Source organism: Erithacus rubecula, assembly GCF_903797595.1.
Source record: "Erithacus rubecula genome assembly, chromosome: 3".
NCBI lineage: Eukaryota > Metazoa > Chordata > Aves > Passeriformes > Muscicapidae > Erithacus > Erithacus rubecula.
Window position 1 is genome coordinate 56,130,144 of NC_136689.1, and position 115,236 is coordinate 56,245,379.

The 115,236-nt window shown below is 38.1% G+C and overlaps 1 protein-coding gene across 1 annotated transcript; it reads right to left on the reverse strand.

The window, feature by feature from the left end:
- Positions 1-53,256: 53,256 nt before the first annotated feature.
- Positions 53,257-114,988, reverse strand: TPPP (tubulin polymerization promoting protein). The gene is made up of 4 exons (XM_079301306.1): positions 114,841-114,988; positions 101,874-102,104; positions 72,604-72,757; positions 53,257-62,025 (listed from the first exon to the last, which is right to left on the reverse strand). Exons 2-4 carry the CDS (start codon positions 102,098-102,100, stop codon positions 61,831-61,833), a joined length of 576 nt encoding a protein of 191 aa, XP_079157432.1. The 5' UTR covers positions 102,101-102,104; positions 114,841-114,988; the 3' UTR covers positions 53,257-61,830.
- Positions 114,989-115,236: the final 248 nt, after the last annotated feature.

Consider the following 115,236-nt stretch of genomic DNA (forward strand, 5'->3'; position numbering starts at 1 on the left):
CTTCTGTCCACCAGAGAGCACCTCTTCCCACGGTGCTCGGGGAAAGGACGCCAGCAGGCAACATTCGACTTTCCACTTAGGTCTGCTTGCAGCTATACGCTATATTAAAAACGCTATCTTTTTTTTTTTTTTTTTTTTTTATTCTTTCACCATGGGACCTCCTCTTGGGAGGCTCTAGTTACTCTCCCCCTAAAGCCTGTTTTCCCTCTGATAGCATCTGCCCGCTATCCTGGATGGTCCATCGTGGCTCCCCGGTGCCGCAGGCAGACGGACCCGTGCTAATCATCAGCCTGCAGTAAAGGCGCAGCCGAGAATCCCATTCCCGACGGGCAGGGCTGAGGGCGCCCTTCCACACGGCCCGGCAGCGGCAGCGGCTCCTCTCCGCTCTTGGGCGCTCCAAAACAATGTGTGCGGTCCGCTCCTCCCGGGACTTGCCCCGGAAAAACACTATCTTTTTGTTTTCCTAATTATTAGGAGGCAAAAAATGAACAGGATAAAGATCTCCTTTAAATTATGCGAAGACAGAGAAATTATTTTGATTATTTCAATCACTTAGGAGAAAAGCTATGTACTTTTTCATAGCCATCTGTCCTGCACAGACACTCTATAAATCAATTAGCCAGTTAATTAAATTTCTATAAATTTCCATGGAATATTATTGTCATTATTACCTCAAAGCAAGCACAGGCCCCAAATTGGACCAACTATCTTCAAACAGTGAAACATCTTTGAGGCTTTGTTTTCTTCTTCATTATTTAAGGGAAAGGAAATTATGTGGGAATTATTTAAGTAGGAGCAAATCTGAAGACAGAACTGGCAACTCCTTTTAGGAAGCATGACAGACAGCAAAATATCTCCTTCACATTCAGAAAATGTTGTAGACGAATATCTAAAGAATTCTTCAGTGTCTAACAACAAGTTCTATCTACATCATTTTCATCTTGCATGACTTGGGCACCCAAATGTTGTTTAGAATTTGCTCCTAAGTTCTGTAAGTGTTCTACAAATGTCTGTAGCCAATGCCCAAGTAACATTTCTGTAGATTGCCAGTCAAGAGAGAAAACTGCAGCTGGAAGTAGGCATCTGCTCCTCTCTGTAACCTGCTGCTGAGCCCTGAGGAGAGCAGCAGTTCCCAGGCATCAACACAAATTCTGTTTGCTACTATTAGGTGAACCACAAAGTTCAGTAGGGACAAGCTGTCAGCACTGTTTTTAATGTCACAAGTTATTCCAAGCATCCTCATACCACAATTACATATTTCAGCTGCAGCTAATAAAAGGGCACCACAACAGCCAGTGTTCCATCTTATATTCACGATTTTTCCCAAATCTAGTTCCAAAAAATGGTGACTGGGTTAGAAAAAATCTTTCTATTAAGAGTGCTGGAGCTAGCCATGTTGTTCCAAACAGTCACAATTAAATGTGTCATAGATCAAGAATACCTGCAGCAGAGCTAGAAAAATGAGAAAGCCTTCTCCAGTGGATCTTTTCTAGAGATAAGCAAAGGCTTGGAGGAGCAGCAGTTGAGATCATGCCTCTGATTGCCCGTAGGCAATGTTCTACCCATGACAACAGTAGCCAAAGTTACAAGCCAGTTCTGAGTTTGCTGGTGGAGGAAATCAGTATTAGGGAAAAAAATTGTTGGTACCGTCTTCTAAAAATAAGGTTTACAACACTGTTAATATGCCAACACTTTTGACAACAAGAAGTTAATAGTTCAAAGTGTATTTGTTTCTGCTTATGGAATTTCTTTAAGTTGGCAGGGTGTCAAATGACTCTAGATATCAGGGAATTGTGTAATTCATTAATATTTTAGCAGGACACAGGACGGGACTGACAATTGTGAATCTCCTATAGACACATAAGAGTCCACAGAGTATGCATGAACTCTTGTACAAAATATGTACTTGTACAAGAATACATTTGCATACTTGTATTTTTTATCTGAGTCCATTCTCTTGTATGTTCTTTATGGAAGCCCTTACATAGTTTCCTATAACCTGACTCTGTATCAGTAACAAAAAACATTGGTTGAGTATTATGCATGCAATAAAGATATCATATCACACAACAGCTGATATTTCCTGACTTCCAGAAAGATTGCACAAGGAAAATTTCTACTTACTGTAAAAATAATGGTGTTGTGTCCTGAGTATTGTTTTTTTTTATCAATTGACTGAACTCCAGCATTGCCATTTCTGGAAACATTGTGTACATAACAGCTGAGAAAAAAGAATTGTGAGTATCTTAGTATAAGTGTTACATAAGTGTCTTACAGGCCCTTCACATGACCTGTGACCTCTAAAGATTATTTTCTGGGGATTTTTTTCAAGGCTGAGGTAAAAGACAATTTCAGTTTAAAAAATCCCTAAAATTGTATCTCTTTTCTCCAGAAAGCACACACAGTATTTCAGTTATGGCAATTTAGATGTAGATGCTGCAATTAACTTTTAATACTAGCATTTGCCACAAAGCTTAAGGTGATATGAAATTAAGAAGCACATCCCTGTCAAACTGACAACTCTCATGAAAGGAAAAATAAATTTAAAAGTGGAAAATATTTGGCGAGTGAAGTGTGAAAAATCTCATGATTCAATATAAACCATATAAATCATTTATCACTCCTGTCTTTCCTCAAGAATATGCACTCTTTTTATATTAATGTCTATTAAATGCATAAGCAGGTTAAGATTTGAATGGCACATAGTTCCAGCATACATTTTTATGCCATAATGCCAACTGTATACAAAGTTAAATACAACAGTAATTATTGTGAATGGCCTTGTACTAATAAAACTGCACAATTTGGTGAAAGTCAATATGCTTTATATGCAGATTAATGTAGAACCACAGGAATTTATAGTGAATTAAGTGATTCAACAGCTTGTCAGCTGCTTTTTGCCAACCACTCTCCAAGTGAAATGAGTGCTGCTGTGCCAATTGATGCTGCAAGAATTTGGACAAATACTGCTGGACTAAATGATGTTACAGAGCACTGTGTTACAACATTATAAATATGAACCTCTGAAATTACATTAGAAAGTGTATTAATTCAGCCCACACACATCACTAGCAGTTAAAGTGAGTAAGATGAAGACTAGGGTGAGAATGAATTAACCAGAGAGGTGGTTGGAAATAGATTTGGCTGGGAAGTAGGGTGGAAGAGGAAATTATCTGAATTCTTCATTACTCATTTCAAGACAAGACTCACTTTAAGAATAGTAAGTGAAGGGGATTCTTACCAGAACTTTCATTTTTAGCCTCAAGCATTTTTGAAATTGGCAGGTATCTTGGGCAGATTGTGAGATTTTTCTGGTGTGTTGTTGTTGCTATTACTGTTTTTAATGGACCCCCACATTTATATTAGATTAGAAGCTAATCTGGTAGAAGTTGAACAGTATGAATGACAAACATTGACACAACCTAGGACCTTCATTAACCAGAGTCCCCTCTTATAAGGGTTTATATCTGTGTGAGCTCTCAGTGCCATGAACAGTGAAAAGGGAACGGGACAGAAAAAGAAGTTCTTACATACCACCCAACACCTGATACTTTTTATCATTTATGTTCAGGAAAAAAAACATATATTTTTATAAGATGCCATGTGTATTAAAAGCACTCTTTATTTCAGTTCCAATTTCAAGTAAAATTCTTATGCTGTTTATAGGGACTCTTCTAAGCTTGCTACTTGTCAAAGATGGCCACAGAGATTTCCACCTGTCACAGTCTGCATCTTTCACTTGCTCTGTCTTGTACTTACCTCATTCCCCTGTTATTGGAACCCACTCATATTTCTCTGTTCTTTGTCCTCCATGCTTCTGCTCTCTTTTCTTTTCATGCATGCCTTCTGTCAATACTCACCAAAAATCCCTACTAGTGAGACCTAACAACACTCAAAATGCAATTTGTGTATGATGTGTCAACTCAATACTTAAGATAATTTTTTTTTCTCTCTATCCCTTCCAATTCAGCTTTGTCAGTTTTCACCACATGTGCCCCTTCTGGGTACTCACATTAGCCTGACCAACACAAATGTTTATAGTAGACACAAGACACAAGTGATTGCTGATTTCTCTAGCCATAGTGGAGATTGTATTTGCTGGTCTTTAAAAATCATTGTTTTGTTTTATGCTAATAAAGTGGGGTAAGACTGGGACAGAAATTATAATCATAGATTTCAGAGATGCAGGGGGAGGGGGGGGAAGGAAAATAAAGGTGCATCTTGGCATTGTTTCTGTACAGAAGCTTCCTGTAGCTTAACCTGAAAGGAAAAGAAAAACAGATTAATTTCTTAGGAAAAACAGAAAGACTCTTAAATAACAAAGCCAACTAATTAGAATAATTCCAATTTCTAGCATGATAATTTTACACTTATTTCTTATGTTTATAAGTGGCCCTGATGTTTCTTGGTCTTAATTTTTGGCTGATCTACAGAGAGGGAATCTTTCCTTTTTGCTAGTTCTCTATATACCATGCTTCTGTGAAATCCATCATTCAGGCTTCCCCTACCTAGCATGTGCATGTGAGAAAGTTCTGCTGATTTCACCCCAAACCACCCCAGATTCAATGCACCATCCCCAGTGCTCCTGCTTTGGCAGGTACATAGTTTGCTTGTTCAAAATCTCCTGTGGCACCTGCTGGTGGAGATTCCCACAGTGTGTCCTGCTGTCCCTGCCCTCCATGAATTACATTGCTGAGGTCTGCTCACCTGGCAGCAGCCACTGCCCTGAGTGATTCACACTTGTCTCCACTGGCAGGCCATGGGGTGGACATGGACAGTTTAACCAGCATGTGAAAACCCAGTCACATGGATAAATGTGCCTCCTTCTTGCAATCCAAAGCGAATTCCAGCAGAATATGGTCTGCCTGGGACGAGGGCACCACTCAGTACCCTGTGAGGAGAGGGCTTCTTAAAGCACCTTGGATCTGATGACACTTTAAAACTATTCCTACCTTTAGGATGCTTCCCAACATCAAAATGCCCAACCTAAGCCTCCCCTCTGTCATTGCACAGAAGGGAATTTTTCTCTAAAATATTTCTACAAGGCAGTTGAGATTTTGTGAGTGCAAAATTTCGTATGTTCTTTCTTTATCTAAATTGTGATAAAAGAAAAAGTGAACCTTGGCTGAGTAGCAGCAATAATCTTTTAATAATTACCAATTCCTTTGAACTTAAATCACACAAATTGAAGAGTCTGATAATTAAATTAATTGATGCAAGAAAAAAACAAACTGACAACCCAATCTATGGCTTGAGGTATTGATTGTGGCAATTTTATCAGCAACAAAAGACTAAAGTGGCAGGTGATACTACTGTGTTGTTGGCTTGTACTTTAATACCTGTTGCTATTTAAGAATGATGCATTAGATGTAGTGGGGATTTTTGTTTGTCAATCCCAGTTTACTAAAACCCAAACATTTAGGTGTAACATACATATTTTTATGAATCTTTCCTTTGCAAGTCTTCACATGATCATGTGTTCCTGGTATTCAGGACGGTATTCCTGGCTAAAGTCACAGAGGAAGGAGAAACTTCAGAACTGACAGTGTCAAGAATCTGCCTAATTTATTACAAGGACTTAACCTTGAATCTCATATATTTCACATGAATGACCTGATAATGACTCAGAAGATTTTAGCATGGTTCTGATTTTATTTTGTTCTGCACTGAAGCAAAAGCAATTGCTGAAACATCAATTTGTGAGGGGAAAAAAAAATGAAAACTACTTTTCCTCCAGTTTGAGTTATTAAAAACAGTTATTACACTATAACATAAATCTTCACTAAAAGTGAAAATCAGTTTGGAGAAGTTTGTAGGTATTATTTCAAATCTTAATTTAGAAGGAATGCTGTCCTTGTTCTGCAGAGCATTGGATAGCAGTGGAGTGGAATGGGAAGAGAAGATCTGTCTGTTGCTACTGGTGTAAAAAGTGACAGAGATTCTTTGAAGTCGAAGGGCACTCCACTTTGAATTGAGAGAATCTGAACTGGATTGCTGTTATCTCACTGAAGTTCCAAAGGTCACAAGGTGCAGAGTATACATAGCATGCATTTCCACATTACCAAAATAGCAGCCATAAATTAACTGACTAAGGTCAGTAAATGAATAAGTAAACAAACAGGAAGAGGGTTGTTGTCCAAATATGCAACATAATTTGACACTGTCATATTTTATAACTAAATCACTCTGCTTTGAAAATATTTTGGTATCTGGAAGGCTTGATCAGGAATATTATTAGTGAATTTTCAAGAATATGATTTAGAATCAAAATGTGACAACTTTAAAGTGAAAACAAGAAAGGAAATTATGAGAACATTACTCTCGTGGAGCTGCACAAATTAAATTAAACAGTGGACCCTGGTTTTGTCAGACTAATGTATTTTAAACTGCTGTTTCTTGCTAAGTCTTACTATTGGAAATATAGAAAAATAAGCTGAACAGTTGCAGAAATATTAGTTTCTTCCCCTAGATGAAAATAAGAATCCACATAGTAAACACATAATTTGGGAAACCTTTCTAAATTTTAACTGTTGTATCACCTTGTTGACTGATATCATGACCCAGACATGTATTCAGTTTTGGGAGCTGCTGGAAATTTTGTTCCTGGGACTAAAGATTCAATCCTATCACTTGGCCACTGGGTGCACATTCCTACAGTTTTCCTTTTATTCCCTTGATGGACCTTTTGGTAAACTTTCTCACTGCAGTGCTGGAGTGAGGTGATGCTAAAATCAGAGGTAAGTGTTCTGAAAGGCTCTCACTAGCTTAGTTTTGATTCAGGACATCATCTAGCTTTATGGACTGTACTCTCATTTTAAAATGTGGGGGGAAAAATGGAAATGCAGGTAATACTGAAGAGAGATACAATAAGATGAGACTATGAGGTCTGCCCTGCTGACTAAATCCAGTTCCCTGGGACCAGGCTGCATACTTCCTGCATACATTTGCCACATATTGTCTTGAAAACCTCTTTCTGCTGGCTAAGCATATTCACATGATTTCAAGTCTAAATTTAATCAGAAAGTTCACAACCTATTTATTTTCATGTGGGTATTGTTCTTCAACACTGTTTCTTCTCTTGCTGTTTTTTTATCCTTTAAAAGAAATCATGCACTTTAAAAGAAGTTTTAATTATCCTTCTTGAAAAGAGTCAACAAGGGCACACACAAGTGAAGAATAGCTAAGCTTTGTAGGCTGGCAACAACACTTCCTCATCACAAAAATACAGTCTGAAGCACGAGTGAATTATATTTGTTTTCAATGTCTACATCCCAAAAATTATCACAGTGCTCACCCCCAAATCCAATAATATATCCAAATCCTACTCTTTTCCATGGATTCCAATGAATGAACCTACAACTAACTGATTATTGTATTGCTACTGTACATCTTTCCTTTCATTATATTAAAACTTCCCAAGTCCTCAGTATCACCACGTCCTTTCAATACATCCTCATATGGATGATGTCTCCAAACTTTGCATTATCAGCAATCAGTTGTGGATGCCAAAAGCACAAATGAAATTATGAAATAAGATGGGCTGCAAAGTGTAGGGTTGAGGTATTTCTCTTTTGGCCTTCTTCCACCCTGACTCTCTCTCTGCTTATTCAATAGTTTTCCCTACAGATCCTTGCAGTCTACAAAAAATAGCTTAGCACCTTGACAAGATGAACACCAAGAATGTGGTGTACCTGCATCAAGTTGAAGTAAATATCCACGTGTCCTAAGTATATTCCCTGCAAGTGTGGGAAACCAGGATCACACCTGAGAATCAACAGAATTCAACTTTTCCCTTTGCCTCCTGTCTCATAAATGTCTCTTATTTTTTCCTTCTCTGACTCCTAGAGCTCTTAATTATCTATCAAAGCAAGCATCAAACATTATTTTACAGATCCAGATAAATTTATCGACTTACTGTTCTTGATATCAATATGAATATTAAGAGTAGGAAACAGTACATAATTAAACTTTTCATTTTTACTTCTGCTTTTTTATATTTCACATAACTTTTACTGTGAAAACCTCTTTTCACTGAGAATTACAGCTAACATTCCTTATTGAGACTCTGTAAAATAATTTTAAAACGTTTGAAACTATGATCTCAATATTCTACGTACTTTATTTATTTCCCTCTTAAACAAATTTTAGAATTCCTTAATCTATTTTTACGTGTCCAGTTTTACTTTCTTTTTTAACTGCTTGTTTGAGAGAAGCAGAGAGACAGGGAGAATGCCACTTCAACACTGCAGTGTTCTGTATCTGAAGAAACCAGACAAGCTGCACGTTTTTACTTCCCTATTGCCTCGTACAACAACTATGACAGTCCATCTATTAGGTCAGGCAATAAATCTTGGTTTATTCCAAATCAGTTGGCATCACCTTGAATCATCATGTCTGTGCCACTGACCTGGCAACAACTATCTTTAATCCACTCCCCGTGTCAGAGCAGGGGTGAAAACAACCTTGCTGAGGCAACAAGGACCTTCTAAAGCAATCAGGTAAGCAAGCTCAGGATTCCTAATGCACTGTAAACTGCTCTCCCATATAGGTGTGAAAGCCAGCTGCATATTAAAGTTCTCACTCTTCAGCTAAATCTCTTTGAACCTCAAGGATAACATATTTGTTAATCAATTTTTTTTTTAATTTTCTGTCCCTACATGCACAGACACCTCAATTTGCTAAGAGAAGTGATGATGTCCCAATGTGTATGTTGTGTTACTTTGGGAGAGTCCTTATATACAACCTTAGTGGCACTAAAAAGCAGATACCAAAATGTAAATAGTGTAAGATAAAAACTGTATCTATTTTCTACATCAAAGAATATGTCTTAATTAATATGGATTAATTGCTAGCTGGCAATTGGGCTAGATGGCCCATAAAGGCATTATGCCAAGGCATCCTTGATCACCAAATCTAAGGATGAATGGAACTGCTTGTCATATTATCTCTTTATTTATTCTGGTATGTATAGTCTTTAGATAAGATTGAGTACTCTGGGTTATCAGTGGTGCTAGATCTACAGCAAATGTTAGTAAACATCTCTGTTTCTTATTTTTCTCTTGAACAAATGTGCTTTTCTCTCACATAATAAATTATGGTAGATTAAATTTTTCTCTCTTTATATATAAATAGGTTTATCATAATTTAGCTGATAGTATTTATATGGGACACTCCTAAAACCATATTTACTTTTCATTTATATCAGTGGAAGTTTATAATGTTTATAATGATTTCTAGGATGTGGGAGAGAGGAAAGAGGAAGAGGCCCAAATGTGTTGCAGTGGAAGTTTGTAATTGACATTCTTTTAATATTCTCCAGACTATAAGCTACAGAAAAAGGAATCAAAACCAGTCAACTACTACCAAAGCACTTTCAAAATCTGCAGGCTGCTCAAAATTGTAATAGGAATTGGAAAACAATGTTCAAACAAAACTCCAGGAATAAACACACTGTTTCCTTCCAATAAGAAATATCAGGGACATAATTATCCTGTTTTGAACTCCTTACTGAGCAACAGGTACTTGCCCCTGTAAGAGAACTAGGTGACAGGTTTGAATCAGGGTGACCTTTCTTATACTCTCCTGTTCATATCTCATTTAGCTCTAGCAGTGTGCATGCTTAACAGTAGCACTTAATGTGAGGATTCATGACCTAGAAAATAATCTAACAGAGGAAAAAGAAACTAAACAGTGTCACTTTCTCATTATAGGGGACGTTTATGAAAGGTCTGAAAGCTTCTGAAATAGAAAGCCATAGTGTCTGAGCAATACGGTTTTAAAAAATTAAAATCATCAACAGGGGTTGAGTCTAGACAGTATTTTTAATTATTAGATTTTAGATAAACAAGATAAATTTAAAAAAATTAGGAGACATTAAAGCCTGGAGCATTGTTAAAACAAATAAAAGACAGGATTTATATTTACAGACCAGAGCATTCAGTGATTTACCTGAAATTGATTCATTATTTTCTTGAAATCACGTGACTCACGCTCACAAGAACGAACTCACCTCTTTGCCATTCCTACCTCTAATTATTAGGATTGCAGTTATGGACTGAGTGATTTTTTTTCCTGTTCCTGAGTTTTGAAGTTATTATCCTACAATGTCAGAGAATATTTCCTTGTTCCTGTTATTGATAGAAGAGTAAAAAATTCCGTTGTCTTGTTTCCTGTGTTATTATACCACGTATATTTAACATATACACTCTTACTCACTTTACTTTAAACCATATAATGCTTTGAACCTTTTCTTTGGAGGCATTTTTGCCATGCTTACCAGATTCCTCAGTGTGGCTTCATTCTGTATTGCTACATCATTATTTTGGAGTGGGGCACAACTTCATTTAACCTTTTGTTATATACATCACTGAAGTTAGGGCCATACTCATTTCAGCATTCACTAATCAATGGAGATACACAGGCAGTCCATAGGGAAACTCATGATATGCCAAAATAAAAATTAACTTCTTTCTGGAAATGCCTCTTACTGTTAAAAGTAGGGTTAAGTGGTCTATTTTCATAATTCAGCTATTTCAATGATACTTTTATTACCTGAGAAGAATGTGGACTGAAGTTAAAGATAGCAAACAAAAAATTCCAAATAAGATTGTAATTTCTCTTTTTCTGCTTTTTAAAGTAATTCTAATTTCTGTTACATGCTTGCCAGGTTGTTTCATTTGTTGGCTTGGAGAGGGAAGTGGGGGATGGGTTTTGAGTCACCAGGAAATTATTACATACAACCTGCCCAGAAGATTATAAGATTTACTTCAGAATTTTCTGAGTGGTTTCTCACAGTTATGTCTTTCCCTTACTAGTTTCTGTAACATAATGTCACTTGGATATTTCAAAGTATATTAAATTGGAAGTTACTAAAATTTAAGTATATTTGGACTTAAACCATCTTTAATCAAGGAGTAATTGATTTCAATCGGCCACATTTCCACTGTTTCAAAAGTTCTTAACCAATTGCTACAAAAAAAACCCCCCATATCAGTTGAAAGCTTGAAATAGAAAGCACTATTTGAAAAGCTAAAATCTCTTTGCATTTTCATATTTATATAAAAATTACTTGTGTTATCTTTTGAACTGATGAGAGTATGATCCTATTTTAGATCAAATAAGACATTGCTTTAGTTTGAAAACTGAACTGTAGTCCTCAGTAAACTCAAATTTTGGCAATGTAACAAATGCAACAACAACAAAGCCACTTCTAAATGTTGTTCTTCCTTGCAGCTTTGAGTAACTTCCCATATATCAAACACAAAGCCTAATATAATCTTGGTCATTTTTCTCCCTCTTGGGGGTCTTTGTAAATTGTGTTGCTTTAGGAAATTGAATACAGTGACTACCCCACCAAAGATATCACAGAGGACTGGGGAATACACACTAAGCAAAAAGATATGTTTACTTGTGGGACTTCTTTTTCCTCCTCTATGTTATTCTTTTGAAGCTATATTGTTGCCTAGCCAATTTGAAATGTTTTAGCAGAAAGTGAAATATTCCAATCAAAAGGAAAAACAGACTCTATTGTCACGACTTTTCCTCAGAAAAGGTGTTTTACTGCACTTAATTTTATATTATATATATATATATATATACACATATATATTCCATCATGACCATTAAAATAATTTTTATAGAAAATACATTTGAAAGCAGATTCATAGTTCATGGCAGGAAAGTAAATTCTGCACCTGGGACTCTGTGAAGGCAGACAGCAGTATTTTTGCTTGTAGCCTTTGGCAATCTTTTGCCTGGGGTCATAAATGTATCTAGAAATTCAGGCTTTTCTCTTGTGGTTACCTTTGAATTGCCCTTAAAAAATAACCTATGCATATTTAACTATAAATAACAAAGATTAAAATGGTCAGCAAAAATAAAGTAATCATTCTCTTGATTTGTCCTCAAAAAATTTGGATAACAGAATTAATTGTTTTTTATTGTTTTCCTGCCATGAGTGTTATCTTTCTGGTATCTATCTATTGATGAGACAGATTGTGATTACAAACTTACACTTGAGCAGGATCCAGACTCCATTTTCATTTTCACCAGCTGTTTGTAAAAATTGTGGGATAACTTGGTCTGAAACTGATTGCTCTGTTCTTAGCTCATTTTTGGCAATTAAAATTGATTAAGTATCAAATTGCTCCAGTATTATTCCAGTGGCTATAGTAGAAAATTAAATTTTCCTGTTACTGATTGTAATACACAGAGAAATAAGTGAAATTGCACTGATCAATAGGAATAGTAATATTTGGAAAAGAAACTTCTGCTATATTAATTTCAAATGCTGATCCCCCAACACCTATCACATAATTCTTACCATTTATGATAGGTCTTGAATTAAGTACAACTTGTTACTCTGGTAAAGTACTATGTGAAGAAATAAGTGAGCTAAGATCCAGATTAATACAGAATGAGTTAATTTCAAAATAGTGCTGCTCACACTAGGAAAACACAGGCTGTTCTGAAGCAGATGTGAAGTACAAGGAGTTGTCAAGTTCCCTGAAAAGCAGAGTTTGCTTATTCTCATTTACATTTGGCTGGAAAGTGTCTGACATTCTTTTCAGAGGATTACTTGTCTTCCCATAACCTGAAGCTGTAAGGAAAGTGCCCCAGGTGCCTTGTAGCTGTTCAAGGAATTTAAAGTTCAGTAGCTATCGCTTTTCTTCTAACAAATTAATAATCAGAATTTCTCTGGGCAAGCTGTGTGGGCATCAGAACCTGTCCTTAGGGTAGACCCCATCTGCAGGCTGCCCAGAAGCCACAGACAGACCCATGAAACCCACACTAGCCCTTCATGACCCCCAGAGTGCCAAAGGAAAGAAAGCCAGCCGATGTTCTTCATCAAGAAATCTGTATTTTCTGACAAAGTTTTGTTTCACTGTAAGGTTTATTATTAAGTGTAGTATGGAGAGGATTTGCCAGTGAGTGAGAGACAGGGACATGATGGACACAGGGCAGAAGGAAAACATTTGCTTGGGACAGAAGGAAATTGTCTAAATAGAGAGAGGTGTGTGTGGTGGCCTGGGGACCATGGCTCTGGCACACACTTCATGTCTTGATGACTGATTTGATCTCACTGGGAAGCAGCTTTATACCAATTCCTTTACCTGGAATGAATCTCTAGCCTCTCAGTAGGTCACTGATGGCAAGTTTTGCAGTGCTGGAGACTGAAGCTGAGAACAGAGGCAGACACAGCAGGAAGAAATGTTTTTTGCCATTTCGTTCCTTTCACTGTAAGATTTGTGATACTATTGTCCAGTTATTACAGCTGAAGGAGCATATCACATTATCAGACTTCAATGGGGGAGAGAACAAAAAAATCTCTCTTTTTTGGTTGATTTTTACTTTCTCGTGAATGCAAATGAGGAGTTGAATATCTTGGCAGATTTGATGAATCATGCTATCCATGCAAACTCTCTTCAGAACCAAGAAATCATACTTCCTTTAAAAGATGCAAGCAGGACTCAGTAATCCCAAATTAGTCTTCTATTGGGAAAAGTTGTAAACTATTTCTGATACTCTACAGGAAGAAAAGTCTTCTTCAAAAGTCAGTACATACATATTTGATTCTTAATTTTCTATATTAATTTGAGCTTAGTTTAACTTCCTTATTTTCGAGAGGGTAGATCAACATGCCGTTTTGTTATGGGAAAATGGCTTTTCTTAATGAATTTTCCAGTCCTTGATTTCTTAACAGCAATACCTGATCCAGTCTTTCTCCCTTATTTAACATCCTCCTGGAACAGAATTGCTTCTGTTTGCATTAGACAATTAGGCTTTGCTGAGTGTTTCTTCTGCAGACATGGTTCATATCCAAGGTAGTTCAGGAGCCCATTAAGAGCAGCTATTAATCAAAGCAGGATGGCTCAGCCATCCCATTCACACATTTCATTGTATTTTGTGAATTGTTTACTTGCATTTGGGATTTCTCAGCTGGTTTGCTCATAGCCATGAGAACACATCTTTAGCAAGCATTGCTGTTCAGACTCCTTTCAGCTGCCACTCCCAGAGCAGTTTCAAACTGCATATCTGAGTATCACAGCTATCCAAGGACCTGGTCTTGTCAGAAAAAATCACATGAGTAGACCATTTCTAGACAAGAACAAAGCAAAACATAAACTGGACAGCATCAGTTGTAAAGCAATCAAGACAATGAAAGGATGAATTTTATAGGATTATTAAAAATTGTAAAACTGAAAACTGCAATGAAAACAATAACATTAAAAAATTAAAATTACTCATTCTACTACTCACTGATCAAATAAAAAGGGGTCTTACAGCATATACAATAATAAGCACAGATATTTGCCAATCACTATTCACCCATCCATTGGCTTTTCTTTTAAAAACTAGCTTAAATTTACTTAGGCAAAGCCTGCACTATGTTTTTGCTTTTCCATAAGCAAACTTTGCTGTTTCTGTGACTCCTCCTGTTCATCTGACATCTCCTATTCATCACAGTCAAGTCAGAATTTTGTAAAATAGCAGTAGATAAAATTGCTGTCACTGAAGAGAGGTGTGTACATGCTACAAGAGAAATGAAATAGCACTGAGAACCATTCACTTAAACCTTTTACAGTGGTAATGTTTCCCACGTGTTGCTGTAATAGATTAAGAGCTCAAATAACCACAATCTAAACAACCTGTCTTTTAAAACAACTTTAGATGGATAGTATGGAAACATTCTAATTGGACTGAGATTTTGAGTGAGTTCTTCAAATCAAGTATTTTGACTCCAATAAGCCTAGACAAATTAAAGCACAATGGTGTTGTATTTATGAACATTCTAACTTTACTTCAAAAAATGTGTAAAAGTATCTTGGCATATGTAGGTGTGCTGGGAGAATCTGCAGCTGAGGAGGAGAAACATTTTCTCAAACTGCAGAACAGAGAAATACTGATTAGTGCTTTTACATTTGTGAAAATAAAAATGAAAAAAAAAAAATCATTACAAGCCACACAGGCTGCTTGCTTAGAACACCAGCACAGTTTCAGGCTGTGGTTTCTGAACCTGTTTGTGGCACATTATAGTGACTGCCAGTGTTCTGCATCTCACTGGAGCTTTCTGAAGAGAGAATTCATCTTGCCCTGCTCCAGGGCTGCTGCTGGCACTTTCTGGCTTCCAAGGCCAAACAAACAGGAGGAGCTAATGCTGTTCAGAACTCTCCCTGCATCCCTGCACTGTGCTGCTCAACACATCTGCTTCCAGCAATGCTGGGTGCAGACAGCAGAGCTGTTCTCTGGCACAAGCAGAATCTATTTAATTGGGTCCTGTGCTATATTTCATTTGCATTTTTTAAAGTTAGTACCCAGACCATTGAATAAAGATTGGCAGATGCAATGTGTTCTTTCAGTACCCATTAGTAACTGGCCAGTAGCTTACCAGAGGAGGGCATTAAACCATAGTGTCTTTGTTGTTAAACCATGTTTATCTATTTTGAAGACTCCCATGGAGCAAGTCTCTTCTAAAAACTGCTCCTATTTTGTAGACACACACACATTCTTCCTTGTGAAAGGATTGTTAGCAGACAATTTACAGTCTCTTTTCTTGTGGGCTTCTGCCTGTATTTTAGCAAATCTTCACAAACTGGTACAAAATACACATATTTGTTGTTCACTCTCACCCTTTAATATTTGTGGGCAGATTTCCTATAAAGACCATTTGCCAGACAGGGGTACTTAGTTGTGTAATAATTATTCTGACATCAAAATGAGACAAAAGGATAAGAAATTGCTCTCCAGCAACTGCAAAAGGCCAGTGGGTGGATATTTCTAGTAGGAACGTGTCTCTGTTTGTGTATTATCACCTACCACTGTGCAGAGTTATTTACCACTTCATTATCTGATGTATTTCAGGACACTGGAATATTAATGTCTCCAATGAATCAGGCAACTCTATTGGCCATAGCCTATCATTAACCAGGAGAGCAAAGGGCCATGTAATGACCTTTGGCTGCTACCTGGGAATTTCTCTCTGAATAAACTAACTGAAGGAATACATGCGGAGGTTTAATAATGACTTTCAGGAGTTTCTGGGGTGCTGATTTTCATATTGATGATGTCTATTTGTACCCTGAAAGTTCCTTAAGTATCAGAAGACATGACATTGTGTGAAATCCTCTCAAGCCTACTTCTCAAGAAAAAAAACTTAGTATGTGCCCCAAAGCTTAACAACTACATCTGCTAGAGATGTGCAAACTGAAAAACACAGGGTATTCACTCCACTGCTTTCAGTGTCCATCAGCTTAGGACATCCAGCAAATTGCCAGTGATACTGCAGATATTAAGACACAGGACTCCCTAATGCCTGCCCCAAGCCATACAATAGCTTTGAAACACAGAATAAACAGGACGAAAAGTGTGCTGAAGCAAGTCAGAAACCTGTATGCGCTTCCTAGTTTCAGGCAGACGTATTTTACACAGTAAAATTCCTATAATGTAGAAATGCTCCACAGAAACGCTGTAGAAAATTATGGCAAATAAGTAATTATTACTGAATACTCTCAATAACAAATAGCATGAGAAGAATGTATTCATATATTTTTGAGCTTTATTTGGCCATATATACAGTCAACGAAAAATTCCTAGAAGGATTTCCCCCACATGTGATGAATTAATTAACAGCACTATACGATGACACTAAGGTAGACTACAGCACCCACATTAGCAGCAAAATTAAAATCTGAGAAAATATTGGGAAAGTCAAGATGCTAAATTATATTTAGCCCCCACAACCACATACATAGAGGAAGCAGAGGAGAATCAAAAGCCCATCACCCAAATCACGAATTCTTTAATAATAATAAACAATCCTATAGAGAATATGTCTTATAAGAGGAAAGTTTTCTGCAGCCCAGTTATCTGCCTCTTTGATACTCAAAGCTCAGCCCACCTCTGGGAAAGCCAAAGCAGCCAAAACAATATGCAGTGAAACTAGATGCCATCTGCATCTTTACAAACTAGAGCTCCAGAAGCCACAGCATTTCACCTACAACCAACTACAATGATGCAAAATTGATTCAGGAATATCTGAATGCTGGTCAGGCTTTGCTTTGCTCCCTTACAGAGGGAGACAGGGCCAGCACTCCATTTCTTGGCTGACTGCATAGAGCTAGGAGCAGAAATAAAAGCCTGAATTTGCTCCCAAAAGATGCCCTTGGGCACAGCCCTAAGCAAAGGTTGGTGTTCAGCCTTCCAGAGGAAGTCACAGGAGGTAATATGTCCCGGAGCCACACCTCAGGAGCCAAACTGAAATGCATTGTTTCCTCATTGCTTCAGGGGGTAATAATTTACTACTCAATCGGTAGCATTGCCCATCACCTCGTAGCTTGTGCGGTCTGAGGCTTGGGCTGCTGTTCTTCCATGTGTCCTGTCTGTCCCCAAGCTCTGAGAAGGCTGTGCATGTTGCCATGGAAGGTTGCCTGCCCACAGGAAGGAATGGAATTATGTAAGAGGCAGTCTTCCTTCCACAAATACTTTTGTAAGTGCCTACTCCAGATAAGTCAGCAGAGAACTGAATCTCCAGCTGAATTTATATGACATTCTCCACAAGACCTGGCATTTCCTTTTGGTATTTATTAATCTTTTCTATGTGATTTAGATTTACTGCTTGTTTGTAATTCATTATTTTACCTAGCTGTAGGCAAAAGAATAGAAGGCAGTATACTTACACCCTGGAAAAGGGTGATCAAAGAAGGCTTGGAGGGAAGAAAAGCACACTTGCTCTGCTCCTTTTATTTCTTTCATATAAATAACCTCAAAAGAATGTATATGCTGGACTGTATTTCATTATATGTAAAAATAGTCAAAAATAGTTTACAATATTTTAGGAAGAAATAAATATTGAAAAATAAAAGAGAAAGCTTATAAAAGGTTGCATATGCCACTAGAACTCATTAAATAATTGGAATCTTAAAAGTATTGATTTTACTAAAGTTTTTCCCAAAATTCGCAAGATACTTTGGCATCTAAAAATTTGCCTTAGTTTTTGTTTTGTTGGTTCCTTGCTTGTTTTCACTTTGAAACTCATCAACCCATAAGGATTCTCCTGCCATGAAGAAAAACATGCTTCTATTTTACCAAAAAGACAGAATACAGTGTAGGCACTTCAATTCTTTTTATTAAATCTGAATTATTATTAAATCTGATTTTTTTTTTTATTTGCAGCAGTCCACTTACACAATCATCTTTAAGGTTAAACTAATTGAAGAAGGGAAAACAAAACCATTCAATAAAATCCTAAGACAAAAATGTCTTACAGAGATACACCAATTTCCCTTTTCCTTTAAGAAAAAGAGGACTTTAGACTCCCTTTCTATCATGTTCTACTGAGTGGCAGGGTCAAACTAAGCTAAATAACTGACTTCTCTGACTTGTTCCTACTACAGTAAGTTTTGATAAAACTTAACATCTGCCACTAGTTTTAGAGTTTCTCATTCTCCTGAACTGCAATTCCTTTACAGACCTGCAGAATGTGTTCCTGGGCAAAATTTGGCCCAAATACAATGGGATTCAAACCTATCACTGCTTCTAGTCTCTTCTGATAGCCCACCTGGAGTCCTGCCTTCAGCTCTGGGCCCTCATACGAGAAAAAACATGGATATATTGGAGTGGGTCCAGAGAGGGCCACAAGGATGAGCACAGGGACAGAACACCTCTCCATTTAGAAAATCTGAGAGAATTTGAGCTGTTCGTCCTGTGGAAGAGAAGGCTTTGGGGAGAGCTTGTGGCAGCCTTCCAGTCCCTAACCACAGCCTACAAGAAATCTAGAAAGGGACTTTTTCCAAAGGGATAATGATAGGACATGGGGTGATGGCTTTGAACTGAAGGAAGGTAGATCTGGATTGGATATTAGAAAGAAATTCTTTGCTGTGAAGGATGGTAAAGCATTGGAATAGGTTGTCCAGAAAAATTATCCCTGGACATGTTCAAGGCAACCTGGCTAGTGGAAGGTGTCCCTGTTGATAGCAGGGAGGTGGAACTAGATGATTCTCAAGGTCAATTCCAACCCAGATTATTGTATGATTCTTTTTAAAACCCAAGTAGTTTCTGGAATTTTGGAATACTGATCTTGTCTCATCTAGGTGTGGCTCCCTTCAAGATGAACTGTGTTCACTCACTCCTACAATTATACAGAAGGATTTAGGCCTTCTTTGTTCTTTCTGTTGATAGTTTTCACTTTTTTCCTCATCTTGTTTTTATCCTTTGAAACTTGAAAATAGCTGATCAGTTAATAATGCAGAGAGGGTATGAAATCTCAAGTACAATATGGCAGGACCTGTTAAAGCTTTAACCTAACAACACATGGAAAAATATATGGTCTGATATTATGATTTAATTTCCTTCTAAATCTGTAAAAGGAATAGGATTAACTGGTAAGAATATGCCTTTCTTTAGTCATATATATGTTCATATTTGTACAAGAGCAAAATATACTTTAGACTGATTGAAACTACTGTCTTACCTGTTGTACAGATTTCATGGCAACTGGATAACCAGGGCAATTATGGCACTGTAATAGTCATGGAAAGTTATAAATACATATAATAGTTATGGAAGTGATTTGTAACCAATGGGTGAGGGCAGGCTTTATAATTAGGCAGTATAAAAACTCTGGGCTTTTTAAACTTTTCTGTAGACTGCTGACCTCCATTAACAACAATCAATGAAGGACACCTTTGGTTATTTATTTTCAAGAGTTTCCCAACTTAGCTGAAGTGGGAGAACTTACAAGCCTGGGCACTGCTGGAGTAGGACCATTCTTAAGAAATGCATCTTTAATTTATCCAGTTCTGAAACATAGGCATATGACCTCTTTCTGAATGCAAAATGTATACAGCACATTACTATAGTAATTCATGGGCAATATAGAATCATAGGTTTGGGTTCTAAAGGACCTTAAAGATCATCTTGTTCCATCCCCTTGCCATGGGCAGGGAGATGAGGCAACCACAGGTTCTCTGGGCAACATATTCCAGAGCCTCACCATCCTCACAGAAAGTAATTTCTTTCTAATATAGGGAAAAGGTTCCTCTCCACCTTTTTTTCACTCCAGATATAAATCTAGATACCAAAAGTACAGTTGGATGAGTGGAATGTTCTTATATTTATTTGTCTTTCTACAGGCACCTAAATCCTTTCCCCATACCAGACTTGGTGCATGACAGGAAGCACTAGATCAAACTTTGCCTGATCTGATAGCACACAATGGACTGTTAACCTTGAAACCAAGATTCTTCCATTCGGTAAATCATCATATCCTAGTTCAAATTCCAGTAAGACAGAATTTTCTTTATTCATTTGCCATCTTGAGATGAGCAGATGTCAATCTCCAGCCATTATTGTTCTGCTTTAAAGCTTCTCTCTTATAGAGGAGTATAAGGGAAAACATATTGTCAGGCTATAATCACTCTATTGTTTGAGGATTTTTCTGGGGGGGAGGAGTGTTAAGTTTAAGTACCTGAAGTACATAAGTTTGGATATTTATAATAAGAAGTAAAATTCAACACTGAATGTTCTGAATTGACAGAATATTGTGCTTTGGGGAAGCACCTATAGTTATACTTACACTATGGAAAAGGGCTTGGGGTAGAACAGGTTAGGCCAGAGGGAAAAAAACACTGAATAAAATTATAAATATTAGGTGATAGTGGCTGCACAATTACCTTTAGCCATTTCTGCCCAGTCATACCCTGCCTACATGCTGCCCTCATTCTGAGCTAATGGCACTGGTCCCAGCATGGCCTTAGCATGGCCTGTGTGACAGCCAAAATTTGAAAAAAATTGAGGGAACCATCACACTCTATTTAGGCAGAATTTTCTGATCATTATTCTGCTGTCAGTGGTAGGGCTACTCAAAGAAAACTCTACATATTTCTCCACTTCAGACATGAAAATGTAAAAAAATATTTTTAAAAAAATTCTGGATATTATTTTTAGAAAACTGGAAGTCCAGCAGACATTCTTCCTTTTTTGGGTTTTTTTTTGTTTTGGTTTGGTTTTTGGGTTTTTTTTTGTTTTTCTGGCAAACTTTATTTACTCTTTAGAAACAGAATTTGGCAATATGCAGCCTAATGGCATTTAATTAATGGCTTTACCAATTGGTGTTGGTGTTGCTGAGTGCAATGCTATGTATAGTATAGATGTAGATGAAAATACATTATTTTAACCATGACAACTGAACAGTTATGACTAACTTTCTTAGAAGAACTACATTCAAACTGACCTGTTCTTAATAATGATGGTGCCATTCTGCAAATTTGTTTCATAAATTCTCAAGGATGCAAGTTAAAGAAATGAGAAACATGTCTTAGAGCCTATTCTCTCTTGTCTCTGCAGAATAATCACTGTGCTTGCAGTCCATATTTATAGCAGAATACAAGTTTTTTTTACAGGGAGCCAAATTAATATTTTTTCAGCACTCAAAAGGAGGGATCCCACTTCCTTTTTCCTTGTCTAATCAAACAAACACTGTTTTCACCTTCTGCTAACACTGGCACTTGTTGCTTACATTGTGAATTTATTCAAGCTAAACACACACACATTTTTGCTCAGTTAGTGAATTGACTTGTCTTAGCATGTGATCAAAGAAGTAGTGCCAAAAGCTGGGAAGTGGCAGCTACACAATTGAGTGCACAGAGACACAGATCTTAGCAGCAAGGTGAAGCCAATTAAGGCACACAAAAACACACACACTCTCCATGAAAAGTTACTATCACTTATTGCAGGAAAAGTTATTGTAGGAAAAGTTATTGTAGGAAAAGTAACTACTGGAGCAAGGCATTCTGTTGCTGTTGATTTTACTATCACATATCATGGATACCTAGTTTTTGCATTTAAAAAGTCTTGTCTAGATTTGGATAGAATTTGTTTAATTTTCTTTTCAACAAGTGCCAACACCATGCAAGTTGATCCTTGCCAGTTTATTTTGTAACACACTTCATGTAATCCAGAACTGTGTGGGTAATATTTTCCAAAAAAATTGGAAAAAAACTTGCATTCATTTGTGCTGATTATAAAGAGTTTAGATGGGGGAAAGAAGAGGGAAAGAGCTTTTATTGTTAATGGGAGACACTGTCAAAATAAATATTCAACATAGAGAAGCAGAGTTACACAAAACCACCAAAGCACCTATTAGCTCCCTAGGCTTATTAAATTAATGCACATAAAATACAACATTAATAAGACATTCAATAAGTGTGTCTCCTGAAATATTGATAACAAAATTCTTAAAAAAAAAGAAGATAATGAACTAAAACTCTTCTTTTACCCTCCCTTAGGTGACTTCTTAAAGCTCAATCCTCTCTAAGGGCTTGAGGTCAAGGTCAATCCTTTATATCTTTTAAGTGCTATATATGTCAGAATATAGCACAACTACTGTACAATTTTCAGGGCAAAGAGCAGAGAACAGACCTGTGCTGAGCAACAATAAAATTAAGGTAGGCTCTGCCCTTCCAGGGTTGTGATAGCTGACTCTATGCTGTTTGTGGGGAAGAAGAATAATTACTTATTTACCAGCACTGACATGAAGAAGCATGTTCCTTAAGAGATGCATTCCAGGAAACATTTGAAGTCTGAAGTTACAAGCAGATTTGTATTAGTTAGGGTAGTTTTACACTTTAATCCCATATCCTTCTGATATATATGATCAAAAAACCAAGCTGATACAATAGATAAGCATTGCAGTATAGAATACCTCTCTGCAGCACAGGGAACAGCCTTTCCAAGGCATTTATTCCAACTGAAAACTAGTTTGCCAAGGGGTCAGCATTGTGTCTGCCTCAGTGTAAAGCTCTGTTGTGCAATTATTCTAACTCTGAAGCAGGGATTTTACTGAGAGTGGAGTCTGAACTGATGTCAGCCAAGGCATTTTTGTGAGGCACTGAGCTTCCCTCTGTAGAAACACCAGCTTGCTCAGAACTAGCTCCAGCTTTATGGGTAAACCTGCTCTCTATGATGCAGACAGAACCAAAGTTTCAGGCTTTGGACAGAAGGGCCTTTACTCTCCAAAAAGGCTCCACAGCACTGCACTGTTACCTGGGGGAGCCTCTTGCCTGCACCCCATGGAAAGCACCATGCTGCAATTCCTGCTTGCTGTTTGGAGCAGCATAACCCAAGCACTTAACAGAGTCCTAAAGGAGTCAGGGACTTACTGGACGTGAGAGAACTCATGTTGCATGTATTTGCTGGTAATAACTAATTATTCAGTCAGCATTAACTTACTCATAATTGAGATAAAACAGATAAGTGGATGGGCACAGCATTTCAAAGGAGTTCTAATAGTCCACTAGCTCAGCACATTGCTTGGTTTTGGTAAAATGCCTGAACCATCAGTCCAGTGGAAATACAAGAGATATAGAATATAATCTAGAAACTGATAAACAGAGAAGCAAAAGGAGAAAGGTGATTTTAAAGTAGCTACCCTGCTATTGTTTTAGTCAACAGTAGAACTCTTGAGTAAGATCTGAAAAAAAGGAGTCCACTGTTCATTGAAAAAAACAAACAAACAAAAAAAAACCACAACAACTTGAAAGCTTTGATACAATATCTAGCAAAGAAGATTTCACTGTGTCCAACTGGAGAGAAATTTTGATAAACCCAGTTGCACAAAAGCATAATGTACAGGATACAAAACTCACAACAAGCTGAAAACAGACACACTGCTACTGTTTTTACTGCATATTAAACATGCCATGTATTTGCAGGAACTCACACTAAGAACATTCAAAGATGCCTGTACAGAACGGGCAGCTAATCCCAACACCTGCTTTGTTTCTTTTTGGGAGGTATTATCCTGTGGAATCCTGTAGCAGGGGCTTTCAGGTCTGTGGAATTCCAGTCATAGATATTACCATATTCAGATGTGCACAGGGACTTGGAGGGTTTTAACCACCTGGTAACAGAGTATTTCCACGGGAAATTGCCAAGTTAATAGAGGTTTACATCTCTTCACTACTGTTTAGCACTGTTGAATACTTTGTGCTGAAGAATTGAAAAGATAACAGATATACCAGGAAAACCACACCAGACCCAGATTTTGATCTATGAAGAATACTTGGGAGATGCTGTACGAAAGAAAAAATAATGTGTCAGAAACAACAGACCAGATTCAAAACCAGTTAAGACATACTCAAACCCCATAATATCATGTCTAAAAGGGAATGCATCAACAAAAGTAAAAGTGCTTGCCAGGCACTAACACACAAGCAAAGACATAACTCAGGTGGTACAACAGGTTTAAAAAACTCAGTAGCAGCATTTGCTAGGTTATTGTTTTATGCAGAATAATGTATATTATGTCCAATATATTTTAAATACCATCTTTCAGAACAATGCTTTTCTCACTTAACTAAACTGAAGTACAAATAAAAGACATGGTCATTTTTACGCATTTGCTGGCTAGCTATATTTTCTTTTAATTTTCTATGAAGTACATGAGTTACTCATACTTTAGAAAGTTATAAGATCACTTTCCATTTTCCTAGATTAATTGCACAATACTGCTCACCAACACATGAACAAGAATTTGAAGTTCTGTTTCACGATATAGGTTCCAGCACTATACAATCAAATAATTATTTTAAGCTTGAGCAGTAAGCGATTTTTTAAACTTGAACAAATTATTTCTTGCAAGATTATATGTATGTAAATGTTCTTGTATAAATGATAAGCTCTTCTGAATAGAAGCATTTTTCCATTCATCATCTGTACACATCACATCATCTTTTAACCAAATTCACATTAAAATGCAATTCAAAACCAAAATTTTAAAAAGTGATCAATAAAGAGTCGAAGTGTCTGAGTGATAAGTTTCTGTCCCTGCCTATGACTATATTTCATTTAGCATAAAGTCCCTGGGATAAAAAAAAAAAATCTGTGATTGCCATGATGAGGATACTTAGACCCCGGGTTTTTATAAAAAGAGAAACTGAAGAATACTCTTAATTAGATCTTACATGGAATTCGTTAATATGCTGTGAAACGAGATCTAATCATTACCACTTGCAAATGAAGATACAATGGCATAAAAAAGATTGCCTAAATTATTTGGCTACCTCAAAACCTGAGCTGAAAGCCCTGCTCCATCCTGGTCATGGCTTATGAAACTGCAGGTGCTGAGGAGGGATGGCTGCAATCAGGGTGTGTCTGTGTCCTCAGCAATCCAGATGCACGTCCCTGTCATTTAACTTCATGTAGGACTCGTCACAGGAAACCCTGTCACCAAATGCCAGTGAAACCTCATCCCTCTGCCATTGCTATGCACCTGAGGAGAGCGAGCCTAGGTATTCTGGTAAAGTTATATCAGCTGAAAAAACTGTCCAGAACAGGAAATTGTTTTGTACTTCTTCTACAAAAATGCAATGCTTCAGCCAGCTTTCAGAACTGGATGAATCCTTTGAAGTCTGACCTTAGGTATGGAAGCAGAGGTGCTCTGTCACAGCACACACAACGGGGAAAAGCTAAACTGTCTAAGTGACCTAGTGACAGCAGAGCTGTGGGACCTCTAACAATTCCAAGAGATAAAAAGAATTTTTTAAAAGCCACCATTGTTCTGGCTTGCATGATGTAAACACAAAAAACCCCATCTGTAAACACAGAGAAAGGATTTCCCGCAAGTTAGGTGGGGTATTCAAAGCTTGCATCTGAAACAAATTGAGCCAAAAATGCGAGAATTCTTAGGACGTTTAGACTCTTCTACAAGGGGATGTGCCTGTGTCTGTATGTGCACATGTGAGTAAAATCCTAAGTGTTTCCTACCTCTTAACTGCTGCAGAGGTTTTTACAGTGTTTGCACAACAGCAGTTTCCTGTTACTGATATTTATGTGTTTTCTTTTTGAAAGTCTTAAACTCTGGAGCAGAGACAACCTTGGCTTTACTGTCTGAATCACTGAATGTGCTGTCACTTGTTTTACTAGACATCAGTAATTTGTATTTCTGATACCAGAAATAAGAACATATTCATGTTGACATTTTAATCAACATAAACTGTGGTCTCAAGAGAGTGCCCTGTGACAATTCATAGAGCTTGCAATGAAACCCTCAGATAGCAGGAGCTGGTTTGTGCAGGCTTGGCAATGATTAAATGCAGCTCATGTGGAAGTTTAAAAATGCATTATTTTTCAAGCTAGCTAAACACATCTTAAATGGAACTGAATTGTATACTTCAGGAAGCCTTTCAGTAAATGGGAATGAGAACTTCCTCAAATATGATTTTATAAGATGACAACTTAGTAGGGAAGAACCTCATTACCACTTCCCCCTTTCCAAATCTCATGCCTTCTGGCTGCAGATGACCAACAAATTTCCAGCACCACGATTAATCAAATCTCATTGAGAGTGAAATATTTCCATTAGGATCCCAAATTTCTACTAGGAGAGATGTCTGGACCCCTGGATGTTTTCTGCTCAGAGTACCAAATCAATAAGTTCTGATTTAAAACAAGACATCTGACACAGAGAAATGTTCATAAGCTTTGTCTCTTGTTGAAGGATGGAAAACTAAAGGTCAAAATCTGGAGTTCTCAGGAAAAACTCCAATACCAGGTTTGTTCAGCATTTCTGTAATTGTGATCTTGCGAAAAAGATATTTTGCTAAACAAAGGTCTTTTGTTAAACGAAACTAAAAATAATACATTTCACATCCACAGAGACGGAGAGAAACTGTCTTTACACTCTAAAGGAGTTCCAATCATTGTTGCAGCCTTGTGAACATGTGAGTCTTACAATTAAAGAAAAGCCCTAATTTATTGCTCAAGCAGAAGTCCTTGGCTGCTTTTTGATTTCACAAACTTAAGTGAATTACTCAACTAGTTGAGTTGAACACAAGTTCAACTTTTTTTCCTTTTAAATAAAATAACCTTTTGCTCTACTGGTGAAAAACAAAAGCAGGAATTTTCCTTAACTCCTGAAAGGGTACAAGTTAGTGACATGTCTACATAGCTGAAAAATTTTTTTTTCAGGAGTCAGCATTTGCCTGAAACCTGTCTCAGTAGTTTCTTTGCTGACAAAACACTATGCCCTCGCAGTTATATTAGCTGTTTAGCTGAGCTGTTTTCACTTATTTAACACCTGCTGAATGTGCATTCAAACTGAATGGCACAGTCCTGAAAGGCAATGCTCATCTCTGAACTACCCCATGTTTCTCTGTGGTCAAGAAAATAATGGGATTAGATAAGGCTCCAGATCCATTTGCAAGGACTGCAGGAACAAAACAGTTTCTCTGCTTTAGGAATTATCAGTTTCCTGGCCCAATCTCAAGCTCCTCCAGAGTTCATGACAATGAAGGAGGAACAATACCATCTTAATTACTCTCCAGGCTGGTCCCAATGTGTCTGATTAGGTTTTTAAAGAGCTATGTGACAGCAAAAAGCACAATTAACACATACATAGTGTTCAATATGGAGCGCTTTCTCCTGAAACATACTGTGACAGGGAGCAGCAGACTATACTGAGGATCTAGATTCATCACAGGACCCTAGTCTGGGTCACAATCACTCATAAATCACAATTATTTACTAGTTATGCCACATAGCACCCTGGTATGCTCATGCCCTTTCCTCATCTTATAATATATTAGAGAAAAACTGAAAAACAATGTAAAGTGGTTTTTGCTGCTGGAGTGGTTCATTATGTTTCCACACCCTGGGGCTAGGTGGATACACAGAATGACAGAAATAACTTTGAATCATAGAATATGCAGAGTTAGAAGTGAACCATCAGGGTCATGGAGTCCAAATCATGGCCCATGTTGAAGACAGAGGCAAAACACATTAAAGACTTCTGATTGTCTCTGCTTGTGAAATGACCATCCTTGTCCTGCAATTGGCTGTTATTGTCTTTTCCATTAGCATCTTTGAAAAAAACCTCTTTTTATTGCCCCTCCACAGTTCTTGCCAGCTTTATCTGTAACCAAGCTTTAGCTGCATGGATTTTCTCCCTATGCTGACAAGTAACATCCCGGACCCTGTATTCTTCACCTGACCTTGCTTCCACCCGACATAACCTTCCTTTTCCATCTTATTTCCCACAGAAGATCCCTGTTCAGCCAAGCTGTCCTTCTGCCTTGTCTGCTTGACTTGTGACATTCAAGAATAAAGTACTTTTTTATAGCATAAAACTACTCAGAAGTGCCATAATTTTTTTTTTTTTTTTTTTTTTGAGGGCAAAAAAAAAGAACCAGAATGAAGTTTTCTAATTACTATAATGAAAAACTTCTATGGCATTTTTGCATTTATACCATTACTGGACTAAGGCAGATTTTTTAGTTCTGATTCAAACTAAATAATGTTTATCACACAGCCAGTCTTTGGAAAATATGAAATTCTGTCTTCCCTGGAGAAGTGTGTTTGTTCACAGTGAGTGTAAAGTTCACAGTAAAAGAATCTCAGATGGATCAGGATAAAAAGTAGGAATGAAAAGAATAAGGAGCATTAATACAAACAACTCTGTAAACAGATTTTAGAGGCTTTAAATAGCAACAGGAGCTAGCTGACCTCTAGGAGCCAACTACTGTTGGGAGTAGTAACCTGCTTGTTTATCTTAGCAGCTAAGAGATTTACACAAATCATGGATTTATACACCTAGAGAAACATATCCTCCCCAGAATAACAGTGCATTCCAATGAATGATACATGTATTCTAAATTTTCCTTCCAGGAAATCAAGGCGTGTATGCCCATGAGATCAACACTTACCTAGGGTGGGAAAGGTCAGTCTGCTGTGGCAGTGGATAACTTCTTGGTGTCTGCCAAAGCTTAAGCTCTCTTTGTGCTTCAGGAACTTGAACCAGTGTCAGGAAGGTCAGACAGCCAGCTGTGTAGAATGTGTGTGAAAAGACTAGTCTAGAAGCCAATTACCTGTCATATTTTTAGTCCAACAACAACTTGAAAGATACAGTGCTCACTAGAAACATGTCATTGATGCTGAAATATTCATCCAGACCAGCGAGTTGCGCAGGACCTAGATCTAATTGAGTTGTCTTGGAGCAGGGTCACAGCAAATCATTTTGACATCTTGGGCAGCTTGCCAGCTCTTGCCTAGAAGAACTTTTTCTTCCTACAGGCCTGTTTTGAGCAGGTGCAAGGAGAGTTCAAGGCAAGGCCAGCACAATTCTTCTACCTCCTCTCTATCTCTCCCACCCAGAGAAGAAAATCTTCAGCACTGTTTCTGAAATAGCAGGAGCAAACAAATCCATATTTGCTGGGAATGTGGAAGACACTTGAGAGAGTGGGTCAGCTGGTCACTGCTCAGGAGTCAACTGGTCCAAAGCCAGACTTTGCCTTTACAATTGCAGTGTCCACGTGGAAATGATCTACTACAGGATGCTGCTCACCAGTGACCCACCTTGCCTCTGTCATGCTTAGCAGATGGAATAAAACAACATAGGATAGGTTTGTGTCCATTGTGCTGGACTTTGCTCATTTTTTATTGTCTAACTTGGTTTGTACAAAGCTTGTTGTGCACACTGCCACTGCTCAGTGTGACAAATTCATTCAACATTGAAGCTTCTCTGTCATTAGCAGTGTTTCCTTTCTATTGGTCTTATTGCCCTCTTGGTTCTATTACCCAATTTCTTTTTCACAGTGAAGTCAGGCAATCAGGAACAAATTATGATGAACATGGGTATTGTTGCCAGCATATACTAAGTGGAGAGTAAGTCATGAATCAGGATGACCTGCAAAGGATAGCAGTGGCTTCAGGCTCAGTCAAAATCAAATAATTTTACAGAGCTAATCAAAACCTCTCTAAATCAAACTTCTCTTAATCAAAGAAGTCTATTGATTGTTAAAGTGTTTGAAGGTTTTTTTAACTCTATACCACAAGGTTTATAAACAGAGAAAAATCTTCCTCTGTGGTATACCAGAGTTTGGTCTGCACATGAAAAATTTGTCTACAATAATGAGATATATAGGAAAGACCAAGACATAATACAGTGCCACATCTACAAGACAGAAAGATTGAGACCCCAGAAGTGGAAAAAACCCAAAAACATGTTCCATTTGATTGCTGCTGGACGTGTTTTGTAGAAGCTCAGGAGAGCAATCAAGAAAGAACCTTGCAAAGGGAGTAGGAGAAAAGCAAGTCTGCTGAGCTAGAAAAGAGAACTCAGTAAAATGAGACAAAATCAGAAAATGAGAAATGTATTACACTCACATACTGATACTAAATTCAACTTTTCATCAGTACACATTTTTTTCATAGAATGCATGTCTTAGGAATGCTACATGTCTTCTTGGCTCAGTGTATTGTTTATCATAGTTTAATCAGGTTTGATAAGTGTTGCCACATTTAATGTTACTTTTCTGTACATTCATGCATAGTTTGTCATCCAGCTCTTTTAACAAGGTTGATGTTTCCATGTTATTTCAGTGTTTGAATATGTTATGATGATGAAATAAAGGGAGCATCGGTGATCCAAAACAGTAAGAAGAAAATGCAAGACTTATTAATCAGATAGCAATACCAAAAAATTATCTGATCTTATAAAAATCTTGTTGTAGGCTTTCATAGCAATATGCAGATTCAAGTGACCACTTTAGTATGTAGGTCAAGAAGTTGTTGGGCTTTGCATCATCATTCATTAACCTCTCTCCAGCCTTTCTCTTCCATGGCATTGGAGCTATAAGGCAAAAAGCAGAAAAAGTTACCTTCCTCACACACATAGCTACTCCCCAGGTGTGGTATGAAGCTTCTCAGTAAAAACAGGTAGCCCTGCCAAGCCAGAGAAAATAATAAAGTGGAAGCTTATCCAGCTGATAGCTGGATGCTCCTGTGAATATTGTAAAGACACATATTGACTGTGTATTAGTGAAAAGCTGAGAGTTATGTGTGCTTTTTGATTCTCTCAAAGATATCATTCAGCCTTCTCCTTCTTTAAAACTGTCACCTGAACAACACCCTTCTCAGAGAATCAGAGTGAACTTGGCAGGCAGGAAGAGCTGAAGCACCATGATTTGGGACAGAGTGGGACACTTTCTGCTAGTGTGTGCTTACAGGAATGGGGAAGTGCTAACAGGGGAAGTTCAGCCCTACAGCTGAACAGAAGCCAGGATGCAGCAAGGTAGTAGGCAAGGCACTTAATCCATCAAACAGAAAAGGCTGGAAAAATGAGTTTGTGTCATTAACTTATTTAAACCTCCCTACCCTCCTACACTGAAGTTGAATACCACTGTATCAATTTCTATTTACTGGATTTGACCCTATGCACTTATTTTGTCCTCTGCTTGTGCTTCAGGTCAATTCTTCAATGTCTTCCATGGTCTTCTAGGTCACTGTATCTCTTTAGGGATTTCTGAGATCCAGTGTGTTTGACATTCTCCTGTTTGTGTTACTGAGACTGCTAATGCTCAGTTACCAAGATATCATCAAATTTTTCATAAACACACCAGATCTTATCACCAGAATTCTTATCCAAAATCTGCCTACGAGATATTTGGCAAAACCAGGTTTAATCCCATGTGTTCCTTGATCTGCATAATGGTGACTGTTTATACAATTGTAGATCAGTTAAAACAATGCAGGTCATTCTGGTGAAAAAATGTCTTCTTTCCAAGCTTCTCAGAATATGACTCCAACATCATATGTGGCAGATGAAGCAAGAGCTCTGGTTTGTGAACTCCTTATGAATTTGGCATGACCACTGTCTTCAGATCAGTGTTTAAACAGCACAAAACCAATTTTTGTAACATGCCTCCAGGACAGAAAAGGCAACATAGATGGACAGAAAGCCTGGAAGCAGCAAAACAAAATAGAAAAACAATGGCAGGTTTTGACAGTCTTATGACATTACGAGTTTTGCAATGCAGAATCATCCATACTGATTTTGGCACAAGAAAACCTGTAATATTGTTTGAGTAGAATTCCAATCATAAAAGCACAGTTCAATGTCAGATAATTTACAATAAAGCATTCTAATTAAATGTAGGACATTGCAAAATTAATCAACTCATAGAGTATATCACAACAGTTTTCAAATGTAGGCATAACCCAACGATCTCAGAACCAAGCACACTTTGAGATACATTTAACCCTTAGTAGCCCTGTAACAGCTTTATTAGTTTTGTACTATCACACATTTCTAAGCAAACCAACAGACTCAAAAGGAAAATATTCAGAAAAGATTACATGCTCAGATGCAGCAAAATGGTGACAATCGTGTAACAGACACAGTTACAGGCATAGGAAGATATTTGGGTTTTACGGCTGTGAGTTCATAACATGCACTAGGATGTGTTAATTTACCAGCCAATAAGCGGCTACTGCCACCTACTGGAAAAACTATTAAAATACAGAAAACACATTATACTGCCAGCAAGGGATCTGGAGAGTAATATCCTTTCTGGAAAAAATTCTCAACATGCTATCGCATATAAAAACTGCTCCAAGAATATTATCAGGGGCTGTCAGCTTTGATTCAGATACATTGCAGGTATGAAAGCATAAATGAAAGAAATTTAGCTTAGTTCAATTTCAGAACTGTTGTTGAAGTTTTCTTCTAGAACACCAGGTGATAGTAACTGCTTTCGTGCCCACCCTGCACAGCAGGCAGCTGTGCTGACTGCCACTCTGCTGCCTATCATCCCTGCGTTTCCACTTGACTGCTGACACTCAGAATCTAAATTTATACACTGAAATGCTGCAGTATCTCAAGTATCTCATGTTACAGTATTCCCAAGGAAATTAAGCTCTTAATTTACTACATGCATGACACTCATAAATTGGTTTCTTTCTGGCTATAAGTGGAAATTTTCCGGTCATCAGTCTCCCACATAAGGATCTGATTTTTAATATTTTTTAAAAATTATTTTTCAAGATACACTGCATTCTCTAATCAGGTTTTAAACCAGGACTTTGGTTTTGCTTGAGGCAAAAAAAGAAAAAACAACAACCAAGTGTTGACATGGCACTGTCTGACAACTAACTGGAACAAAAGAGCTGCATCTGCTGAGTAACCACCACTGCTTGCTACAGCATTTAAGGGTATTTAGACATTTCCAATCCTGCCTGATCTTTATTCATTATCCCAATAAACACCATAGGGTTAAATGCAGTGGTGTAAAATGATTTCATTTCCAAAACAGAGGACAGTGAAGTCAGCACACCACTGGGAGTTCAGATTACAGATTTAATGCTGCACAGCTTCAGTTAAGGCAGTGCTGACAGGCAAAGTGTATTAACACTCCTGGTAATGATGTCAACACTGAGCTAAACGTGGTGTCCTGTTGGCTTGGCTCCGAGCGTGCCACTTGAGCAGACAGCAGAAAAACACCTCTCTCACATGGAGGGTGACTGTCACTACTCACAGATCACTGTACCTGTGCTTGCTAGATGGGAGGTGCAGCAGTTCTGCAGAGTAGGATGGCAAAAGTTGCATGAAGAAACAGAAATGACAAATATTTATCTGAACCTACTTTGGATTTCTTGATTGCTGCACAACACAGGATACCTGTAAACCTAATTACTGAGATTTAAAAAATGAAGAGACTTTACTTTTAAAATGTCACAATTTTTCAAGAGAAGAATAGTGGTCATCAGGTTCTACATTTGCAACAGAAAATTCTTGCTGCAAGGACCACATGATCCAAGAATTTTTAGGGTTACTGATCCTAAGGTGACACTTACTTGCTTCTAACCACCTATTTCACAATTTCAGTAAGAAATACTTTCCCTTTCCATCCTATCTCAAAGCAATATGGCACAAAATGTCTTATGACCTGCTTTAGTTTCTTATAAATAGCCTTAATTAGCCCACAGCTTCTGTTGAATCACTTCAAAAAAGGGAAAAAAAACTTTGCTATGCTGCTGATTTGGATGACCAGCTCCTTTGGATTTTATCTGGAAGAAATATTTAGAAAAAAAATATGTTAAAATACTCCAGTTATACCTCTGTTTTTTGGTTATTTACACATCACTCTTCAAAATGTATCTAGTCCTTTAAGTAATTTAATAAATTCAGACTTCATATTCACCAAAGTATATAGAATTTCATTAGCAGTTATCAAAGTAAATATTACCTCTAGCAGGCAACTGAAATTGCCAAAGAACTCGAGAGAAAATAACAATGAAATATGTAAGGATTTTATTGATCTATATTTACATACATCTACACATACAAATACATATAAAATATATATGTTGTATTAAAACTGAAGTCAGAATTTAATAGAAATTGGTGAATTTAAATTTCCTGTATGATTTTAATCATGAAATTCATATTTTTAAGAGATTTTTGGAGGGATTAGGTGCACAAAACTTACAGAAATTAAAAAAATAAAAATATAAAAAGAAAGGAAAAAAACCATCTGACTGATTTTTGACTGATTCTTCATCACAGTGGAGAATACAGATCTGAATTGGGAATTAGACCCCAACATTCCACATTTATTTTCTTTCTAGACACCAAACACAGCATAGTAAACTACACATCTACACAACTGGCTTTGCTACTGGAAGATGATTTTAGAATTCTGAAATGACTTCTTAAGTCTCTAAATTATTTTTGGCACTGTACCATTGATCTGCAAAAACATCCCTTTTTATTGAAATGAAAGTTTGTATCAGCTGAGTCAAGGAAATACATTGATACTTAAATGAGGGAAGACCATGAGAGCTGGGGCTTAGTTTAGTAGAGAAGGCTCAGTAGAGATCTTTTCAAGTGTTTATGTATATCTGAATGGTGTATATAATAACAGAATCACAGAGTGGTTTGGGCTGGCTGGCACCTTAAAGATACAACCCATGAGATCAGGTTAGCAGGCCTCAAACACTTCCACAAATGAGGTATTCACAACTTCTGTGAGCAACCTACTCTAGTGCTTCACCACCCGAGTGAAGAATTTCTTCCTAACATCTAAACCTGCTCTCTTTTAGTCTAAAGCCATTGTCCCCTGTCCTGTTTCTGGCTGCCTGTACAGAATCACAGAACCATATAATTACTTGGGTTAAACGGGACCTTCAGAGATCCAACACCACTCTGCCAATGGAAGGGTCTCTTTTACAAGATCTGGTTGCTGAAAGTCTTGTCTTTGTCTTTCTTATTACTCCCTTTATATTGAAAGGCTACAATAAGGTTTTCCTAGAACTTTGTGTCTTCTCCAGTCTGAACAACCTCTTTGAGCCTTTTTTTTTTTTTTTTTTCCCACAGGAAAGGTGTTCCATCCTCCCTCTAATAATTTTCATGCCCTCTTCTGAACCTGCTCCAACAGATCCACGCCTTTCTTGTATTGAGGACTCCAGAAATGGGTTCAGTACTCAAGTGGATCTTATGAGACCAGAGCAGAGAGGCAGAACCAGCCCCCCAATCTGCTGGCCCTGTTGCTTTGTTGCAGACAAAGATATGGTTGGTTTTCTGGCCTGCAGGTGCACATTGCTGGGTCATGTCCAATTTTTCATCTACCAGTATCCATCCTCAAATCCTTCCTCACAGGCTGCTCAATCCCTTCATTCCCCACTCTGTGTGGATATTGGAGAATGCCCACACCAAGCTGTAGGACCCAGCCTTGTGGAACTTCATGAGGTTCACAGAAGCTCAAGGGTAGCTCTGGGTGGCATCCCTCCCCTCCTGCACCAACTGCACCACTCAGCTCTGTGTCATCTGCAGACCTGGTGAGTGAGAGCCCCACCCTATATCAACATGCACCCAGACTCTTCTCAGTGGTATCCAGGGCATAAACTGAAATTCAGGAAACACAACACCATTAAAACCTAAGAAAAAAACCCCATTGTTGTGATGAGGCCAAACACTGGATAAGGCTGCACGGAGAGGGTACAGAGTTTCCATCCTTGGAGATGCTCAGAAATGACCAGACAAGGTATTAAGCAACCATGCCTTGAACCAGGGGGGATGGGGATTGGGCCTCAAGAGATCCCTTCCAAGGCATCCAAAAAACAGCCTCACACAAAGCAAGGACTGGCTCCTAGTCTGGTATGGCAAACCTCAGAAACAGACCCAAGAGTGAATTCCATTCACTTACACAGTCCTCAAAGTTGCTACATTTTGCAGCATGATTTTATGATTATGCAGAGTCAGGAATTTTTAGGAGTCCTTAATATTCCTGTCTTTCTTTTTCCAACCCATACTGGTAATTGTTTCCTGAAACATGAGATGTCTGATCAAAAATATTTTAATGAGTTTGAAACTGATGTAACACATTTGTAGCTGTTTTAATGCCAGTATTTTCAATCCACTGATTTTTTAAAAAACATTTTTCAGGCTTTTTTAACCTTATCCACTATCTTCCAATTCTCTCTTTTTCATGTGGTCAGTAAATCTGGGGTTAGGATCTTCTTAATTTTTCCCCTAAATTAGACTCTTCAGAAAAAAAACATATTCTCTTATCTTAAATACAGTGTATTTTCTAGCTTTAATATCACTACATTCAGAAATTGTTCTCCTGTAGGCATTTCACAGAAAGAAATTCTTTGGGGCACATTTTTCAAAGGCGAAAACAGCAGGTAAGAAATCAATCATCAAGGAAAAATATTGTCCATTGGGTGTCACTTTCCAGCAATGCATTTAGAAATTTCCTTGCATACACTTGCATGACACCTGCAAATAAATGTTAGAATAACACACAGAGATCAATTTCTAATGGCTGTGCATCATTCTTGATGGCTGAACAAAAAATTAAGCACATAGAAAATCAGCACTTCATGAGCAGCAGGTATCCTGAGCAGAGGGAACATGAGCACAACCAACAGCCAGTTGTTTTGGGGCTAAGACAACTGTCATTAGAATAGATGTTCAGATGGTGAAAATTCTGGTACTTAGTGCTGTGTTTGAGTCTCTTCATTGACAATATAATGCATCCGTTCCTTTTTTTTGCTGTGATTTATTTAAAGTAAATAACATGTTAACCACATTAAAAATTTCTGACATAAACTGTATATACTGCTCTGAAAAAAATAGCATTAGGCATCTGGTTCAGAACTGTGTATGCTTGCAAAAAAACCCCACATCTCCACTATGAAAAAAAAATAAATCTTCCCAATTCATGGAAATACATTAAAATGTCTGTTTTAACACGATGAGTTATCCCCGGCTGGTATTTATTGGATAAATCCTACTAACAATAATAGAAACAGTCCCAGACATTATCATCTTAAAATTTTATTTAAAGAGAAATTTTGAACACTGGCAGAACATCAAAATACTTTCTCCTGTGCTCCTTCACAGAATAACAAGCATTAATTTCTTTTAAATTCTGCATTATTTGTCCAACTATGATTAATGAAAAAAAAATCCCACTGAACAGAACATGGATTAGACACATTAACCCTGCAGTATATGAGCAGAATGCAATTTCTACACAAATGCAAAAGAGTCATTTTTCTGAGTTAAAAAAAAAAAAAAAAAAAGAACTCATAAAACCACTTTCTTTCCTTGTGAACCTTGTTTTTCCTATCAGCAACTTTCAACAGCTACTCAAAATCCTCTTTTGACTGTTTTATTGCAGGGACTTCTTAGCAGCTTTATATGGAGTGGGGTTTGTTTTTATTAAGAATGCAAAGGATTTGGATGTCAAAAAGATTTTGGGAAAGTAACATTTCATTTTCCCCTGGTTAATGTCCTGTTGAAAGCACTTGGGGAACTAACTAAACTATTTCAAACTTATGAGAGTAGCTTTTGTTTTAACAAACTTGTATTGCAAAATTCTATAATGGTAGACATAAGACACTGCTCTCTGTATGTCTAAACAATATTAATTTTTTAAATATTGATAATCTGAAAAATTCTTAGTCTTCATATTCATCACTATGATGAACCATTGAAACACTGAACATGAAAAAAATATTTGATTAGCATTTCCACTGATGAAAAATAATTCAGATGGGCTACATTACATGATCAAGTATTGCTGAAAATCAGATCTGTAGAGGAAAATGCTGACTACCATACCCAATATAGTTGGCATATTCACTCCCAGCCAGTACTTTATAGAACCTTTTCCTCTCATTCTTGGCAAAATCCATATGGTTAGAATAAAATGGGCGAAAAAAAATACACTTAAATTTAGGTTGAATGGGCAATGCACATAGTAAATACATTCTCTCTTTTTCATCCACTTTAATACTTACAGACCTTGACTTGAGAATAGCATTAGACTAAAATCTGGACAAAGCTTTGAGAGATCTATGCCAAAAGCCTCCTGTCTGACTTAGTTAGGATAGACAGTGGTGTAAAACTGTCATCCAATTTCTGAAAGTTTTCCTTGACCATAAGAAAAGAGAAGAAATCCTTCCCAGACCTACCAGCAAAAACATGTTGGATTAGTTGTTTTGAAGATGATCACCTGGAAAAAAAAACTGACTCTACTTTTAGAAGTTCTTTTAAAGGCAATTATATTTATTTGACCCTGCTTCTTTTCAGGTTTCACCTTTGAACTTTTGTCTTCCATCCTAATCTCAAAGTAACTGATAATGGCTTAAAGAGATTGATGGGTATATTCTGTCAGCAATAAAACACTATCCAATACCCAAAAACTGAACAAGAATTGAAAAAACCCTACATGGACAGTCAGCCATATATTAAAATGGTGACAAACTTAGACCCTGAACAGCTAACATAAAGAATGGCAGGTAGCCTTAAGTAAAAAAGGTAAGATGTTTGAGCTACAAAACGTCTTATATTTAGGGAACTATTATGTGTACTAAGAAAAATAAAATTCAGGAAAAACTCTTTAAAAATCATCTCCTACTAAGCAGAAAGAATGCTAGGAGATAGGACGTGAGGAAATGGCATAAAGCTGTGTCAGAAGTTCAGACTGGGTATTAGAAGAGAAATTGTCTCAGAGAAAGTGGCCAAGCACTGGCACAGGCTCCCCAGGGAGGTGGGCATGGCCCCAAGCTGTCAGTGCTCAATAAGTGTTTGGACAGTGCTCTGAAGGTGGTTCAGCTTTGAGTGGAGTCAGGAGCTGGACTTCACCATCGTTGTGGTTTCCTTCCAAATCAAGATATCCAATGGTTCTGTGTGTTTGCATTCAACTAGAAAGGTAATTTGAATGACATGAGTGTAATCCAAATAAAGGTGCTGTTTCATGTATAGGAATTAAGAGGAAAAAAACACACAAGTCACATATTTAACATAGTGATGGATATTAATGTTGCAACTACTTTGCTCTTTGAGTGTCTTTTCTTCCTTCTCCCTAACACCCCTTAAAAACCATAAATAGCCAAAGATACACTAAATAACCTGCACTTCAAGTTATAGAATATAGTTATAACCCATCTGCACATTAACATAACTACACACAACTTGGCCCTCTGTCCCAATTCACTTACCTGTACAGAATTTACACTTACCAGTTCTTAAGGCAGAAGATATTGTCAGAAGATCAGATCCTGTGAGGAGATTTGGTTTCTTTTCTCTTTAAGAAATTCACCACTACTTAGATTCAGGCTTTTTATCTGCTCTTTATCATTAATCCAGTTCCATTTAAACCAACAGAAAGACTTCCTACTTATACTGAAAGGACATATATCAGATTCCTAGTCAACATGATGTAAATATTTTGGGAAGACCAACAGAGATAAAACCAGTCAGACAACCAGTGCTCAAGAGCGTTTGCATAATTTTTTTAATAACTGTCCTCTCTGAATATTTAATTACAAGCACTATGTTTTGCCTACAAATGCAGCCAGTAAAATGTGCTCCCAAGCAGAAGAAAATGCAAATAGTGTTTTGTTGGTCGAGAATCACCAGGAAAAAAAGCCAACCACACAAGATGCTGATTTTTAGCTGCTGTGCACACAATACACCAGAATAGCTGCAGCTTGCTTGTTCATCAAGTCCCTTGTCATCTTGTTTTTCATGTGGTAGTTTGTTTTGTGTGCTCAAGGGATACAAATATCTACAAAATAAGAATATGTAACCTCTTATATCACATGAAAGTATTGCAAGAAAGAAACATGCTCATAAAATTGATTTCTGAATATGGTTAATTAAAAGGTTACTAACATGGGGATGTTTTGGTTTTGTTGTCTTTCCTCACTGCTCCTCTTTCTCTTTTCCTCATTTCTAGCGCTGTATCTTTCTACTTTGCACTATCACTGGTGTTTATTATCTCGTGCAGTATTACAATTCAATTTGGTAATCCAGCAAAAAGTTCTTGCGTAATTCTGGTTTTGTTGTCTGTTACTCCATGAAAGTTGATTAATTTACTACCGGCGTCAATGCAGAATAAAGCAACAGAACGTAACTGGAAGGAAGGTTGATATGGGGGGGCAGGATTTAAAAGTTGCCAGCGGTAGGCTGTGGGTAAAAAACCCCAGGTTACCTTATCTTTCTCTTCAAATATGCTAGAAGGCTTGGAATTCCTGCATACGAATTTCCATTGGTTCCCACCCCCTTTTGTGTGTTTGCAGGTAGTGGCAGCAGCTGTTATTGTTCTGGCTGAGCTGATTAGATTATGGATCATAGACTCACAGAATGGTTATGGTCTGGCCTTTAAAGAATGACCTTTAAAGCTCCTCTAGTCCAATCCCCCACAATGAACACAGACATCTTCAACTTGACCAGGTTGCTCAGAGCCCTACCCAAACCTGGCCTTGAATGTTCCCCAGCATGGGACACCTACCACCTTTCTGGGCAACTTATTTCAGTGTTTCACCACCCTCATAATAAAAAAATTCTTGCTTATATGTAGTCTGAATCTACCCTCTTTTAGTTTAAAACTGTTCCCCCTTTTCTATTGGTGAAGGCTCTGCTAAAGAGTCTGTCCCCATTTTTCTTATAAACCCCCTTTAAGAACAGAAAGGCCACAAAAAACTCTCCCTGGAGCCTTCTCTTCTCCAGATGAACAACCCCAACTCTCTCAGCCTTTTGTCAGAAGAGACATGTTCTACTTCTCCAATTATTTTTGTGGCCATTCTCTGGAATGCTTCCAACAGGTCTTTTCAGTGCTGGGGACCCCAGAGCAGGATGCAGCACTCCAGGCAGGATGTTGCCAGAGCAAAGCATGTGAATCACCTCCCTTTACCTGCTGGCCACACAGCTTTTGATGCAGCCCAGGATGCAGCTGACTTGAAGAGTTAACTTAATTTAGATGTGCCATTGACATACTTTAGTAAATTTTGAATTGTTTCTTCAACTTTGAGTAATGTGAAATACAAACCGTTTTTCATAATTCAATGCTTGAAAACAGAAAGTTTTCAACAATGACATGATGGCCTAAAATCCCAGGGTTCTTGGAAACAGCAGTCTCAGATATGGAAATTAAGCTCATTAAGGGCTTATAAATTCTACACAAAAGAAAATGTTACATGTGGAGTTAAATCAGGGGAGGGAGAAAGATAATGCCTGATACACAGACAGACACAGTTTAGAAATAGATACTTTGCTCCTTGTATCCTGTCTAGATTTTACTCTGGATGCCTTCTGCACTGTATTAATACCTTTTTTTTTACAGTTGTTCCTACAGAAATACTGTCACAGAGTTCAGCAGAGATAGGCCCAAGACTACCACAAAACCCAGGGAACAAACAATCCACTTTCTTTCTCATAAAAAGAGAAAGACCTCTACATTAAAAAAAAAAAAAAAAAAAAGTTATACTTATGACTCGCATGACAGATCTAAAATGTTCTTTGCGGGCAAAAGCTATATATATTTAGAAACTGAATTTTTATTGTTCTGTAGCATGTTTCCTAAGGAGGATCAAACACAGATCTGTGTACCTGATGTGTGTTCTCCATGTATATGAGAGTGATTTAATTTGCATATGCATCTATTATAAATACTTGCTTTCAAGGAGAAGTTGGAAGCATAGCAGTTTTCTTATCCTGGAGTGTGAATATGCAGGGTATTGAGCAAGGACTGGCTTTATATTAGGTGGCATTGAAAGACAGTATTTTCTACCAGCCTTTTGCAAAGGTTGCCATGTGATCAATATTACTAGTTGTATCATTAAAAAATCACCCAAAAAGTCCCTGAAGCAGCAACAAGAAATTAAAGTTTCCTCTTTTTGTTTAATACCAAATTCTTGATATACTGCAGAATGGCTTCATCATGCATTTTGTACTAACCCAATTAAGTATTAAAATGTGTAGCAGATACTACCTGCCTTTCTTATAAATATGCTGAGGTTATGGATGTTCCCAGTCATGCTCCCACCTGGACTGTCCTTTTGCTCTGAAGTAGGTCATGTGCCATCCCTGCTCCTTTCTGACAGTAGAAAATTACTCCTTTTAGAAATTCTCTGAAAAAAAATTGTCACCTGAAATCTCTAGATCTCTCTCATAATGCATTGGGTAGTTTGGTGGTAAGGAAGTTGGTTGGTTGGTTGGTTGGTTGGTCGGTTGGAGTTTTCTTAACAACTAGGATTAAGAAAGATGTAACCAATACACAACAAATCTTGAAAGCCTTAGGACTGTCAGCTGTGCAGAGCAACACTGCTATAGTTACATTTTTGAAATGAGGGACTTTCAGTGCTTAATTCCAGTTATGACCTATCACTGTAAATGAGGTGATGATTCCTGAGACATGTATCCTAAAAAGGGGGTAAGCTTCATGCTGAGATGGTAACTGTACTTCTGCACTTGATCACCAGTATTCTATAACATATTTTTCTGTAGCTATTCAGAAGACACTTCAGAATACATGTATGGATTTAGTCTATTTCAAAATGAGCAGCTGGAAAAAAACAACCTTTGGCAGTAGTCTGAGTGAAGTAGACTCAGAGCTTGGATAATTATTTCTAACTTTTTTCCTTTCACAAAGATTATATTGCACCAGTGGGTGAGTATGCAGAAGAACATATTGCCTTTGCATGTTGGACTGACAACACTTGAAGAATTTCTCTTTAATAGTAACTGTGGTTTCACAGGAACTCAAATACAGCAGAACACAGAACTCTTGGCAGCATCATGGGAATACCAGGTGCTTCACATGAGAATCCTGAATACTTGTTTTGATGCCATGATGATTTTTTGCCCTTTCTTTTATAAACCTTTTATATACCTTTTTGTTGTTGTTGTTGTTGTATCTTCAGTGGTCTTAGCATGCATACTTATATTCCTTAAGTCTAATAACTTAGCATAGTCCTGGTATTCTGTTAGGACAGAAGACAAAACATCCCAGAGGCCTGGCAGTTTGAGGCTGGAAAGCCCTAAGCTATCTTGGGAAACCAAGGTCTCTTTAAAATACATCCTGGAAATTAGGATTAGGTCCCTCCAGGGGAGAATTCTTCAAGATGGGGAGATACCATGCTATCCATTCAAGCTGCTCATTGAGGCATCTTTGTTAGATGTGCTGATTTGCAAGGTCTATAAAATTGTATATGTGATCTACCAGGGATGTGCATTTTGATGCATTCCACCTTGGTGAAGTGGTGCACTTTAAAGATCCTTACTAAATACCATAGTAAAAACCCTTTATCCATCATCCTGTGTCTGACTAAATTTTTAGGACCAAGGAAAAGGCATCTGCTTTAGAGTTATTTTAGGTACTTAATTATTTTTATTGAAAAAATAGCATCAGTATATTACTACTTTTGAAGTTTTTCTGACTCAGGTGGGATAGCAATTAAGTCTATACGTGAACTGAAGCTGAGCAGTAGTGCTGCAAAAACAAATATATCTGCTGCTTTCCTATCACAAACACTAGATGTTTGTATGGCTGAATGCCGAAATAAATCTAAAAGAATTTATATATATATTTGAATAGCAAAAAAATACCCCAGTTGGTTATCTTTCAACCAGATCAGCTTTCCAGTTTGGTTAACTGTAGTGATGTAATACCTGACATTATTCAAAAGATATAATGCAGAAAATTATGATAGAACTGGAACAAGTGACTGGAAGTGGCAAAGGAGAAATAGTACTTAGGTTTCTCATGCTGCTTTAAAAGCTGGTTGTCATGCATTACACTAATTTTGTAATTAAAATGAAACTTGCTAGTTCTACTTTTTATAGCTTTTTGCAATGGTAATACAAAAATAAAACCACTATTTTTTCCAGGTTTGTAACAATGAGAATATTCTCATGAAAAGAAAAGGAGTGAAATTAATGCCTTGCTGATGAAACAAAGGACAGCTTTTACTCCTGTACACTCCTTGTCATGGCAGAGATCCTACCTCACTCCCTGATCCATGGCTCCTGGCCACAGACTCCTGTACATTCCTTTGCTTTCCCTCTGGCACTCATCAGACAATTCTTCCAGTCAGTTCAGTTCATTAATCTAGCAGAGAAGAGAGTCTTCTTTTTCCTGATCAACTTGTTTTCTGGCAAGTTGACATATGACATGAGCTCACAGAATCCAGAGAACACAGGAGTTTGTGCAAGGTAAAAAATATTTGCATTGGCAACTTCTGATTGGAAGCATGAAAAAGAGAATGAAAAAACAGAGGGAAAGGATTGTCATCTCCCTCTCTTCCATGGTATGTGAGCTTTTAGATCAGGTCACCTTGATGCATCACAGGTTGATGAATGTCAATATTAAAGTCAGAATTTTTAATTTAGTCTTGCTCCTCTTCTAATTTTATGCTCACCTAAATTAAAAGACTCTTATTTTGAGCTACTCCGGCTTCTGTAAAATATCAAATTTCTATCAGTCTGGACTGTATTTTGGAAATATAAAATTAGTTCAGACTAAGTGGGAGATCACAGTAAAACTCAGGAAATACAAAACTACTATATTTTGCACTTAAGCTTTTATATTAGTCTTATAAGGATATGACTTGACTAATTCACAGGTGTTCACAGGTATACATAAATCCCACTTACAAATTGACAGTATACACAGCTATTTTTGAGAAGATGGCTTTATTTCTTTTTCCTTGGAAGTGTCTTTGCTTCTGGTTACAGTAGATCAGGGAAGCTAGATTCTGTTTCCCCTGGGTAGCTGTGCTGTTTTTAATCATCTTGGGAGCTGCAAAACAAATTGCCATATTATTGCTTTGTAAACTTCCATCTGTCATCCACATTGTAGTTTATTGTAGTTTATCACTGATATCAAAGGCCACAGTGAAGATAGTTACTTCTATTAATAGTTACTAGTATAACTAACACTAATAACTGACTAAACAATATAGCAAGAAGTATATTTGGAGTGGAAGTCAACTGTGAGACCTTCCTATGTTTTCTGTGACTTTTGCGGATTTATTTCTGTACTATTTTTCGCAAGTAAACTTATTTGTTCAATTTTCCCTGTTACAAAATTTCAAAGCAGACAGTTTGCACACTTACCTTTGTATGAAAGAAACCACATAATTTCATGCATAAGACTAAGTTAAAGAATAGTCATCATATTCAAACAGTATTCAGCTTTCCTAATACATGAAGTCCCAATGCTACTGACATTAGACATCAATTTTGGCCACAGAGCCTGTTGTCAAAAATTATTTTTGTTCAATACCAAACTAAATTTTCTACATGCCTTGCTGTTGCATGTTGCTGTTCTAAATTTGCCATGCACTCTTTATAATCCTAGATATTCTAAAAGTATCATTAACACAAAGTCAGCAAGTTTGTTTCTAATGCTTCCCTTATAGTTCTAAAATGTGCTGTCAACGGGAGATGAATTTCAGCAACTTATGTAACATAATGGATTTTGTCAAAATGGCCATCACAAAGTAACCTTTCCCCGAAATATGAGTTTAAAAGAAATTAAAATCTTCTTTCCTCTGAAAAATGGCGAGATTTACATGATTTGTCAAGGTTTTGTGTACAGTTACTATCTCAGCATCGATTTCATGTCCTACAATGCTATCTTGAGTGCACTTACTTTTTACATTAACATTTATTACCCATCTCAGTATTGACTGATAACATTACTGAATTAAAAGATAGTTTATCAATCAAATCTGAAAGATTCTTTGGCATTGCTCATACTTCCTGACTTAAACACTTGTAGAAGTCTTAATTTAATCAACTCCTTTTATAGATGATTGTCCATTGAGAGATAAGTGAGTGAAATGTATCTTGGTGCAATTTAGTACAGATAATGCATTAAAATTAGGTCTTCCCAAGCAACAGAATCAAACAATTAAAGATACAAATACAAATACAAATTGAAACAGTGATATTGCAATGCTCTCACAGAAGTTTGAGCTTCATTCAAAAGTGAATAGTAGAGTTAGGTGAGTTTGGGAAAAACCTGAAGTGGAACACTCAAAAAACCTGCAAGACTTCACTCACCATTTGAATTTTGCCTAAATATTTTTTTATTTTGAAGATAATCACACATATAGTACTGCAGCCTTGCAGTGTGGTGAACTGGTTACATACAGCTTCATGCTTCAGTGGCTGGAATGCTTCTGGTACATCACGTCTCATTTAAAAATAGCTGTCTTGTAGCATGCTCAGCAGCACAGATATAGAGACATCTAACAAGTCTCATCAGTTTCTTGTGCATTAATTCACTCTGGAGGCACCTTTTCAGTTGGCATCCTCTGTCATCAATTAGTCGTGACATTCATACATCATTGGTGGACTTGTTAAGACATTCATTTTCAACACTAGCATCCTATGCTCCTGCTAGCTTGCTTTAAAACCTTGAAACATTTTGGGAACTGAATATCACCAGTCAGCATAGGGGAGAAAGGATTTCTGATGTATTCAGAATGTGGCTGCTGTTTTGAAATACCTGGTTTGAATGCTCTTTGGTTGCATTTAAATTTCCATTCTGTTGGTCCTTTGTATATATGTAACTGCATATTGTGCCTTTAAGCACCCCTTTGGCAATAAAAAAAAATTATTGTTTTGAACGTTAGCTTTAGTACTATCATTTTGTTATGCCAAGATACAATATTAGAATATTGTAATTACAATTAGACTAATTTTAAGATTTTCTGTGAATTCTTTTTATAACTTTATCTTTTTTAAAAATATGTATGCTCACATAAATACAGGCACAGCATAATTTTTAGCTTGCCCCACATTTTCCAGTTCAGCAGTGCTCCACTGTCACCTTCTTGCCTAGCAGATTGCAACTTTCAGAGCTGTTCTCAGGCAAACCATGCTGCCATTAACTGCTATCATTTAGCAGACTTATTTTAGCCATCTGATTTTAATTGTGGAGACAGCTAACACATCAGGTATTTAGTCCTACATTTTAAAAGTTCTCACAATGATTTACTTGTAAATAAAATAAAGGCTTTACATAATTTTTGCCAGACCTGTCACTGAAATACTTTTATCAGCCTCCTTTCTTTAAAGCTATGGGGAGCATATAGAAAGTTAATCATTATAAATATTCCAAAAAGTACTTGTGTTGTCTAGTTTCTTTACAGCTGAAATGACTCTCCAGCACATGTTGTATGTAGAACTTGCTCACATGGAGAATCCATAGACTCTAGTATCTCTATTCCTGCTTCTCTTAAGAACTTGTTTTTCTGGATATGCAGCCAGAAAATTGTGGAACAAGAAAAAAAACACTGTAATTTACTAAAATCACATAACTTCCTCAGCATGCTCAAACTTAGGTGTCTAAAGTGGACCCATCAACTTATAATCAAGGTCATCATCTTCAGTTATAACTGTTTGGGTTTTTTTTATGATCGTGTGATTCTATCTATCTTTAAAAAGGTGAGTCAATAGAGCAAGTTATTCTGAATAAATGTATCCTGAGTAAATTTACATGGCTTTTCCTATTCCAATCCCAAAGCAACAAGATAATTTCTGAATTACAAGGAGTTTTGTGTTTACAAATGTATAGCAAACAACAAACTGGACATGGTTTACTTAACCAAGCCTGAGAAGTTGGCAGAGATAACTGAGTTCAGCAAAGACAAATGCAAAGTGGTACCTTGGGTAGAATAAACCCCAGCAGCAGCTGCAGGATCTGACAGGTTATGTACCAGCTTTGCAGAAAATTTGGGCTTTGCTTGGGTAGTGAGCTGACGATGACTTCAGTGCAAGCTTGGCTTTATCAACAAGAGCAGATTGATAGAAGAAATTATTTCCCTCTACTCAGCACTTCTGAAGCAGTACAGTTTTCCACTTAGGGGCTTCCCCACATAAAAAAGAGGTCATAAAACACAAGAGCCCAGAGAAGATGGTATAGCCTAGAATACATACTAAGAATAGGCTGAGATATGGTTTTGTTTACCCTGGAGAAGAATTGGGGAAGAGTGAGCAGAAGGAGAATCTATTTACTATCTCCCACATGGGGGCATATGGAGAAGATGAAACCAGATTGAAACCAACACACACAGTAAAATGACAAGCAGCTAGCATTTCCATGGCAACAAAGACAAATCCAGCTGGTTGTAAAAGAAGGATTTTTTTTTCCACTGGTCAGGCACCTGGAGATGACTTATGAAATATGACTCAACAGAACACTGTGCAGCAGCTTTGTTGACATTGAAGTCAGAGAGCTCATTTAAGCATAAATTGGACAATTGAAGACGTGAGAGGTCCCTTACAGCCTGAGTTATTTTGTGATTCTAACTAAGATACAAGCATACATACAGTGTAGTATTTTAAATTTTATTTCTTCTCTGAAGATGGTGTTGGAAAATTATCAAATACATAATTGTCTTTTATTTAAATCCTACTCTGAAGTTGCAATGTGGATTAGTGGAGTCGCATGCAGAACTGTGATGAAAAATGACACAGACTGCAAGTCAGAAAAAACACTGATTGACATGTCCAATTTATAAAATGGAAGTTGGAGCACAGAGGTGATGACCAACACAAGAACAGTCATACAAGTTTCTGATAGTGTCTTTACTGAAGAAAAAAAGGCTGCAATCTTCAGTGATTTAGTCATTTGTGTATACCTGTGGTGGCTGGCTGGCTGAGTTTTGTGTACATTGGCCAAAAATTGTCTCTTGCTTAGCAGGCAGTGTGTGTCAGAGTGCTTCTGGGGCACAGGGAGGTAATGGCTTAGCTAAACATAAGGGAATTTTGCTAACAACTGGAGGTAGTGTTGTGGAGGAAAACATGCACATGGGCTGTACAGAGGAGTATCTCGAGCTAATACTGGACATAAAGGACACATATCCTGCAGTGGAAATGACAGGGAACTGATCCACAAGCCTTTTTGCTTCCTTCCTCCTGTGTGATAGGAAAAATGGATGTGACCTTTGGGTTTCAGCTCAATGTCATGCATTAGGTATTTGGTAGTTGACACTTGCCCTGCTCTACTCTAGCAATATCATACTGTGCAGGCTTTGGGACAAAAGGTTTTGTCTTTTTAGCAGTAAGATTTGGTTTTCTTCCAGATGTAGTCATTGAATCTGCATAGAAATGCAAGAAGACTTTCATTGGCAAAGTTAAATTTGCTCATATCCTGGACTTCTTAATTTATCACAAATAAGGCTTAATTCATGTTTCCTGTTCAACATCCAATTGTATTTAGAAACATCATAAAGTGCTCTTACTTTAACATATGACATCAATAATCTTAATTAATGGCATTCTGGTTGATGTAAAATATCTGAGGAAAACAGCTACTTATTCAGTAATTAAAACAGGAGTTGTTATATGGTCTGCCTTCTGCAGAGAAGTAAAAATTCCGGTTAAAATGAAATTTTTAAGACAATCTCATATTACTTCTAAAAAGAATTAGAAATGCTACTTGGTCCAAAATTATCCCAGGTAATGTTTAAATGAGATCAAACTACAGCCCGGACTTTGCAGAAGCCCAGACAACAAGGGGCTGATGTGTCTGTCTCAAACACCAATAATCAGAGAGCCACAGGGGATTGTTCCAGTGAGATTTGATTGGAGAAGAGGACCATGTGGAGGTGGAGCAGGGACAAACATCCTTCTAGTTCTAGTCTCTCGAGGCACAACAAAGGACAGCATCAGTAAAGAAATAGGCATGAACTGTCAACCAAGGGCCAAGCCAGCAGGAGGGCATGAGACCACCCCTGTGACCCTACAAACCATGTCAGACAGGTGTGAAAGAACAGACTGCAAATGGTAACTAATCTGCAAAGAAATCAAGAAACCTGTCCTCAGGACAGACAAAACTCACCTGTAGAACTCCTATCAAGCCCAGGCACACATCCCCAGGGTTCTGCACATCCCACTGGCCATAGAGATGATCGATCTCTCTCTCTTCCTCTCTTTAATTCATTGCTTCCTTTCTCTCTTCCCTCTGACCCTACCCCTTAACCCAAAACCCACTGCTGGCTTGCAGAGTAGGTCAGGGATTAACATACCAATTTCCATGCCAAGAGTGTAATTTGCTAATAAAACTTCGTGGCCCCTCTGACTTTTGTCATTCCTTTTGACCACGAGCATTAACCAGTCATGGGTGCCTCCCTCCCCACAGGGTGGGAAACCACAGAGCAGACAGACAAGAAACTGAGAAGAGCAGAAGGAGACAGCTCAAGATGAAAGCCATTGTCAAGTGCTGTTTATGAGGATGATGAGGATGAGAAGGTGATAACAAGCAAAGACTGGATATAGGAAAAAATGCTGTGATGCTGCTTTAAGGCAGGCAGGATTTACTTAAGTAAAGGAAGATTACATCCTTCAGGATGTCTATGTCATGGCAATTAGATCCCAAAATTAACATGCAACAGCACTTCATGCTGCTGACAGATGGAATTTCAAATGAGAAACATTTTATACCGATTTTAATATGTATATATATATATATATATTGATATGTTTTACATATAAAAATATAACTGTAATGTCAGATTAAAAAAACTGTATTTATACTTTTCATATTTTATACTCCATCTGGTCCAGTGACGTCAACATATGAAACCTACTCTCACTGAATAAATGTCAGTGTATGACTACAAGGATTTTTTCCACTAAGAAACATGTAAGAAATGTGACTTTAAAGAGTTTGCTTTGTAGTAAAAGTTCATATTAGTACTATTAAAATAGAATAAATCTACCAAAATACTACTGAAAGGAAATATTTTAAAAATAATTTAATTTAGCTGTGGTAATGAACAAAAATGGTTGCCTGAATGGTATTAATGTAAAGAACTTTAATTTCTATCAAGTATTAGCAGACATGCACATGCCTTGACACTCAATTTGAGCAATTTAATAGGAGCTATTATCAGTTAAGAAACACAACAAATCAACATTTTTGTAACAATACAGGCAACAACAGATGTTAGTACCATTGCAAAGAAGGCAAAGGTGTTTTATGATAGTAGTATTGATAGACAGAAATCCTCCACACTTAAAAAAATTCCTTCCAGGCAGCCTATCCAATGGCTAGTGCCTAGATCCCTATTTTCCCCTCCTGCTGGAATCTGGACATGCAAGTCTATGAAGGTCACATCTACACTTCATCTGCTGGTACAATCCCATGTCATCATTCTCTTCCTACCTAATGCAGACCAGCACATACTGGATCCCTTGAGTAACTGGGATTAGATGTGCAGCCAGCTGAGTAACTATCCCAGAAATTCTATTATCTCCTGTGCAGAGACCCACACTATCAGATCATGCAGCCTTCCAAGCAGTTATTATGGACTGCCTGGTCCCTTTGGTATGTGCTTCCAGCTGTCTCAGAGACATACATGGAACTGGCCCAGTCTTTTGAATGCTTTGGTAACTGATGCTAAAGCCCCTGCTCGCTGCCTAGGTTCAGCTCAGTATCTGCTGGCAGCCAAATGTACACAGAAAGAAAATCCCCTCACTCAAGAAAATAGCTAGAAATTAGATTTAGTAAGACAGGGCAGCTGGCACTTAGGAGACCCAGGGTGTCACCAAATAACTGCACAGACCAGGGACTAGTCTCTTATCCCTCAATTTTCCCTGTGCTTCTTCCTCCCCGGACCACCTACATCCCTGCCTTTGGTTCCTTCCATATATATCCACTATTGTTATGTAGAAGAGATGACTGAGAGGGGATTTAATGAATACTTATCAACAAGTATGTGAACTTTCAGTGTGTTTGGGTTAGTTTACATTATTAAAAAATCAGTGCAGTGAGTTAAATAGAAAGCTGAGGAAATGAATAAAAACAGACTAACTAGAAGACCAGGTTAAGTCCCCTGAAGACTCAGATTTGGCAGAGGTAGCCTTTGCCTCCACAGCTGTGTCTGTGCAATCCTGGCTGTGGTAGAACAGCCTGACAGAACCAGGAAAGATCAGCCTGTGATGTATGGACACAAGAGCAGGAGTGCATACCTATTGCAAGTGCAGCTACACAGACTGAAAACTAGCCCAAATAATTGCATTCCTGGAGTAAAGAGAACACATCCTAGCAGAGGGAGGTTATTTTATTTTAAAGTCATGATGTGTAAGTGGTGTGTAGGGGTGAGTGGGCATTTCTAGAGGTTCCACAGGAAAATAATAAAAAATCCTTAGCTTTTTTGAAAATACAGATCTCAGTGTCATATATTCTCATAGGGCAGAAGAGCACTATCCTCCCCTATCTTGAAGGCTTTTTGAATAGTAAAGAATTGTATAACAGAATAGTAAAAAAAAAATTACAGTTTCAGTAACCATACATGCTAAGAGTTAAAAGGAGTACAGGAGGGGATAGTCTATGGTCTATATGCAGGAAGAAAAGTTATCTCAGGACACAGTTGTATTAGATTTCACTTAAAAGGCAGTTCTAAAGAAGGCTGCCTAGTGTGTGAGAAAAAGGAATATCATTTCCACTTTGAGAACAACTGGAAAAGAGACAGGGTAGCTGTGAGCTGTTTAGTTATGTTTCCTTGCAGTTGCTAATCACTGGTTAGCAACTGACTGCTCATTTTGTCAATTAAACTGTCAATTGACACTACTGCATTTCTAGAGCAACACTGACTTTTTTTTGCCACATTAATAATTATGCAAAAGTTGTGAATTAAATAGTTCAATCTTCTTCTTGAATAAAATAATGGTGTATTTGCTACTGGAAAGCTGAGGGATGTAGTTATTTATAAACAAAACGTTCATATTTGCTTTTGGATGTAACATCATTAAAACAATGTTCTATGTAGGAGATGACTTTCTTTCCTTACAAGTAAAATATTCTCAACACCACTTGAATAAACTGAGAGAAGTAACTCCAGCTTTTGCACTGAGGATCAATTTATCTTAGGTAGCTAGTTAAGAACAAATGGCTTCATCCCTGACAGATCTCATTTGGTGGATCACCATTATAACAGATATTCAAGCATCATACTAGAATCCTCAAAACATTAATGGTCAGCTTTAGTCATTATTCAAACCAGGAAAATAAACAGTAAAGAAAAAATAGATTCTGCTCAGAAGTAGACAGCTGGATGTTCAGAGAGTATTTTGATGTAATTTATAAATTCATCAGCAACTAAATTAATATCAAAACTGTAAAATAACCGTTGCTTACAAAGTTTATCAGCAAATGCCATTTACTTCAATAAATTCCAGAACTGATGTAGTAACACATTTATTGATCACTTTACCAACTAAAAATACAATTTTATACAGTCAGTCAACAGCAGTAACGTACTTTATGAGAAGCTATGCTTTAACAAAATGGTGTTTAAAATATGGATTTCACTATAACCTGTCAAGCCAAGCTTTTACAGTGCTAATTAAAACAACTGCTGCACTTGAACTTTTCCCCTAAAACATCAACAATAATGTTGCAGACAAAGTAGCTTTTCCATCATTAATGTGGGTTTAGAATTTAACAAGACAACTTCAAAAGGTTTAAAACATCCATAACATTGTCATTACTTTAACATTCACACAGATAAAGTGATACATTTAATACTTTCTAGCATTAATAAACAGTGTAAAAATATATTGCATATATATATATATATATAAATTTGTTTCCTTTTCCTGAAAAAACCTAGTACAAACTAGTAGTATATGATTCCCCCCTTCAAGTTTCTTTTACTTATTTTAAAGATTGAAGAGTAGTAGTTTTAAGTTAACAGAAACAAAGACACGGAAATAGAGAATCACTGTTGTGCTCCCCCATAACCTCTTGTCATGGATACTAAGCTTATTAACCCCTTGGTAATGGTGGTTCTACTTTTGCTAACACCAGCTAGAATTTTGGAACTGGCTGCAGTGGGGATAAGATTTTGTCCAGTGTGCTTTGCACTGGACGGTGCCTGGCCCCCTTCATCAAGTGGTTAAAAATCTTTGCTTAGGACATGTTTATCTACTATATTAAGATTTAGAAATGCTATGCTCAAGTTGATCTTTTGCACTAATGAAAAGAAGATTCAGTGTTAAATTAGTGAGAAAAAGTAAACTTGTAAGGTTACATGATCATGTAAAAATTTTTACCGTGTTGAAAATTTCACAGTGAACACAGTAGGCTAGTACAGCTGCATGTTAATGTTTGCAATGCCTGCAATTAGAAATATTGCAGGTAATTATTAGCACACAGCAGCTTCCTGGTTGATGAAAGACAAATGAAAACAAGAACAAACACTAGTAAGCTTCACTGAAGGTTTTTATCATAGTGTACAGTGTTCCAAGGAAGACTATGTCAAGACCTATCTCCACATCCCAACTGCTTAATGATTAAATTTTACTTAGTGCTCTAGGTAATCAAAGACAAAACAGTTTTGCCTCCACCCTTCATGATCAGGTCCTGACAGCATGCACATCCAGATTTGTGCAAATGAAGAATCAAAGCATCTAAATCAAATTAGAAATGGATGTTGGAACAGCATGGACTGATAAACAAGCTAGCAAAGGAATAAAGCATAATGCGGATAAATAAATGGTTCATGACTGAAAAGAAAAATCATTCAAAAATTATACTTCTGTATAAATATATATTTCTCCTCTAATATTTAAATCTGTGAAACATAACACCTTGCTAAGAATAAATTTCAATATACTTATCCAACATTGACCATTTCTCTGCTTTAAAGAATGTAAAGACAAATTACTTCGTATTATAAGCATTGTACAAAAAAATTTCCCTGCTGCAAGAATTTGCCAAAGCTGATATATTCTGAACCCAGCACAAAGATTAAAAACAAACACACTTTTTGGCACCCTATAACTTGTTTTTGCCTATAATCTTACCTTTTCATACACTACAGTGCTAACAAAAGTAGTTTGCCAACACAGTTTTATACAGGACATCAGTTTGTAGGTCAACTAACTTTACACAAAGCCTTTGTAAAGATCTAATACATATTTAGCTTGAATATTACAGACATACACAGCATTTCAGTTGCATTAATATAATCCTATTTAACAGAGCCCAGGCTGCATTATTTCACATTATTTAATTATTTTGTTTAAAAATAGCATTTGAACAAATGCAAGCATATAGAAACTCATCTGATGTAAACTGGAACTTCAAATAATTCACCACTGTGGGGACTCAGACTGCCATATTTTTTCCTTATTTTGTTGTTCATGTCTAAATGTAGCTCCTGATAAAAATGCAAAAATGGATGAACTGAGTGTAGTTTTAGGCCACATTTTTAATTTGGTTGAGTCTAACTTCACTCACGTTTCTGATGTTTTCTGAAAAATGTGCAAAGCAGTAAAAAATCTTGCATAAAGATAACTGGAGGTAAGAGCAAATTATCAGAGACCCTTCTAAATGTTTACATCAAAACTCACTTTGTACAGTGCCATAAGCTTTACAGTAACTCACAAAAAAAGAGATGCTGTATAACTGTATTTGAAAATTATTACATTGGCTATTTAGCTGCAATGGAACATGATACTAGCTTATCACTTTTCCAAATTATGTTAGTCAGTTGGGCATTTCAATGTCAATTTCTAAATGCAAGGTTTAAAGAGGAAAAAAAGTCTCTTCTGTAGTTTTGCCCTCATGTATATCCATGTCCTCAAGTAGTGCTCTGTGTGCATGCACGTGCGCATGTGCATGAATATCAAAGATAACTTCTTTTTTAAAAAAATTGTTTCAGACCACCAGAACTGCAAATGTCTGTCAGGAATGCTCTGCCAAGGGGCTGGATTTTCCCCCCTTCTATTTATCATCAGACTAACTCTTGCCAAAGTCTACCTTGAGTGAATGATCAATTAGGTTGAACGAAATAAGCCAATTCAAATGTTTTCTGACAACAAAGTCAAGAGTTGTATCTTAAACTTGTTTTCAAATCCACCTTCTCCATAGGGTTTTTGAAGCAATATACCAAGGTTAATATACTAAAAAACATGAAAAAAGTAACAAATATATTAACAGATATTTCTCTCTGCAAAAATAAAATATTTTGCCAATTAAGACATGGAGGTTCTATCTGCAGTATTTTTTTACTTCCAGAAGAATTATTCTTAGCTGGGACATCATTCAAAGCATTAGTTTTGAGTTTAGTGAGCAAGCATAAATGCAACTACAGGCTTATTAGCAGTTCTAGGATTCTAAAGACTTAAAAAGAACAACCCTGACCATCATTTCCAGCTTATATTAAGTAAGCCAAATGGGCAATTGGGGGCTGCACAAAATGAGCAATTGAATATTAAATGATATTTTATAGGCAAACACTCCAAATATAGGAGGTACACATGCATTAACTTGAGGTACTGCAGACTTTAGGAATCTCACACAAGTTTAAGAGCTGTCATTATGCTTCTGGTATTTACTTGTATAAAGGTCCAAACAAGAATTGAGTCCCTAGGCAGTGTATGACACTCCTGTTTCCTGTTCCCATCTCACTATACCACAGCTTTACACTTACTAATGGATGAACAACCGTGTGTTTATAGTGAGTGTCAACTTGCTTCACAAAGCTGGGGCAAAGGAAAATATAGGGCCCATGCAGAGCATAGCTTTAAATGGTTTCTTGAGAGCACTCAGAGGAAAGATTGCTTTCACCCTAACTCTCCTACTTCCTCTCCATGGAGAAACTCCTCTTGTTACACTAAGTCTATGTTAGAATTGCTGAAGAGTGATTTCTGTCAGAACAGGGCAGACAGGTAAAACCATAAAAGCCTCCACAGATCTTTACCTTCATGCTATGAAGGGAGAAAGACAACGTCCCCAGCCAGCCAAGCTGAACTGCATCGGCTGCAGGACTAGAGCTTGGCCCTAGTAAAATTTAAGTTTTTCATCAACATTTATACAGTTTAATTACTTAAGCTGGATCCAAAGACCATGTGTACACACACACAAACCTACACAAGCCTTGTGCATTACATTACTTACTACCAACTAAGTGACAAGCCAAAAATGCAATATTCACACTACAAACAACATACACAAAGGTGTAGTTATTTTGGCACACACGCAAGGCTGACAGCCAGTTAAGAGGACACACACCAGTGCAACGTTACATCTGCTCTATCAGGAAGGTAAAAGGTTTGCTCTTGACCAGTGCAAACAGAGAATTCTTATTCACAGATGACAGGCACGTGCCCTCAGAATACATGCATCCCTGAAGGCAGGGTTATGTTTTGACTATCATACATGCAGGCACAAAGAATTAAAATTCATTTCATAACTATGAAAAGCCTTAAGAAAAAAACCTATCAATTACAACTTTAAAGTTTTGGTTTTGGAGGAATATACATGAGGATTTTCTCTACAGATGGTTACAGATGGCTGGAATACCTATCACTTGCAAGTCAAACCCATAATAGTCATTTGTCTTTTTGTTCTGCCTAATTCCAACTACCATAAAAATATTAATTGAGCCAATAGAGGGAAAATACAGATGAATGAAATGGTAATTTGGGAACAAAGCTTTGTATAATGCTAAGCAATTGTCAGACTTTTTAATTTGTCAGAATTTTAAATTTAGGTAAGGTCACTAAAATACATACTTCAATTCAAAATATCTTTGAAAGACAATCACTGTGCTGATGAAAAACACAAGCTGTGACAAGTGAGTAGTTTTGAAATCTCTTTCCCTTCCCTAGATGAACAGGAGGTAAGATGAATTATAGGTTTAAAAAAATAGGGGCTAAATTTTGGCTATAGTATAATATTTAACATTTTCCTTGGGATTCTAACTATTTAATTTCAATTAATTACAACTTTTCATATAGGACTCATGAAATTGTGTGGGTTTTTTAATGTCTGCTTCTCAGTAATGCTATTGTGATAGCTTTGATAACCACAAAGAGCAGGACAAACATTTTTGGTTTTGGTATTTCCATACTGTTGGTTGCAAAACTCCCAGTGAAACTCAACTAAAGCTCATGCAGTAACTAAATGGAATTAGTAAGCAAGTACAATAAGAAATTCCCTTTTTACTGCTGCATATTTTACTTAAAAATGATGTTAATTTTTAGAAAACTATTTGTAATGACTATTCATTTGCCTCAGGAAGGATTTTCATTTCTTGTCCTCGGTCTTGTAAAGGTTTTGATGGTCAAATTAAGCTTCAGTAGATACACAGGTAAGGATTGTGTACTGCCACAGTACTTAATTAAATTTGTGTTTGTTTTTTAAGGCAGTTGTTTCTAAAAGCTATCTGAACTTTCTGATCACATTTCTTTTGGTAGCATCTACTATAGTAATGAAAGCAAAGATAACTAGGAACAACAGGATTTTATAGATGCCACGTAAGACAGTGCTACATAGTGGAAGATGCTGAAAATCAAGCTGGAAATTTAGATGGAATGAATTGAGATGCCCCCTAAAAAAGAGAGGACAGTAAACCTTATCAGGTCCCCGTGTCCTTACTTCAGACATGACATTTAGCTACAGTCTGCAGCATGGTGCATCAGAAGACAATATGCTCTACAACACTCTAAGGGCTGAAAATGGGGCACCTCCTCAGCTATCCTTTCCTGTCATCCTTGAGGTATAAGCTGTACTTACTGTCCTGAGAGTTGAGGGCATAGCAGATGAGTAAAAAAAGGTACTTTGCCTCATTCCCAAGCAGGCCTGGAATTTAAGAGCTAATAATCAAGCAAGTACTTAGGCTTTTAATTTCCTACCAATATTAGTGGAATAGTAAGAGCTTAGGTAGGTAGTGAACCCCTAATACACAGCTGCATAAGATGCTTTTATTCATAGCCACTATCTTTCACACCAAGCATAGTAAAAGAGAAAAGCCTTTACTAAGTAGTATCTTCCCAGCAACAACTTTCCTTTGTAACTGTCACATCAAAATTACTCCTTTTCATGTATCACTTTGAGGTTTAAAACTATCAGACTGGAGAAACAAAGAAAAAAAGAAGTGTGTTTCTCAAAATAAAATACTGCTATCTGAACCATCTTCTCAGGTTCTGATCCCAAGCTTACTATGCCATTGAAAGAATTTCAAAGTTTCCATCAGGTGCAAATAAAGTGCTTTGGTTCATGGCAGGGATTTTATACTGCACAAGCAAAGTAAACTCTGGCAGAACCTCACCTCATTCCATTAGCCTCTTGTAACTCCATTTCTAGACATGTCAGCTTGGATCTGTCCACACTCTCCATTCCCTTCTACCTTAGGAGTGAGCTGATCTCTCTCACTTTGAACTAACAACTTAAAACCTAATTATATCTTAAAATCCTCCTAACCAATCACTCCTCCTGTATGAAAACATACATACCAAATACCCTGTATTTGGGTATAGAAAAAGCCTGTCCTTTGTGTACCTAAAAGCAAAGTGTCACCCAGTGTGCCAGACAAGGCAGATAGCTAGCAACAAACAAACTCCCAGGTCAACAGTGTGCTCCTGGACTCTGCAGTAGGCTGGACTTCATCCCTTAGTGAGGCTGAGTCCAGGACTTTTCACTTATCACTGAGTTATTAGTCAAGTCTTAAAGTCAAAAGGATAATTAGGAACACTGATTTTGGCTGTATCTCAGCTAAAAGATTCGTCAAGGGTTGCAGGCTCAGACTTTTTATTCATTAAAAAAATAGGACTACTCTGGGGCCATCTTCAGGTGCACAGTCACCACTGATGAAAAAGGTTCTTTACATTTAGACAGTTTAATACCATGCCAGAATGATTTAGCCACTGTTGGTATCAAGTATCCTATTTTCTGCTTTGGTGTGTGATAGGTGCCTGGGTGCAAAATAGGAGTGGATAATCTTTTACTCTTCAAGAACTCTGGGTAACTCTTGGAAAGGGTTCACAAAGCTGAACATTTTGCATCCTGAGCATCTTGACATACATCTAAAATCTTCCCAGGTAACCAAAGTCATCTGTGGGAGAATCCATTTAAATCTACAAGAGCGTGTGCCGTGTTTTGGCAAACTTTTCTCCCACTCACAAACAAACATCAAAATAAATTATAAACAAACAAAAGGATGACCAAATCCAGAAGGAAGCCCTTGCCTTTTGTTTGCTACTGTTGTTTTTATTTTAGGCTGATGTATGGGCTCAAAGGGTCACTGAGGATGAAGTTACAAGACAGGCTACCACACAATGTCAGCAGAACAAAACATGAACAGTTAAAGGGCTGAAAACCAGTGTTCCCTTTCCATACATTGGCCAAATACAGACTGTTCACCTGCATGGCACATGACAGCACACACTGCTCACCTACGTTTATGTACTCTGAGTTGGATACTGATATGGGTGGGGAGAGAGCAACACATCTATTAACTTTTATTCAGACCTGGACATGAAAATCAATGCACAAGCTCATTTTGAAAGAAAACAAGGCAGAACTGCAAAGAGCTGGTTTTGAATATTGAACATCCTATCTTTCCTAACTTCAGAGAATCAGAGTAATACATCAAGGTACTTGTCCAGCTCTTGCAGAAAATCAGAATGGCCTTTTCTCTCCTTTTCAACCAATATTTTAAAAAAGAAGTAATTTTTATTCCAATTAATTTCTTTTGGCATTCTGGACTCCAGCTAGGTCACACTCAGCTGCCTGTACCTTAAACCTGTGAGACTGGTTCTCCTGGTAACACTGGAGAGCCATTCCCAGCAATACTGTCCCAAGTAGAGCAGCAAGAGCAAACGGAGAATCAAACCGCTTGGCTTCAAATGAATCTATCCTAAAATGTAGTCCCAGTTATAGTGGTTTGGGGTTTTTTTTGTGGGTAAATTCCATCTAATTACATCTATACTAATTATAAATGTCCTTACTCCAAGGGGCCATAAGCTTTCCTTGCATGTTAGAGCTTGAAGGGACTATATGACAACATGTGCAAAATAACGTTCATTTAATAGCAATCTGATTGGCAGTGTTTAGTCATAAACAATATTTTAAAGCACTATTAGCTTAATGCCCCCTTCACTTCTAATGTGAGGCAGTGCAAACTTGAAGAGAGACTGTGAAAATCCTCAACTAGACTTTCTTAGTAATGTTTTGCTCCTCACCTCTCAGGTTAGTACAATAGCTCCACCCAAATCCAGCCAGTCAGAACCATGCTACAGTACACACAAGAACAAGCACAAACCATAGACAGGAGGAAAGTAAGGGCTGGTATTGTCCAACTTTTTCTGTTGACATAAAATACTTCAGAGCCTATATTGTCCTAGAATAGCTTTTTTTTTCAGTTTTTCTATGGGTGACATATGACAATGACAGGCTAGAACCTACTATATTACTACCACTTACTTCCCAATAGTGTATTGTTTAATGTTTTAAGAAAAGTGCTAGATCCCATATAAGACATTAAAAAAAAACCCCTAAAACAGTAGTCAAATGAAACTGCACAAGTAATGGGATATTCTTCAGAAAGACTGCTACAGAAGATCCTCTTTTCAAGAGGTTCTCTTTGACATCATCAGGGCAACTGAACATCTAGGAATGTTTGAGATATTTTGCTTGAATTGATGAAGTGTGGTATAACTGCTCTTGACTTTGGCTTTGTTGTTTGTTGGTTTGGGTTTTTTTTTCCTAAAGCTCAGCAAAATGATGTACTTTTCATACCTACATATTTATTTATTTTTGCCAATATATGCATGAGGAATGTAATGAAGTGGCATTGTGCTGCAAGTAGCTCAGCAGATGTTGAAATCAGTTCCAGTTCCTGAAGACAACTTCTTGACAACATAGTCTCAACATTCACAATAACCGAAACATGTGGGATTCATAACATCATCCTTACAAATATATACTCTATCCCCCTCTGTGTTGTAAACCCTCAGCCTTACTTGTTTCCTTGTACTTTATGATCATATGTGCCTGCATGCTTATAACCAGATACATATCCTGAGTTATCCACCAGATCTTCTCGGCCAGCTCTGCCTTTTCCTTTCCCACTGGCATCGAACCGCTCTTTGTGAGAACCCGTGAATTTCGAAGTATCTGTAAGGCGTGAAACGGTTGGAGATGCAACAGTTTTCTATTGGAAGAAAAAAAAGAAACAAAACAAAAAGACACATCAGAAATCAGCTATTCTTAATACTTAATATTCTTAATACTTTTATATGCTACCAAAATTTAAATCTTTGCTATTCGTTCACAGTAACAGGATGCAAAAGATGTTTGTTTCTTGCCATTACATATAATGACAATAATAATATAGCAGACAATTAAACAGCACAAATTATGTCAAAACCTTTTGGAAGAGACTCCCAGTATGAGATACTTTTGATTAAGAATGAAGTTCTAAACACTAAAGATACAAATAGTCTTGACTTCACATTTTGAACCATATTCAAAATCCATTATGTCAACATGAAAGCATAAAAGCCTGACTCCACCAATATAGAAGAAGCATTCTAATACAACTAGAATTCATTGCTTCAAAAGACAATTTCATTTTAAACTCTAGGATTCATGAGAGAAATAACAAACTGGAAGGACTGAAAGTTATTTCTAATGTTAGCAAATCAGCAGTCTATGAAATGGCACTGAGCAAAGACTTTCCTTCCACTGAGTCATATCAGGCTCCTCAAAAATCAGTTTTGTTGTCATTGAGACAAAAAAAAATTACTATAGAAATAGAAAAAAAAATATTTCATGTAACAATATAGAAGCATGATAACCTGTGTGCTCAGACTCGGAAATTCTTAAATTTATATTTTAAAATCAGGGCAAGAAAAAACACACAAGACATTTGAGCAAAAATGAACGACGAGTGCTAAAATCTGGGCATCTTTTTTATGTACACCACTTGTCACTATCAGAAAGAAAATCTCCACTGGAGCATTGCTAAATGACCTTTAGGGACTTCTGTCTTGCAGTCTTAAGAGTACTATTTGCAGAAGTAGTTATTTTTCTACACTGAAAAAGTAGGTATCATGAAATGCTAAGGGAAGAAGTATTGGTCTAATATATACAGTTTACTTGATCACAATGACCTGGTAGCACCTTATAACCAGGAAAATGCCAAATGCAAGACAAGGGCTATATATTCAATATGTAGTTAATTAAACTTAAAACATATTTGCTTTCCTTGTATTTAAAAACCACTACTTTACAGAAAATCAGTTTACCTACATGTGCATACACTCTGCATGTGCATATACATGTGCATACTGTCACATCCACAGAGGAGTCTCAGAAACTCTAGCTGACTGCCTTTTCCTTTACCAAATTCATTCTCAGGACAGACTGCTATTCTGAGAATTTGTAATGGTAAACTTAATCACTATTTGAAAAAGAAAAGACTACAGCTTCTGTTCCTCTGTTTCAAAGGTGTGGCATGAAATGTATGAAATTTTCCTTCAATAAACAAAATACAATAAAAACATGAGAATTTTTGTACAGTAATACATTTAATATACTAATACATAGTATAGTAATACATTAGTAGCATATAGTAATACATTTAGTAACATACTTACTAAAACTTGTGTAAGTGGATGGAAATGTGCACATAGTAACATGCAAGAAGAAACAGTAAAAGGAGGATTAATAGAATGGCTCATGTAAAGAATGAAGGATGTTCCCAGGAAACTATTTCCAGTGGTAAACATGAGAAATGTGGTATTTCTATCAAGACACCTGCATTCTGATAAGACCACAACACACATTACTTATAAGGTGCATCTCTGCAACAAGATGACAGCAGTGTGCCGCAAAAGCCCTTCCTTTTCCTAACAATCTGTAGGGAAAACAGTAACATGTTTCAAACCAACAAAAAAACTGCCGATGGGCAACAGATTGGAAGGTTAAAAATGTGATCTTTTTGTCCCAAAAAACAATCAGAACCCAAAGCCCCAACAGAAGGAACAGCACAAATTCAGAGCAAGAACAACGGTGATCCCACAACCCATGTTGGTCTTTCAGACCAAGATGGATCAGAAGGCTTCCCGCATCATATTTAATGCTCATGTGAAATGAACATTAAAGGCAGCAGCTGCAAGACAAACATTCTTTTTTCCTCCATATTGTTTTTTACTAAGAACTGCAGCCTTTTCCCAAGTTGCATGTCAAGTCGCTGATGTGCCACTTCCCACAGGTGACAGACTATTCAACAACTGAAATACTGTTGATTTGCTGTTGGCAAAATTTCCATGAAATGGGAGGCTTGCCTTTTTTCCAACAATACAAAATCCAAGCAATGTTAATTCCTTGTATGTTAAGCTCTCAGTCCCTGAACTGATACATCTCTATAAAAGATCAGAGATGAGTTGTTACTACAAGGCCCTGCAGAATGCCTAATTTCTCTGTTTTCTTCTTCTTCTCCATCATTCTTATGACAAACGTGTATATACTAAAAAGAAAATACTTCTTTATTTCTAAGGTTGTGTGAACATTTTTAAGGCTGCGCTAAGATGCTTTCATTCAAAAATGTCTTTGTAAATACAGAGTAGAATATACAACAACTTCATAGCTATCCTGGGCTCTTCAACCAGAAGCAGGTAGTGGTACTATACATCACAGAATCACAGAAGAGTCCTGTGACTGAGCACTACTGAAAAAAGCCTTGCTCCATCATCTTGGTACCCTCCCTTCAGGTATTTATATACATGGATTCACTCTTGAGTCTTCTCCAGGTTACAAAGTCCCAGCTCCCTCAGCCTTTCCTCATAGGAGAGATGCTCCAGTCCCCCCATCATCTTTATGGTCTTTTTCTGGACTCTCTGCAGTGGCTTATCAGTTTTCTCCTGGGGAGCCTAGAGCTGAATGCAGGACTTCAGATGAGACTTCACCAGTGCTGAGCAGAGGGGAAGGAACACCCTGTCTGCTTGGCAATACTTCTAATGCAGCTGAGACACCAGTAACATTCCATACAGCAAGAAGAGCTCCCTGGTTCCTGTTCAGCTTGGTGTCCATGAGCACTCCCAGAACCATTTCAACCAATCTCCTTTCCATCTTCATGGCCTCCTGAACATACTGGTGTGTAGGGCTCTTCCTCACCAGCTGCACAACTTTGCAGTGCTTGTTGAGCTTGCTGAAGGTCCTGCCAGCCCAGATCTCCATCCTGTCAGGCCCCTCTGAATGGCAATCATCCCATCTATCAACCACTCCTCCCAGCTCTGTCATCAGCAAACTCAGTGAGAGTATACCATGCCCTATCATGAAGATGGTTAATGAAGATCTTAAACAGGACTCAGCTCAGAATGGACCCCTCTGCATACAGAAAACCACTGTTTTCCAGCCTCCAACTACACTTTGCACTGTTCATCACCACCTCAGGGCCCAGCCACTCAGCCTGCTTTCAATCCACTTCAGTGTCTGCCAATCCAGCCTCTACAGCAATAGCTTGAGGGGTTGTGAGACTCTAAGAGACCAGTTCAAAGGCCTTACTGAAGCCCAGGTAGATGCTGTACTACTTTCTCTTCCTCCCCTATCTAAATGGGCAGTCATTTAATTGTAGAAGTTTACAGGTCAGTCAAGCACAACTCTCCCTTCGTGATCAGCCATGCTGATCACTCCTGATTAATTTCTTGTCCTTCATGTACCTGGACATGATTTCTAGGATTAGCTGTACCATTACTTTCAGTGTCTTAACATTAAAAGTTTATCCATAAAGATTCCTCTATGAACTGATGACCTATTTTTAGTGAACAGTCTTTATGAACTGAATGTGCAACCAATTGTTTTTATCAAAATTTTTTTTCTATTTTTGAACAACAAAAGCAAGTATGCAGACTAAACTGGAAACTGAGCAAAAGACAAAACCAACTGAAAGGATGGTCATGAGCTCATTCTTCTCTACAACCCATCTGCTCATTATTGATTACAAAAGGGTATGGGTGGGACAAAAGGGTATGGGGGGAGAAAGGTGACCATCCTTCTTAAGTGGAGAAAAATATAGGAAGAAATATAGTGAAGAGCACAAAGGGCTGGATGAGAACAGTTTGCAAATTAGCAAGTCACTACTCTCCCTTCTTTATGACTCACATACAAATGATTCTTCCTGGTCATATAGCAATTCTGATTGAACTGTTTACTATCTAGAGTAAGTTATATAATCTCTCTAGTTACACTATTCTAAAGGCAATAAATTCCTTGGTGCCAGCCTACTCCCTTTTTTTTCTGTGGGACCATAGAATCCTTCATTTTCCATCTCTTATTTGCACATATAGTTAGCCACAAAGGTAGCATATCACAGAAGGTGCCTATGAACTTCAATTTTCTGTTTTTGATTTTTAAAAAACTTTCTCTTAGGAAGAAAGTTTTACTTAGCACAACAGAATGAAACATAATAATTTAGTGCTCCAAGTTGAGCTTATTCATATTTTTGTATATTTTCTTAGCAATTCAGTATTTTTCCTCACTTTGTGTTAATGTCTACAAGGAAGTGCTGCTAAGGCAGCAAGGGGCTTGGAACATGTGACATACACGGAAAAGATTATGGGAATGTGTTTATCAAGATTCAGAATAAAAAAGGGAGAAACAAATCTTATTCATGTCCTCAACAGAGTGGTTATATTAGAAACAGAGACAGTTCAGAAGTAAACAATAATGGGCATGATTTGGAAGATATGAAATTCCAACTAGACACATGAGAATTTTTCAGCACTGTGGTTGGTCAAGCCTGGAAAGAGTGGAAGATTCTCTGTCCCTGAGGATTATCAAAACTTAAAATTCCTAAGTCACAGAACAATTTAAGTTGGAAAGAACCTTTTAATATCAATCTTTATCTAGCACAAAGCCTTGCTCACAGCCAGGCTCAAATAGGCTTACACAGAAACTTCTCCAGTCAAGTCCTAAACACCTCCAAACACCCACAGCCTCCATCAGCAATTTATGCCAGTGTTTGATCACAGTGCAGGTAAGTAAACAAAACAAAACAATCCAACATCCAATTTAGATGAATCTCATCCAAATTTTGCCAATATTACCAATAGTCCAACCACTGTCTGTCTGAAACAGCCCTCACACCAAAGACAGGAAGTGAAAGCTGTAGTCTTTAAACTCTGGAAACCTTAACAAATGCCACATCCCTCCCTTGTCCTTTCTCGGGAAAGACAGCTCTGCAAACTTACACAGAGTTTGTCTGCTGCCCAAGATAACTAATAAATTAAAGAGCAGTTTACAGAGGAAGCAACACAATTCATTTCATTATTTTTGAGAATTTGAATTAGTTCCAGAAATGTATTATCAGCCCTGAAATGAACTACAGTACAAAGGAAGTGAGAGCAGAGAAGTCAAGAACATGTATTTTGTCTACTGTAGTACAGAAGTATATAGCAGTTTGCTGAAGAAAAATATATCCACTGAAAGCTCTGCAGCTGCACTGGCTTGGTTTGTTTGCAGCAGGAAAACTGCATTAATTTTATGGACTCAAAAGACCCCATAAAATCATCTTCTGTGCCAAAAGTTATTGATGTGCTGGTAATATCCACAATCTTTATAAAAGTGAGAAACAAAAAAATGTAACATGGAAATGTAACATGGAAAAAAATTTCAAAGGGAAAGTCTGCCCATTTTTTTTGGGTGAGGGGATGTATGTGTATCAGAACTCCCTATCAAAATTGTATTTTCTTTGGTTTTAAGTTCATGGGAATACACACACATCCACTAAAAGTCTGCAGAAATTCAGAAACAGAGGTCAAGCTTCAAAAAAATTTGGATTTCATTCATGTTTCTTTGGTTTAGGACATGTACAAACACACTCACACAAAAGAAAACAATAAGCAAACCCATTTCAATAATCCCAGAAAGTAACACCATTTTAACCAGTCCTGGTGAGGACTTTCAATGAAGTGGCTCCCAGTAACACCACTAAGATGATACAGCACTGCAAATTCTAGTTCTATGCACAGTACCTAAACCTTTTCACTAACTAGGAGTCCAGCCAGAGCTTGAGCAAAAGACATCAAAAAGGTGCAACATCACTCCCAGCAACAAATTCACATTAACCTGTTAAATCTGCCTGACCCAGGTCTAGCTCCATCAAGAGAAAACCAAGTAATGTCCAGCCATAAGGGCAGATCAGGTGCTGCCCATCTGGCACCTTCCTTTCCTCCTCTCTAAGATTAGCCCCTTAACTCCAGTTCTCCAGCATTTCAACAGTCCAAGTCATTACATGGTCCCAGCTGATGGGATCTAGCAGCCTGATTAATATGACCTTCCAAAAAAAACAGCGAGCCAACATTTATCTAAGGAAGAGTTTTTCATTCTTGTTGGTGGTGAAGACAAAACAGAAAGGGAAAAATATATTACAAAGTTGTTTGGTTTTGTTTTTTCTTTTATTCAGTGAGGGTGTTGCTGAATCCTTCTTCAATTTAATGTTACAACCAGTCTTTAATGAAACTAGTTCCAAAGCTAGATGCTGTCAACATAAGCCTTTACATAGACTACAATCCCTCTTCTAATTTTTTTCATATATTTCTCAGAGTCTCTATTCATTCCATGCAGCACTCCAGTGAAAACACCTGCACAATTCCAAGGAATCACATCTCTGAAGATAATTTGCCCTGCCTTCCTCACACTATATGCTTTTGTGAGCAAGTGTTAGAGATGGACCTCATGTCCTGCTCCATTTATAGAAGGGCAAGAACCTCCCATGTCAGATTTGTCACCTAGACATATCTTCTCTGCCCCTTATGATCTTGCATCTTCAGGTTGTGGTAACCCTCCATACCCAGTCTAATAGTCTCCTCAGCAGATCAGAAAGTCTAGTTTGTAAAGATAGTCTTGCTCCACTTTGTTAGATTTATTCCATCCCTGCAGAGTAGCCCTCATTTCTCTGGTCCTAGAAGCCAAAGTCCCATCTTCAACAGAAGCCATACAATCCACTGCTACCCAATCTTTCCTCCTCCCAGGACTGGCAAGGCAAGATCTGAGCTCCATACCCTTCAGCCTCACCCTGTACCTCTGTAGTTCTCCTTTATATGCTCCAGGTTATGTCCAGAGCACTACTCTGAGTACCCACAAGGAAGAGGAAGAAAAGGAGGCTGGACAAATCTTGGCCATGCATCTGCAACAATCCCAGATCCTGGCACCTACCAAACAATAAAACTCCTGAGACATCTGATGAGATCAGAAAATACATGCCTTTATCATCCACAGGAAGAATCTTCAGTAATTTTCTGTGACTGGTACCCGTTATTCCTGACTCATAGTACAGCACTGTTGCTAGAGTGTAGTGTCACCTATTACAGAATAAGGAAGTGTAATAACATGTGAGATAATCAGGATGGCAGAGTCTTCTGTGACTATTCACTCAACTCCTTTCCAGATTTTCACTAACATACAGCTCATGCTAAGGTCTGATATAACTATAAATCTGTGGCCAGCTCTCATCCAACCAAGGATACTCTCCACAGTATGAGAGAGTGCTGGTCAACACTACCACCCATTTTCCCCCTTTTGTATGAACATTAAATTCAGGCTCAGTGACTCTGATGGGTCTTGTTGATCCTCACCAGTGCTCAGGATGCCACATGTATTCTGCAACTGAAGAACTGCAGGTAGAGCAGATCTCTGACTTTTTGTTGCCACAAACCACAAGCTTTCAGTCTTCTCTATTTCAATAGTCTCTGTCCACATGGTCTCCAGCTGTCACTCCTTCCTCACCTTGTGTAGCTTGGGTTTTCCACAAATACCATGTCAGTCTCCTCTTCATCTTCTGCCACCATCTGGAATCTCAGGACCTCGACCACAGCACATCTCCCACAGGAGTGACCACCACTGCTCTGACCTCCAGCAAGAAACAGGAGCTCTCTGAAGCATGCAACAGGAGACAGGACTTCCCCCTAACAGAGCCAAGGACTCTGGTGTGCTAATAGCAGCTCTGCAGACTCCTTCTGCATCTTAATGGATGTCCATGTGCTGGACAGTATGCCCTGCAGCTTTTTCAGACTACCACTGTATAATCTTCAAGCAGATCCATGCAGTCTTAAGTGGAATTCCTAGGTCTCTTTGCACTTCTATCACTGCCACCCATACTCTTCTCACTGTCAATCTGACTGGATTGAGCCCTGAACTACCTGAATCAAGTTAGCCCTCTTGTGAGCAGAAGGTTTGAAGGAAATCATCTGAGATTCCTTGCACTTGAAATTGTTCTGCATTTCTATGTCTGATGAATATATGCTGAAGTTCAGCTGGTTTTATTTTAACAGCAAGCAATGACCAATGCAAGGATCTGCTGCCCAGGAGGTGCAGAAATACATTCAGCATTGTTATGGCACACAGCTCTTGGTACAGGAAAAGAAAGAACCTAAGTTTTGCTCTTTGTAACCTTGTGTAGGAATGAAGACAATTAAAAGGCCCTAAACTTCATTCACATGTTTACAAGCTGTTACACAACCTGCACTGTATAGTCTATTGACAGATCACTACCAAGTGAGCTAATAAAGCCACTGGTTTCACTAACCCATGTCACTTTCCTGTGCTTTTCTTCCTGTGTGTGACAAAGCAAATCATACATGTCCTGTTCCAAGATTAGAAAGCAGATCAAAATTCACTTGGTTTCAATGTCTAGATGTCTGGCTGCTGAGCCTTCTCAACCACATCAGACACAAGCTGGGATTTTTGTAATTCTACAACATTCTGAAGGAGAATAAAAAATAAACAGAAAAAGATAAAAAAATCTTCTATCACAACATGCACTAAAATTCTCATTGTCTGATGTGAAGGTAAACTTTCCATCTGTCCTGCTGAAGGAGTGCTTTCCCCAGGCTGCCATTTAGTCCAGACATACTGCCCCTGCTGCCTATCTCCCCAAAATACCCAGTACAGAACATAAGAAGCTAAGACACAAAATTCCTCACATGCTGCTGAAGTATTCTTATCCACAAGTTTCACTTCATCATGCTTTCAACTCTTTCCCTAATACATTTAGAGTAATGTGTCAGTAGTCACAAAGTTTTCTGTCTGAATCCTGAACCAAATTAACATGACCTACAGCAGAGTTTTACAGAGCAGGGCACACACTACATGGCATGACTGACTTACCCTAAAACTTTTAAGAAAAGCTTAGTGTAACTTTATCTAACCAAACAAAAAGCAGCACAACTTGAAATTTCCACAATATTGACTTTCCAAAGTAAACAAAATATTAAAATCTTGTGTAGACATTTCATATCTGCACTCCTGAGTTACAGGAGGAGAGTGGCCGTGTATTCATTAATTTATTTTAATGTCTTTAATTGCCAAGTTTGTGGGTCTTCTTTACTATCCAGGAACTAAATTAGCATGAGAAAACAAACATGAAATTTGGTTTTACATACACACATACAAGCTCCCAGTCAGCAATCTCCCTCCCTTTAATCTCTGTCTCCTGGCCTTTACTTTTCCAGGTAGCAGAAGAAGATATTCTGATCCCCCTTCCTTCACTTCTTCAACTCTCCCTAGAACTGCACACATTGAACAGTCAAGCCTTGCATCACTGGCTCATATTCCCCCTCCACTCTTCTCCCTCTGCTGCTGGCACACTCACATACCTCTGCAGAACTTAAATGATACTATTTGCATCTGCAAAGCTCTCTCATCCATGTCCCCCACACAGAAAAAGACTGTTCCCTTACTAGCAGACACTGATCATTTCAACATTTGCCTGCTGAAATACCAAAAATGGAATCAGGAGTGAGGCCTAGAAGAATGTACACAATTTGAAGTCAGAATCCCTGAACAGATAAAGTTATTCAAATTTATTAAGGTAAGTGAAGAACAAAAAGGAAGGTTCAATATTTTAAGTCTGTATCAAAATTACTACTTGTTTTAAACAAGAGTAGAAGAGTACTAAAAATATTGTAAAAAGCTGAATTTTTTTACAACTCAAAAGAGATCTTTCCACTTGATATTTACACTGATCATTTGTAGAGAACCAGTTTCTGAAAATTTTATATTTTCATTCACAGCTTTACAGACAAAATTCAGGAGGATCACAAATTTTAAGCAGATGAACTAAACAGACAGAACTATTTAAGCTGATGGCAAACACTCCAGTATCCCATAAAATATTGGATAAAGCTTGTAGAGCCTGGGCATCTAAAAGGGCAACCAAGCTAATGTACAGTATGCTTTATAAGTTCGTTTTCACAAAGCTTAATACCAGCATTATAAAATTAGAAAGAAAGAACATTATAGCTCTGACAGACTTGGAACAAACAAGGAACAAAGACTGGACCACATGATAATTATTCCCAGATTTCTGGTGTTCTTGGATTCATATGGTGTAATTAAATGTATTTTAAGATGCCTTTGCTTTTTGGTACATCAAAAAAATCTTACAACTTTTTATTGAGGCTCTAATGTCATTCTGCTCTTTTTGATTTGTATGCACCACTCTTCATGAACATTTCAATGCCCTAAGCATACAAAACAGCTTGGGATATTCCTGAGGTGCTACCAGGTGGCAGTACAATTCCTAGAAGGAGCAATGGCAGTGCCACACAAGAACACACCACAGCACAATACTCAGTTGTTGCAAAGTCTTTGCCCCCATTCTGCTTAGCAATTGCTGCCTTCAGGCTCACAGAGAAACTGGGTTTGTGGAATGTAGAGGGAACATAACAACACTGCAGTAGAAGAAAGGACAGGTAGAAACAATCTGTCCATTAGATCAGCAACATACCGTTACTCCAGTTAAACCTGGGCCTTTTCCTTCAATTAGTTTATACATCTCTTGAAGTGCTTCCTCATCACTTTTGCCTTTAAACCGCTTCTTGGAGAGTTCTTGAAGAGCTTCCTTAAACTGCTCAAAAGTAATAGTTCTTACAGACTTTCCCCTGTTGAAACACACAGCAATTGAAAGAAATTACAAGAGAGCATAAAAAGCATTTCAAGAATAGCAGAACAGTTTCAGTTTACCACAGTGAACAATAGAAAACTGCAATAGAACAGGAATGCCCATGCAGCCCATTTATGGTGTCAAATAAAACACATCCCAGGAGTATCACTTTAGCTTTATATGTACTTCAGTAGGATAGCACTTTACAGACTTCCTTTGATGAATGTTCAATAATAAAGAGGAAATAAAGGGACTGGCTTTTTACTGTCAAAATGCCTGCAGCTCATCAAATTAAATAACCTCTCATTTGGTTCGTCACTTGTAAAGCCTGCACATATAAGACACGAACTGAAGCATCTTAGGTGAGTATTTTTATTTACTGGTTTTTTATTCCTCTTTGAATAACTGGATATGATATTATTTATAAGTCACTATTAACGTACTCACAAATAAATTAAGAATTATTCTGCTATTGCATAAAGCAAACTATTGAAAAGCATTCAAAAATTAGAAATTCTTCCCCAATTGAAGACTGACAAGTTTTTAAATGACACATTTAAATTCAATGCCTGCTTTCTTCATAGACCATCATCTTCAAAAAACTTCTAAAGGTAACAGAAAATGCAATATAGTAGCCTGGTAAACTTAAACTTTCCAGAAATCTGGAGTTGAATACTTACTGTAGCTTTCAGTAATAGGAAGACCATATTTTCACATTAGTAAATTACTTATATTTATTTTTAATTGAGAGGATTTTGCTGTACAAGTGTGTGGTGCAAATTCTGATGAACAGGAAATTCACACTTTATAAACACCAGTTTATACTGTCATTCCTGCAGATCTTTTCTGGTCCATCACATCAAAGGTTTCAGTCGATAGAACTCCTACAAAGCATTCACTACAGTGATGTGTTTACCACAAGAAGGTTAATGCATGTCTGTTTTCTAGCATTTTAAAATATTCAGTTTAGGCAGGAGATAACATTGCAGAGTATGCACTGTTCCACACAATCCCCTAATATTAACCTAGTTTTAGTGCTCCTCATTTTAAAATTCAGGTATGAAGCAACAGCATTAGTGAGTTTACTCACCATTAAACAAAAACCAACTATTTTTAGTTCTTATGAATTATAGCAGACACAAACCACATCTCTTCCTGTATTAGTAAACTGCAGATTCTCTGATCTTCTAAATAAGAATTTATACCCTAAAATTTAGCCATATATTTTGAACTAAAATTTAGCAGAACATGTAGAACCATTTTCAAAAAGATGTTTGGATGCTTATGCTGATATCATCTTAAATAGTACCAACTTCAAAAGCAGAAAATGTTTACAACATTACAAAACTCTCAAAGTAATATTTGAGAGTTCATGTTGCTGGGAAACATGCTACTACACAAGTTCTGTTTAGTGCTTGAGCATTTCTTTTTATGCCAATTTAGAGAACATCTCAAGCAAATCAGGGGAAAAAATAACCAAGCACCACCACATAACCCAGACCAGTCCTTTCAACAGAGACAGCTGTTTATATAGGAATAAACAATAGATGCTAGGGTAGACAAAGTGTGCACCGGCAACAGAAATCTTGGGCTAGAAAAGCAGTACATGGAAATCTAATTTTAATTCAAGTGTCAAAAATACCATTGTGAAGAGCAATTCAGCTACATGCCATGGATTTATCTTTGATCTTCTCTTAGATACTTTCAGAGGTCAAATTCCTCTCAGCTCGGGGATGCCTCCACTAATGAAAAGGGGAAATGAGATTTCTGGTTTACCAACCAACAGTTAGAAATGACTTCTACTTTAATTAACTAAACAAAGTGACATTTTATCCTAGGCTTTTAAAAGAAAGAGAAATTGGTTATTCACAACAAAATTCAACACTAAGGGAACCCTTTACATAATTGTTCATTATTAGCATTCATTATTTTCAATGCAGCCCAACATATGTAGCAAACGTCAGCAACCCCCACAAAATAAACTTTTTGGGTTTTTTCACTAAACACTGCTGTTTGCAACTACTTGTCTACTTTAGGAAAAGCATGTGCTGGAGAATCTCACAGAATTGGGAGGTAAAAGAACATCATGACAGTAGAAATAAAGAATACAATCCAGCATTTCATTAATCAGAAAGACAGGTGGAATAAACTGCAATTAACTACCTGGAATTTCTCCAGGATTCTCATTAATAGGATTAACATCTCTCTTCTGATGAAACTTGTCCAAGAACTTTTAAGTAGTGCAAGAGGTCAAGACTTCATTTTATTTTGCCTCTCATTTAGAAAAGGAAAGCACTGGCAATCACTGCAAGGCTTCAGCATAACAACACCCCAAGGCCCTAAATTCTCTACAGACTCACAGCCAAGCCCAGCATACAGGCTTTGCCAAATGCAGTTTTCTGTAGCACAATGGGAAAGAGAATGAAAACTTTCAGCAAAACCAGCAGAAATTCATGTTGACTTGCTTATTTTTCACTAAATATTCTGAGCTGGAAGGAACCCATATGGATCATCGAGTTCAACTCTAAAGTGATCAAACCCGTGACCTTGTCACTATCAGCACCATGCTCTAAACAAATGAGCTGATCTTAAGAGTTTATTAACACATGGAGAATTTTTTGTTGCACACGAATTAAATAGAAGAGTATAACTTTTTTTTTTGTGTGAATTAGAAGGAAAAATATATAAATATGACTACCAAGAGGAACAAAGAATATCTGATCTAAGACAAAGATATACCAATCTCTCACATTCGGTCTTTTGCCTGTCATTTACGAGGCAAGGAAATGAGTGGATTTTTCCCCTTCAGCTTAAGGTATAACCACAAATTGGACACATATATGACTAATGTAGTACTGCAGCTGGACTCTGAAAGCGAAACAAATGTGCATTGTACCTGATATTCTTTACCAGCAAACAACATTAATTGGAGTGATGTTAAAAACATCAGGACAGGAAGTGAAGGAATTTTTGCAACTATAACCCAAGTTTCCGAAATAAAACAGCTTTAATTTTGAAATTTGTTTTCTTTTTCTACACTCCAAAAATATCCCCTCTCGCTTCACCATCTATTACAATATTATCAAATCCACTTGTAAAACACCATAATTAACTCCAAAACTCTACTGCAGCGACATGTCAAGTCTTGTGGAAAACTCCAGGAACACAACACATCCTTGCACTTTTGGTATGTGAGGTATGGTACATGTATGCCATGTACCAGCACCTACATTACCAAGCAGCATCCTATATCCCTCCTGTCTCTAGAGACAGGTCTCCAAGAGCTCTGAGCAGTTCTGTCATCATGATTACTAATGAGAACAGCATGCTCCTCTCTCCTCTGTCTGTACAGTCATTAATTGAATGTAGAGGAGACCACTGACAAGAGTAGGTAGAAATGACAGAGAAAAAGTCTTTCAACAAACCTTGATTTACACCCTCTCCAATCCAGGTCCACAAAAACACCCTAGGGATAATTACTTGTGAGTACTAGTGGATGGAAAATTGGACATGAGCCAGCAACATGCACTCCCAGTCCAGAAAACCAACAACTGTATCCTCGCTGTACCAAAAGCAGTGTGGGAGCAGGGAGAGGGAGGGCACTCTGCCCCTCTACTCTGCTCTGGTGAGAGCCCACCTGGAACACTGCATCCAGCTCTGGTCCTCAGCACAGGAAAGTCATGGAGCTGTTGGAGTGAGCCCAGAGTAGGGCCACAGAGCTGATCAGAGAGACTGAACACCTCTGCCGTGAAGAAAAGTTGGGAGAGTTGGGGCTCAGTCAGGTGGAGACGTGGCTCCAGGAGAGCTTACTGCAGATTTTAAGGGGCTTACAGGGAAGGATGGGGACAGGCTTTTTAGCAGAGCTCCTGTGATAGGACAAGGTAATGATTGTAAAGTAAAATAGGATAGCTTCAGACCAGATACAATGAAAACATTTTTAGGAGGGTGGTAACACTCCAAGAGGTTGCCCAGAGGAATGGCAGATGGCCCATCCCTGGTCAGGCTGGATGGGGCTATGAGCATCCTGATCTCATGCAGTATGTCCCTGCTCACTGGGGGAAGGGCAAGGTGGTGGCGTTTACCTAGATGACATGCAAAAGGTTCCCTCCAACTCAAACTGTATGAAAAATTATAATACTATCAACACAGCATAACACACAAGGCTGTCATACCCCCAGTTTATTTTCACAATTTTTAATGCCCTATTCACATTCAGGAAATCCCTTCCTTGTACCAGCCCTTCAGACCTCATTAATTTAGCAAAAAAACCCCAACCCATAACCCCCTAAATAAACTAATTCCTTTCTATTAAGCAACTGCTACAAAGAATCAGCTTCTTTGTGTGTATTTGTAACTTGTTTTTAGAAGTTCATTATAAATATCTCGTTTCCATGGGAATAAGAAAACAAATATATTCACTTCCATTTTCCAAGTGTTACAAGTTCAAACAACTTGTCTACAATTAAGTATGCCAAGGGTGATCACTCAGCTCTTAACACTCATCTCTTAGGTTTAGCATTCCAGAGTTAGTAAAGAAAGAAATGAAAAAATTGTATGTTAAAAAAAAAGAAAATTAAAAAAATAAGGCATCAGAATGAAAATTAAAACTGACCAGAAAATAAGACAAAATGGAAAATAGCAACAAACAAGGGAAAGCAGGAGGGAAAAAAGGTTTTTACAAAACTAGGTGCCCTAAGCTTGGCCACTTCAATGAAAAGAACAAAATATATGAGGGACACTAATAATAAAATTTTTAAAGCCCAATACTTCATTATGACACAAAGAAACCTTTATGTTTAGGAAGGATACATTCTTACATACCATTCTATTTTAAGCTTTGCTTCTTACAACAAACAGAATCACTCTAATGCATCATCCCTTCAGTGGCGGAAACTCTGCCCATGGTACAATAATGACAGCCTCCTGTATCTATGCCTACATTTGGGAACAGAATGAACATACTCACAAGAATTTTAGGAAGCTCCCCATCACTTCCCCTTCCTTGATACGTCTCTCCACATGTGGCCACTACATATTGGGAGATTCTGAACTGAAGTTTGAAATCCTCAGTTTGCTTGTGGGAGCCCAAGTTCACCTATATAAAAGCATCAGTTTTCTGTCTGGACATTAGCACAGTAAACAAAGTGCAAAGTATCAAACATTGACCCAAAGGAGATTGGAACAGCAAGTGATGCAGTTTTCATTTGCAAATATTACTACTAACAGTGCCCCAGCTTCTTAAATGTTGAAGTGTACTGCTGCAAATGGATACTTTGGACTTGAACACTTTTTGGATTAACAGTTGTCCATAATTTCAGCTGAAAAGCTACACAGTTACTCCATACACCCAATACACAAAATCCTTGACATGTATTACAGATAAATATCACCACAGTGCTAAAACAGTTCAGTGTTAATTCATCGAAGTCCACAGCTTAATAGGCCCTGCTGTAATCTCCAAGCCACCAAAAGTCATCCCAAATTCCCATCAAAAGAGGACATTATTCTATTTTCTTACAATGAAGATAGGAAAGGAGATGTAGAATTACTGAGAGAAGCTTCTATTTTTGTTAGCATGTCAGAGAAGACTGCGGCAGGATACAATATCCAGAACTGTTCTGCTGTGGAAATTGTCATCTACAATGACTCTAAGGAGTACAGCAGGTCTGACAAGGGTCTAAAAACAACAGAACTAGAACTGGGAGTCCAACAAATGTTTTTGCATAAACTCTAATAGAAGGAGTTTTGTTTGCAATTCTAAATTCACCAGTGACTCGGGTGTCTGATCAACTGAGCAGTCAAGTAAAACTCAACAGCATCTCTTCCTGTAAATTAGAACAAGACTTTGGGTACTTCCTATATTTATTCCCTTTCCAAGGCAGTCTCATTCATTCAGAAAACAGAATGAAGGACCACACTGGCAAGAGAACACATAAGCAGCTTACTCATCACAGTTTCTGACTTACTGCACAGTAAGCCCGATCAGGTTATTTCAGATTTGCCACTATTGCTCCCACATCTATGTGGGCAATTGCTAACTAATACTAAGAAACATTTCTAAATTATCAGAAGGAAACAGTGAAAATTATTCAAATTAATCACAGAAAGCAATCTCACTGAGAACAAGACTGTAAGTCAGGCGTTTTATCCTAAGGGCCAACCAAAGGCATAGCGCCTAATGATGTTCAGCTCTGACTTCAAACTTCAGCTGTTTCTCTTTTACCTTAACAAGTCATATTGAAAACTCACTACAGCTGAAACTTACTGATTTTCATACAAAGATTTTTCTTATTTACCACTTCATAGCAGCAATTTGATTATTATTACTGTTATGGCCCAGAGCATTCACACCCCTGTTTAGGAGAATGGACACTTTCTCTTCCTTGCTACTTGTAAAAACACCAAGTCTTCATGATGTGGTCTATAATCATAATGTATGTCAATAACAATTGCTAGTGGTATTTGTACTGCACAGCCTGACAATCATAAGGTACCACAGACAAATTCAAATTCCTTGAAGTGAAATAGGTTTCTACCAGTCTCTGCAAAACACAACACTCATCTAACAAATTTATATTTTTCCAAGAATGTCTGCTGTAACATCTTCACCACAAAGACCAAGGCTGTTTAGCCAAGAAGCAGATTATGCTCCAGGGCTGGTGGTTTACCTTTTTCCTTTTGTGGTTTTCTATTTTCCCTTTCTCCTCTCTTACACAGCTCAGAATTTCTGCAGGCTATCAGCACGACAATTCATAGCCAAGAGTCCCAAACTAAAGGTAGGTCCCTAGGCAGCTAACCAGGCTGGTAGAACCTTGCAATCTAATGGTGTATTGAAGATATCCTGTGAAGGCTTGCTTTTTATTAAAAAAATAATAAAAAAATTAAAGGGCTAAAAAACCCCTTAGATATACAGTCCAAAGAAAAAACTCTTAAAAATTAAAAAGTGCACATTTTCTTGGATAAAACAGAACAATGTATGATTAACCCAAAGCACAGGCTTGTGCACAAATCTTAAAAATCCAGCTGAAGACAGATGAGGAAGCAAAGAAAGCTACTTTAATACTATCAGGGTATTTGCATTGCACTAACTAACAGCTCTAAAGAGACATGGTTAAAAAAAACAAAATTAAGGTAACAAAACTTCAGATATCACCGCACATCAGATTTCTGCCCATTAATGAGTAAAACTGAGATACTGAAATTAGATGTCTGTATATTGATGCAAGCTGGCAAATTGTGAGGAAAGAGGCATAGAAGATATTTCCAAAAAAGTGGTCCTAGGAAGAAGCTACAACAGAGATCTTCAGCTAAGGTAGTGGTCACTTCTGGAACACAGGCAGCTTTGAATGCTATTTACCACAAGTGGATTCTTTTGACGGGAAGAGTATGACTGACAACGCAGATATTCAGATGACCTTCACAACATCCAGATGACCTTCACAATTAATCTCTCTAAGATAGATAGCATCTTGGCCAAGTCACAGTATAGCAGTTGGACTAGATGGCTTCATATATCCCATGACCACAAGGGAATGCCATTATCAGTTTTCTAAGAAAGAAAAACAAGACAAGCACAATGCAAAATGCAGTACAAAATTCTCTCACTATATCACTGCAAATAGTCACGACTTACAGAAACCTCTCTGGGAGTGGGCCACAAGGGCAGAACACCTCAGATCATTCACTCAGGAACTGAACCTGGAATGGTCAGTTTTCTATCCTGGTGCTTTTTGTCTCATTAATGAGCAAGGGTAAAGCAGAGTATGCTCAGTTTATTCTGTGTCTGAAGTCGGGACAGCTGCTGAATTGTGAAAATCTGAAGCAAGAGGATATCAATGGCTCACTAAACCAGCAGCTGATTAGACTTCATTGCAACTTAAATATTTATGATTTCTCTTATGAAAACTTTATTTTCTGACACTTAACACATCTCTCCTTTTGACTTTTCTTTAAATCCTATGCGCTTTACTCATGGTGAAATTTTGTTTCCTTTAAAATAAAATCTGAAATTCAAAAAAAGACAAACCCAACAGCTATGAGCCCATCAGATAAAATAGTATTGGGAAGGGAATGAAAGGGGACTGGAGAAAGAATATGATTTATCAAAAGTATTACTAAGTAAATGCTTCCAAAAGAAAGCAAATCCCAGAATGAGTTAAAGGGGTTAAAGAGATTTAATGGGATTTACAGAGGATAAGAGAAAGTCCAAGCACATAGTAGGTCTGATAGTTACATATGGCTTAAAGGAAACGATTAAATTAGCTAAACAGAGTAACAGAATTAAATTATGTTGCATTTGTTTGGTGTTTTCTTCAGTTTAAAAGAAAAAATATAATGTTAGATTTGAATATTTAATAATGAAGATTCATATAACGGTTAGTTACTGATAAGAAGAAGTACTAGGAAAACTCTGTGAAACCTGAAGAAAGAACATGCTCCAACTTACATTAAGAGAGTTTGCAAGTGTATTTGGCATTACAAGCACAGACCAGAGTTTGGAAAAAGAAACATGTAATACCAAGTAATCTGAGAGTACTCCAGCTTTTTCTTGTTATAGAAGAGAGATATCCATCTTCTGGTTGTCAATCCTGCAAACTCTACCCAAAGAATGTAAAAACTACACACACAACAGATAAAAGACAGTAATTTTATCACTCCTTAGAATGCTGTCTACTCCTGTGAAAGAATCCAATAAATGACATACAACTTGCAGATAATGTTATTCGGTAACATAGAAATCCATCCCTTGGGTGTATAAAGGATTGATACCATCTGATAGCACAATTTAGGTGGAAGTAAAGACATTAAAGGACATGGCAGGGGTGAGTGAAACTAGCAGGAATACTAGCCAAAGTACAGAAAGATGTAGGAAACTAGGAGCAATTCAAAAAAGAGGCTGCAGGCAGGCCTTAGACACAAATGACAGGGGAGTAACTAATGGTGAAGCAGAAGGCAAATGCCTCAAAATCAGGCTTCTGGCATGAATGCTGGTTTCTTCTCTAGAAGGGTCAATTTATTTGCTGTTCTTATTGGTTCTTGTCATCTTAAGGATATGCACTAGGCTAGGCATCCACACAGACCATAGGAGAAGGGAGCAGAAACTAACCACTGTGCAATAACCCAATACAGCACACAGCTGCCAGAGACACTGCCAAGCACATGCAAAATACAAAAATCCGTAAGGATGATGTCATAGTGCTCATTAAGTCAGCCTCAAATAAATAAATTAAAGCAGTTAAGAATAGTTGAAGATTTACTAAGCATTCTTAATAGCTAATCACTTAACCTGTCAGTCTTCCCCAGGCTGAGCTTACTACACAAGCTAGAGGTAAGAAGCTATTTTCATATAATACCACTTGCCATTTTATCTTCAGAGAGCTGAAAAAGTAGATACAACCACTGTAGTTTCAAAAGCTCTTTCTGCTGTTGAAGTGCAGGGGCTTAAGGCAAAAGCTTTAGAGCTGAGAGGACAGGGCAAAGAACCAACATCACCTGTACTTTCTCTACCAGTTAAAGCAGTGTACATGAACACACTGCCTGATAACCCAGGGAAAGAAAAACAGGATACACAGATAAGGCATCCTTCTACATCTCACCAGCAATCCCATGTGAGCTGACATCTCATTCATGTCCCAGAACAAAAAAACAAACCAGCATTTGGGTTTATTTTGATTCTCTCTCTGGATTTCACACCTAGTGTAAAAATATTTGATTAAAAATGAGACCAAAGCATAATGAAACCACATTCAACACAAACATTGTTTTAGAACATTGTGACAAGCTGTGACCACGAGTAAGGTCAATGCTGCATGGCCAAATATCCTTTAAGCCGAAGTGAATGCATTTGATCCCAAGCAGTTAAACCACAGAAATTATACAAAATTGCTCATAAATATGACTAGAAAAATATTCTCAAGGACAGCTTTCAGATTATTAGCTATTTTTCAGGACTTCATTTATATTACTAACCCAAATTTATATAAATACATGGCATTCAGAGACAGGAAAAAAGAGACACAACCTAATGAACTTTCATGTTAGCATCCTCAGACTTTTGGTAACCAGCTGCCTTCCTTACTGCTTTCTCTCTACATACAGCATCAATGTTTTGACTGAGTCAACATTCAGGGAGTAAGTTACCTTTTTTGATGAGACCAGTTAACCAAGAACAGGACGAGACATTTGACAGGGGAACAAAAAGCGGAATTATTACAACAGGAAACAGAGTTATGTAAGACAATGCTGTTTTTATTAATGAGACCCAGAATAGAAAAGCTTCATCTCTAGTAACTAGATATTGAATGGTTACATGGTATGACATCTTACTCAATTTAGAGAAAATTCAAACTCAGGACAAAGAACAATGGCATTATTAAACAGGACTGGACACAGTAAGATGTTAACTCCTTAAGTCTTAAGATATTAGAGCTTAAATTATGCTTTTATTAAGAACTGAATTGGACTTTGAAAGTAAACCATTGCACAAGGGACAGAATAATAACTGAATCCAGCTCTTTATTATGGAATAGCAGAAAGCATTCAAGCTTCTGTCTAGCAATATATTACTCAAAAATTCTCCTCCTCTCAGTTTTTCCTTAAAATTACATTGAAATAAAAACCATACTTGAACATGCTACTGACTTTCCAGGAAATTTCTCTTGTTTTCCTCCTCAGATATTGCAATGTTTCAAGAAAATCTCTAGCTGTGTATCCTTACAATGTCTAATATTATAAGACATTTTTAATTCTCAGATAAAAATTTTATAACTACCAAATTTTTTAGCCATTTTTCCTACATTGAGCCAATCCAGATCAGAGCAGCATACAAAGTACAATGCAAAATGGTGGCAAGGCAAAGGGTGAGTATGTGGGGATATGTTTTAAAATCACTATGAAGCTCAAGCAAAACCACCAGTACAACCTGAACATTTTATTCCTTGTTCCTATCAAGAAAGATGTCTGGATCTCTGTTTCAGTGAGGCCTCAGACAAAACTCCCATCCTAATTCAGAAATTACACTGGCCCATATAAAGAAAAGAAGTCCCTGACTGATGACAGGAAAAATGAAGGAAAATGGATGAATAACACAACCTGAACTCATATAAAGCATATTCACTCTACTGTTCAGGGATGGCAGCTGTTTGTTAATCACCATACTGCACCAGGATACAGCAAGTTCACTTGTATTTCAGAAAACACCATCTCATAGCTGAAGCACTCCAGGACATTGCTCCCTACCCTCCAAGTAAATATTTCCAGTTGCAGACTGCTTTTCAGTGAGTTTTTTTGTGAGAAAGGTACAATACCATTTCATACTGTAAGAAAGAAATATATTTTTCAAAAATAGTTTGGCATAGTTATTTCTGAAACATAATTTAAACAAAGCAACACAGCTTCATATATTTGGGAACTGCAGCCAGCTCAGCAGACAAGCTCAGCAATAAGCAACTCATTGCTTACTAAATGAAACTATGGAAGCCAGAGCAGCAGTCCTCTAATCCAAGGTGAAATTTTCTTTTAATTATACAGAATTTAAAACCAAGAATTTTATCAGATTGTCTCAATAAGAAAGAATCATTGTCACATGGTTTTACAACAGCACCATTCCAGTTTTTCAAATGATTTCACAGAGTTGGATTGTTTGCCATGTAAATTCACATTTAACCACGAAAACAATTTCTCAACACAGTGACAGCTCAGTGATAGTGAACTCTCTGTAAAAAAGTAAAAAAGTACGTGTTTGTGGGAGAGGTTGTTTCAGTGATCCTGATGACAGAGAGAAAACACGGATGTATGTATATATGCTAAATTTTTTTACTGGCAATATGAGAAGGTGCAGCATTAAAAATAGACAGCTGGCGTTAACTGACGCCAGCACGATCTCAGTGTGTGAGAGTCATTGACCATGGTTGGAGATAGAAAGGCATGAAACCAAGAATGACACACCAAATGAAAAAAGAGAAACTAACTACAGTATTAGTCCATATCCATAGGTCACATGCAGAGAAAGCCACAAAACTGTTTGCCATAACTGACAGCCAAGGACCAAATCACGACCTCCAAGAAGAGAATCCAGTCTGTAGTTATGTACAGAACAGAAACCAGACATTATCTCTTTCAAAGAAAACAAGAACTATAATAAAAATAATGAAAAAACTACACATTTCTCCCCTACTGGAAGCTTGCCTTCCCATATGAAAGTGAAAATTGGATGGTCACAGCAAAACTCTAAATATACAGTCCCCAGTCTTGGAAAATTTCGCATTCCACGTCTGCTTCTTTCAAAGGAGATTTCACTCAATGTTAAAACAATAACATTCACAGTGATGTCCTGCTCCCCATGCCCTCCTTATCTTCATGTCTTCTGAAACAGCAACTAGAGATGCAATTGTCTGCATTGGCAGCATTCTCATTTTACAAAACAAAATGCAAGACAGAAGAATAGGTAGACTGTGGCCACAACAGTCTCTCAAACAGCTTACAAAGGAGAGCAGGAGAGAACTTGAAGAGGTATCCACCTGAAGATACTTTGCAAACTGCAGATGAGAAATGTTAAGGCTAAATTATAGAGGAGCAAAAAAACCCTGTAACATTTACACATGAGAGCGCCTCGTTTCCACTACAGATCCACAAACCAGTTCCATGTCTGCTATTGCCATTGCAGAGAATATTCTTTAATAAGTTCTTCTGCTATACCTTTATCATTTCTCCTTACCTTATTTTATGGAGATAGATATCTACCTTTGCACAGCTTAGGGAAAAAATAGGTAATGCATCTGACCACTTACTTTGTACACCTCAAAAGCAATCCCCAAGCATTTTCCATCTCAGCACAAAGGCTGCTGCAATGGACAATGTAACTCTCAATCTGAATGAAGATCCCCCTACTGATCATAATCAACAACTGTTGGAAGCCCCAATACACCTCACAAGTAATTAGGGCATGCCTGTGAGCTCAGAGACCACAAAAATTCAACACAGGCAAAGTACACAGTTTTATCCATCTCCTGACAAAAAGACCCCAACTCCAGAGAAAGAGAAAGCCTGCCAAACAAGTAGTTACAATAAAGCTACATCCAGCTTCAGAAAGAAGCCATTTTGACTCCTTGGGTGAGATCCTCTATGTCCAGAGAGAGGAACACATTTTCCAAATGGAACTCTCAGTTGTGCCACAGAATCTGCAGAACAGTCCATGCCAGTAATGTCTTGGCACTTTGTGAAAGCTATAAACAGAGAGTGACCAAATTCCATATGGGGATCTATCACCTCCCCTGGATTAAAGATCTGTGTATCAGTCTTTACAGCTGACTCATGTGCATCTGAAACCAATCCAAAACAAAGGCAGAAAATTATGACAGTTGATACCAATACAGTTATTTTTTTCCTTTACATGGCACTTCTCTATTTAAAACATGCAAAAGTTTACAATAAACTGAGGTCTATCCACATAGTTACAGATATCATCTTCACAAACCAAAATGATAAGGAACAATTTGGAAGACTCCGAGATGCTGGAATGAATTGTGAAAGCAGAGAGGAGACTATAAAAGAGCAAGCATATACTCTTTTGGAAATCTGTGACTTATTTAGACCAACACCTTACCTACCAACACCTTACCTTATCTTTCCCAACACTGGCTGTATACCTTTCTTCATTAAGATTTCCTGCCCTCTTGATCTTTGCTTTGTACAATAGGATACTTTCATCCACAAACACAAATTAGTACATTCTAACACTAGCAATCTCCAGCAGCTCTCAGTTACTTACATTCATAAATGAAGCTTCAGGTCCATTTCCCCTGGATTACTATCTCAATTCTGAAACTGTTTACTTCAAAGCCTCTGATTTCAACAGCAGAAGCAACAAAGTATTCCTCCAAACTGTCATCCACTGACATGTTGGTGCAAGAATATTCAATGTATCTATTCCCACAATGTTCTGTATAGAAGGGCAAGTTTTCTAAAGAGTGGAGAGTTAATGGTACAATCAGTATTAGACTTTTGTGCTCTTATTCTAATGCATGTCAGAAAACTGTCTTACTTTCCAGGCCTATATTAACTTATTTGTGGTACAAAATCTTCTGAATTCACACTGATGAATTTCCATGGGATTTAACTCAACATATAGGGTCTCATCCTCCATCAGTATTGCCAATAAGGTAGATGCCATTCATAAGCAAGTCAAGTATATCATTACAACCTATGAAGCACAAAGCAAACTGGCTCTTGCAAGAAACGAGGATGGTACAAAACCAATAGACTAACAATGCCATGTACACATGTACAAACAGTTCAGCCCTATGTCTTGTGCTGCATGTACCAGCCTCTGAAACCTCCCAAAACGCAAAACTGACAAACATCTTTGCAGGTTTACATGTTGGTCTTTTTTATTAAATGAACCTCTACATTATACAAGTAGTCAATTTAAACTAGCTTAAGTTCTTGATTATGTATTTATGGTTATTTAATGTCTCATAGTAAGGACAGCAAAACCAGTAGGAATTCAACAGCAAATATTTCAGGCTAATGCTCTCCTTCAATTACTTAACCAAGCCTGACAGGGTAGAACATAATCAAAGCAAGTTTTATGCACTCCTGAATATCTCATCTTACACCTACAGAGTACCCTATACCTACACATCAGCAAAGCTCTGAGATCACAGCTACAAAAACTACTAAGTCTTTATGTCTTTCTAACCTGCAGCACTCATAGGGTGTCCACACCTTTAGAAGAATTAGAAGCCAAATCCTCTGACACTTGAAAACTCAAAAAACCCTCCAGATTTTCAAATGGAGTTCAACAAAGATGACAAGCAGAAATTCTGGCCAGAAATCTTCTGAGTACATGCAAATCATGTACACTCTATATGCTTCATTTTCTTAAGACAACAGCATATGACAATTAACAATGCTGTTGAGAGGTCAGTCCATACTATATCTCCATTAAAAATCACTATGTATGTTGCAGAAACTGCCCTCTTCAGCAAACAACTTCTCTCAAGATGAAGAGATCACACCTGGGGCAAGCACATACAGAAATCTCATCAACACTTGGCCTAAGTTATTTGGGTAACTGTCTCCAGAAAGTACGTCTTGACATCTTCTTTATCTTAAAGCTTTAACAAATGGAGTTGAAAAACTTCCAAAAAGAGCAAATGTCATGTTAGATAACATCAAGTCAATGCCCCTGACACTAAAGAAGTCCAGCTCTCCACAGGCAATCCTTAAGTCTGACTGCTCTTATATGCCTCTGGTGTTTGCCTCAGGTTCCCATAACTTCACTGTCCACCTGTACTATGGCTTTCACAGATTAGTACTGGAAGACATGGAAGCCAATGACTGGGTGACACAGTGTAGCATCTGAAAGGGAAATGAAAGGAACAATCCAATGACTGGGTGACACAGTGTAGCATCTGAAAGGGAAATAAAAGGAACAATCTTCCAAGCATCCATGAGATATTGTGTTGTTGGGCAAAGAACACAAAACCACATCAAGAAAGGAATTTTCAAACTTGTTCAAAATGGCCAGTGTTGACTGAAGCTGCAGTCAGCTGGATTTGCAAACCAGACTCAAAACCAGAGTGTTAAATCAGCACAGAAAATTGAACCCATTCAGAACAGAAGAAGGAAAACCAAGCAGCTTATTTGACTGCTTTCTCTATAGCTTTCTACATCTGGTTAGAGGAGTCCCAAGAGGCCACAGTCTGTTGTCTTGAAAAAATAATAAAAAAAAAATTTCAGACTAGTTCTGTGCATTTTAGTTCAGATTTTCCAGCTACAGCATCCACTTCAGAATAATGTACAGCTCTCCCATTACTCTCAGCTGAGGTGAAGTGATGAAAGAAAAGCAGCCTGTCTGGAAGAGGACAGCAGAGCTCCAGCTTTTCTGTAAAGGTAAGGAAATAATTTATATTTGATTTTACTATGAAGTCTTGAGAGAAAATAATGATACTTATGTTTTTTTAATAAAGAAAGAACTGCTGAAACACATGGCAAATACACTGGCTCTCTAAAGGATCTACTAAATTGAATATTCTTAATTGGTTTTTTTTTAAACTAGTACCAAGACTTACTGAGAACAAAAAACTTTTCATCAGATTACAGTCATCAATTTTAGATTTGCATTCACACCACTCATTATCTCTATCATTAAAAATGTCCTGAACTCAAATCTCATGGACAGTTAGTTCACCACCATTTTCACCTGACATCTAGAATTAATAATTCTTTATTTATGGATAAACACAGGACAATCATCTAATAGAGTGGCTATCAGCTTCTGATTGAGGGATGTATCTTCTTTTACTATAACTATCTTTCTGTACCTTCTCATATTGTTCTGTTAGACTTGAAACCTATCTCTCAACCTAAAAAGCTCTTTAGACTAAAAGAAGCTTAATGCTATTAGCTATAAATGCCAAATTACTCCCTTTTTAAAAATTATTTTTCCTAGGCTCTTTTAAGAACACCAGCTCACCTGTTAAATGTTTTGCTGAAAATAAAATGGTGCCAAAACAACCAAATAAAACATTCTCCCTAGAAACCCTCTTGTAGAGCTGAAAACACTAATCAATGCACAGTGCTTAGAAACCTACAAAACCTTCTGTTGGCACCAAGCGAAATGCAAACAGTTTGACACATGCTGATCTCCACTTGGATTACAAATGCCCCAGGCATCTATTTCCATACAGCATCCATGACAGGAGGAAAACGTAAACAGCCTAAATGTGGAAGAAAGGTTACTCACTACCTTTCAAATTGTTTCAAATTGCAACACAGGAAGGCAGCCCAAACAGGAGTAGCAAAATAGGGCTCCTTGTATTCCCTTAGTAACATGAACTATCTTAGTGTGCAGCAGCAGCAGCAGCTGCTGTGCAGAGGAAGTGATGGGAGAGCTGATGGTATATACTGCAGTCATCACTTCTAAGGCAGCCCGTACCACAGAGGCTTGTTCTAGCAGAAGTAAACACATAACACCTTTTTGTGAAATACTGACCACATAAGATAAGGTGTAAGAACCCTCTACTCTATGATCCTCTTCTCAGTAGCTTCCTGTATTGCTCTCACACTGGTCCAGGTCAGATAAACCCTCCATACTCAGCACTGTTGGTTCCATTCAGAAGTTTCAGAAACACCACCCCACAAAGAGTAATACCTCGAACAGCACAAAGTAGCTAAAGCCAGAGTTAACTGGTACTGCTCTGGGAATTGCAATGAGTGTATCTGGAGATCCTGTATAACTGAGATAGATTCCAGACAAAAAGCACAGTCCTATTTTGTTTTCTCACACAAATTTTTCAGTTGTGCTGTCATGAAATAGTGTTGTGTTACAGCATCACTGTATTTATTATCTGTTGTTAGCTGCAAGAAAAATAACTTCTCTTGTACACAATTATAATTATATAAAAGCTATCAGTTGCATCTTCTACATACCATTAAAAAATCATATTGACAGTACAATAACTATTTGTTAGCTTATTTTAACTTTTAAACAATATTTGCAACTGAAGGGCATATAATAAAGACCCAAGACATCTGGGCAATGAAGCAAGTGCTGTCATGTGTCATGAGAGTCACAGCCTGGTGCCAAAGATCACCAGTGTTCTGCAGCTGCTGATGCCCATGATCACAAATGGCACCAAGTGGTACAATGCTCTCCTGTATCAGACGAGACAAACAGATGTACTAGCTCCTGCTCACCAGATGATGGTGGTGGCTTGTCCTTTTCTTTAGAGTCTTCTACATTTCTGTCTTAAAAAAGAGCACTCTAGAAACCTTTTTGCTGTTCTGAGCATCCTAGTGTCACAATCATGGAAATAAGGTAACAGAAGTATATAGCAGTTTACTGAAGAAAAAAAATATCCACTGAAAGCTCTGCAGCTGCACTGGCTTGGCTTCTTTGCAGCAGGAAAACGGTATGAATTTTATGGACTTAAAAGTCCCCATAAAATCAAATTCTGTGCCAAAAGGCTAGAAGCATCTTGTGAAGCTAGTACCATCATCATAAAATTAAGCTAACAGTGTGAGACTGGAAGATTTCCCATACTTTCAGGACTTTTCCTTCCAGAGCAAAGTTGAGGCAAAGAAGAGGAAAGATCATTCAGTGCTGCCAAGGCAGCGCCCCTCACTTCCTTACCATCCCTTCTACAAAGCTCACGGTTCAAAACCCAAGCAAATGCCCCAAAAGCTTGGCACCTGGCACAGTGCAAAGGCCCCACGAGCAGGCAGGGCAGCACCACGCTCCTGCAGCTGCACAGGGCTCACCTGTGCAGCACCACAGCCCCTGGCAGAGCCTGCGGGAGCTCTGTGCTGGGCGCCTCTGCACACAGCATGGCACCAGCCCCAAATGGCTCTCCAGAACCCATTCCCGGGAAGGAACAGCACTGAGAAAACCTGCTGGACTTCAGGAATATCACATGCTCAAAACAGACACCGTGAGTGCCCTCGCTTTCACAATGAACTCTTGGCTCCACTAAAACAACTTTGCCTCAAGGTATTTTCCACCGCTCACCATCACCGACAAAGATTCGGGTTTGATTTAAAGCTGCTCCACAGCCTAGGCACAAACTTAATGATGCAAAACCCTGCAGTAGGGGCTCCTGATTGCTTTCTTTCCTGAATTAACAATGTCCATTTGCACATTTTGCACAGAAACAGTCCCTGCCTGCCTGAGGGACTGACTGTGTCTTTCCAGCAATCAATGCTAGCAGTGCCTGTGCTGCCAAAAACAAGGGTGACATGACAGGCAGTAGAGGAGCTGCTCTTGTTACTCCTCCCCACAAGGGTACAACACCTTAGCCACACTACTCCTGGCTACCTTGTCAGCTGCAGTCAGCTTTCCTTGCTGAATGCTTTCCCACATTTGCTCCTTCAACCATGAAACTTCACTATCTAACAGCACACCTTCCTAGAAAAAGTTGCCATGGAGATTTAGATTTCCTTATGCAATTAAGATATTCTGAGAGCCTGCAGAATCAGCACCAACATTCATACTCTCAGCAAGGTTTTGAAAATTGATCTGCTGGTAATAGTCACAAGTTTTGTAAAAATGAGAAATGAAAAAATCACTATAACATGGAAAAAGAATTTCAAAGGGAAAGGGGTGTGAGTACCAGAACTCCCTACCAAAATTGTATTTACTTTTTGTTTTTAATTACTAATAGTTTTTAAATCCATGGGAATACATGCACATGCACTAAAAGTCTGCAGAAATAGACATCAAGCTTCAAATAAAATTTTGATTTTATTTATGTTTCTTTGGTTTAGAACATGTACAGACACACCCATACAAGAGAAAAGAATAAGCAACTCCCCTTCAATAATCCCAGAAAGTGACACCATTTTAACTAATCCTGGTGAGGATTTAATATCCAGTCTTTAATGAAACTTGTTCCAATTCAGTTATAAAAAAGCCCTCCTAAACATCTCCATAACAGAAAGAATACATCAATTAGGCTCTTCCAAGTCAAGCCCCTGTTGATTTTTTAAGGAAAGACAAACAAAAAGGTTGAAGAATGATAAACACCACGTCAGACGCAGCACACTTCCATTCACAAACATCACATCCCAAGCAGACTACATCTAAATTCTTTTGGTACTTTTACACACATAGGGAGATTAAATATATCTGATTACAACATATATAGTATATTAATCCTCTTTCCAAGATGAAGGATTTTTAGATCACATTTACTTTTAGGAGTAAACAACATCCATACAACACATACTTTTTTCCCTATGAAATTTCTACTCTAACTTCAGAACATGAAGTTAAATACAGGAGCACAAAGAAACCTGTATTTATTCCACAGGTCACCATGTACCACAATCAGCCCCCTGATCATCTTGGTGGCCCTGCACCAGGCCTGTTCCAGTGTATCAGTCTAATTCCTGCACAGGGGAGCCCCAGACTGGGCACAGCACTCCCAACACAGTCTTACAAGTCCAAGCTGAAAGGAAGGATCACTTGCCCAGACCTGCTGGCCACACACTCACTCACACAGCCCTGGATGTGGCTATCCTTCCTCGCTGTCACAAGTCACACTCACTGCATGGACTACTGTCACCTCACCTTCAGAAGTTTCCCATCTGTGCTGGTTTTGCCTGGAGTAGAGCTAATTTTTTTCACAGTGACTAGTATGAAGTGGTATGTTGGATTTGTGCTGAAAACAGTGTTGACAATAGAGATGTTTTTGTTATTGCTGAGCAGCACTTAAACAGCTTCAAGGCCTTTTCTGCTTCTCCCACTGCTCCCCCAGCAAGGAGGCTGGGGTTATGCAGGGATTTGGGAAGGGGTACAGCCAGGACAGCTGACCCACCTGACCCATGATATATTCCACATCATATGACATCATGCTCACTATGCAAGCATTGGGAATGAGGAAGTGGAGGATATTCAGAGTGATGATCTTTTAAAGTCACTATTCTGCATATGGAGCCCTGCTTTTTTGGGCATGGCTGAACATCTGCCTGCCCATGGGAAGGGGCAAATTACTTCCTTGGTTTGCTTTGCTTGTGCGAGTGGTTTTTGTTTTTCCTATTTAACTGTTTTTACTCAACCCATGAGTTTTCTCACTCTTATCCTTCTATTCTCCTCCATCCCACTGGTGGTGGAAACAGAATGACTCCATGGGGCTTATTTTCCAGTTGGGGTTAAACTATGACACTGACACCATCACCACCTCCAGAGCTGCCTCCCAGATGCTGGCCCACTCTTCAGCCCATGCCTCACCAATTTGGTGATGATGTGACTGGGGCCAAGTCCTTCCATATCAATGTATACTAACTACATCCCTTTAACCCACAGTGCCAGTCATTTCATCAGAGAAAGCAATGATATCAATCAGGCACAACTCGTCCTTGGCAAATCCATGCTGGTTGCTCCAAATCACCTTCTTGTCCTATCTGAGTTGAAAAAGGACTTCCTAAAGGGTTTACTTCATAACCTCCCCAGGGACTGACGTTATGCTGGTTGGCCTGAACTTTCCTCACTCTGTTTCTTCATGCATGGGCTGTATTCCTCCCATAAAGCCTCTCCCTGCTTCTGTCTCTTGTGTAGCTCCTTCTCGTGGTCCAGCCCAGTCAGAAGCTCCATGTTTACTCTTGCCAACCTGTTGCCATGCCTGCCCAACTTCCTGAACACAGGAATGAAACACTCTTACACTCTGAAGAAGCTGCCTTGAAGACCAACCAGCTCTCCTGGACACCTCTACTCTCCAGGGCAGTTTCAAGAGAGAAAATGAAGAGGCCAAGATGTGCCCTTCTGAAGTTCAGGTTTGTAATTCTGTTGTTAATCTTGATCATTCCTCTCAGGATCTTGAACTTTACAATGCTGGTTGCTGCAGACAAGGCTGCCTTGTCCTCTACATCTTAATCATCTTCAACTTCAATCCATTAAATCAAAATTGATATTTAACTATTTGGAAAATACTTATTTGTTACTTAGTTTATTCAGTCAGTAAAACTAAGGCAGATTTCACATAGATGCTTTTATAAATGAAAAGCAGGTAGTTTTAAATTATGATGCAATAGACTGACCTGCAAAAAACCAAAAAAACCCCTAAAACAACAACTGACTTCTACTTTAAGCTGGTAGAAGTTCTTGTATCACACAAGTGGAATAGGCCACAAAGTGTGGCAAATGCCAAGCAAGCTGCTTTATATAGTACTGTGTATGACATCATGCAGCATTCCATATCAGCTGGGAAATGAATCACTCACCACCATATCTACAGGTTTTCATGTGATGTCTGCTTCTGCAAAATGGTGTTTTTAAAATTCTAATCCCCAAAAAACTTTACAGGTACAAAATATACCCATGATACTTGCACAAAACAAGCCTGTGTTACAGCAAGTGAATTTAAAACCACCTTCTCATATGCAATCATGTTTTAGAACTAATGCCTGCTGGCAGAAGGAGAAGAGCTGCTTTGTTTTTTTAAATAAAAAGCTTTTGAAGGGTAAAGTGCAAATGGCAATGCTACATTTGGTTCTTTAGGCAAGAAAGGCAATTGTATCTTTATCTCAATTAAAATATAGACATGGCAAAAAGAACACTTTCTGTTGAAACTTACCTACATTTCTATCCAAAAATCCACAATTCAAAATTTGCCTGAGATTTACCAAAAAAGATTTTGCTCTGCATATTGCTCTATATCCACTTAAAAATTATTTCCTGATGCAAACATATTAAAATACAAACATTTACTGTCATGCCTCCTTCACGCATAAAGTAGGATTACAAAAATCCTTTTCTACATCACTATCAAAAGATTGTCTCTAGTAGGGATGTAAAATACACCTTGCAACTACTAGGTGCTTCATTTATATATAAAGATCACTTCATATCTATTTAAATACTACAAAAAATTTAAGAGCGGCTTCAGTAAAAATCTCCATTAAAGACTATTTACTTCAGAGAAGCCTCATGGATAGACATTTGTTTTGAAAGTATTAGTCCTTTCAAATACAATAAGAAAGCAAGAAGCATCATACTTACTCAATAAACAAAATACAACAATTATATTGCAGTTGACAAATGGGAAAAGCATGCACTCATTTTTGCCAAGAGTTTTCTTGCCAGCTTCTCAAAGCAAACATTACCCATTTCAAGTCTTGCAGCCATGGTGAACTAAGGTCCAGCTGTTCTCAGGTGGCAGCACTCCTGCAGAGACCTGACTGATCCAGGCTGTGGGAATCAGACTAAACAGCCACGTGTGCAAAACAGTGAGGACAGCACACGGGTGGGTCTGCTCAAAAGTCAGGGCACAATACAGTGTGTTGTGAAGATTCTCCATGGGAACAAAACCTTCCTTTCTCAAAAAGATGGAGGAGAGTTTTATGGCCTTTAGAATACATGGCTTCCTCAGCAACAAGAAAACATGTCAAAAGCAACATCAGGAACTACTAATGGAATTTCAGAAGACAATTATGCTTCCACTTGATCTTTTACCACTAATATTTTAGAGGGCAGGGAGTGAGGTATATTTACCAAGCTTCTGTAGCTTAACTAACCTTCAATAACAATCCAGTATAGAACCGCAAAAATTTGTTTAAAATTTAACACATAGTAACATCAAAACAAACAAATGTTTCCATGGAGATGACTACCTAAATAAATGCTCACAATGGATCCAAGGGCTGACGTCACCCAGGCCTGCCTGCAACCATAGTAACATGCCAGTGTAAACAGAAATATTTTTATTTTTTTGTCTAATAATGTCATCGAATTAGCAGCTTTATGGCAGTGCTTAAAACATACTCTTGCAGTGCTGAGTGGTAACACTTCTAAAATAAGAGCAGAGGTATTTATAGAGGAGCTATTACTATTACCACGCTAACTACATACAACAAGTGGAGTATGTGTATGGCATAGCTAACATATCAAATTTCCCAGAGCAGTTGTTGACCCTCAGTAAACAAAGAAATTTAAGTTCCTAAGGCAACATGCCGGAATGCTGGTCAGAGCTCAGTAGCATCTATTATTCTTGGGTGTTCTGCTTTCCTTAATACAAAAATCCTGAAGTTCTTAGACTGTTGTGTCTCACCGTCTTGCTGGAATAAGAAGAATGCAGCCACATGTTGTTTTTCATACCAAATGCAGAACTCTTCAGTGCCCTTCTCCTCTGTCACCAATGACCTTGCTTTCTCTAAGGCAACAAGATTCACTAAGTCCGTACTTGCACTCTGCAAGCAAAATACAAGACACACAGCCTACTAACTTTTGGAACCCCACAAGAGCACCAGAAAAGAAACAGTTAATGAAGAAATTTTCCAATAAAACAGGCAAGTGTTTCAGCCACTGAAAAGATGCCCATGGAATTTTTCCATGTAAATATACTGTCATGAAAAAATCCATCTTCAAATGCTATTGCATGCCTGCATATGTATGGCTCTAAATTCAGTAGGCACAGATTACATTTTCACCTTTCATTAAAAAATATAAAAGAAAGATGTCTATATATGGTTCATATAGTATGTGAAAAATTAATGTTCGAATGATCTGGTATTATTAAGATATTTATACTAAACTCCTACATTTTAGTAGAAACCTTAGCCACAGGAAAATTGAAGATATTATCATAACAAAAAAAGTTGGAGTACTAGTTTTGGTCCTGTCACAAATACTTCAGATACAGTAATTTACGAAAACTTCCTTTCCCATAGAATATGACTGTGATTTATTCTTTGTCTTCAAGTATGGCAGTGAATTTATGGACCAGTTAAAAAAATCACTTCCTATGAAGTATTTTCAGGCTTTTTATTTTTAACAATCACATAAGCCGTTTTTTTCTGAGAAGAGGTTGCTTCATTTTTGTCATTTCCTGGTGCCAATAAGCAGAAGGGATTTTTACATAACTTCAAGCAGGTATTTTATAGCCAGCTTTGAAATTAAAATTTACCCTGTAACTGGTGTTATTGTTTTATGTGGTCCAAGGTACATACAAAAAAGGACTACAACATCCCAAATGTTGACCATGAAATTACAAAGAAGAAAGGTTACTTCATGTTTACATTTACAGTTATGTACACTTCTGTTGGCATTGCTGCATTTTTTAACAATTTCATCCCATAAGACATGGTAGAACTTTCGCCATTCACTCTTCACAATTTCCTTTGCTCTTCCAGGTGCAGGATGCATGGAAAGTTAATAACATTGTAAGAGATGGCTTTATTATATGCTATTTAAACCTAAAAAATAAAAGTTTACTCTTCTGCCCATTACAGAAACCGGAGTCCATTCCAACTGCAGTAATATATTTGGCATAAATGTAGGTGTTCTAACTCTGCTCTCTAGGGATGCAAATCATAAATATTCATACATGTGGCTACTCTCATAAGTGGGGTTTAGCTTTTCATTTCAAGTAATTCCATTGCAAAATTCTTCACTGCTTCATTTCTTGCATTTTCTGTGCTGACAATTTTAACAAACATAAACCTACATTACAATCCACCCAATCTGAAGGGCATGTGGAACCCTACAAATTACTGTTAAACCAAAAATATTTGGGGGAGGGAGAGGAGAATCATCAAATTCATATGATTCCTTACCAAAGAATACAATTCTAGCAATAATGCTTTCGTATCTACTACTGTGGATTCTTTGCATTAGGCTATTTCTTCTTCTTATCCTCAGGTACATATAAATGTTGTGCTCACATGAAGGCCTTCAGTTGCCTTTTATGCAAGATAAACAGACAAATTACATTTCAGTCTTACCTGACATCCTCATGCACTCTACACTTCTTTTCTTATCTGTAACAAAGGCTCAATGTAAATTCTTCAACCATTATAACATTAAACTTAACTTTAAATGAACTAATCTCTGAAAGACAGACACATAGGTCCCAGCTTTCAAGAAGTATCACAGACCATTTAAAACTTTCAGAAGTTTTGTTCACTTGGCTTGGCAGAGGTGGTGAGGGGGTGTTAAGTCTACAAAAATGTTCATTACCTCAGAGGTAAAATCTCTCCTGGAGCAGAGCAAGTTGCCAATCAGTAAATAAAACATTATCTTGCAGTAGCTCTTAGGTAAACATGTCTCTTATTAATTTTCCTTGTTGCTTTACCCTATCAGCAACGTTTAATTCCTATCTATTTTGCCAGTGTCTACTGGAAATAATAAATGAAGGCTGGGAAAGTTAGCCAGACAACAAATTTTATACATAGTAACTCATAAATCCAAAGAACATTTCTATTAGTTTAATTATTTTCCAGTGTCTGAACAACATGTGCCATTGTCATGAACTCTCAAGTACAGCTTGCTAGAAAACAACCCTGCTACACAGAGTGGCTTCCCAGTAATAGAACCAACAGAAAATAAGTTTAGAAGTTCTAACACAATGCTAGATGGCAACTGTAGCTGGGTACGCCTAACACTTTTTTTAATGATTGCTGTATTCCCCGGCTAGCCTACAACTGCTAAAACCCACCAGCCCCATCCCACTGAACCATCACTTTGCTGATCATAAGTATCCCAGGCTGAGGCTAATCTTGTGTTCACACTTTAGTTCAAGAGCCCAAAACCAAGACTGAAGCACAAAACCTTCTGGTAACCATAAGCAGATTTCTTATTGAGGCATGGAAGCTGCACTTTGCACTTTTGGAGGGAGTTGGAGAGTCTTCCATAGTATTTAAGGTTTTACATTTAACACAGATGGGGAAAAACTTGGTTTGTCAATAAAACCATACAGCTCTGCAGGGAAAAAACTGCTTGTAAAATAAAAATGAGTATGAGTTTATTATGTGAGTATGCCTGCTTTGATGCATTACCAAATCTATCATTATCCCAGAGCTTAGGGTTAAATGTGAAGCAAAAGAGAAAGCAAGGAAAACAGCTGTCTGAACATGCTCAAGAAATCTTGTATACCCAGCTTACACTTAACCTTCCTAAGCTACAAGCATATTAATAACACTTGAGTTCTTACAGCCATTAGATCTTCCCTTGTTAAAACCTAAAATATTACATGTGAAATAAATGCAATCTAGACTAAAAAGAATTGCAGACACATGCATTCAAGAATAAAAATTTTAAAAGCCCACAAAACTTCAACAGCTAAGAAAATGTGGAAGTATACCTACTAAAATCATATATTTGAAAAATACTACACCTTCTTAATAAAGATAGCAAATCTCAGCTCCTACATGCTACTTAAGCAATATAATTTAAAAATAAAATAATTTTAAAAGAAGAATTTATAAAATACATGTTGCATGTACATGTACTGGTTGAGGAACAGACAAAAAATTAAATAATTAAAACTAAGATACTTTTGCATTTGATGCAGTTATCTACTAAACTATAAAATACTACAGTGCTGGATTTGGCCAATGCAGAGTTCATTTTCTTCACAGTAGCTGTTATGGGGCTGTGTTTTTGATTTGTGCTGAGCACAGGGTTGATAATTTAGAGATGTTTTTGTTATTGCTGCACAGGACTTGCACAAAGCCAAGGCCTTTTCTGCTTTCATACTGCCACACTGGCAAGGATGTGGAGATGCTTGGGAGGAGACACAGGGCCAGGACAGGTGACCCCAGCTGACCAGAGGGATATTCCAGACCACATGACATCATGGTCACTAAATAAAGTGGAGGGAGGAAGGGGACATTTGGAGTGATGGTGTTTGCATTCCCAACTTGCTCCATGTGATGGGGCCCTGCTCTCCAGATACGGCAGAACACCTGCCTGCCCATGGGAAGCAGTGAATAAATTCCTTGCTTTGCTTGTGTGTATGGCTTTTGCTTTTCCTATTAAACTGTCTTTATCTCAAGCCATGAGTTTTCCAATTTTTACTCTAAATTCTCTCTCCAGTGCTGCTGGTGAGGAGTGAGCGAGCGGCTACGCGGGGCCTGGCTGCTGGCTGGGGTTAAAGCAGGACAACTGGATAGAGGAAAAGATGGCATGCCTCTTCCAAGAGAAATGACAACACTTAACAGCAGACACAGGAGTGAGATCAGAGAAACTGCTGAGCTAGCCCTCCCCCTCAAGAGACCAAGACAAGAGCTCCCAAGCTGAGCTGGGAGCGTTCAACAGCACCAAGGGGATTTGCTGACATTCCCCTAGAGCCTCAGGTACCTGCCACCTTACAATTCCTTCCTGTGCAACAGGACTGGATTCCTTCTGCCCCTACAGTCACCAAACCTGATACTTCTTTATATCTGCTAATGCTGCACATCTATTTATGCCGTATCATGGAGTCATGCTGTCACTAAAGAGCTCAGAATTGACAAGAGAAAGCAGCACTAAGATTATATTTATAAACAGGAAATAATAAAACAAATTTTTAAGCTGATGAAAGTCAAAGAACATTTGAAAATATCATAGATCAAGAAAGAAACAAAACCCTACAGCCTCAACATCCATTTCAAGTATGTCAGATCTCTGATGGCATACCTAACTCCATTAACACAATTTTCAAGAAAATACAATTAGGGACTGATACAAGGCCAAGAGGGTGGGAGTGTGCATATGTAGTGTTTACAGTTATCTAGATAAGACCCCCGAGGAAAAAAGAAACAAAGAGAGAAATTAATCAAATAAGTAAGATCATTCTAATAATGTATGTTATACTGGACAACTTTCAAGATTAAGGATCTTTTCTTCTCTGCCTTTCTCCACTCTCATACAGTCTAAACTGTCAGTGCTTGTAGCAAGATTTTCCAGCTACCTTGTAAGCAAAGCAGTTTGCATGTTCTCCCACCATTACATCACAACAGTGGAGTGCACAAGCCAAATAAGTGTTCCTAGAAGCACCAAGTACAATTAATAAACCTCTTTAAAAAGCATGTCCCTCAACACAATGATATGTGAGACAATTTAAACAATTACTGTGGGATTAAAAAGCAGAAAAGACAAGATTATCATATCAGATGCCAGGGAAATATGAAAGGTGAAAATAATCCAATTCTACACATAAATCAAAATAAAAGAATTATTTGGGGCTTCATACAGAATATGCCAGAGCACATTAATTCCTTGTTAACATATTTCCTTTAATATCTTCTCTTAGAGTTGACAAGTTTCTGACTAAGCCTGTCTAGATTTTCAACCAGGGAGAAAGTTTCACTAAAGCTCCAGTCACAAAAATAAGATCAGATGACCAAGACAATCCTAATTCATCACAGCCAAGGGTCACCATCCCATATTCACCATCACTCAGGTACGGCCCTACACTTCAAAGCTGATCTGGTGTTGTGCTGGACATCACAACTGTTACAAGAATATTGACTTTTAGTACACATCCTACCTTAGCCTCAGTCCTCGGAGGCCAAGCTTTGGCAAGATCATCCTGACATCCTAAATTCATTCAGATATCTTTCAGGAAATATTGACAGCACTCACTGCAGTCCAGTTTATTGGAATAGCCTGCATTTATCCTGACCACATCATACTCTTTTATAGTATAACACCTATGAAACTGAAGTCAATTTAAGATAGCAGGTCAGAAGCCGAAAGCTGTATCTTCAGACGAGCAAGAAAGGAACAAGAAAGAGATTGACTTTGTCAGTGTTTCACAACATCAAAAGCAACAGAAGGTAAATTTAGACAGTATCTACAAAACATCAGAGGACGGCAGGGGAGGGAGACAATGAAATTATGGCTGAAATAAACTTACTTGATTTTGCTGAAGACAATATCAACATCTGTGGTTGTTACATTCTTCCCATCTATGATCTGGCAGTCCTTACATAGCTTTGACCAGTTCTTCCCATGCATTTCTTTCCCCGTGGCTCTTGTATCACCATGCACAGCAAATTTTCTAAAGGCCTCCTCCAGAGCACTTAGTTCTCCTGCTGCAGCACCCTCGGGAGAGTTTGTTGGTTTTGATGGTTTGTCAGCCATGATGCTACAAAGAAAAGGAGGGTAAACTCATTACATTCATTTGCACTAGATTACTTTCTGTCAGTCTACATGCTAGAGTCCATGACACAACATATGAAGTCAATATAAAGAATAAATGGTGTATAAAGTTAGCAAGAACTCACTACCCTCCACCAGCAAACATCAGTCTAAACAGACAACTATGTAACTCACTGCCCATCTGGGAAAAAAATTCTAGTACCTTTGAAAAAAAAATAAAAAAGAAAAGTAGGGCAAGAAACTAGGGACACAAAACTAGTTTCACCATCATTATATCAGCCATCAAAAGAACACTTAATATTTGCTCTTTTTTTCATTTTTTCTTTAATGGCAATCATCATAGTCACTGTCGATTTGAACACAAGTATGTCCTTTACATTGTAGGCATTATTATGTGCTTGTATTTCTGAAAGAAAAATAAACATCATTTTATATTCTGGACTTTATTTTTTTTTCTACTGAAATATTAAGTATTTTTGAAATGCAGCAAAAATATTCACGTTAGAATCCTTATGCTACATTATGTAAGGGCTAACTAGCACAAGACAAGTCTCTCACATTATCCAGACCATTTATTTCTCAAGTTTATGCCCAAAGAACTGTAGCTGTGTAATTCATTTGGAATGAACACATCCATGATGGAGACACACTGAGAAGGGATGCCATTACTGCAGACAAGAACTTTCAGATTACTCCAAGTACATATAGTATAAGTTTGCCTTCTAAATGAAATCTTAAACTGAGCAAGAGATTACTATTTTCAGGTGTCTCCACAAAAAAAATCAAAAACCCCTGAAGTGTCAGAAGCATGTCACAGAAACCTTTGCCTTCTACCCACGCATGGCAGAAGCAAGAGGCACTAAAAAGCCTAGGCACAGGGTACACAGTCTGCCTGCCCAGACAGCTGCACACAGACTGCTGCCACAGTCACATTGGGGCTGCTGCTAAAATTTTTAACCCACAAAGAGATGGTTCAAGTATCAGAAATCTGGCAAATGCTAGATAAGGGCTGGAAAGCCCATCATACTTACCTGGCCTTTCTTCTGAAGTCCCAGTTGTATGTGGGATGAGATTAGCACATGCAGAGATTGGTAGGTATTTCTAGTTAAGGTTTTATTTCTTCATCAGATAGAAAGTTATTTTGGTTTATATACTGTACATCAGTAGAAAAACCTCAGCAAGAGAAAGGGTTCTAAAATTCTACCTCTTCCTATATTGTTTAAACTCTGTCAGTCAAACAACCGTGACACACCCTTTCTTGCTATAACAGAACTAAACATAGCTACTTGCTATGCATAAGTTACTGTTAAGCTTTCTGATTAGAAAGGATCTTTTAATTAAAAACATACTAAAAAGACCTTTGCCTTTCACACTTGAGCAAACAAAGCATGGCCAAAGCACTATTGCCTCTTTTGAAAACACTCATGTAATTGCTTAAATCCCTTGTTATATCTTAAGCCTGGGGATCCTCCTGTTTTGTTTGCACAGTCAACACAAGTTTTGGCAACAAACAAAAATGTTAAATTAAAATTAATATGACAGAAATTTACTAACCGTAGCCTGAGAATTGTATGTACCTATGAAATAAAGAGAGAAGCACGGAGGGGAAAAAATAGTTTGAAAATATCAAGTTCATTAAAAAGTTTAAAAAGTAACCAATTCCCATTTCTATTTCCTTAGCATACTGCCTCCTCTCCAAAGAGGAATTTTACCTCAAAAAACTTATCTGAAAGCATCCCAACACTGAAACTCCAAAACAAAAAGCAAGCACAGTGAATTGAAAGCTACTACAAACATTACAGATGCATATATTTTTACCAAAATGTGTCTAGACAAAATCTTCTCTTTCATCAGGCTACATTCTTTTGCTACAAAAACAAGTAAAAGAATATATAAAAAAAAAATACTGTTGACACAAAATATACAAAAGAATATTTCATTAAAAATCAGATCATGAAGTTCTATTATGTACCTTCATACTCTAGGAAGCTTGACTTCCAAAAGCAAAATCCCTTCTAAGCTTGTACCATTTCAAATCAACTGGAGCTGGAATATAGAGCCAGAAATTTTCCAAGCTAATACTATTTCCATAGCTAATTGGCTAGAGAAAGAGAGCACTGATCAGCAAAAAACAGTCTGTGAAGGGCATTAAAAAAGTTACCTTTTTATGCAAGAAACAGGACAGGAGAAGGTGGAAATTTGCCATGGTAAGGTATATACAGTTTGCATCAATTTGCAATTTTATCTTGTGGCAAAGGAACTTTTCAAGAAATTTTCAGGGACAGCTCCTTCTTGCTCTTAACAATTCTCTTAAGAAGCTATACTCAGAGTACCTCTAAAAGATACAATAGGACAGTTTACAAGCTATAAACAAGAAAATATCTGTGCCCCTCTGTCTCATCTGAAATTGGAAAATATAACCACGTACCTACATTTTTAAGTATCTCCTGAACAAAATCTTTCCTTAGCCAGTATCAGTGCCTTGCTGGCCAATTTTACTTAATGCTTTGTTGCCTATAACCATAACCCAACTTTGCACAGCACAGCAGAATGATGTTTTACTATCTTATACATAAAGATAATATATTTAATATGATAGCTGTATCAACTGAAAGGATTTTTTACTTACTTTCAATAGCTAATAAATTTAAACTTTATTAACTTGTTATAGAAAAAATGCTCAAAAGAACATATCTGGCCTTCAGAAAGACAGTTCTAGACTTATTTCTCTCACTCATTAATGGATATGCTTTTTATTGGGGTGTTTTGAGTAGTTCTTGATCAGGCAGAGCAGACATACTACAGAAAAGGCTTTATTTTTGAATGGTGAAATCTGGTATGCAAAACAGACTCATTTCAAATAAATTGCTGCCATCTAAAGCAGAAAGCCAAGTAGAGATTAAAACCAGGGCTCTGTGGCGGTTGCCAAATATTATCATGGACACTCCTTGTTGATTCATAATTACAGTTTACTTGTTAAAATCCTATGTAATAGCATGAAATATATTAAAAAGAAGCCACCTGGATTTATGAAAAAATTTATACTCTCAATTTAAGCTTTTCTTTCTTAGCACTACAAACAACATAGCATGAAGAAACAATATTTATTAACATACTATAATTAGAAGGTAAAGAACTGCACAACACAGGATATGAAATTAGATTTTGAATGGGACCAGCTCCTTTATCTTTTTATAGTGATTACAGATAAGGAAGGAGATCATGTCATGGTAAAGAAATGAACTCTCAAAAAGAAATAAAGAATATTCTATCTGACAAAAATTCAAGATCAAATGCTATTGTGAGTCTTCTCTAACCTTTTTCCCTGGACAAATTAATCAAATGGTGCTTGGTAAATTCTGCTAGAAGATCAGGAGTAATTTGGGGCAGGGCCATAGCAAGAGGATAGGTGAAAGATGAAGGAAAGTGATCACTCTAGAATACCAAATCTAAAATTCAGTAAAACAAAATTAAGCCATTTTTCAAAAGCATGAGCTGTGTAGATGCCAACTACAACCATTACAGCTAACAAAAGAAATGCTTTTCATCACCATCCAAAAATATGTACACAATTAGACAATACCAATTTCCAGAGCTAGCAGAAAGAAGGAAGATGGGACACAAAGAAACAGTCCCTTCCCTTACCCTGTAATAGGTAAATAATACAGCACATTATTCAGACATTAAACCAGGGATCAAACTAACTCATGCTAACCGACGTCAGCCACTTACTTCATTACTATCTTATGCTAAACAGGCTGAAAGTGCAGATCTGTGTTCTCAGCATGTGCCTAACCCATTAGAAAAGTTTTCTAATACCATCAAACTTCTGTCTAGCCAGAAACTAGAATATATGCTCATCTGCAGACAGGCAGCTGAAAGACCTCCACTAGATAAAGTCACTTATTAACCTCAATTATTCCATAAAAGATGGGACAAGAAGTAATTGCTTCTGTGAATTTCAGTTGTCAATTTCTAGAGCTGTACGAATACCCAAAGACTCAGTACTTACCAACTGCCAACTCTACTGAAGGATTTATATTCATTTACACTCTCACTTATCCACATCCTCTCCAGGTGTCAAAAAATTGCAGGAATTCTGGTATAGCATTCATTTAGATCTGTGGGAATTGCTCTTAGAAGTAACCCATCTCTTAGCAGCAAGGAAGACTTAATAAATCCCAGAGTATTTTTCCAACAATTTCAGAAGCTTATGCAGCTATCTGAATATGCACATATCCTACCAGGTCAGAATTCACCACAGCACCTCCTCTGCCCCATCCCTGACAACTAATTCATGGCTTATTTGTTCAGCAGAAAGTTTAGTATTAGTAACACAAGTTATCATTGCTGCCATGCCACAGATAGGGAAACCAAAGGAAAGGGATGAAGAAACATGTCTCTTCTGCTGCCATATTCATAGCATCATGAGGACTCGAATTCTGCACTACTTTAATTATTAAGGTCACATAAAGCAGACACATGAGTGTAATAACTACTCTAGGAACTGACATCCTCTGACTTGATAAAAGAAATTAAAATACATTCTCACTAGCTGCAAATCTATGAAATGCTTTTAGGATCACCACATCAAAAAAGTGTTGTCTAAAAAAAACAATTAAAAAAAACTATACACACACATATATCATAGAATTACTAGGTTGGAAGAGATCCCCAAGAGTCCAACCCATGCTCTAACACCTCAACTAAACCATGGCATTGAGTGTCACATCCAGTCTATTTTAAAACACATCCAGGGATGGTGACTCCACCACCTCCCCAGGCAGACCATTCCAGTACTTTATCTTTCACTCTTTCAGTGAAAAACTTCTTCCTAATATCCAAACTACATTCCCCTTGGCACAGCTTAAGGCTGATATACATATCAGCAGGACACAAAAATCTAAATGTCTGGTTTTTTTGGCCCATACTGTGTACTTTCCAATTTGCTTTGTCTAGCTCACCTCTAATACCTTTCATTTGCAGCAAGTTTTAAACAGTGTTAAAAAACAGTTTTAATGGAAGTCATCTCACAACGTAACTGCCATGAAAACGAATATGAGTGTAACTGTCTAAGCCAGAACAACAGACTAGAACACTATAGCATTATTACAGCCTCAGGTACATTAATGTTAGCAGAAAAGGCAGTGTATTTTAAAACTGTCTGTTCCTTAGAATACTTACAACCAAGAACTTGATAAAATGAGGTCAGAAGTCTAGTGAACTAAAGGACAATTTCAATTCACACTTTTTAACAGCAGAATCATTCAAGAATTAAGCAGATCTCTAAGATTGCTAAGACTGATGAATTTACAGAATTCAACAGCACAATGGCACAGCTGCAATGCAATACTGGTACTACTAGCATCTCCTCTTTCCTGTAACACTCCCCTTTGCACAGGCCAGTCCTATTTCTCAGGTGTTATACCCACCTCCAGTGCAACCATAGCACCACAACCCGAGACCCCAAAGGTCAGTTTACACTGAGCATCATGGCCATCATCTAGCCAACAACCAAAGCCTGCAGTGTAAACTCCTCAGACTCCTACAACCTAAAATGCACTATATGTTCAAGGTCTCAATCTTAGCACTGATACTTGCCTAATTTCTTAACCCTCTACCCAGACAACTAGTTTTACATGTTCAGTGTTACTTGCTTTTACCTTCCATTCTCCTGCTCATTTTTCCTGCCCACCAAGTGTTGGTAAGCATGCAGGTGCTTAGGACACAATTCTTATCAGAATCTGTTACTGCACTCTTGGTAAAACTTATCCAAAGCACCACAAATAGTTGCCATCCAAAATGTCTTAAGACCTTCTGGCAATCCAAGTTTTAAAAAAGCAAACTTCCAATGAGCACAGGAGGTGTTATTTTTATGAATTAATTGAATAATGAATTATGAAACTGTGCAAGGCATTTGAATTTGTCTGATTGCATCTAATTTATTTTAATACTTGATCCATCTTCCTCTTGTTATAAAAACTTTACAAAATTGCAATGAAAGGGAATTCTCATTTATTTTCTCTCTGTAATTATTTATGCCAAATAAAAACAGTAGAGACAAAGTATAGCAGATGGAATCTTTTTCCCACATTTTTGCATAAACATTCAAGCTTAGGGAAGGATAAACAGATAGAGAAATGCAACACTCTCCTAATAAAAAGCAATGCTTTAGACAGCTCTTAAAGCTTCCCTTAAGCTTCCTTCAGAGCTACCTGTAGGAACAAGAGTTAAGGCATTTCACTTCAGAGATCTGTTCTGGTTTTATTTCTCCATATGTGATGCTGAAGTGAATGACAGACATCCATTTTCCCTAGCATGCAACACAGAAGGCAAATGAGCAAAGACCACTGCAAAATAAGCAAAGCTAACAACTCTGTCTATAATTAAATCTATCTTTACCTAAATAAATTAAATCCTTTTGCAGGCTTTATGAGGAATTGCATGGCTGAACCTCAAGTTCTCTTAACAATATATGTGAATTTAGCACTATGGACAAGGGCAAGCCTGGCCAGATCATGCATATACATTTAGATCTTCAGCAGGACATACACAGAGTAACAGAAAAGGCACCTACTTAACCTGTCTGATGTTCCTCCTTAGCAAAACAATATTTCAGACTGTGAACATATGCCATCATATATGCCATTAGAGGATCTAACTTAGAAAATACATCACCAACACAGAGATTACTTTGACTGCTAACAAATTGTTTTTATTGTTGTATTTCTAAAAACTAATGCTCTTTAGCTAGTTACTTCTACAATGCCACTTGAGATACAAAACTAAGTTCAGGTTAGTAAATTACACTCCTTCATTTCAAAGAACCACTTCATAAATATCACCTCTTTATATAAACAAAACACTTGTACACAGACATATAAATCTTTATCAGTAAGAGATCTATTGCAACTTATTTATTTTAAAAAACATGTTCACCTGACAACACTTAAAAAGCACACAAGAATTCTCTATCTAGCTAACTCTAACTAGCTCCACAATATCCTGTAATGCCACCATATCACATAAGGTTTTAACTATGAAGGTAAATGCATAATTAAGGCATCCACAACATATACATGTACTGGTGAACCCTTATTATGCTTTTTTTTTGTTATGCCACTACTCCATTTGAGAGTTCCACTTTCTAAGTACTCCTCCTAAGCTCTGCTGGGCTGCTGTCATTGGTAGATGAATAATCTGGACACAAACATTCTGCAATTTCATACAGAGGCAAGGATCCAAGCCAGTGTCTAGAACTGCCTTCACAGGACAAAGTGAATATGACACCAACTAAAGCACAACAAAAGAGAAGACTCAAGTGTTTAGATGAGGTATTTTTTCATAGTGCATCAAAAAAGGACTTGGAATCATAGATCCAAAAAGAGTGGAAGACAACAGCTGCTCTCCACAGTGGTTAGTCATACAATTAATTTACAGCTCCAAATAACATGCTAGGCCTGTCATCACTTTAAGATTAGTTAAGTACAGGTTACACTACAATTGTAAAGCTTGCTCAGCCTCACTTCTTCACACATTGTATCTTCCCACCACCCCCACCCAGACCAGACTTTATCTGGAACTTCCACCTTTTAAAACAGAACCCTTTCAAAATATTTCTGGAAATGCCATGAGTAATGAGGATCCACTCCAGGAAAGCAGATCAAAGATTGTGTCATAGAAAGATCACTTCAAACTCCAGTAAGATGGGGTCTGAGAAATGGGGGACTTTGAGTACCACCCATAAATACCTAGAGAACCAACTATTGACAGGGACAGAATTAAATCTAAGAAAAACTGAGTTTACTAAATCTTACAGTGCTTTCAAGTCTCAAGTTGTCACAAAGCATCACCTCTGATCAAAGAAAGGAAGATGATATAAGAGATGCAAAATCATGAGACAAGATGTTTTACCATAAGACACTTTACAAATTACATTGGTGGAATTCTTGAGAGATCCAAATAGCTCTGTAGAGAAACTGGATCACCTACTAAATGGCTCTTTACTGCCAAAGATATCAAAAAACTCAACAGTTGAAAATTCAGACTATGCCAGTGCAAATTAGAAATACGACTTCCTTATGAAGAGACAATCGACCATGCCAGGTACTAAAGGTAACTTCTAAGAACAGCTGCAAATACTTCACATCCTCATGTCTGCACATCAGACTGCCTTTAATACACAAGATATATTCAGTCATAGATCTTTGAAAGACAGACTTTAACCAAATGTAGGTTATTGCTCATGGTTAACTAACTCAATGTAACTAATAGAGTAATCAGGTTAGACTGTCTAAAGATCCCTTATGCTCTTAAAATCTGCTACTTTTGTCTGAATCCACGAAAATAAGCTAACAATTAAGTACAGATTTTTTGCAACCACCCACATCCTGGTCCAAAATAAGATGGGAAATACTTCCTTTGCTATATCAGTAAGCTCCTTCACATCTATAGGCGTTTCTAAGAAGAAACATATGGGCACTACTCCTTCCAATACTCAAATCAGAAGAGACAGGCCAAAACAGGTTTGTTTTTAAAGTAAAAATAAACAGTGTCATCAACAATGAAAAAGAGAATTTTGTGAGCAAGACCTCATCATTTTCACTACTACTGCAAGAATTTTCTTAGCATTGATACAACAAAATACCATTTAAGAATCTGAACTAGGACTGCAACCCTCAGAGATTCAAGCAAAAACTGTTAGCTCATTCATTTCCTTAATTTCAAGTTTCCCTGTGCTCATTTTGTCAAATGCTCCCAATATATGAACACTGACACAGAAGCATATCGCTGCAATTAGCCACACTGAGCAAAAATTAACCTCATACAATTATTTAAAACAGCACCACAGCAGATTCATTTTTATCTTTTCATCAGCCACATAATGCATTGAACCTTTGATCTGTAAACTCTTGGTTGCCACCTCTTGGGATTCCCTCCAGGACAAGATAAACTCATACCACAAACTCAGGACACTACAGGCAGAAGGGTGAGGAGGAAAAGAAAGAGGGAACCTTAAGACAACTAGCAAGAGTAAGAGCTAAGCTTTTCCACAGCCTCAGAGTCCTGCCAGAGTTGAGAATCCCTCTTAGCAGTAGCAAAGTGAATTGCCCACCCACCACATGTAACAACTAACAATAAAGAAAAACTTCCCATCTGTTTTGATGGGCATACCACTGTGAGCCAAGAAAACTGAGTAGCACAGAATCAGTCTGTTCTGCTCTGTCAGCACTTGAGATAAACACCCACTCAGGAAGAGTGTCCTGAAACCCGAGCAGGATACGCATACTTGTCCTGTAACACATGCACAGCCCCCGGGTACTTAAGGACCATATTTACATAGGGTATTTTACCAGTAACATCCCTTCACTGCACACTTCTCCTCAGCACTGTTCAAAAGTACCCCAATAACCAGTCCATACTGAAATGGGAAATTCTTGCAGTATTGCTATGTACGGGCAATTCAGGATGGACAGAGTGATGCTTTCACTCAGAAGTGTCTTTTAGGTGAAGTTGTAGTTGCTGTTATGTATTCCTGGAGGGGTTAGGCACATGAGGGGGGATGAGATGAAGAAAGAGCTAGAACAGCTTATAGAAAACACTGAGGAAATAGAAAAACAACATGAAATACAGGAGAAATTTTTTTTCCTGTACAACTGGAATTCAAAATGAAAACTCCGTTTCAAAATTTTAAAATACTACCTTAAATTTAAAAAACTGTAAAAATTAGGTAGTCTGAAGATAAAAAAATTCCTATTGGATTGACGTAGATTTTTTTGCCTTGATTTTCACCATATAGTCAAATTAGATACATTTCAAAATCCCCCAAACCCAAGCTATTCACATGTCCCAAGGATAACCATAAGAGAACAGTGGGAGTCTTACAATAAGTTCTACAATTCCCTTTGCTCTTTCACAAGAATAAGAAAGTACACAGCTGGATAATGCACACACATACCAATGTAACCTTCTTAACATCAGCTTGATTTCTCTTTTGCACCACTCAACAGTTCCTTGTTCTTTATTTTAGATCACAACATTTAGGGGGCCATGCCCAAGTTTTTGTTCCATTATACTGGACACAGCAGACTGGTAAAGGTGCCTGACTACAGCTTCCAGACACTATGGCAATACAAACAGTAAGCAAAATATTTCCTTCAACTAACTGGCAGAGACTTCTAGCAGCACTTATGCCCACAGCTGCTATGCCAGTACAGCAGAGAAACAGTAGGTGTTGAAAATATACATTTAATTACAGTTGGGCACAGCATAAAAATGGGTTTCATGGGGGAGACTTTGTTGCTTGCTGAAGAGAATCCATTCCATTTATGCAAGCCTACAAGCAGCATGCATGCACACGTGAAAAGGACATGACATCACTGAGTGACTGACTGTGCCACAGAATGACTGTTCTTGTTGTAATATATGAAATATATATAACAATATATAAACATAGATACATGCCAGTATGGTCACATTCTCGCACTAGAGACTTACAAAATTAAACTGTGTAAAGCAAGAAAAGTATCTGATTTTATTTTAATCTGTATTTCAGCTTATCACCTGAGATCAAGTTATCAAGGTTAAACATTGCATGCCTTATTCTCTAAAGCACTCTAAGATATACTGAGTACAATTAACTGCTTCTACCTATGAGAATACACTTAACATAAATTGACATAACTAACTGCCTCTCTCCTTGAAAAAGCCTTATTTTATTTTTTCAAATTAAGCTCAAGATACAAAGAACAAAAAGAGCTTCTATCACACAGCTGCCTCCAGGAAATAACAGGAATGAATATATCTACTATAAAAATCAAATAAAAAGACATTATTTTTCACCATAGTCAAGCCACAGATTAAATATGACACAGAAACAACTACTTGCTGGATGTATATTTCCATTTATAAATATCTTTTCTTAGATTTACAAGAGTCAAGTGCAAGCATTGCAGGAGATTCCTGTGAACTTTATCTGCAATTTGATCCTTGCATGGCATGCTGTCTAAGCATTACACTGTACTATAATTTAATACTGGACATACACTTCAGCAGTTACAAATGATGGACTATTTAAAAGCATTTAACTGTGACCCAGAAATGTACAAAGGCATTCAAAACAGCATTTTATTATGGACTGGGGAGATAAAAGGCTGAGTTGGGATAGGGTCTCTAAAAACATAAAGAAGTGGCTCATCACTAAAGGATTTAAAAAATGTCCATTGCCACTTAAAAATTAAGTTGTATAGGTTTGATAAACAGTGATGCTATTTTAAGCCTAAGATTATAAAAGGTGTATAGGTACCTCTTTGGTTTTTCCCCAAAGTTTTCACAGCACTAGAGGAAAAAAAACCCAAACCGAAATGTTTTATTATTATGCTAATCCTTTCCAACCCCTCTAAAGCATGCTATTCAATGATGCTAGCTGAGAAAACAGTGGGACGGCTCAGCAAAAGACAGTCTCACATCATGTGCTTCATTTCAGGCTGGGGCTTGGGCTTGCTCCTCCTCTTCTTTTCAAATAAACATGAGGAGTTATGCAACCCTCCGTAAAATCCGAAAAAAAAACCTGTCCCCTCCCAAACCTGCTCATGCAGAGCCTGCAAAACATGAACAGGGAAACTGGTTGTCAGCAGCATCTCCTCCATGATGCGAAGCTGTCAGCGTTTAGGACGCTATTCACATGTGCGTTCAGCATCTTGCGGCATGCACCCGACTTCCTCTTGCAATAACTTCACCAATATACAAGAGCTTTTACCCAGGACCGGAGAAATATTTGCAACCGTTGGTGATCTGGCAGAGGAAGGGTTGCATTTATTTTCAAACGAGCTAGCCGGGGTTACAGATGAATTCACGGATTTTGTCTCGTCCTTGTTTTCCACCCCGGAGGACATGGCTGTACACCTACAGGTATTACCCCGCAGGCGCTAAATGGTCTCCTACACCTGATGCTGCTTTTGTGGAGAACGCTATACAGCAGCGGCTCCCGAAAATGAAGCCCCTCCAGCTACCGCTTGAAGATTCAAGAAAAAAAAAAAAAAAAAAAAAAAAAAAAAAGAGAGAAACGGCAAATAGCCTCTCCGCATCGGTGTCCATAAAAGGGGACCGCTGCCTCTACACGAGCGCACGAAGCAGCAGCAGCAGCTGAGGCTTTGCTGCTGGATGCGGAGCATTCGGTGTGTGCGCGCAAGGTGGCTCCTGCCCCGCTCCCCCGGGAGCAGCCGCATCCCGCATCCCGCACCGCCAGCCTCCAGCATCGCCCAGCCACGGCCCCGCGCCGGCTGCGGCCGCGCTCCCTCCTCGCTGGCGATGGGGGGATGCGGCTGCGGAGCCCACCCCGGCTCCCCGCGGCCCCTGGTCCCGCTTCCCGGAGGGGAGCGCGGAGGGGCAGCGAGCCCCGCCGAGGGGAGCCCCGAGGAAGGACGCGGGGCCGCCGCCCGCAGCCCCCCGCGGGCGTTACATAACTGAGGGCGGCGGCGGCCGCGCCAGGCTGGGCACGGCCGCCCCTCCGGTGAGGGCAGGCACCGGGAGGGGACACCGGAGCCGCCAGACCCCCGGCAGCGCCGCCTGCGCCCCGTCCCCTCGCGCCTTCGGCAGCGCCCGATCAGCGGCGCGATGGAAGGAGGCAGCGGGCACGGCACACGACGCGCACCCCACCCACCCCCGGCGGAGCAGAGCGGCGCTCGCCCGGCCCGGCCCGGGAGCGGCGGCCGCGCACTCACCGCCGGCTGCGGAGGGCGGCAGGTCCGGAGGGGCTGGCCGGGCTCCGTCCGGCGCGCTCGGGAGCAGCCGCGGGTGTCCGCAGCCGGCGCGGCCGTTGCAGCGGCGCCGCCCCCCCTGCGCGGGCATTGGCGGGCGCGCGGCGCCGCCCGCCCGCCGCGAGCGCCCATAGGCGGCGCGCGCCGTGCGGCCGGGGCCGCGCCCGCGCCCCGCGAGCCCGCTGAGGGGCCGGCGCCGCCTTCCTTACATGGGCCGGCCGCGCTGCCGCCGCCCGGCCCGTTCGCCCCGTTATTCCTGCTGTCCCCGCCCGGCCCGTTCGCCCCGTTATTCCTGCTGTCCCCGCCAGCCCCGGAGCGCGGCGGCAGGTGCGCGGCCGCAGGTGGAGCCTCGTCCTGGTC

Excerpts from the sequence above, each read along its gene's own strand:
- TPPP (XM_079301306.1), bottom strand. The coding sequence starts at position 102,100 with ATGGCTGACAAACCATCAAAACCAACAAACTCTCCCGAGGGTGCTGCA. Across the intron at positions 72,758-101,873 it reads ATTGTCTTCAGCAAAATCAA|GGGAAAGTCTGTAAGAACTA; the intron begins GTAAGTTTATTT and ends GTGTTTCAACAG. Across the intron at positions 62,026-72,603 it reads CAGGTTTAACTGGAGTAACG|AAAACTGTTGCATCTCCAAC; the intron begins GTATGTTGCTGA and ends TTCTTCCAATAG.